The 120,301-nt window shown below is 52.9% G+C and overlaps 2 protein-coding genes, 2 long non-coding RNA genes and 1 pseudogene across 7 annotated transcripts; 2 read left to right on the plus strand and 3 right to left on the minus strand.

Moving 5' to 3' along the window:
* Positions 1-21,713: 21,713 nt before the first annotated feature.
* LOC142925660 (telomerase reverse transcriptase-like) lies at positions 21,714-51,015 on the minus strand (annotated as a pseudogene).
* Positions 51,016-52,585: 1,570 nt separating this feature from the next.
* Positions 52,586-55,077, plus strand: LOC142925682 (uncharacterized). The gene is made up of 2 exons (XR_012942647.1): positions 52,586-52,926; positions 53,903-55,077. It is a non-coding gene; the product is annotated as an uncharacterized LOC142925682 (long non-coding RNA).
* A 2,891-nt stretch (positions 55,078-57,968) lies between these two features.
* Positions 57,969-67,934, minus strand: LOC116938275 (nuclear RNA export factor 1-like). Of its 4 annotated transcripts, XM_076069032.1 has the most exons (11): positions 66,312-66,396; positions 65,826-66,126; positions 64,899-65,016; positions 63,376-63,445; positions 62,959-63,047; positions 61,535-61,642; positions 60,204-60,313; positions 59,864-59,900; positions 58,951-59,028; positions 58,354-58,404; positions 57,969-58,110 (listed from the first exon to the last, which is right to left on the minus strand). In XM_076069032.1, exons 1-11 carry the CDS (start codon positions 66,331-66,333, stop codon positions 58,108-58,110), a joined length of 987 nt encoding a protein of 328 aa, XP_075925147.1. In that variant the 5' UTR covers positions 66,334-66,396; the 3' UTR covers positions 57,969-58,107. The 4 variants fall into 4 exon arrangements, with proteins under 4 accessions (XP_075925147.1, XP_075925146.1, XP_075925148.1 ...); XM_076069031.1 differs by lacking the exon at positions 57,969-58,110 and having other exon boundaries at positions 58,174-58,404; XM_076069033.1 differs by lacking the exons at positions 57,969-58,110; positions 65,826-66,126 and adding an exon at positions 67,741-67,934 and having other exon boundaries at positions 58,177-58,404; positions 66,312-66,531.
* A 170-nt stretch (positions 67,935-68,104) lies between these two features.
* LOC142905339 (dual specificity tyrosine-phosphorylation-regulated kinase 2-like) lies at positions 68,105-95,391 on the plus strand. The gene is made up of 13 exons (XM_076068892.1): positions 68,105-68,194; positions 69,785-69,842; positions 70,258-70,357; positions 78,167-78,330; positions 80,448-80,584; positions 81,067-81,213; positions 83,235-83,373; positions 83,915-83,996; positions 89,480-89,652; positions 92,032-92,092; positions 92,333-92,450; positions 93,226-94,243; positions 95,350-95,391. The coding sequence occupies exons 2-13, from the start codon at positions 69,837-69,839 to the stop codon at positions 95,389-95,391; spliced, it is 2,187 nt and encodes a 728-aa protein (XP_075925007.1). The 5' UTR covers positions 68,105-68,194; positions 69,785-69,836.
* A 17,427-nt stretch (positions 95,392-112,818) lies between these two features.
* Positions 112,819-116,918, minus strand: LOC142925683 (uncharacterized). Its single transcript, XR_012942648.1, has 2 exons — positions 116,850-116,918; positions 112,819-113,609 (listed from the first exon to the last, which is right to left on the minus strand). It is a non-coding gene; the product is annotated as an uncharacterized LOC142925683 (long non-coding RNA).
* Between the last annotated feature and the right edge of the window lie 3,383 nt (positions 116,919-120,301).

Raw genomic sequence — 120,301 nt, forward strand, 5'->3', positions numbered from 1 at the left:
ACCAGGGACACATTCACCCCCACCAGGGACACTGCCACCCCCACCAGGGACACCGTCACCCCCACCAGGGACACCGCCACCCCCACCAGGGCCACCGCCACCGCCACACACACCAGGGCCACCACCACCGCCACCCCCAGCAGGGCCACCGCCACCCCCAGCAGGGCCACCGCCACCTCCAGCAGGGCCACCGCCACCCCCACGAGGGCCACTGCCACTGCCACCAGGGCCACCGCCACTCCCACCAGGGCCACTGCCACCCCTACCAGGGACACCGCCACCCCCACCAGGGCCACTGCCACCCATACCAGGGCCACTGCCACCCCCACCAGGGACACTGCCACCCACACCAGGGACACCGCCACCCCCACCAAGGAAACTGCCACCCCCACCAGGGACACCGCCACCCCCACCAGGGACACCGCCACCCACCCCCAGGGCCACCGCCACCGCCACCCCCACCAGGGCCACCGCCACCCCCACCAGGGCCACTGCCACTCCCACCAGGGCCACCGCCACTCCCACCAGGGCCACCGCCACTCCCACCAGGGCCACCGCCACCCCCAGCACGGCCACTGAAAACTCCACCACGGCCACCGCCATCCCCACCAGGGTCACTGCCACCCCTACCAGGGACACTGCCACCCCCACCAGGGCCACCTCCACCCCCACCAGGGCCACTGCCACTCCCACCAGGGCCACCGCCACTCCCACCAGGGCCACTGCCACTCCCACCAGGGCCACCGCCACTCCCACCATGGCCACTGCCACTCCCACCAGGGCCACCGCCACTCCCACCAGGGCCACTGCCACCCCCACCAGGGCCAATGCCACCCCCACGCGGGCCGCTGCCACCCCCACCGGGACCACTGCCACCCTCACCAGGGCCAACGCCACCCCCACCAGGGCCAACGCCACCCCCACCAGGGCCACTGCCACCCCCACAAGGGTCAACGCCACCCCCACCAGGGCCAATGCCACCCCCACCAGGGCCACTGCCACTCACACCAGGGCCAACTCCACCCACACCAGGGCCACAGCCACTCCCACCAGGGCCACCGCTGCCCCCACCAGGGCCAATGCAACCCCCACCAGGGCCACTGCCACCCCCACCAGGGCCACTGCCACCCCCACCAGGGCCGCTGCCACCCCCACCAGGACCACTGCCACCCCAACTAAGGCCACTGCCAACCCCACCAGGGGCAACGCCACCCTCACCAGGGACACCGCCACTCCCACCAGGGACACCGCCACCCCCACCAGGGACACCGCCACCCCTACCAGGGCCACCGCCACCCCCACCAGGGCCACTGCCACCCCCACCAGGGCCGCTGCCACCCCCACCAGGACCACTGCCACCCCAACTAAGGCCACCGCCACCCCCACCAGGGACACCGCCACCCCACCAGGGACACCGCCACCCCCACGAGGGCCACCGCCACTCCCACCAGGGCCACCGCCACTCCCACCAGGGCCACCGCCACCCCCACCAGGGCCACTGCCACCTCCACCACGGCCACTGCCATCACCACCAGGATCACTGCCACCCCTACCAGGGACACTGCCACCCCCACCAGGGCCACCTCCACCCCCACCAGGGACACCGCCACCCCCACCAAGGACACCGCCACCCCCACCAGGGCCACTGCCACCCCACCAGGGCCACTGCCACGCCCACCAGGGCCACCCCCACCAAGGCTACCTCCACCCCCACCAGCGACACCACCACCCCCACATGCGACACCGCCACCCCCACCAGGGACACATCCACCCCCACCAGGGCTACTGCCACCCCCACCAGGGACACTGCCACCCCCACCAGGGACACCGCCACCCCCACCAAGGACACGGACACCCCCACCAGGGACACCGCCACCCCCACCAGGGACACCGTCACCCCCACCAGGGACACCGCCACCCCCACCAGGGCCACCGCCACACCCACCAGGGCCACCGCCACCGCCACTCCAAGCAGGGCCACCGCCACCCCCAGCAGGGCCACCGCCACCCCCAGCAGGGCCACCGCCAGCCCCACGAGGGCCACTGCCACTGCCACCAGGGCCACTGCCACCCCCACCAGGGCCACTGCCACCCCCACCAGGGCCACTGCCACGCCCACCAGGGCCACCACCACCCCCACCAAGGCTACCTCCACCCCCACCAGCGACACCACCACCCCCACATGCGACACATCCACCCCCACCGGGAACACTGCCACCCCCACCAGGGCCACCACCACTCCCACCAGGGCCACCGCCACCCCCACCAGGGCCACTGAAAACTCCACCACGGCCACCGCCATCCCCACAAGGGTCACTGCCACTCCTACCAGGGACACTGCCACCCCCACCAGGGCCACCTCCACCCCCACCAGGGACACCACCACCCCCACCAGGGACACCGCCATCCCCACCAGGGCCACTGCCACCCCCAACAGGGCCACTGCCACCCCCACCAGGGACACTGCCACCCCCACCAGGGACACCGCCACCCCCACCAAGGACACTGCCACCCCCACCAGGGACACCGCCACCCCCACCAGGGACACCACCACCCCCACCAGGGACACCGCCACCCCCACCAGGGCCACCGCCACCGCCAACCCCACCAGGGCCACCGACACCCCCACCAGGGCCACTGCCACTCCCACCAGGGCCACCGCCACTCCCACCAGGGCCACTGCCACTCCCACCAGGGCCACCGCCACTCCCACCATGGCCACTGCCACTCCCACTTGGGCCACCGCCACTCCCACCAGGGCCACTGCCACCCCCACCAGGGCCAATGCCACGCCCACGCGGGCCGCTGCCACCCCCACCAGGACCACTGCCACCCCCACCAGGGCCAACGCCACCCCCACCAGGGCCAACGCCACCCCCACCAGGGCCACTGCCACCCCCACAAGGGTCAACGCCACCCCCACCAGGGCCAATGCCACCCCCACCAGGGCCACTGCCACTCACACTAGGGCCAACTCCACCCCCACCAGGGCCACAGCCACTCCCACCAGGGCCACCGCTGCCCCCACCAGGGCCAATGCAACCCCCACCAGGGCCACTGCCAACCCCACCAGGGCCACTCCCACCAGGGCCAATACCACCCCCACCAGGTCCAATGCCACCACCACCAGTGCCACTGCCACCCCCACCTGGGCCACTACCACCCCCACCAGGGCCGCTGCCACCCCCACCAGGGCCACTGCCACCCCAACTAAGGCCACTGCCAACCCCACCAGGGGCAACGCCACCCCCACCAGGGACACCGCCACTCCCACCAGGGACACCGCCACCCCCACCAGGGACACCGCCACCCCTACCAGGGCCACCGCCACCCCCACCAGGGCCACTGCCACATCCACCACGGCCACCGCCATCCCAACCAGGGTCACTGCCAACCCGACCAGGGCCACCGCCACCCCCAGCAGGGCCACCGCCACCCCCAGCAGGGCCACCGCCACCCGCATCAGGGACACCGCCACCCCACCAGGGACACCGCCACCCCCACGAGGGCCACCGCCACTCCCACCAGGGCCACCGCCACCCCCACCAGGGACACCGCCACCCCCACCAGGGCCACCGCCACCCCCACCAGGGCCACTGCCACCCCCACCAGGGACACCGCCACCCACACCAGGGACACCGCCACCCCCACCAAGGACACTGCCACCCCCACCAGGGACACCGCCACCCCCACCAGGGACACCGCCACCCCCACCAGGGACACCGTCAACCCCACCAGGGACACCGCCACCCCCCCCAGGGCCACCGCCACCGCCACCCCCACCAGGGCCACCGCCACCCCCACCAGGGCCACTGCCACTCCCACCAGGGCCAAAGCCACTCCCACCAGGGCCACCGCCACTCCCACCAGGGCCACCGCCACCCCCACCAGGGCCAATGCCACCCCCACCAGGGCCACTGCCACCCCCACCAGGACCACTGCCACCCCCACCAGGGCCAACGCCACCCCCACCAGGGCCAACGCCACCCCCACCAGGGCCAATGCCACCCCCACCAGGGCAACTGCCACTCCCACCAGGGCCAACGCCACCCCCACCAGGGCCACAGCCACTCCCACCAGGGCCACCGCTGCCTCCACCAGGGCCAATGCAACCCCCACCAGGGCCACTGCCACCCCCACCAGGGCCACTGCCACTCCCACCAGGGCCATTGCCACCCCCACCAGGGCCACTGCCACCCCACCAGGGCCACTGCCACGCCCACCAGGGCCACCACCACCCCCACCAAGGCTACCTCCACCCCCACCAGCGACACCACCACCCCCACATGCGACACCGCCACCCCCACCAGGGACACATCCACCCCCACCAGGGACACCGTCACCCCCACCAGGGACATCGCCACCCCCACCAGGGACACCGTCACCCCCACTAGGGCCACCGCCACCGCCACCCCCACCAGGGCCACTGCCACCGCCACCCCCAGCAGGGCCACCGCCACCCCCAGCAGGGCCACCGCCACCCCCAGCAGGGCCACCCCCAGCAGGGCCACCGCCACCCCCACGAGGGCCACTGCCACTGTCACCAGGGCCACCGCCACTCCCACCAGGGCCACTGCCACTCCTACCAGGGCCATTGCCACCACCACCAGGGCCACTGCCAACCCCACCAGGGCCACTGCCACTCCCACCAGGGCCAATTCCACCCCCACCAGTGCCACTGCCAACCCGACCAGGGCCACTGCCACCCCCACCAGGGCCGCTGCCACCCCCACCAGGGCCGCTGCCACCTCCACCAGGGCTACTGCCACTCCCAACAGGGGCAACGCCACCCCCACCAGGGACACCGCCACTCCCACCAGGGACACCGCCACTTCAACCAGGGACACCGCCACCCCCACCAGGGACACCGTCACCCCCACCAGGGACACCGCCACCCCTACCAGGACCACCCCCACCAGGGCCACTGCCACATCCACCACGGCCACCGCCATCCCCACCAGGGTCACTGCCACCCCGACCAGGGCCACCGCCACCCCCAGCAGGGCCACCGCCACCCCCACCAGGGACACCGCCACCCCACCAGGGATACCGCCACCCCCACGAGAGCCAACGCCACTCCCACCAGGGCCACTGACACTCCCACCAGGGCCACCGCCACTCCCACCAGGGCCACCGCCACCCCCACCAGGGCCACTACCACCTCCAACATGGCCACCGCCATCCCCACCAGGGTCACTGCCACCCCTACCAGGGCCACTGCCACCCCCACCAGGGCCACCTCCACCCCACCAGGGACACCGCCACCCCCACCAAGGACACCGCCACCCCCACCAGGGCCACTGCCACCCCACCAGGGCCACTGCCACGCCCACCAGGGCCACCACCACCCCCACCAGGGCTACCTCCGCCCCCACCAGCTACACCACCACCCCCACATGCGACACCGCCACCCCCACCAGGGACACATCCACCCCCACCAGGGCTACTGCCACCCCCACCAGGGACACTGCCACCCCCACCAGGGACACCGCCACCCCCACCAAGGACACCGACACCCCCACCAGGGACACCGCCACCCCCACCAGGGCCACCGCCACCCCCAGCAGGGCCACCGCCACCCCCAGCAGGGCCACCGCCACCCCCACGAGGGCCACTGCCACTCCCACAAAAGGGCCACCGCCACTCCCACCAAGGACACCGCCACCCCCACCAGGGACACCGCCACCCCCACCAGGGACACCGCGACCCCCACGAGGGCCACTGCCACTCCCACCAGGGCCACCGCCACTCCCACCAGGGCCACTGCCACTCCCAGCAGGGCCACCGCCACTCCCACCAGGGCCACCGCCACCCCCACCAGGGCCAATGCCACCCCCACCAGGACCACTGCCACCCCCACCAGGACCACTGCCACCCCCACCAGGGCCAACGCCACCCCCACCAGGGCCAACGCCACCCCCACCAGGGCCAATGCCACCCCCACCAGGGCCACAGCCACTCCCACCAGGGCCACCGCTGCCCCAACCAGGGCCAATGCAACCCCCACCAGGGCCACTGCCACCCCCACCAGGGCCACTGCCACCCCCACCAGGGCCATTGCCACCCCCACCAGGGCCACTGCCACCCCCACCAGGGCCAATGCCACCCCCACCAGGGACACCGCCACCCCCACCAGGGACACCGCCACCCCCAGCAGGGACACCGTCAACCCCACCAGGGACACCGCCACCCCCCCCAGGGCCACCGCCACCGCCACCCCCACCAGGGCCACCGCCACCCCCACCAGGGCCACTGCCACTCCCACCAGGGCCAAAGCCACTCCCACCAGGGCCACCGCCACTCCCACCAGGGCCACCGCCACCCCCACCAGGGCCAATGCCACCCCCACCAGGGCCACTGCCACCCCCACCAGGACCACTGCCACCCCCACCAGGGCCAACGCCACCCCCACCAGGGCCAACGCCACCCCCACCAGGGCCAATGCCACCCCCACCAGGGCAACTGCCACTCCCACCAGGGCCAACGCCACCCCCACCAGGGCCACAGCCACTCCCACCAGGGCCACCGCTGCCTCCACCAGGGCCAATGCAACCCCCACCAGGGCCACTGCCACCCCCACCAGGGCCACTGCCACTCCCACCAGGGCCATTGCCACCCCCACCAGGGCCACTGCCACCCCACCAGGGCCACTGCCACGCCCACCAGGGCCACCACCACCCCCACCAAGGCTACCTCCACCCCCACCAGCGACACCACCACCCCCACATGCGACACCGCCACCCCCACCAGGGACACATCCACCCCCACCAGGGACACCGTCACCCCCACCAGGGACATCGCCACCCCCACCAGGGACACCGTCACCCCCACCAGGGCCACCGCCACCGCCACCCCCACCAGGGCCACTGCCACCGCCACCCCCAGCAGGGCCACCGCCACCCCCAGCAGGGCCACCGCCACCCCCAGCAGGGCCACCCCCAGCAGGGCCACCGCCACCCCCACGAGGGCCACTGCCACTGCCACCAGGGCCACCGCCACTCCCACCAGGGCCACTCCTACCAGGGCCATTGCCACCACCACCAGGGCCACTGCCAACCCCACCAGGGCCACTGCCACTCCCACCAGGGCCAATTCCACCCCCACCAGTGCCACTGCCAACCCGACCAGGGCCACTGCCACCCCCACCAGGGCCACTGCCACCCCCACCAGGGCCAATGCCACGCCCACGCGGGCCGCTGCCACCCCCACCAGGACCACTGCCACCCCCACCAGGGCCAACGCCACCCCCACCAGGGCCAACGCCACCCCCACCAGGGCCACTGCCACCCCCACAAGGGTCAACGCCACCCCCACCAGGGCCAATGCCACCCCCACCAGGGCCACTGCCACTCACACTAGGGCCAACTCCACCCCCACCAGGGCCACAGCCACTCCCACCAGGGCCACCGCTGCCCCCACCAGGGCCAATGCAACCCCCACCAGGGCCACTGCCAACCCCACCAGGGCCACTCCCACCAGGGCCAATACCACCCCCACCAGGTCCAATGCCACCACCACCAGTGCCACTGCCACCCCCACCTGGGCCACTACCACCCCCACCAGGGCCGCTGCCACCCCCACCAGGGCCACTGCCACCCCAACTAAGGCCACTGCCAACCCCACCAGGGGCAACGCCACCCCCACCAGGGACACCGCCACTCCCACCAGGGACACCGCCACCCCCACCAGGGACACCGCCACCCCTACCAGGGCCACCGCCACCCCCACCAGGGCCACTGCCACATCCACCACGGCCACCGCCATCCCAACCAGGGTCACTGCCACCCCGACCAGGGCCACCGCCACCCCCAGCAGGGCCACCGCCACCCCCAGCAGGGCCACCGCCACCCGCATCAGGGACACCGCCACCCCACCAGGGACACCGCCACCCCCACGAGGGCCACCGCCACTCCCACCAGGGCCACCGCCACCCCCACCAGGGACACCGCCACCCCCACCAGGGCCACCGCCACCCCCACCAGGGCCACTGCCACCCCCACCAGGGACACCGCCACCCACACCAGGGACACCGCCACCCCCACCAAGGACACTGCCACCCCCACCAGGGACACCGCCACCCCCACCAGGGACACCGCCACCCCCACCAGGGACACCGTCAACCCCACCAGGGACACCGCCACCCCCCCCAGGGCCACCGCCACCGCCACCCCCACCAGGGCCACCGCCACCCCCACCAGGGCCACTGCCACTCCCACCAGGGCCAAAGCCACTCCCACCAGGGCCACCGCCACTCCCACCAGGGCCACCGCCACCCCCACCAGGGCCAATGCCACCCCCACCAGGGCCACTGCCACCCCCACCAGGACCACTGCCACCCCCACCAGGGCCAACGCCACCCCCACCAGGGCCAACGCCACCCCCACCAGGGCCAATGCCACCCCCACCAGGGCAACTGCCACTCCCACCAGGGCCAACGCCACCCCCACCAGGGCCACAGCCACTCCCACCAGGGCCACCGCTGCCTCCACCAGGGCCAATGCAACCCCCACCAGGGCCACTGCCACCCCCACCAGGGCCACTGCCACTCCCACCAGGGCCATTGCCACCCCCACCAGGGCCACTGCCACCCCACCAGGGCCACTGCCACGCCCACCAGGGCCACCACCACCCCCACCAAGGCTACCTCCACCCCCACCAGCGACACCACCACCCCCACATGCGACACCGCCACCCCCACCAGGGACACATCCACCCCCACCAGGGACACCGTCACCCCCACCAGGGACATCGCCACCCCCACCAGGGACACCGTCACCCCCACCAGGGCCACCGCCACCCCCACCAGGGCCACTGCCACCGCCACCCCCAGCAGGGCCACCGCCACCCCCAGCAGGGCCACCGCCACCCCCAGCAGGGCCACCGCCACCCCCACGAGGGCCACTGCCACTGCCACCAGGGCCACCGCCACTCCCACCAGGGCCATTGCCACCCCCACCAGGGCCAATGCCACCCCCACCAGGGCAACTGCCACTCCCACCAGGGCCAACGCCACCCCCACCAGGGCCACAGCCACTCCCACCAGGGCCACCGCTGCCTCCACCAGGGCCAATGCAACCCCCACCAGGGCCACTGCCACCCCCACCAGGGCCACTGCCACTCCCACCAGGGCCATTGCCACCCCCACCAGGGCCACTGCCACCCCACCAGGGCCACTGCCACGCCCACCAGGGCCACCACCACCCCCACCAAGGCTACCTCCACCCCCACCAGCGACACCACCACCCCCACATGCGACACCGCCACCCCCACCAGGGACACATCCACCCCCACCAGGGACACCGTCACCCCCACCAGGGACATCGCCACCCCCACCAGGGACACCGTCACCCCCACCAGGGCCACCGCCACCGCCACCCCCACCAGGGCCACTGCCACCGCCACCCCCAGCAGGGCCACCGCCACCCCCAGCAGGGCCACCGCCACCCCCAGCAGGGCCACCCCCAGCAGGGCCACCGCCACCCCCACGAGGGCCACTGCCACTGCCACCAGGGCCACCGCCACTCCCACCAGGGCCATTGCCACCACCACCAGGGCCACTGCCAACCCCACCAGGGCCACTGCCACTCCCACCAGGGCCAATTCCACCCCCACCAGTGCCACTGCCAACCCGACCAGGGCCACTGCCACCCCCACCAGGGCCGCTGCCACCCCCACCAGGGCCGCTGCCACCTCCACCAGGGCTACTGCCACTCCCAACAGGGGCAACGCCACCCCCACCAGGGACACCGCCACTCCCACCAGGGACACCGCCACTTCAACCAGGGACACCGCCACCCCCACCAGGGACACCGCCACCCCCACCAGGGACACCGCCACCTCTACCAGGACCACCCCCACCAGGGCCACTGCCACATCCACCACGGCCACCGCCATCCCCACCAGGGTCACTGCCACCCCGACCAGGGCCACCGCCACCCCCAGCAGGGCCACCGCCACCCCCACCAGGGACACCGCCACCCCACCAGGGATACCGCCACCCCCACGAGAGCCAACGCCACTCCCACCAGGGCCACTGACACTCCCACCAGGGCCACCGCCACTCCCACCAGGGCCACCGCCACCCCCACCAGGGCCACTACCACCTCCAACATGGCCACCGCCATCCCCACCAGGGTCACTGCCACCCCTACCAGGGCCACTGCCACCCCCACCAGGGCCACCTCCACCCCACCAGGGACACCGCCACCCCCACCAAGGACACCGCCACCCCCACCAGGGCCACTGCCACCCCACCAGGGCCACTGCCACGCCCACCAGGGCCACCACCACCCCCACCAGGGCTACCTCCGCCCCCACCAGCTACACCACCACCCCCACATGCGACACCGCCACCCCCACCAGGGACACATCCACCCCCACCAGGGCTACTGCCACCCCCACCAGGGACACCGCCACCCCCACCAAGGACACCGACACCCCCACCAGGGACACCGCCACCCCCACCAGGGCCACCGCCACCCCCAGCAGGGCCACCGCCACCCCCAGCAGGGCCACCGCCACCCCCACGAGGGCCACTGCCACTCCCACAAAAGGGCCACCGCCACTCCCACCAAGGACACCGCCACCCCCCCCAGGGACACCGCCACCCCCACCAGGGACACCGCGACCCCCACGAGGGCCACTGCCACTCCCACCAGGGCCACCGCCACTCCCACCAGGGCCACTGCCACTCCCAGCAGGGCCACCGCCACTCCCACCAGGGCCACCGCCACCCCCACCAGGGCCAATGCCACCCCCACCAGGGCCACTGCCACCCCCACCAGGACCACTGCCACCCCCACCAGGGCCAACGCCACCCCCACCAGGGCCAACGCCACCCCCACCAGGGCCAATGCCACCCCCACCAGGGCCACAGCCACTCCCACCAGGGCCACCGCTGCCCCAACCAGGGCCAATGCAACCCCCACCAGGGCCACTGCCACCCCCACCAGGGCCACTGCCACCCCCACCAGGGCCATTGCCACCCCCACCAGGGCCACTGCCACCCCCACCAGGGCCAATGCCACCCCCACCAGGGACACCGCCACCCCCACCAGGGACACCGCCACCCCCACCAGGGACACCGTCAACCCCACCAGGGACACCGCCACCCCCCCCAGGGCCACCGCCACCGCCACCCCCACCAGGGCCACCGCCACCCCCACCAGGGCCACTGCCACTCCCACCAGGGCCAAAGCCACTCCCACCAGGGCCACCGCCACTCCCACCAGGGCCACCGCCACCCCCACCAGGGCCAATGCCACCCCCACCAGGGCCACTGCCACCCCCACCAGGACCACTGCCACCCCCACCAGGGCCAACGCCACCCCCACCAGGGCCAACGCCACCCCCACCAGGGCCAATGCCACCCCCACCAGGGCAACTGCCACTCCCACCAGGGCCAACGCCACCCCCACCAGGGCCACAGCCACTCCCACCAGGGCCACCGCTGCCTCCACCAGGGCCAATGCAACCCCCACCAGGGCCACTGCCACCCCCACCAGGGCCACTGCCACTCCCACCAGGGCCATTGCCACCCCCACCAGGGCCACTGCCACCCCACCAGGGCCACTGCCACGCCCACCAGGGCCACCACCACCCCCACCAAGGCTACCTCCACCCCCACCAGCGACACCACCACCCCCACATGCGACACCGCCACCCCCACCAGGGACACATCCACCCCCACCAGGGACACCGTCACCCCCACCAGGGACATCGCCACCCCCACCAGGGACACCGTCACCCCCACCAGGGCCACCGCCGCCGCCACCCCCACCAGGGCCACTGCCACCGCCACCCCCAGCAGGGCCACCGCCACCCCCAGCAGGGCCACCGCCACCCCCAGCAGGGCCACCCCCAGCAGGGCCACCGCCACCCCCACGAGGGCCACTGCCACTGCCACCAGGGCCACCGCCACTCCCACCAGGGCCACTCCTACCAGGGCCATTGCCACCACCACCAGGGCCACTGCCAACCCCACCAGGGCCACTGCCACTCCCACCAGGGCCAATTCCACCCCCACCAGTGCCTCTGCCAACCCGACCAGGGCCACTGCCACCCCCACCAGGGCCGCTGCCACCCCCACCAGGGCCGCTGCCACCTCCACCAGGGCTACTGCCACTCCCAACAGGGGCAACGCCACCCCCACCAGGGACACCGCCACTCCCACCAGGGACACCGCCACTTCAACCAGGGACACCGCCACCCCCACCAGGGACACCGCCACCCCTACCAGGACCACCCCCACCAGGGCCACTGCCACATCCACCACGGCCACCGCCATCCCCACCAGGGTCACTGCCACCCCGACCAGGGCCACCGCCACCCCCAGCAGGGCCACCGCCACCCCCACCAGGGACACCGCCACCCCACCAGGGATACCGCCACCCCCACGAGAGCCAACGCCACTCCCACCAGGGCCACTGACACTCCCACCAGGGCCACCGCCACTCCCACCCGGGCCACCGCCACCCCCACCAGGACCACTACCACCTCCAACATGGCCACCGCCATCCCCACCAGGGTCACTGCCACCCCTACCAGGGCCACTGCCACCCCCACCAGGGCCACCTCCACCCCACCAGGGACACCGCCACCCCCACCAGGGCCACTGCCACCCCACCAGGGCCACTGCCACGCCCACCAGGGCCACCACCACCCCCACCAGGGCTACCTCCGCCCCCACCAGCTACACCACCACCCCCACATGCGACACCGCCACCCCCACCAGGGACACATCCACCCCCACCAGGGCTACTGCCACCCCCACCAGGGACACTGCCACCCCCACCAGGGACACCGACACCCCCACCAGGGACACCGCCACCCCCACCAGGGCCACCGCCACCCCCAGCAGGGCCACCGCCACCCCCAGCAGGGCCACCGCCACCCCCACGAGGGCCACTGCCACTCCCACAAAAGGGCCACCGCCACTCCCACCAAGGACACCGCCACCCCCACCAGGGACACCGCCACCCCCACCAGGGACACCGTGACCCCCACGAGGGCCACTGCCACTCCCACCAGGGCCACCGCCACTCCCACCAGGGCCACTGCCACTCCCAGCAGGGCCACCGCCACTCCCACCAGGGCCACCGCCACCCCTACCAGGGCCAATGCCACCCCCACCAGGGCCACTGCCACCCCCACCAGGACCACTGCCACCCCCACCAGGGCCAACGCCACCCCCACCAGGGCCAATGCCACCCCCACCAGGGCCACAGCCACTCCCACCAGGGCCACCGCTGCCCCAACCAGGGCCAATGCAACCCCCACCAGGGCCACTGCCACCCCCACCAGGGCCACTGCCACCCCCACCAGGGCCATTGCCACCCCCACCAGGGCCACTGCCACCCCCACCAGGGCCAATGCCACCCCCACCAGGGACACCGCCACCCCAACAGGGACACCGCCACACGCACGAGGGCCACCGCCGCTCCCACCAGGGCCACCGCCACTCCCACCAGGGCCACCGCCACTCCCACCAGGGCCACCGCCACCCCCACCAGTGCCACTGCCACCTCCACCACGGCCACCGCCAACCCCACCAGGGTCACTGCCACCCCTACCAGGGACACTGCCACCCCCACCAGGGCCACCTCCACCCCCACCAGGGACACCGCCACCCCCACCAGGGACACCGCAACCCCCACCAGGGCCACTGTCACCCCACCAGGGCCACTGCCACGCCCACCAGGGCCACCCCCACCAGGGCTACCTCCACCCCCACCAGCGACACCACCACCCCCACATGCGACACCGCCACCCCCACCAGGGACACCTCCACCCCCACCAGGGCCACTGCCACTCCCTCCAGGGCCATTGCCACCCCCACCAGGGCCACTGCCACCCCCACCAGGGCCGCTGCCACCCCCACCAGGGCCACTGCCACTTCCACCAGGGCCACTGCCACTCCAACCAGGGCCACTGCCAACCCCACCTGGGGCAACGCCACTCCCACCAGGGCCACTGCAACCCCCACCAGGGCCACTGCCACCCCCACCAAGGCCACTGCCACCCTCACCAGGGCCACTGCCACCACCGGCAGGGCCCCCACCACCACCAGTGAGTCCACCACCACCACTGCTGGGGATCTGCAGGCCTCTAAAGCTGCCGAGTCACGGTGAGACTCTTTCTGTGTGCTCAGTGCGGGGCTGAGATGTCAACTCCCTCACCTGGTATGCAGGAGGTCGTGGGTTTGACCCCGAACCTTGATGATACCTTCTGCTGTTGTATATTTTGAGTCGTAGTGGAGTGCCACTACGATCCATTGTATCCGGTACCTGATACCATTGAAACAATTGAAAATTTGGTCCAACATGGACTAGACCCTGACACACCTGCACTGGTTAGGCACTGCCTCAACAATACCTACTTTACTTGGAATGGCTCCTTCTACAAACAAAATGAGGGTACCCCCATGGGATCCCCCTTGTCACCAGTGATAGCCAATGTTTTCATGGCGAAATTTGAATCGGACGCCATCCAGACTTCCACCCTCAGACCTTCCCTGTGGAAGAGATATGTGGATGACACTTTCGTCATTTGGCCAGATGGCCTCCCAGCTCTGAACCTTTTCCTACACCACATCAATTCCAGACATCCCGCCATCAAATTCACCATGGAAGTGGATAAAGATGGAAAGCTACCATTATTAGATGTTCTGTTTAAGAGGAGACCTGATGGCTCATTGGGGCATTCTGTCTACAGGAAACCCACCCACATAGATTCCTACTTGAAACCCGATTCCCACCACCACCCAGCTCAAAAGCATTCTCTCATCAAAACTTTATACCATAGGGCTCATTGCATTTCGGACCAACACCACTTGACCAGTGAATTAAAACATGTACACCTGGCCCTCAAAAGGAATGGATACTCTGACCGTACCATCCGCCAAGCTGTTTCTCCCTCCATACAGAAACAACCACTTGATACTCCGGTCAAAACCATCACACTACCATATATAGCAGGCGTTACTAAAAAGATTTCCAAAATTCTAAATAAACACAAGATCCAGGTCCAGTTCAATGCTGTACACAAAATTCGTGACCTGACCCCATCCGTGAAGGATGTCATTCCTGACTTACAGTACCCCGGGGTTTACAAATTGAGTTGTACCTGCGGTGATTGCTATATCGGGGAGAGGAAGCGACATGTCTCTGACCGAATTCGCGAGCACAAATCAGATTTGAAACACGGCAGAACGAATTCTTCTGCCGTAGCTGATCACTGTTACAACGCTGTGGGTGATCACGATATAATTCTCTCCGATACCAAGGTTCTTTGCAAACCCACGGGTTTTTATCAGAGATTTGTTCACGAGACAATTCAGATTCACAAACACAGACACAATTTCAACCGAGAAGATGGTTTCAAGTTAAGCAACCATTGGAAAGATGTTCTAAATCGAACCAAACATTAAACAAATTTTCAATGGTACAGTATATTTTTTTCAAGTAGTGGTACCCCAAACTTTCGCAGCTCTTAAAACTCCCTTTTCACACCATCAATATGTAAACTCCCCCTCCCTGCCTCGCCGACCTGCACATGTTCACCCCCTCTACACTGTTCATCATGCTAATTCCACCAATTAAATGCAAATTTTTATGCTAATTCCTTTGTCAAGGCACCTTAATTTCTCTCACAAAGCTTAAAGGTCGCGGTCTGAGCTTGGCTGTGTTCACTCCAGTGCTCTCCTCGAGACAGTCTGGTCCCTTCACCTGATGAAGGCCACTTGTGTTGTGGCCGAAACGTCGTGATTTTTGTTGTTTTATTTTTTACATACGTGACTTTACCGAATAGAACCAAAGAGTATGGATCCTTGCAGTCACGAAAGCTTCAAATCTAGAATTGTCCCTGGTCATTGTGAACCCTTCCTTCAAGTCCTCAATGCGGGATTGTCGGCCACTGTAATTCCGCAGGGTACGGTGTTGGCTCATGCCACGCCAGCGCTCCAAGGGAACTTGGTCGTGGGACTCTTGGGAAGGCTGCAGTCGGCCATTAACGAGAATTGGATCGATGGCCTATGTACAGATTGTGTGGATTTGTCGGCCTCCCAAGACAAATTGCGCGCGCTCCTGCATGATTATTCAGATGTTTTCAGCCAGGGCAAATATGATATCGGATGTACAGAGATACTTCGCCACCACATAGACACCGGTGACGCGGCTTCTATTCGGCTAAATCTGTTTCGCCTCAGCTCCGCTGAAAAGGAGTATTTCAAGGTGGCCGTTGACAACATGCTCGCGGCTGGTATTATTTCCCCGTCCACCAGTCCATGGGGCACGCCGATCGTCTTGGTAAAAAAACAGGACAGTAGCCTGCGGTTTTGCGTAGATTTTCGTCGTTTGAACAAGGTTTCCGTTGCAGACGCATATCCCTTGCCCAGGATGGATGAGTCGCTCGACGCGTTGGCTGAGGCCCGCTATTTTTCCACCCTCAACCTTCTATCGGGCTTTTGGCAGCTGCCCTTAGACGAGGCCTCGAAACCTAAAACGCGTTCCGCACTCCACAGGGGCTCTTCGAATTTAACCACTTGCCTATGGGTCTTCACTCTGCCCCGGTGACATTACAATGCCTCATAAAATTGGTCCTCACCGGGCTTCAGTGGGAGACCTGTATGATTTATTTAGATATTATTTTTAGCCGGTCCTTCGAAGAGCACCTGGAGAAGTTGCACGACGTTTTTGGGAAAATGCGAGCAGCTTATCTAAAATTGAAACCACAAAAATGTTTTCTCCTACGGACATCCGTCCGATATCTTGGCCACATTTTAAGCCGCTCATGCATTGCCATGGATCCCGCAAAAACGAGCTGTATATGCTCATGGCCGGTTCCTACTTCGGTTGGGGAAGTTCGTAGTTCCATAGGATTTGCATCCTACTACCGGTGTTTTGTTGCGGGCTTTGTGTCAATCGCTAAGCCACTCCACGCACTTACGGCTAAGGGAATGAAATTCCAGTGGGGGCCGGCTGAACAGGCTCCGTTCAACGCTCTCCGTGATGGTCTGGTGAATGCCCCTCCCCTGAGTTACCCTGATTTCTCTGCGCCATTCCTACTGGATACGGACGCCAGTAGTACAGGAATTGGGGGGGGGGTGTTGTCCCAGATCGTCGAGAGCGTCGAACGGGTGGTTGCCTACGGCAGTTGGGTTTTGTTGCCAGCCGAACAACGCTACTGCGTTACCCGGAGAGCTGCTGGCAATTGTATTTGTTATTCAACAGTACCGGCCTTATCTGTACGGGACAGAGTTTACCGTGAGATCCAACCATGCTGCCCTACAATATGCCCTTAAGGTTGATCAGCCATCGGGGCAACTTTCCCGATGGCTGGAGGTCCTACAAGACTATTCCTTCATGGTCATTTACCAGAATGGGGTCTGCCATGGCAACACCGATGCACTGTTGCGTATGTATGGTCCGGACCGATGCCCTGCTTCACGGGGTCGGGCCGCTGTAAACGAGCCACCATAGACAAGCCTTCCTCCTTTGCGGGGGCGGATGAAGGGTCAGTAGATTTTCCTCCGGACCCCCTTGCTGGCTCTGCCGCTGATGCCCTGATGGGTCTCGACTGCGCCGAGTGGGGCCGCCTCCAGCTGGAGGACTGTTCCCTCATTGCAATGCGCCGTCAGGCCGCTGAGGGCTACAGGCGGGAGGCCTCTGGGGGTCCCAACTCCCTTGTCTTCACGGCCTACCTATGCGTTGGGACGGCAGCGATCTCAGGTACAAGCTGGTTGTGCCTACGTCCCTGCGATTGTTGCACCTCGGGGTTCAGAAATCCCTTGCGACGCTCAGTGTGGCCTTTTTTTGGCCAGGTATGTCGGGGGACGTTGCTACCTTGCTTCAGGGATGTCCCCACTGCGCTCGACGAAAGCCTGCCTCTAATCCGTCACGCCCTCTATTGCAATCTATTAAGGTATTTAGAGTGAACGAACTGGTCGTGCTCGACATCTTGGGGCCTTTCCCTGTCACTCCTAGGCCTATGGCTTGGCCACTCCATAACCAGTCGGCGGCAGCCATCACGGAGGCTTTTCTCCAGGGCTATGTCCTGGATAAGGGTGCTCCAGAGCGGCTGCTGACCGATCAGGCAAAAAAAATTTCGTCCAACCTGCTGCGAGAGGTCTGCGACTTTTTGGGCACACACAAGGTTCGCACCTCCCCTTATCACCCTCAAACGGATGGCATGGTGGAGCGGATTAACAGGACTCTCACCGCCATGGTGAGCTACCATGTGTCCGACTCACAGGTTGATTGGGATCTTCATATCCCCGGGGTTCTGGCCCCCTATCGGTTGGCTTCTCACGCAACCACGGGGTTTTCCCCATTCTATTTGATGTATGGCAGGGAGGCCAACCCCCCGGTGGATGTTCCATTACGCGTCACTCTGGGGTTCCCTTAGAACAAACTTTCCCAGCATATTCGGTCAAATGTCTGCAAGCTGGTGGAAGCAAGAGAGGCGGCTAAACATAATTTGGAGGCCCGCCAATTGGCCAATGAGCCCTTGCAGAGTCTAAAAGTTTCCTCGCATAAATGGTCTTAGGGTGACAGGGCGTATCCACGTCACCCAAACTTTTAAAACCTTGGAGGGGGCCCGTCGATGTCGTAAAGGTCGTCCGGCCACAATGTGTAAAAGTCCGCCATGGTAAACGCTGCTGGTTTGTGCACCCGTCGCGCTTAAAACCCTTTCTACCCTTCCCTGATACTCCCACTACACGCAGGGGCCGAGAGCGTGATGTGTCCGACGAGCCAGGTCATGTGGTTGCCAAGCCTAACTTTCAGTCTAGCCGTTTGAATGCCCCCTCAGACCCCTCAGGAGTAACGCTGCCACGGACTCGGGGTTGTTCATACACATTTTTAAAATTGTTGATATTGTATTTGACAGCTGAGACGGCTGAATGCTACGTTGGGGAGGGTGATGTAGCGTCAGATCGCGTACGCACATGTGTAGCGCTGTAGATGGGCTGCACTTACCCGCATTGGCGGACAGTACCCATCAGGGGCGGTACCTCAAGCTGGTGGGGAGGTCATTACAATCCCCAGCCTGGGAGGGAGCGGGCTGCGGGGTGTTCTAGGATCCCCCGGGGCCCCCACCTCCTGGAAAGGGGGCGTGGCCAGAGGCTCACACACCGGAGAGGTGTATAAAAGCCGGACCTCAACACAGGGCAGAGTTATGAAGACTGAAGACCAGCTAGACTAGGACCCTGGGACCTCGAGCCCGCTGTCCTTGTAAGGGCCGGGTCGAGCTTGGACCAGTGGTCGAACCCGTACCTTGGCTGGATCGGGTCAGAATAGCCTCCCTAGTCAGGACCCTGGGATCTTGAGCCTGACATCCTTGTAAGGGCCGGACCGAGCTGGACCAGTGGTCGAAGACCCGTACCTTTGCTTCCCTAGGACATGGATAGCTGGAGGGCTGGGAGCCAGTAAGGGGCAGTGTTTAGGTCACGATAGCCCGGAGGTCATACCTCCCTAGATAGGGGGCGTATGGGAGATGCTGTAGTTAGAAATAAAACATACCGTGTTGCCTCTACGTTAACGTCTCCATCTCCATAAAATAACTCACTACACTTTGTTGATTGTTAACTTTTTGACCCGCCCCTACTGGACAGCTGTACAAAGAACTTCATAGCTCATCAAATTTCTTCAGTGTCACAGGTATCTGTTTGATGAGGACCCTCATCATCGAGATGGCCCCCGAGGAGGACCTGGAGGGCAGAGGTCTGCCTTGTTCGGCCCCACTCATCCCGAACCTTGCCTTTGTCCCGGCCCGTACTCAGTCCGTGCTGGTCTTGGGACTGAAGTGCCGGGTCGCTGGAACGCTGTTAGGCCGCAGTGTCTCTAAGCACTACCGCAGCTGTGCTGGCAATCACATCAGTATGTTGTCACATTTCACGGTGAGCACTCTGGAGAGGCAACGTCGGGTGGTCGGTGGCAGCCTTGCGAAGGTCCTCTTTATGCCTGGGAATGTGGGAGCATGCAATGACAAGGACAGGAGAGCAGTCGTTTATGGGTTGGCTGGGGGTCAACCCAAAATAAAGCCAACAACGAATAGATGAATGTTAGAAAATCTGCCCTTCTATTCCCCACATATGTACAGTCGTGTATACAATATAGAGCATGTTTGTTAAATCTTTACTTAAAGCTTTCGTGACTGCAGGAATTCATACTCTTTGGGTATTTCGGTAAAGTCACGTAGATAGAAAAATAAAAATAAATCACGACGTTTCGATCGCAACACAAGCAATCGTCCTCAGGTGAAAAAATATAGCAAGAGAGCTGCTGAAGCAGGGTGTTATATAGGCCAGAGATGGGTGCAGCCCAAGGGTAAGTGGGCGGGGTTAGAGAAGGAAGATCGAGGGCACCCCAAAGCTGTTGGGCTGAGATGGGTGCAGCCAAAGTGGCTGCACCCATCTCAGGCCCCGATGTGGCGGTAGCTACATTGACATGCTAATCTCTCACAATACAATGGCCAGATAGACACGGCCAGGTGCAGGGAGAGAGTGTTCGGGAAGAGGGGCATGGCTGGGTGGTGAGAGGGATAAAAGCCGGCGTGGAACAGGGCTCTGAACTGCTGTTTTGGGGGAACCAAGGGACTGCAGTCGCCATCATCATCTTGGAGCAGGTTGTCTTCATCGTCCTGGAATGGGCACCTTGTAGTCTTGGAAGGCTAGAGTTACATTGTCTCCATGACTGCTATGCATTCGCTCCTGTGTAGCTAGCCAACTACACAAGGAGCATCACATAGAGTCACATAAGTTACCCAAGTGTAGTCACTCGTGGTTACTCGTTAAGTTATCAGTGAGTCGGCGGACTTCATTCATAATAAATATACATATAACTGAACAAGAAGGTGTCTCTGAGAGCTACATTAAACTTGTGTAGTGACTTGTTACGTCACTACCGTGCGAGCCTACACACACAAGCGTGACGTCACTACATGGGGGAGTGTCACTACCTCGCGCGGGTCCGTACGGGCACACACACATGATGTCACTACGTCTGCATGCGGGAATGACGTCATGGCCGTGGGTCAGTACCATGGGGGTTGTGCGAGGCCATGGCACTCTGGATGAACCCGGCTGGAGACGTGACCGGATCAAGGTGGGGGCCGTGGGCCCCGGGGGCACCCTGGGAGCCACGTGGTCAGAAGAAGAGCCTTCTCTAGAGTTCTCGAAGGTGGGCTTAGCCGGGGTGTGGCCCGGACACGCCAAGGCGCATATAAGCGGGCTCCGCACCTGGTGTGGGGCTGCTCGGGTCCGGGATGAAGATGCCTCATGAAGACGCCTCGTGAAGAAGAGTCAAGCCTCAAGTCAGCGTGGCCAACCAGTAGCCCTCCTGGCTTGGCCACGCTAGTCGTATCAGAACTTCAGTGTTAGCGAGTGTTAGCGAGTGATGATGTGTGTTAGCGAGGATAGGTCGGTGGTCACCACCCTATGTTTAGAGTTACCCGTTGTGTTAATAATAAATAGTGTTGCCTCCTAAATTCAGTGTGTGCGCCTCTATCAAACTATTTCACTTGTAATAATAGAAAATACTAACCTATAGCTCTTTGTCAATCCCTTGCCGGATGAAGGACTCCCCACGCTGTGTCAATGAGTTACCCACAATTCACTACACTGGTCAGGGCACATTAGTGAAGTGAGGGGGCAGGACAAGTTCATGATTTCAGCCATTGTTGGGAATCAAACTCAAGATGCAAGGTTTAAACCACAGTGCGCTCCACCACTACTCACGCCAAAGCAGCAGCCCCGGCAGGACGGTGTAAATCGCCCATTGCTGACTCAGCTTGCTGTGGAAGGCGCTGTAGCAGAGGCACGACACGGCGTCACGGTCCATCTGGGGCAGCCGCCCTCGCCCTGCGGAAGCAGTGCCATGGGTGAGCGGCATCTCCACATGGTCTGTGAGCATGCTTTAGCCGCCAATACCTGGGTGCTCGCGAGCGGAGACTTCCGCTGCTCTACTGCCCCTCACGGAAGCAGCGCTCCCCTTTGCCAATTGACGAGTCGGTGGGTTCAGAGTTAAGCTTCAAGCTAGGCGAGGATACACAGTGATGCAAACATGGACTTTATATGCGAACAGACAAGGCTTGTGTAATTTAACAATGGGAAGAACAAAACATTTATTTTTAATCTCTAATTTGCTTGTAAAATAGGTATATATACTACTTCGCACGAAAATGTAGCCAGCCTAAAACTACCAAAATTACTTAAAAATTAGATTCAACCATAAATGGTTGCCCAGATTCAAATTGAGGCTCAGAAATAACGTATCTTGTGGCACACACAGCCTTCTCCCCAATAGCATCTTCAGTCACCCGCGCGTTGTCGTGATGGCATTTCCCTACAGGTGGTTGGTATAATTACCTCCCCGTGTGGGATTCACCAGCTCAGATGCACGCTTGACCTGCCCGTAGTACTCTGTGGGGTTAATGCATAAATATGCGCACGTGCCAGGCATTACGTGTGTCTAGATGGCAAGAAAACATGATGCAACATTGCACTGTGAGACACTTGCACTGGGGCTGAACTGACCCTCTAACAACCATCTAATTTATATCCTTATCCACTGTTACATTTGTGTTATGGGACACAACACCAGAACTAAACTACACGATTGCCCCTTCCCCAATGCACAGCTGACCTCTGAAAAAGTTGCTGTGACGTTAATACAAGTCACAGGGATGTAAATAATGCACACACTCAATATAAGAGGCTCCAATAAGCCATTGCCTCAATCCAATAAGCTAAGCAACAATTACTCGAGTGCTCCACTAGCAGAAAATATTTTACGGACAAGTTTTAGTTGCTTATTTACAGGATCTCACTGCAAGGACCTCTTGGAGCAGTAGTGCAGTGGGTAGCTCGCTGCGCTACGAACCCGGAAACCCAAATTCGATTCCCGCTAATGGCAAACATAAGTGACGATTATCCGAACCAGTCCTGGGTTCTCCTAAGTCGACTCAGCCTCAAATGAGCAATTGGTGTGTAAACATCGCCACTCAAGAGACAAAGTTAGCCGGGCATGGAGCTGGCCACCCACCCACTGCCTCATGTGCTCTGCCGGCCTTCAGAGATGCTCGCTAACAGCACATGTTCATACAGTCTATTAAGGCTATACGGGGGATCTTATGCGTTAAAGTGCAGTAGCACAGAGCTACTTGAACATCCCATGTGGCCCCGTTAAGAAGAGGCTTTTCCCACCCCTACTCTACGATTTCTTGGTGAGGTGTGGGGGTGGAATGGCACAATCACCGAGGTGGCCGCTCGCTCACCTTCGTTGTGTTTGAGGAGCAGTGCGGAGACGCAGGTGGCCGTCTCCTCGACGACAAACAGCAGGAAGCTGGGGTTATTGCCAGCCTTCCCGAACAACGGCAGCCGGCGCACGCACGCGTGGAACCTGGCCGGGGAGACAAACACCGCCGCGTCACGCTGCGAACACGCGCAGGAACATGCACCTTGACACGTGTTCAAGCAGGCACATATAAAGATCCCCGTGTAGCCTTAACACACTATTGGGGTAAGTCCTATTAGCGATGTTGACATACTGCACCAGTCACTCACGGGAGGACCAGGACGGGTTGCGATATACGTCTCTGGTATTCGCCGTGAGCGAGAATCAAACTCAGGTAGCCGGGCTCTTAATGGAGTGCGCAAACCACTGCCCTACTGCTCTCAAACAACAACAGCCACAATTTGCCACGATGTGGCGGTGTTGTCACCATGGCACTTGTGCCAGGCTAGGTATACCTTGAGGCTACGTGAAGTGAGGAATGCTCACTGGCAGGACATCTCAGGAATAGACCAAAGTGCAATGGGTTGACTGACTGAGATGACTGGCAGATGCACCAACTGTGCTTTCCACTGAGCCAACTTGCTGCACGTTAGTGTGAACAATGCACCTTTGCCTTCCACTGTTCTTGGAGGGTGACTGCCTCCAGTTGCCCCGTCTCATCTCTTAACGGGTCTCCTCCATAGAGGCCGATCTAGACACTGCTGGTACCGGTCATCGGCAATTCCACTCGGCTTTACATCCTTCTGTAATTACATCTGCCCATCTCTTATCTAGCCCGTGCCATGCCCGTTTAGGCCCCTCTATCTGAGAAAACAAAGCTGCTTGGGCAAGCGGTGGCTGGGCATGTGGGAAACACAACCTAGCCAAAGCAGCCTCGCTCGCTGGAGGAGCTCACTGATGGGACTGTATAGATCTTTCAAGGATCTGTGAGCTCACACAATTCAGTCTAGTTAAACCCAAGATCATAGGCAGGCCAGCCTGAATGTTTCAAACCGGCGCAGATGTTCCTTCAAAGGGGTCCACGTTTCGCAAGCATAGCCAAGGGAGGGCATAACTGTGGCCGGAACTTCGCATGGAAAAGATAATGAAAAGATAATGCCGCTCGATTGATCCTGAGCGACCGAGCGAGTCTCATATCAGAATTGCCTCACCTGTAAGCCTGAAGCTGTAGCATGTGGTACAGGTTCATCATCACTATGAAGAAGCTGTTTATCTATGGGCGCACACACAGCAGACCACGCATGCGAGAGAAGACACTTAGCTGGTGGGTCATAACGTATGTTGGTACTTAACCATATATGTGAATCAATCGCAACACCAACATATTCAAAACTGGACTCCAGTAAAATGTACAATGCATAATTTGACATTGCATTCATAGAGCCCGAGAAGATCAGAACTGGACTATCTGCTGTTCTGTAAACACAGTTCTCCGTGAACCTTTCTATCTACACCACCCCTAATACACATGGCCAGCGCATGAGCCACATGCAGTAATAGCAACTGTTGGCGAATTGGCTCAGCCCATCATCCCCCTGGATAGCTAAAAGTGAGTACCACTTTGTGGGGAAGTCAACAGTGGTTGTTCTCATGGGATAGACTCACCCCTGCCAAGGAAATGTGAGATTTCCATCACTGGCTCAGGGCTATAAAAATGAGATGAGCACCTCCTCAAACCGTGGCAAATACGTTCACAAATCTCCATATTTGGCAACGGGATCACATGGCCAAGGCGACAAGGTTTTGGCAGTTTCACCAACGCGTGAACCGGCCCCGCTGACTTTCCTTTGGCTGCATCGCCGTTTTATTTGGCAACAAGCGCCCCCATCGTCATCGGGGTCACGCGCGACTGCTCTCACCTGCAGGTCCAGGAGGATGGGCTGACACTTGAGACGCAGCACGTGCATGAGCTTGGTGCGCATGGTTTGCCCTGGCTGGGAGGCGAAGCAAAGGCTCATGGTCCAACTGACCTGCACCTTGCTGTAGCTGCATATGGAAAAGCGTTGACGTGTTAGCTCCGTCTGTCTGTAAACATCTGGGCACTAGCAACATAGCAGTTTGTGCCTCGTCACACGGAGGGAAACCTCTCCGGCGGGCCGAAGCTTGTGGAGGTATCGTCTCGCGTTGTCTCGCACCCACCTGGAGTAGTTTCCCAGCACCTCCAGTGTGCGGGTGTTGAGCAGGAGGCCGCACCACGGCAGGATCCAGTGCAGAGGCAGCTGCATGAAGCCGCCGCTGTCGTCGCCATCGTCGATCTCCGGTGCGAAATTCACCACCGTCTTGTTGCGACTCACCGTGCAGCCGTACGTGGGCATACCGCGAAGCAGCAGCCTGCACAAGACAGCACGGCACCATGGTGTGCGGGGAGGGTAAGCAGGGCTACCGGGAGACAGGGCAAGCATGAGGGTCACACGGTTTACACGGGAGTGGGAGAACTCTATGGGCAGGTGTCTGTTTCTCTAAATCAGTCATGACATCCACATTACAATGGTATAACGATAATGGTCTACATTGTCAGCAGAAGGCAATGCTGCAAAATCTATTGTGCCGATCCATGTGTCCAAACGGACTATGCTCCACCAATTTAACTTCTCCCACCCGCATTGACCACCGTGAAGTATGGTCAAATACCCCCCACAACCCACATGCCATGGGGAGTCCCTCATCCAGCACGGGACTAATAAAAGAGCGGTCGATTTACAAGAATAACGATGATGATGTTATTATCCAGGAAAGCTTCACCGTGTCTCACACTGAACACGCAGCACACACACACACAAGGAGAACATTCAGGCACACCGCTCCAACGTCTGCAGACAGGTTGATGAGCCCGCTTTTTGTGCTGCCATCCCCTGGCCACCTCACAGCCAAGTGGATGGTGGGGTTTTGCAAATCTGCACCATTGACCAACCACTGCATCCAAAATGAAACAAATTAGTTGGTGATGTTGCTGGGGCAATGAGCATGGTGCACAAGCTCAAATAACACAAAAAAACTCGTTCGTCAATAACACTGCGGCCTTGAAAGGAAATATTTATAATAGGCGACGTTTCGGACAATTGCCCTTCTTCAAAACACATCGCTCCACTTTCCTCCAAAGTGCTGGCTCATGGGCGTGGTACCAGCAAACAGGGAGACAAAGGCGGAGTGGAGTTGAGTGCTGCACCCTTTGCCTGTCACTCACTGAACTGGGTGTTGAACCTGCCAGACTACATATGTTAGCATGTGCTAGGAATCAATTTCATGTTGCTGTTGGCAACAGTCAACACCCCTCGCTCTGATCAGTCACTAAACTGTTCAGCGCCCAGGCTGACCTATCGCAATCACCAGGGCTTACCGCTGATATCACCAATAAAACCTCTCAGAAGCGACACATCTGCTGGGATGAGTGTAACGTGTTCCTCATTGTTATTACTACTACTATGATTGTTTAACCAAGAAACCCTCACTGATTCTCAAGCCTAATTTTCAGGATGTTGCTGCCAAGTTTTATATGTGGGTATGTGGAACTTCTTTCGCACTATACATAGCCAACTGCGCTAATTGGAGCTGCGGCCTAATCAGAGGTGCAGGGGGTGACGTTGTTGCTGTGTGTAATCCCAATTGAGTAAGTAGGTACTGTACCTTTTTAGCATTGAAATGTTTGGTCAATATCAGTTACATTGAATGTGTTTATATCTGCTGCTAGGATGTGTGTTTGTGTGTGTTTATATCTGCTGCTGTTTGTGTGAAACACGGAACCGGCGTTCTGCTGCCAGGGTGAATCTGCACACCCGGGCGTACGTGCTGGGTTTGTCGTGAAGTCGGGGAGCGCAGGCGCTCACCGGAGGAAGTGGTTCGCCTTGTCCAAGTGAGGAGTCACCAGCAGGAAATCATCGGTGAATCTCATGAGCAGACTGGACAGGCACGGTGGACACACGCATACAAATCATTATTTATCTCGGCATTTCAATGGGGCTGCTTAAATGCCTCAATAATTCAAAGCACTTTATAATAATTGAAGGGCACCCCCAGTCGCAGCCCTGTGCGGCACAACGTGATGATTCAGCACCAGCCTGCAATTGGGCATATTTGTAGGGGTGCGATGCTGCTACATGTAAATCACGATTCAGTCCCGTGTGGGTATTTTATCAAATTTGGACCATGCCACCGGCTAACAATGGCCGACTCTTTTCAAATGAGGTGGGGGGATTCTTAACGTCCACTGTGAAGCAGCAGGTGGTGCGTATATTATGGGTAATACCCACCACAGTTTATCCTCGGGTGGTGAACGCGCGACCGCTTTGTCACGTCGCCACTCCAGATCTGTGGTGACGAGGAGATGTTGTCACCCTCGCCTGGTATGCAGGAAACCATGGGTTCGATCCTGGACGCTTACGATGCCTGTTGTATATTGAGGCTGCGTGTTCTCTCTCCCCGTAGTGGTCGCATGTATTTTTTCTGCGGGTACTCCGGTTTTGCCCTCCAGATTGAAAAACATGCGTTTAGATTATTTGGCTGCAACTATAAATCCCTACATATGATAAGCCACTTCGATGAGCTATATCACATGTGGCAAGGTCGCCTTTTAAAAAGCGCTAATAGCTCAGCGGGCTTTACCGAGTAAATAAAATAGTTTATAGATCAAACATTAAACCTACTGCTGCTGCTCCAGGAGGAGGCACATCTGGCTGTGTTGTTGTAAAGTTATGAGCCACCCTTAAGTAAATATTCTGATTCGGTGTATAGGCTGGGCGAGTGAGGTTGGGGGGAGGACACACCCGTCCTGCTGCACGGTGGACAGCATCGACGTCTCCATGTGGGCGTAGCACAGGTTGCACAGCAGCGTGGACAAGGGGCTGCCCTGGGAAATCCCACGGCGCTGACAATAGTACCTGCGGCGACAGCAGCGGCAACGCCACTAGAGAGCGGTGGCAACCACGGCGGTGCCACTCGTACGGCGCAACCGTGAGCACCTTGCACTCATGGCGGTGGCCCTCACGGCAGCAGGTGCAGCGGCAACAAACGCATGCGGTCCATTCCTGGTAGTGAAGTGCCTTTCGAGGGTGAACACAGCCACAAAGTCACACGGTCACAATGTCAGTGTGCCTGCAGCAGTGGCGGTGGATGAAGGAGAAACATAACTGGAGGGGGCGGTTGGTGTAACAGGTATCATCAGCACTACACTGGTGCCTGCACACGATGCGAGGTTGCCGAGTGGCGGCGTGAGGCCAGGAGGGAGCGGTGCTGGCTGCTCATTAACAATAGGCTATAGATTCACATCAGAATCAGAATTTTTATGTAGGCTGGAGGAGGAATGCGATGAGCTATGAAGCTCTTTTTCACAGATGTCCAGTAGGGCCGGGTCAGCAAGTTCCACGTGAAGGTTTAGATATGAATAGATCAACACTGTGCATTTACCGGCAATGCTTACGATGGGGATATATGTTAAGGGATGTACCGCTCACGCTTTACAACATGTAGGGGCGGCATCTGGATGGGCTTGAGCCTACGCCCCTCCTGGCCTGTAGTAGCATGTAGCTTATGGTATTCCACCATGGGCCAGATTGTTCATCGCAAGACGTCACCTTTGGTCAATGATGATCACGTTGTTGAGGAGCAGTCGCTCGAGGGTCTCGGAGACCGTAACAGATGTCAGCGTTGTATCCAGCCACTGCAAAGTCACGCAAAGACACGATGTGTGCACAGATTTCGACAGCACAGAACATGCATATCCATACGCTGTCAACACAAAGACATCCCCCTATAGCCTTTAACAGACTTTTGGGGCAAGTGCTGTTAGTGAGCACCTATTGAGGCAAGCACACACACCAGGTACTCATTTGAGGCCAAGTCCCGGACTGGGTCAGATGTTCATCACTGAATATTTGTCGTGAGTGGGCATCAAACTCGGTCCCCCGGGTTCATAACGCTCCTTACACTGCTCTGGACCGCTCCCCACCCCGCTCCCTAACACTCTCCACACCACGCCCCACCACTCCTCGACGTGCCCCACCGCTCCCCACACTGCTCATACCACTCCGTACACCACTCCCTACCACTCTTCACACCGCTCGCAACCACTCCCCACTGCTCTCTTCCGCTCCCCACACTGCTCCCTACCACTCCCCACACCGCTCCCTGCTTCCCAGACTGCTCCCTACCACTGCCGTGTCAGTGAAGGTCGCAAACAAAATGTAACAAACACAAATGCAATTAACAGTTATGGTCCAATCGTTAACCAATGGATTACTCTGTTGGACAACAAGTCTGAAAATTATACTTAGCAGTCCCCAGGCTACGATCGGCAAAGGGTGATGTGACATCAGCCATGAGAGTTCTGAATGGCAATTCCTTCTTCTCATGGAAGGGCCAATTTTAGAATTTGAAGATGATTCAGGGAATCATTGATGAGTCATAAGCGCAAGAACAGATTTTAACTGCTGAATAGTTGCATGTCTAATAATCGATATACGATAGACAACGGAGTCTGACTGAAGAGTTGACCCAGAGTTAGCACATCTGAGTAGGATGAGCCCTGCCCTGCTATCTGCAGGTATTCCAACTCTCATATTAGTTATGATACATGAGGTTTTTGGGTGAGATCGCGTAAATATATAAATTTGTCGTTAAAACCCGCCACCACCCGACACAGCCAACTAGTAAGAGTTGTCATGTAAAGAGAACATGCCAATTCGTCACTTGTACAGCACACCGGTCTGTTGGAGAGCCAAGCAACAACATTTACAATCTGAGTACGACGTTTTGCCAGTAATTACAACTAGCTTCATCAGATGGCAGCAAGATTTGTGAAGTCTTACTGTTTCGTTCCTTATATAGAGGCGTAGATGTGTTGACAATGCAGCTGCGCTCTTGCGCAATGTGGAGGGGGGGATTAGTGAGCTAACGTACATTATGCATGTGGATTATGCGAGCCCTTTGAACTTGTCCTTCCTGTCTGTGTTTATTAAAATAGCCCTACCAACGGTAATCCCAATTGAAGTACGCTGCCCTTTGTAGGCATGCATTTAAAAAATGTACAGTATTATTTGATAATTCGCTTCCACGCAGCATTAAGGCGGTAGCTATCCGAACGGTCAAAGTTATCTTGATTGCTTTCAACTTCGATAGATTCTCTAATTAGCCTTGGCCAGTAGTAGATAGTTTTGCACGAAACTTAAACATTATCAAAATCAATTAAGTGTCCTTGTTGGCACACATGTTCTGCTACTGCTGACAGTTGTATTTGGGAGAATTTTATATTTCTGTGACCTTTATATCCCGTGCTGATAATTCGTCCTGCTTGCCCAACATACCATTAACCACACGTGCAATTAATCCTGTGCACACCTTCTGTTGATAGCTTTGGCATACATCTGTAATGGGCACAAACGGACACTCAGACGCACGGGTTGAAGGCAACACAATCATTAATCAAACGCACTAACACAAAGGCGTAACTGCCCCTTTACCAGATGCGAACCTAAGGTGGTGGTCCACCGGGCTAACTACACTAGCTACACGGGGAGTAGCTACTACAGACTAGACCCTAGCTTGGGTCCTGGTCCCGGGTTGGTCTTCGTCTTCAGGCGGAGGCGGCACGTAGAGTCTTCAGGATGACAACCAGCCCCGGTCCCACTGGGAGACCGGCTTTGATTCCCCGTGGCTGGGCTCGCTCTGCCCCTGGCCACGACCCCCATTTCGAACTCTCGAGAAGGGTCCCTCCTGGCCACGTGGTCCCCCCCAGCCCCCCTTTTCACCCTATCCACTAGGGTTGGCATTGCGCCCAGTGCAGGGTGTCCCTGATGTCAATACATTGCATGGCGTGCCATTCCCAGGCTGGCCACACACAGTGACAACCAGCGATGTCACTACACATCTTTCGTACCAGATATTAATTTCTGTATTTTATGTACCATGCGAAATCTGACTCGGATGTTTTGTTTTTCCAAACATCTGGCTAGTTTATCAGTTACTTCTGCAATGTGGGGTATTTTGATCGTTTTAATTGCTTGGGCAGTTTCAATGCGTTTGTTATTTTATTTGGTTTTGGTATTCAATGCCCTGTTGATTTGTCCACCATTGTAACCGTTCATTTGCAGTGCTTCTTTAACATGCTGAATTTCATTTCTCAGACTGTCACCATCTAACACTTCCTCAGCTCAATGAGTGAGCGTCTTGATAAGAGCAGATTTCTGTGCAGGGTGATGGTGTGACTGCATTCAGATAGGCGTCAGTAGGCGTTTTCTTGCGGTAAACACTGTTTTTTACCATTTCTACCCCGTCCGTGCAGAATATCCAGAAATGGTAGAGTTCTGTCAGATTCCACTTTCATGGTGAACTGAATGGATGGGTTTTGCGAGTTGAGATGATTTAGGAATGCATTCAGTGTATCTTTCCCGTGTGGCCAGACCACCAATGTGTCATCCACATATCTAAACCAAGCAAATGGTTTTCGGGTGCTTTAAGCTATTGCTTTTGTTTCAAAATCTTCCATGTACAAATTCGCTATCACAGGAGACAAAGGAGAGCCCATTGCTGCTCCTTCCTTTTGTTTTTAGAAGTCACCTTGCCACAAGAAGTAAGTGTTCTTTAGACAGTGTTCAGCTAGTTTTGGGATATCTTTGGTTATACCTTTGTTCGTTACCAGAGTGTCTAGTAACTTAATTGACTCGTTGACCAGAACCCTCGTGAACAGTGAGGTCACATCAAAACTTACAAGAATATTATTAGGGTTAAGCTTAATATCTTAAATTATATTTACGAGATGTTCAGAGTATTTGATGAACGAAGAGGTCCGACTGATGTAGGGCTGTATTTGTTTCATTAACTATTGTGCTAATTTGTACGTGGCAGAACCTACTGTACTAACTATGGATCTTAATGGGACATCAGGTTTGTGAATTTTTGGTAGCCCATAAAGTCTTGGTGGTTTTGATGCCCTTGGTTTGATCAGGTATTGCTCTCCCTTGGGAATTGGTGACTTAGCAATGAATGCCATTATTTTACGTTCCAAGGTGCTGGTTGGATCTCGTTTACTTTCAAGGTACATAGGTATCTTCATCGAATAAATCTTTGATTTTATTATTATAGTCCTCACGGAGCATCACAACAGTTGTTCGGCCCTTGTCAGCAGCAAGAATATGGATATGTTTACTTGCTCTCAAGTCTCTTAAGGCTTTTGCTTCACTGAAGTTAATATTTGTTTTTTGCAATTTGCTGTTCTCAATAATTGGATAATTCAACGTTCGTCATGTTGTTAACCATTTTGTTGACAAAATGTTCATTTTCAGTTGAGAGTTGTTTGTTAGCCTTGCAGATTTCTTAATTTGGGTAGTGTTAGTTTTGTTAAATACATTATCAGCTGATTGTTGTGTAATTCATCGATCTGGGGTCTATGAGAAAGATCGAGAATAGGGGCTGTGGTCAAGTGATAGAAGGGAGAAGGTGCGGATCAAGGACCGAGAGCCATCGAGAAGGTTATAGAGAAGGGGCGTGGCCAAGGGTCAAGGGATGGCCACACTGAAGATAAAAGGGGTCAAGAGGAGAGACTCAGGGCTGCTGTTGGAGCTGGGGTCTTCGCCTGTCAAGTGTACGTGTCTTTAATAAAGATCATCACAAGAACAGTGTCTCCTGGAGTCATTACAAATGTAATAATTTACGGGCATTTAATGTACTATTGTTGGTCGAGTTTGTCTAAAGGTGCATTAATTATCATGAAATCCAATCACTAACTCTCACAAGGACCATTCAGTGATGTAGCACGAGCACGAGGTTGTGGTGGGGGCAGCGTCGATCTGGAGGCCGTCAGGGCAGAGTACCTGCTGCCGGAAGGCTTTCTGCATGATGCCCTGGCAGTGGCCCACACCATGACGTACTTGCGGATCATGTACCCATCTTTCGTCTGGCTACTGCTGACAATACTTTTTACCACGTCTACAGTCGTATGCTGGGGCATGGAGTCAAAGGCCCCTTTAATGTCCACCTTGGTAGGGCGGGAGGGACGGCAGCACACAGATTAAAGGTCAGGGTGGTACGGACGGCCGGACGAGTTGCAGACGGGGGGGGGGGGGGGGGGCAGCAGCTCAGCTAGCGCGAAGGAGCAGTGCAAAGGGAGCGACCACCTATCGTTGAGCAGAGGCCCCATGGACGCTGCAGCTGAAGGCCTCACTCAAGGGAGCGGAGGGTGCGATGCTGCCACCTTGACAAAGTAGAGCGGCCGCGCGGGGGAATGGCGTGGGCGGGCGAAGTCGCGCCACTTCCGGTAGATATCGTCGCTCCCCAGCACGGAGGAACCCAGCCAGGCCGGGTCCACTGTGACCTCGTGGTTCAGCACCACAAACACCGACTTGATGGCCCTTTGCACATTCTCGCCCTGGATGCCGACAGAGCCTCGGTGAAGCCACAGCACGCACACGTGTCTGCTTTGGACGTGTAGGGTTCTTACTTTAAACAGCATTGCATTACCTGTCAGAAGTGGCCAGGTAACACCCCACGGGCATAATTTGCATGTCAAGAGCACCGAGTTGGCACCACTAAGACTCTGGGCTTAAATGTGGGCACCTACCCAGGCATAAACTGGGTTCTCACCTTATGAAGTGTAAAACATTATTATCAGTCTATGGACTGATATAGTCTATGGACTGATAATAATGATTTTGATTTAAAGCTTTCGTGACTGCAGGGATTCATATTCTTGGTTCTTTCGGTAAAGTCACGTAGAAGGGAAACAATAAAATAATAAAAATATAAAACAATAAAATTATCACGACGTTTCGACTGCAACACAAGCAATCATCATCAGGTGTAAAAACCACAACAAGAAAATTTGAAAAAAGTGGCGGTTATTTTAACATTAGCACCACGGAGAGAGATTTGACAGTTTGTTCAGATGGACGAGTCCATCTATGTTCAGAAAATAGGAGGGGGGAGATGAAAAATAATGGATGCGGTCTGAAAGCCACCTTAAGCGTGATCAATCAATTAAGACCCAAAATGGTTTATCAAATCCTTCCAATGATTGCTAAGCCAGAATCCATCTTCTCGGTTGATATTGTCTCTGTGTTTGTATATGTGGATAGCCTCATGAACGAATCTCTCATGGTGGCCAGATGGCTTGCAAAGAACTTCTGTCTTGGAGAAGTCAATGGCATGTGAACCTACTGAATTATAACAGTGATCTGCCACGGCCGAGGTGTTGGTCCTACCGTGTTTCAGGTCTGCTTTGTGTTCATGAATGCGGTCAAGGACATGTTGTTTGGTTTCTCCAATGTAACTACTACCACAGAGGCAACTTAGTTTGTAGACGCCAGGGTACCATATGTCCGGAATCACATCTTTTACAGATGGAACTAGATCACGGATTTTATGTAATGTAAAGATCTCCAAAATCTTGTTTATTCAAGATTTTGGAGATCTTTTTGTGATCCCCGCAATGTAGGGTAAAGTGATGGTTTTGAAAGGCTCCTCAAGAGGGTCCTTCTTCATGGTTGGAGTGATAGCTTTGCGGATTGTGTAGCCGGAATAACCATTAGCCTTAAGAGCTTGGTGTATGTGCTTGAGTTCACTGGTTATATGTTCCTGGTCGGATATGCATTGGGCTCTATGGTGCAGAGTCTTGATGAGGGAATTCTTCTGGGATGGATGGTGGTGGGAATCCGGTTTCAGGTAAGCATGCATATGGGTAGCTTTCCTGTAGACAGAGTGGCTCATTGAACCATCAGGTCTCTTTTTTATTAGGACATCCAAAATAGGTAGCTTGCCATCTTTTTCGACTTCCATGGAAAATTTGATAGATGAGTGTATGGAATTGATGCGGTCGAAGAATTGGTCTAGAGCAGGCCGGCCATGTGGCCAGATGACAAAAGTGTCATCCACGTACCTCTTCCATAAGGTTGGGCGCAGAGTGGCAGTCTGGATGGCGTCAGTCTCAAATTTATCCATGAAAATGTTGGCTACAACCGGAGATGGGGGGAGCCCATTTGGGTGCCCTCAGTTTGTTTGTAGAAAGTTCCATTCTAAGTGAAGTATGAATTGGTTAAGCAGTGTCTTACCAGGGGGGGGGGGGGGTACCTCAGTGTTTAGTCCTTGATGAACAAAGTCTTCAATAAACACAAGATCCAGGTCAGATTCAACACATTATATAAAATCTGTGATCTGGTTCCTTCTGTAAAAGATGTGATTCCGGACATACAGTACCGAGGCGTCTACAAACTAAGTTGCCTCTGTTGTAGCCATTACATTGGAGAAACCAAATGACATGTCCTTGACCGCATTCGTGAACACAAAGCAGACCTGAAACACGGTAGGACAAATACCAAGGCCGTGGCAGATCACTGTTATAATTCAGTAGGCTCACGTGACATTGACTTCTCCAAGACATAGGTTCTCTGCAAGTCATCTGGCTACCATGAGAGATTCGTTCATGAGGCTATCCACATATACAAACACACAGACAATTTCAACCGAGAAGATGGATTCTGGGTAGCAATCATTGGAAGGATTTGATAAACCATTTCGGGTCTTAATTGATTGATCACGCTTAAGGTGGCTTTCAGATCGCAGCCATTATTTTTCGTCTCCCCCCTCCCCTTTTCCGAACATAGATGGACTCGTCCATCTGAACAAACTGTCAAATCTCTCTCCGTGGTGCTAACGTTAATAATAACCGCCACTTTTTTCAAATTTTCTTGTTGTGGTTTTCACACCTGATGATGATTGCTTGTGTTGCAGTCGAAACGTCGTGATAATTTTATTGTTTTATATTTTTATTATTTTATTGTTCCCCTTCTACGTGACTTTACCGAAAGAACCAAGAATATAATAATGATAATAATAATAAAAAATACCTACGATTTATAATTGCTTTTGAGTCAGATCTTGGATCAAATTGCATTAAGTAAAATATATATTTATTCGTGTTCTGCTGAAGCAGGAACAAACTGGCACGTTTATTCACATGATTACTTTATTGACTAGCCGTTTCTGATGGAAGAGGGTCACAAAAGCCTACGTTAAAGAAAAAAAACACCTACATGTAGCTTCAGACTTATCTCCTTCCAGTTCTGACGACTATAATGTTGCTTTCCCAGACAACGAGCCGACTTTGCAGGCCACACTGCAAGATGTGCGACCTAAAGAGAGCCTGACTGAAGTGGCTTCAGGAGTAGTTCCGTGGCATCATCTTCTGGTTTTGCTAAGCAAGACATTGTTTGTAATGCTCACAACACATGCATACATTTGTACACGACACAACTGATTATCGTGCAAATTATATACAAATGTTACATTTAGCCTAGTGAAAAGAACAATACAGTACAAATGAGACAGCAAATGAGAACATGTGTAAAAACAAATTCTGTTGTTGAACGAGTCCCACACCTTTAAAGACATTTGACCAGCATGGAGGCATAAGCCAAATACCCTCCAGAGCACCTCTTCAGAGCTACCTCAAGTCTAGCCTCTTTTGCAGCAGTGGCATGAGCAAGCAATTGCGGGGCTGCACCTTCGCCTTTAGCTCGTATCATTATTATTAATGTAGGTTAGGTGGTGTACGTAGGGCAACAATAACGAGTCATGGTTATGGTGTGATGGTGCGGGGACCCACACCTTCTTCCTGGGTTGCCGATCCAGCCTCCTGGGCCGCATGCAGATGATGGGACGCAGCTCCGAGCCGGACTTGGGCAGGAAGCGCAAAATTGACACGGGGATGACCGTGTCCCCCCGCTGGACATTCTGTCTCTCCATGTCAGTCAGCTCCTGCAGCTTCCCCTGGACCACGAATTTCCTGTGCAGTGGCACGGCAGTCAGCACTCAATCCCACGCAGCTGCCCATGCAGTTGAGCGACATTTCTCAAAGGGTGAGTCACGAGCCCTGGATGGTGCCTGCCATCAGACGTAGGAAACTTATAAATAACAGTGATGACCTCTGCTGAAATAACATAACATCATGTGCTTATACTAGTTTTAACAATATTATAAGTTTCTTTTGTTTAACCACGCGAAGGCCCATAAGACCAGGATAGTCTCATTTTCAAAAGTGACCTGGGTCACCAAAATGACAAAAGCAAAAACATAAAAACGAAATACAACAATTAAGGAAATATAAATCATAGAAAAACAACCACATAACAGAAAGAAATGTAAAGTATATCACTAAAAAATATATTTCCTGCAGCAAAAGTTGGTTCAGGCTAATTTTAAATATTGTTCGTAGTAAATTTAAGTTACAGAAACATAACAATGGATTGAGGGTGATCATTGCTCCGGTATGTAAACTGACAGGGACACATGTCAACGGTGTGTTTCCACCAATTCCAGACTGCCCTGAGAAAACCCATGCATGTGTAGTGACTGGGAATGTCACTGTGTGGTGCCGGGCCTGCGAGGCCATGGCGGGATGCATACTGTTGTGTGTACACCCCGGACACGGGGTGTAGTACCAACCCTAGTGGGGCTTGGGTGAGTGCTGGTTAAGCGCGGTGGCACCACGCATAGCATGCGGTGCGGGCTCCCGTTGAGAGAGCGAGAGAGTGTCAGCAAGATAGGGTTACATTGGCGGCATGATACTCTGGCTGACCCGGGGACATGTGACCGGATGATACTGGAGGGGAGCCACCGGTGGAGGGGGCCAATGGGTGGTTACATGGTCCAGGAAGAACTCTCGAGAGCCTTCGGGCAAGGGCGAGAGAGATCGAGAAGGTGGGCGGGACGAGAGGCGGAGCCAGCCCCAGCCCGGCCCGATATAAGGGGGGCGCTGTGAGGGGCTTGGGGTTTTTACTGTTGGAGAGGCAGGAGATCCACGTCAAGCTTGAAGAAGCCTCCAGCCACGCGATCCGAGACCCAGGTTGTGGTCCGGACCGGGATAGCGGAACCGTGTCTAGTTCTGCCGTAGCGTGGTAGTTGGGTGGTTACCACCCAAGAGTGTGTTGTGTCAATAGCCTGAAGTATGTTGTGAAAATAGTTTAATAAAACGCGTTGCTCCCTAAGACAACGTTTGCGACTCAGTTGGACTCACTACACATGCGACGCTCCCCTCTTCCTTCCCAGTTCCCCTCGGGGTTGTTAGCGTCTCACCTGGAAGCAGTGTGCAACAAGCGTGCCCATGGCTTCTTGCGAAAATAGAGCAGGTGGTTCTTCGTGCAGTTCGTTATAGTGACGTAGAAGAAGGACCTGATGGCCTCCATGATGAAGTCAGTCATCAGCCAGCTCACGAACTGCGCCAGCAGCTCCTCGCATTTCCTGTGCTCCGAGGGGGAGGGCCGCCCCCCCTCCTAGGAACAAGCGCACCTCCGATTAGTGCGGTCGGCTACGTATGGTGCGAAAGAAGTTCAACATACATACACGGGTCGCGTCGCACGCATTGTGAAGCATCGTCATCATGTAGGAGGGCAGTGACGTGGCCTAGTGGCAGAGCTTTCGTAGTAATTCGGATCCGGCAGGCCACCAAGGTCAATACTGCAGGTGTGTGTTAACCATACAATAATACTGTCTACTTCACTGTGGACGTCAAAAATGCCATTCGAAAAGAGGAAGCCATTGTGTTCTGATGTCAAGGTCTACATTTCAAAATGCACTCATGAAACACTTAATTTGGATTATACACAGCAATGTGAACCACTACATTGAAACCATTACAGACTGCGTCTGTGAAACACGGCGTCTTCGTGACAGAGTTCCGCTGAAGGAATGGCGCAAATGTGCTTGTGACTTATCAGCATTTCAAGGGTCCACGTGTTTTCACATCTCTCCTACCCTAACCATTAGAAAGCGTATATTAAAATGCCGATTCACTGGAAAAAAGTTTTACAAACATTTTTGATCTTTTAGTTTTAGGGTCTTTATCAACATTTGATAAAAGTGGACATGGAGTGTTACCCCTTACTCTGCTACCAGAGCTCGCGATGAGTTTGAATATATAACTGCACGGCCACCAAAAAAACATGATCAAACTCTTTGGTTTTATTCCGCAAAGTCACATAAATAAAATAAAACAAAATAAAATAATTAAATCACGACGTTTCGGAGGCAACACAAGCTTGCGTCTTCAGGTGGAAAAGTCAACGCAGAATATCTGTGTCAGGAGCACAGTTCAAAGACAACCGGGATTATATACAGGTTAAGGGAGGGGGGAGGAGTCAATAAGGGGACGTGGGTGGGTGGGAGGGCTGGGTTAAGCAGCCTTTTGATAGGCTGCTGCGGGTAACAACCACTTCGCACTGCACGGGTTATCTACGTGACTTTACCGAATAAAACCAAAGAGTATGAATCATTGCAGTCACGAAAGCTTCCAATCTAGAACCTGACCAAAGTCTGAGTGTCGAGCTGAAGGGAGTGGTGATCATCTGTGTTGGCGCCTTCAACCAGCTATGGAAATTCTGCGTTTACGCAGTCACGAGAAATAACCCACCACATAATATTCAAATAGACCTCTGAAGCTCCACGATGCTTGACAAGCTGGCATCAGCCAAGAGATTGGCCACCAATCCAACAGTGGATACAGAATAGCCAACAACGAGTATGTGAACACAGTTTTTCTACGAAACAGCAAAGACAAGAAGCCTTATCAGCCAGCAAGCCCATTAGGTGCTTAATCGAAGAGCAAGGATAAGAGTGTAAACAACATCTGTCTCAATGCCCTGTACTCCTCAATCCTGCATGTGCCTACCAATCACAACCCCCTTTTCTTGAGTCTATCTTCATTTTCTCCATTACATTCTATTATATTAAATCGTTCACCCAATGCAGCTATGAGAGGTATAGCATCCTCTGCATGGAGCTATACTTAAACACCAGGAGTGTATTTTCTAGATTGTTTGTTGAGGTCCGGCTCTCTGAACTGCACAGTAACACGGACGTTACTCCGGCATGTTTTCAGACGAAAGTCGATCTCACCGCTCTTCCAAAGTAGATTACGTAGTCCATCACAACCCCAGCTACTAACACCATTCTCATAAGCCCCTGTTTTATACAATATAGCATCTAAACATACGCAGTCCTCTACCACCTCCACGTTTTCTCTTCCAGCTGATGCCTGCAATAAGATATGGGCACTCAGCTCTGAACGACTGCTACCAAGTGACAATGCAATAAATATTCTTGGTTCTTTCAGTAAAGTCACGTACATAAAAAATGAAAATAATAAAATTCATTTTAATTTACAAATAAAAATAATAAATTGAAAATAATAAAAGCAAAAAACCCATGACGTTTCAATTGCAGCACAAGCGGTCTTCGTTAAGGGGGAGACAAGAGGGGGCAAGCCTCCAAATGCAACTGCTTATAAGGGTTTCCAAAGTGAGTTGGTGGGGGACGAGAGCTAGGAGGAGGGCTGTGCGGCGCAACCAGCATGGGCGGGGCAACCAGTCAGCCAGTACTAATGTCGGAGTGAACAATGGGGGGAGGAACGGGGGTAGAGTTAGGGGGAGAGAGAGGAGGGCAGAGATAGGGGCAGAGAAGGGGGGGAAGAGATGGGGGGGGGGGCATTGCACCTCGCTACACACATCCACACTGCTGACGGTAGAGGTTGACAAGAAAACACAAATCAAGTCATGACCCAAAGTGGTTTATGACATCTTTCCAATGATTACTGAGTTTAAAACCGTCGTCTCGGTTGAAATTGTGTCTGTGTCTGTATATATGGATGGCTTCGTGAACGAATCTTTGTTGATAGCCAGTCAGCTTGCAAAGTACCATCGTCTTAGAGAAATCAATTTCATGCCAGCCAGCCGCATTAAAGTAATGATCTGCCACGGCAGAAGTATTGGTCCTGCCGTGTTTCAGATCTGCCTTATGTTCACGAACACGGTCTGAGACATGTCGTTTAGTTTCCCTAATGTAACTGCTGCCGCAGATACAGCTTAATTTGTAGACACCGGGATATTGCATGTCAGGAATCTTGTCCTTCACAGATAGGATCATATCACAAATTGTATGCACTGTGTTAAATCGGACCAGGGTCGTGTGTTCAAGATTTTTGAAATCTTTTTGGTTATCCCTACTATCTAAGGCAAGGTGATGGTTTTGATTGGATCTTCAGATGGCTCCTTCCTCACGGTTCGGGTGATGGCTTTGCGGATTGTGTAGTCTGAATATCCTTTCACCTTGAGATCCTGGTGTACGTGTTGGAGTTCACTGGTCAGGTGTTCATCCGCCTAGCTAGGGTCTGGGGTACCCTAGGAACGGTGGACATCACTACGGTCCAGTACACACACACACACGAGAACTAAAAATTGTTTGGTCTGTACACAAACACATACACTATACACACGAGTGTATGCGTTACATATGCCGTGCAAGTATACTGTACAGTAGATGTGTACGGTGCGGCTAGCCAATGGTTCGCTGGTGCTCGGGAGGGAGCTGTGCGAGGAGGCGCCGTGCCCTTACCGAGGTGCAGCCAGGCGCAGTCTTTGACGCGCACACCGGAGAGCATCTTGCGCAGGCCGACCGCGTCGTGGTGGCCCATGCCGAGGCTCTGCTTCACCGACCGCATCACCTTGCACCGTTTGTGAGCCGAGCCCCATGCATCGTGTGGCAGCACCCGCAGCAGCAGCTCATGCAGCAGCCCAAACAGCTGCATCTGGCTGCAGTGGTACTGGGGGCGCCTGGGGGTGGCGCCACGACGGCCTCGCTGTGATGCGTGGGGGGAGACGCAAAGTGCACGGTCGAGCCAGCCCGCGTCCGAGGCGTCGCCATCGGCACTGTCGCCGTGCGCGGTCTCCGCTTGCGGAGGAGGCGTCTCGCCGGGCGCCATCACCGTGCATCCGGGGTAAACGCCAGGCGCTAGCCCCGCGTCTTGCAAAGTAGATGGGGTCGCGGAATCCTCGTGTGAACAAACGACTTCAACCGCGAGCGTGTGTTCCATCGTCGCCGCAGCAATCGGCCGCATTAAATCACCGAGCTCGGTGGATGCCGTCCCCTAAACAATGGCAGCAGGAGGTGGAGCGTCAGCGGCCACTGCAGGAGCAGAGGTCGTTTCGGATGAGGGGACCAATTGCGTTGCGTTGTTGGGGGCGCCTCTCCGCTTCCAGGTCAAGTGACTCCTGCTGGGTAGACCCACAGGGCAGTGACGCTGCACGATGTCGATCACTCGGCACTTCTTGTAGCGCTTGAGCAGCTCGAGGAAGAAGCCCTGCATCTGCACGAAGCGCTTGGGGAGGCGCCTGCACGCCTGCCGCAACGCCGCCTTGCTGACCGCCTCCCCTCCCGCCCCCGCGGAGCTCATGCCCGCCGCCCTGCCACCTCTCGCCGTGCTTCGTCCGCGAGCTTTACCCATGCCAGCCACCGTGCGCTTGTTGAGCTTGAAGATCTCTGTCATGAGATTGCGGGCCGTGCTGCGGCTCACCTTGAGTCGGCTCAAAATGTGGCTCCTAGGAAAACCCTCGCGGCATCTGCGGGAGTACATCACTTTATGCCAGTAGGACACGACCCCTGGGTTCGTGCAAGCCCGGCGGCTGCTCCCACGTGCGTCGTCCTGCGCTGCATATGCCACCCCCTCGTCGCCCGTGTGCTCGTGGCAGGGCCGTCGGGCTGGGCTTTGCCGGGCCTCCTGCCATCTCCGGGACCATGGCCCGGGGAGATACCGGATCTATTGCGTGTCGACCCGTTCCAGCTTCGGCGCTGGGGCCCGGCTCAGTGTTAGGAAAAACGTCACCCTCGCCATCCCATCGAGGTGTTTTTGCTTCGGATAACGTCTGGAAATGAGAATACGTAAGCAAAACAAAGAACACATTTATTATTACCGTGAGGTAAAAGTGTGCTGCCACACTCAAATGAGCACTGCGCAATCCTCATCCATTTATAGGCCTGCAACCCAGTGGGTTATGAATAACAGTTGACTTGACTGAAGTGAATGTAGAGTGCATGACTGCACAGCAGTATCCAATTTTCCTTCCATGACATGCCAGTGTTAACAAAAACTTACATTTTGAAGGCACTAAATCACGTAACCAAATATTAATGCAGGAGCGCACAATGCATAGCTAGATGGTGGTGCAGCACAGCTGCAATGCAGCACCAGAGGCAGCTAGGGTTTGTGGATCAAAAAATAATGTTGTGGTTCAGAATCACTCCGAGATAGGCCAGAGTGAGGTCATCTTGCACAGTGCTGTCGCAAAAGGACACTTTCAGGGTATACTTTGCATATGATCCAGTTTAAGTGCGAATTTATGTGTGATGGATTCTATGTAAGATTGATTTATCTACCCATGTAAGTTCCTCTGTAATCTGCCATCGTCGACCCCAGCTGCACACCTCTGATAAAGGACTCATCAAGTCCTTCCACCTTCATCGGGTTCTTCCAGCGTAAATTACATGTCTTCTGCTTATTAAATTATCATACCTAGAATTCGGCCAAATTAAGTGAAAAATGAAAAACAATGTGATTCTTGTGCAACCATTGATGCAATTATGCAATTTTAACTCATATACTTTATATATATATTTAGTGACTGTGAATAAATTTAGTGACTATGAATAAACTAGATTCTCAAGTTTTCCTATATTATCAGTTTGTGTATTGTTTGTTATTGTACCTTTCTGACCTGCCCCTACTGGACATCTGTGAAAAAGATCTCCATAGCCCATTGGATTCTTCCAGTATAAATAAAGATTCTGATTCTGACTGATGTGAGACCATCAACTCGCAATGCTTGAAAACCTAGTTTATTCTTAGGTGACCACCTGCAATGGGCTCCAGGATCTCTGTAGTGAAAGCTAGGGCTGAACGATTAATCTATTTCAAATCGAAATCGCAAAGGCTGTGATTTTTTGCGATTTTAAAAGTCCTATTGCTTTCTTATTGGAATTGTATTTATTATTATTGTAACTTTATTTATTTAGCTTAACAATTATTCCATGTTTGATTGTTCTCATTTAATTTTTTTTTTTTATAAATACATGGAAGCAATTCATATCTTTTAAGTTCTCATCCTTGCATTAGAATATATAGAGTAGTTCATATGTTGATGGCATCATCCATCACATTTTAAATCTATTACACAGTCAATATTGAACTGAAGCTTGACTTAAGAAAACTTTAATCGAAAATCAAATCGCAATGTCAGAAAAATCGCAATCATATATTTTCCCCAAATCGTTCAGCCCTAGTGAAAACCCCCGTGCACCTGACCACCACACGCACTATTCAATGAAAATGTAGAGACATAAATAGAGACTCTATGGCGTGTATGCCATCTATGTTCACGAGCAGGTAAATGTGTATGTTACGTACCTCTCTCGGGCACCGGCGGAGACATGGCAGGGAATCAGGCCCTAGTGGGCAGGGTCTCATCACAGAGAGAGGGGACGTTACCGACACGGGGTAGTGAAGGGGGCCCAAAAAGGGGGGTTTGAGGGACACGTGACGCTGGCCCCGGATCCGTCGGGAGAGACCGAGCAGCGGGAGTGGCCGGAGGCAGAGCGAGGCCACGCTCGAGAGGAGAAGAAGGATGGGAGCGGAGCGATCGTGGTGGTCTGGGTGCAGGAACTCGCTGTGTGCCGGCGCTTCGGTCTTCGGTCGTCGGATAAGTCATGCAGGGTGTTTTAAAAATATGGACTCAATATAAAATCGCTATATCTCTGCAACCACTAACCGCCTATGAATGAAACTCTTACCACTAGAAAGGGCGGGGCATAGAGTTTCAAATGATGACCGCTAGATGCCTCTCCCAGCGCACCAACAGCCCCCAGCCTCAGTCATTCGCAAGATGGTGACCCCGCAACACAAGGGGCGTTTTGCGTTTCTGCAGTTCAGCAAGAATTAATCCGCAATTGCGGTGCAGCGTGCATTTCAACGGCGTTTTGGCATTGATCCGCCAATGTCAAAGAGCATTCGTCGGTGGTACCGACAATTTGAGGAAACAGGCTGTTTATGTAAGGGGAAAAGCACAAAGCAACCACGCACCTCAGAGAAAAACGTGAGAAGAGAGGCGTTTGGGATGAACTATCGTCTCGATGTTGTCCATACAGCAGGTGGAGGACACATAGAGCGTTTATAAAATGGTTAGTAAAACTTGATAATGCATTAAACTGTTTGTAACTTTGTGTAATTGTAACATGTTACCATCGTGAAATATACTGCTTTGAAATTGGGTTCATCTTTTTAAAACACCCTGTATTTAGGTTCCGTGGGTCTGTGGCGTTAGAGTTACTGACCCAGTTATGTAGTGACTCCGGTTTGGGGTCTAATTAACCGATAGTGTTATTAAACAGTAGCCCTGTTGGGCTGTGTAATAAACATAGTGTCTCCAGCTGCAGTGTGCGTCTCCGTGAACCCACTACACAAATATGAATCACATGCAAAAGGGCGCATGGCCACTGAAAGTGTAATACAATTTTCAGTATACATATATTGTAGCAAGAAAGTAGGTTGGAGCCAATGATGGTAATTCTACATTCTCACGGTAGGTCCAGACTCCAGAAGACGACAGACTGTTCATTATTTTAGCCACCCTGGACAGGTAATGGGCTGAGTCAATCTCTGTTGGAATTTAAACTGAGAAGCATCTGAGTTTGAGTCAAGCACTCGGACCACAATGCCACATCGGGTAAAGCATGACGAACACCTCCTTGCTTCTCATCCATCACATTCAGCCCTTCACTCACCTCTTTATCCATCTGAAATTTGCGTATAAACTGGAGTTGATGTTCACAGTTTCTTTGTGGTCGACGTTTGCATTTTCTTCTGGCTGCTGTCCCTACGTCCGGCCGCTCTGGGTTCATTTGAGCACCTCTCCCTCTGCCGCGACCACCACCACGACAACCACCACCACCACCACCTCGCTGCTTCACGTCTGAGTGAGCCATCACCAGCCTCTGGCTGCACAGACTGGAAGAGGAAGGAGCAGCTTTATCATCAATATGAGGATGTTTTAATATTGGTAGTTGTTTTAAGACTGTAAACTTGCTGCATGCATTTTCACAGTTGTGCTGTACAGCTCCGATATTTTTCGGGTTGTGCCACACGGTCTGGCATGATGCCTGACGTTTCGCTCTACGGGCTGTGAGTTTCTTCAGAAAACTATGAATTCTGAATTCAGGTCTTGAAAACCGAGGAATACGTTAGAAATCCTGGATACAATCCGAAAACACGTCAGAGCTCCATGGGATGTTGTAGCTTAAGGGCACTATACAGCCTTGATTGTATTATAATTACTAGTGGGAAGTACCCAGCTTTGCCCGGGCGAAAAATATATTAAGCACTCCTCTTAAAAACATAACATACACACACAAATACAGAAAAGTGTAATGTATGTGTAATGAGCTACTTCCACGACACGTCGTGTAGAGCAGGGGTCCCCAACCCCCGGGCCACGGACCGGTACCGGTCAGTGGCCTGTTAGGAACCGGGCCGCACAGCAGGAGGTGAGCGGCGAGTCCGCGCGTGGCCCGCCCATTATTTTACTTACCACTTCCGTCCGCGCCTCTTTCCCACACTGCGCACTTGTCTAACCCTAACCAAAATGAGTACAAACCAAATGTCGCTGGAAATTTATAGCAGCAGTCAAATACTCTATAGCAGGGACTGGAGGAATGCACAATTATTGCATACCGTGATCATAACAATATTAACTTGACCGGGCATGGTCGAGTTATAACTATAAAACTACTGTAAAAACTTTAGATTTAAAGCTTTCGTCACTGCAGGGATTCATATTCTTGGTTCTTTCGGTAAAGTCACGTAGGTAGACAAAAATATATCACGACGTTTCGATCGCAACACAAGTAACCGTCTTCAGGTGAATAAGTAATATTTTAAAAAAAATTAACACGCTTTTAAGAAACGTACAAGTAATGAAAGAACTCCACGACTCCAGGAAGTGGCCCGAAGCTTGCCACGACGTAAGGGACCGTGGTCCATTACAGCCAACGTCAGTTGAGCGTGGACAATTAGACCCAAGCCGAAACATCACATATAAAAAAAGAATGTTTAAAAATATATATTTCTTTTTTTATGATAGAATATAGTAATTGTCATCAGTATGCCATAAGTATACCAAGTTTGCAGTCGATACCATATTGGGAAGTGGGTTAAAATTTAGTTACAAGATTTGAGGATACGATAACGACAACAGACAGTGAGCTAAATAAAAGCTCGTAGTAAAAAGAGGGAGAATCTTTTATTCTTTGGGTTTTTCGGTAAAGTCACGTAGAAATAATAAAATAACATAATAGTGTACGTCGTTTCGATTGCAACACAAGCAATCATCATCAGGTACAGAAGAGCTAAATTTATGAGAGGAGACACATAACCGCAGATATATATACAGACACAGATACAACAGGGGATACAGAGAGAGAAACGTGGGAGCACACTAAATCAAACAGGTTTTAGCAAGATTTGGAAACCATATAACGCAACACAGACGGTCAAAACACAATTAACGCAAGGTCAAGTTGATGACGTTATACTGGTAGGAACGAAGTTGTAAACTGAGTGTACCAGCCTGCAATAGATTAATGTGTCCGTCCGTCCGTCCCCTTTCAATACTTTATGTGTCCGTCCGTCCGTCCCCTTTCAATACTTTAGAAGTGAAATCTCGTGCTGTTAGGTGTAAAAAAAATTCCAATGTTCCTACCAGCTCACCCTGCAAGGACCTGCTTGGGGAATAAATGGCATTTTGTACATAACAGTTTAAAGTAGCACTTAGTAGTCAGGGTGAAAATGAGTGTTACTTAGGGTAACTATCATCAAACATTGTTTGAGGCCGGTAATTAAATATCTCATAACGGGAATAGTAAGAGTAAAGAATCATGGTAAGAAAGGTTTGAAGGGAGCTGTTAATGTGTTTGTTACCTTGCACAGTATCCACACGAATGGGAATTGCCCCCTCCCCCCCACCAAACGCATGTGACTTGGTAGGGGTGAGACTGTACAGACGCGTGCTTTGGCGCGCTTGGAGGTGCGATGTAATAAATAACCAAAAACAGCACTTAATCGGTAATTAAAGTACTTTAAAGGTGACGGACGTGAAATCAGAATAGCACTGGCTCACCACGGGGCTTATGGCGTGCTACCTGGGTACTTTTTTCAAGGGTTTTACTTAACTTGATTCCTGTGTCATGGTCAAATCCTGTAATCATAATTTAGTCTACTTCCTGTTGTCCAATCAGATCCAAATTTTTCACACGTACTCAGATTCGGTGACAATGCATGCCTGTATCAATTAATCAATTAATTCGCTACTTTAAAGCGATTAACATTTTGTATGGACGCCTTATTATTTATTTATTTGCGTAGGTAAAAAACGCCGCGGTCACTAAACTCTCGAATCGCCCCGCCCAAGAAGCAGGCGCCACGTGTCTCATACGCGCCTACTCCGTGTGAACGAGTGACGGAAGTAATAAATTAATTCTAGTAAGCGTTGATGTGGGAGCAGGCGCCTCTTCATTGACGTACTTCTCCACCGTGAGTTAAACGAAGTTGTTAATAAAACCGTTGTTTAAAAAAAAAACTTTTAAGGATTCTAGATTTGAAGCTTTCGTGACTGCAAGGATCCATACTCTTTGGTTCCATTCGGTAAAGGAGTTTATTTAAACGTAAACCCCATGGTTCGCGAGCGAAATCCCTCGCCAGTGTCGGCCACACACAGACAGACAGACAAAAAAATGCCCTTTATAGCTAAGATTATTATTACTCAGCGTTTAGCCGACAGAGGCGGTAAACATGCAAACCCGCAACTCCACGCTCACCTGTTGGATGCAGAGAAGTGGCGGCCTGACACCACCAGGTCATAGATGGGAACGCCGCAGAACTGGTAGTAGCAGGAAGGCGGCACGCACATGAAAAGAGCGCACACCTCCGCCAGGTACTCGAAGACCTGGTCCCCCATGCGCTCCATCAGGGTCCCCTAGAAGCTGTCGTTCATCATGGAGGCAGTGGTGTCGTTGGTCCAGTGCGTACGCAGCTTGGGCACGGACGGCAGCGTCGGCTCGCACGGCCTCGCCAGCCCAAACGCCACTACATTGCGCTTGCCCCGGCTGTGGATTCGTTGCAGCCGGCGGCTCATGAGCTCCTTCTGGCTGGACAGCTGTGGGGGTCGAGACGATGGGGCTTGGCATGAGGCGTGTGAAGGCAGCTGCCGTGCAGATGCTTGTGGTCAGTCACAAAAGAAAACTCTAACGTGTACAAGCACAGCCCTGTTGTCAATCCACTGCTGGGTAAGTTACCCCACGCCATGTGGGTCATGGGAGTTTCACCACGCTGGTCAGTGTGGGTTGGTGACGTGAAGGAGCATCGTCTGAGGGTCTAAGTAAAACACAGATATGGATTTTCTTTTACTGCAATCTGCCTATGTGGGCTCATAGTAGCCTATCACACCTGTTTTATGGATGCTGGTTATCCATCCAAGCACAATCCACGCTCAACCCTCCTTAGTTTCCGAGAAATCTGATGTGACTGGGCACATTTCTGATCAAGTTATAGGCTCCCTAAGCTTAAATATCCTTCCGGGTTTTTGTGCAACAAGTCATTCACGGAGTTCTCAGAAGAGATTGAGTTGCACAGTTCATCACCTCCATGGCAACATCTCCTCACACCGGACCCAACTATAACAGGGTAACAACCTTGCCTTGGCACACAAGGGGGTGGTGGGTGGCCAGCACGCGCCCGGCCGTCTTTGTTTCCCAAGTGGCGATATTCATACTTGTCAACCTATACAGTTCACCCGTATTCTTGTACAGAGAAATTTAGTTTGTAAGTACATACGGGATACAGCCGTTTCAGTACTAGCTAACTTTTTTTTTATCTATTTGTGTTTCTCCTTTGTGATGGGAATTTGTAGGATGAACGTTGAGATTTATAAGTGCACGAGGTGACCACTAAGGTCCTGAATTGTTCTACAATAAGGTAGGCACTGATGAGGGGTTGACAGTTGTGGATATTTACACATCGCACCAGGTACTCATTTGAGGCTGAGTCGACCTAGGCGAGTCCCAGGACGGGTTCATATATTCGTCACTGGCGTTGACCGTGAGCCGATTTCGGGGCGCGGCGCCTCTCGGCACAGACACAAAGATCTCCCGTGTAGCCTTCACAGGCTGTTGGGACAATTGTTGTTAGCGAGCAGCAAATATGAAGGCCGGCACGGCACACGAAGAGGGAGGTCGCCAGAACGGCGCCCGGCCGCCTTTTGTCTCCCCATTGTCGATGTTTGCGCACCGCGAACTCCTCTGAGTCGACTCAGAGGAGGCCCAGGACCGGTGGCCAACAATCGTCGCTGGGTGGTTGGCGGGAATCAAACTCGGCGCGGTCAGCACAACTCGCCACACAGGCAAGACGCCACACACCGACCTGTCTGAACGAGACACCACACACCGACCTGTCTGAACGAGACACCACACACCGACCTGTCTGAGCGAGACACCACACACCGACTTGTCTGAGCGAGACACCACACACCGACCTGTCTGAGCGAGACACCACACACCGACTTGTCTGAACGAGACACCACACACCGACCTGTCTGAACGAGACGGGCGGCGTGAGGTCCCTGGCCCCGCGAGGCTCGCTCACCAGCACGGAGGCCGCGAGGCTCGCCAGCCCCGCGTCGTCCCCGGCGCGCAGCAGAGGCCCCGCCGCGGGCGAGCCGGGCTCGGTGTCCGCGAGCTCCGCGACGAACGCGCCGAGCGGGGCGCAGCGCGCGTACAGCCGCCCGAGCAGCTGCCTCGGGGCCTCCGTCCCCCTCGCCACCTCCTCGTCCTCCTCCTCCTCGTAGTGACACGAGCGCGACGAGGTGGAGGCCATGCTTCCCTCGCCGGGCGCGCTCGACTCCTCAGGGGCGAGAGACGCCGACCAGACAGGGCCGGATTCAGGCTACGAGGGCCCTGAGTAAATTGCATACAGTATTGCAATGTTTATTAAGTCATACAAAAGTGTTTTTACCGATGTAAAATGAACACATTTATTCGACTCGTGGTAAAATCATCAAACGTGAATGACTCGCTATACTCGTTTCTGTAAACACACGTCGTCGTCGTCGCAATTGAAAGATAAAAGGTCGCCCCGAGGTCCTCGCTACCGTCGCTGAGCTGTGTAGATTCAATGTGGGGACGCAGTGCCTCGACCAGGGGGGCTGAGTCCCGATTGGCCTGGGGGGGGGGGCCCAGCCCCGCGTCAACTGTGGGGCGAGGGGAGGGGGCTCGTGAGAGCTGAACGCTGGACGCCTCTAAACTATTTGTTTATTTTAGCAGGTGGGGCCCACTGAGCCATTGTAGCCTTTTTTTCAGAAGAGAGCTGGCCACACATTATAGTCCAACGAAGTGGCTTATCATCGTGTGGAAATGTATAGCAGCCAAATACTCTTAAACGCGTGATCCTGATTGATACTAAATGTGGAGGAATAAACCCAGAGGACCTGGAGAACAAAAAAAACACGCGACCAAGGGGAGAGACGCAAACAAATTCCAAATATTACAGCAGGCGAGGTAGTGAACACCTCGCCACCGCGGCGCCCAAGCGCCGAGTCAACATTTTTGGTGAATTGCGTCTTCGCGTTAACCGGGTCAGAGGGCCATTCGCCAGGCAACACGGCAGGGACATCCTAGCAGGCATTTGTGGTTGAAACTCGTTGCCCGCAGTTATAACGCCGTGAGTTGGGGGCTGAGTTATGCAATTAAAATGGTTATTTATAACATGTGCGATGTTGAAATGTCTCTTCAGCACCACGGTCTTTGCATAGAAGCACTCTTACAAAATGGAGTTGTATACCATTCACAAAAGCACCATGCCATAACCTTACAACAGTTCCATCTCCCAGCAGCTCACTTGTATACCCGTTTCCTTGCCAGAGGCTATGTTTGATCCTTAAATCTACACATTCATTGGGAACTTACCCCGATTTAGTAAAAAAGTGCACATTTTAGAATTTCCCACTGCATGTCACTGCCAACCGCACACTCACCTCTTACTCACTGATAGCTTCTGATTTGACAAGCCCATTGTTAGACCTACACCATACCTCTTTCTCAGGAAGTCCATGTAACAGTGGAATGTGTTTCAAATTCCGTGAGTTGGTAGCGCTTCCAATGCACGTGCGTTACAGTTTTAGGGATGAGGCTGTCTGCCTGTGCGTGACAGCTGTAGGGACGAGGCTGTCCGCCTGTGTGTGACAGCTGTAGGGACGAGGCTGTCCGCCTGTGTGTGACAGCTGTAGGGACGAGGCTGTCCGCCTGTGCGTGACAGCTGTAGGGACGAAGCTGTCCGCTTGTGCGTGACAGCTGTAGGGACGAGGCTGTCCGCCTTTGCGTTACAGCTGTAGGGACGAGGCTGTCCGCCTGTGCGTGACAGCTGTAGGGACGAGGCTGTCCGCCTGTGCGTTACAGCTGTAGGGACGAGGCTTTCTGCCTGTGCGTGACAGCTGTAGGGACGAGGCTTTCTGCCTGTGCGTGACAGCTGTAGGGGCGAGGCTTTCTGCCTGTGCGTGACAGCTGTAGCGATGAGCGTGCAGAGGCGCTGTGCGGGGCCGGACGTCGTTGCTGATGCGCGAGTCCCAGGCGCGCTACGACCACCTGGAGCACGTCAGCAGCTGTGCCCCCTCTGCCTGGAGATGTTCTCCAAGCCCGTGGTCATCGTGCCCTGCCAGCACAACCTGGGCCACAAGTGCGGCAACGACGCATTGCAGTTGCTCGCCCGAACGCTCGCCTGTGACACTCGCCTGTATGCTTACCTGTGACACTCACCTGCACGTTCACCTGTACACTGGCATGAACGCTCACTCACCTGTACATTCTCTTGCACACTCACCTGTATACTCATTCGCCTGTGCACTCGCCTGTACGCTCACTTGCCTGTACAGTACTCACCTGTGCAGTGACTGGCCTGCACGCTCACCTGTTCACTGTCACCCCCCTCCCACCCTCCTTGGGGGTACGGGGGGGGCCCGTGGTGCCGCCAGGAGGTGGTGCTGCACCGCCACGGGGTGTACACCTCCAACACAGCCTCCTCCTCTACAACATCATCCACATCTACACGCAGCAGCAGCAGCAGCAGCGTGAGGGCAGGGGGCACGGGGCAGGGCAGTGACAAAGGGCAGGACACGACTGGGCCAGGGGGACAGGGCGCAGGTGTAGGGGGCAGTGAAGGAGAGGAGGGAAGGGCAGGGTTTAGAGTAGGGTAGGAGGCAGGGAGGGCAAGGCTGTGTAAAATAGAGTATTGGGGTAGAGGCGTATGGCTGGGTGGGGTAGTGTAGAGGAGGGCAAAGCTGGGGATGGGCAGGGGTAGGGCAGTCTCAGGGCATGGTGGGCAAGGCAGCACAGCAGGAGAAGGCAAGGCTGGTCATAGTCACCTTGTTGCTCTGTCTGGTAGTTGCGTTGTTGGTGATAGTGGTGGTTGTTGTTGTGGGGTGTGGTTGTAGTACTATGGCAACCCGTGTTGTTGTTGGTGCTAATGGCCACGTTGTTATTGTAGTGGTTGTGATTGTTGTGTTCATTGTTGTCTCTGTCATCGCTGTCACCGTCATCATCACTGTTGTGATTCTCCACGCAGCGTCGTCGTGGTTGTTGGAATCGCTGTTGTCCCAGTGTTGTTGTTTATTGTTATCTCTGTGCTGTCATCCTCCAAGTGTTGTTGTTGTGCCAGTGTTGTTGTCCTAGTTTCGTCGTCGTCGTTGTTGTGGTGGTGGCGGTGCCCCCAGGGGCCCCGGCGGCCGCAAGGACGCGGAGCCGCGCTGCTTGGAGCACGGTGAGGAGGAGGAGCAGGAGGAGGAGGAGGAGACACGTGAACTGATCCTCCTCCTGGTGCCGCACGCCCAGCTGCTCGCTCTGCAACCAGCGGCACAGCCAGACGGCAACGCTCGACGTCATCAACGAGCAGCGCGACGTGGACTACTCCTCATACCTCCTCAACCTCCTCACACCACCACCACACACCACCACGCACCACCACACACCACCACACACCACCATCACCACACACCACCACGCACCACCACGCACCACCACCACTACACACCACCACACACCTCACACCACCACGCACCACCACACCACCACGCACCAACACGCACCACCACACACCACCACCACTACACACCACCACACACCTCACACCACCACGCACCACACACCACCACGCACCACCACGCACCACCACGCGCCACTACGCGCCACCACGCGCCACCACCCACCACCACGCACCACGACACACCACCACACACCACCACTACACACCACCACTACACACCACCACACACCACCACGCACCACCACACACCACCACCACTACACACCACCACACACCACCATCACCACCACGCATCACTACACACCACCACACCACCACGCACCACCACCATCACCACCACGCACCACGACAAACCACCACACACCACCGCCACCACGACACACCACACCGCTCTTCACACTTTCACGCCCCTCATCTCCAGACCTTCACGCCCCTCCATATACCCTGATTCCATCTTCTCTCACCCCCTCGCTCATCCACACACCTCACACATCCACACGCCTTGTCACACCTCATCACACCACCTCACACGTCCACATGATGTTGGAACCGGTACATCCCCCCTGTATAGTGAGCTGAGTGATGGTGCTGGTGATGATGGTGATGCTATGTCTGTTACTGATGGTGTTAAATACGTTGGTGATGTTAATGACGGTAATGGCAGTGATGATAGTTAATTATGTTGGTGATGTTGATGATGGTAGTGATGTTAATGGTGATAATGGGCCGTCGCCTCCAACAGGGTGGGCAGTCTTGGTAGTGTTGGTTATATTTGTAGTGGTCGACTTGACGCGAACAACTTTCTTGTTTTCTCCGACACATCTTGTATTACAACTCTTCACAGTACGTCTGTGACTCCGTCATTCCGCTTAGCCGCAGCTCGCTCGCCGCGCTCTGCCCGTCTCGCTCACTCCGCTTCCTTCCCCTATCCCTCACTGTCCCTTTGTGTCGTCCCTGTCTCTCTTCATCGCTCGCTGTCTCCGTCTCTCTCCGTCGCTCGCTGGCTCCGTCTCTCTCCGTCGCTCGCTGTCTCAGTCTCTCTCCGTCGCTCGCTGTCTCCGTCTCTCTCCGTCGCTCGCTGTCTCCGTCCCTCTCCGGCGCTCGCTGTCTCCGTCCCTCTCCGTCGCTCGCTGTCTCCGTCCCTCTCCGGCGCTCGCTGTCTCCGTCCCTCTCCGTCGCTCGCTGTCTCCGTCTCTCTCCGTCGCTCGCTGTCTCCGTCCCTCTCCGGCGCTCGCTGTCTCCGTCCCTCTCCGTCGCTCGCTGTCTCCGTCTCTCTCCTTCGCTTGCTGTCTCCGTCTCTGTCCGTCGCTCGATGTCTCCGTCTCCCTCCGTCGCTCGATGTCTCCGTCTCCCTCCGTGCTCGATGTCTCCGTCTCTTTCCGTCGCTCGCTGTCTCCGTCTCTCTCCGTCGCTTGCTGTCTCCGTCTCTCTCCGTCGCTCGCTGTCTCCGTCTCTCGCTGTCTCCGTCTCTCTCCGTCTCTCGCTGTCTCCGTCTCTCTCCGTCGCTCGCTGTCTCCGTCTCTCTCCGTCGCTCGCTGTCTCCGTCTCTCTCCGTCGCTCGCTGTCTCCGTCTCTCTCCGTCGCTCGCTGTCTTCGTCTCCGTCGCTCGCTGTCTCTCTCCGTCACTCGCTGTCTCCGTCTCTCTCCGTCGCTCGCTGTCTCCGTCTCTCTCCGTCGCTCGCTGTCTCCGTTTCTCTCCGTCTCTCAATGTCTCCGTCTCTCGGTGTCTCCGTCGCTCGATGTCTCCGTCGCTCGATGTCTCCGTCTTATCTCCGTCGCTCGCTGTCTCCGTCGCTCGCTGTCTCCGTCTATCTCCGTCGCTCGCTGTCTCCGTCGCTCGATGTCTCTGTCTCTCGATGTCTCCGTCGCTCGCTGTCTCCGTCTCTCTCCGTCACTCGCTGTTTTCGTCTCTCTCCGTCTCTCGTTGTCTCCGTCTCTCGATGTCTCCGTCGCTCGATGTCTCCGTCTCTCGATGTCTCCGTCGCTCGCTGTCTCCGTCTCGTCTCCGTCGCTCGATGTCTCCGTCTCTGTCCGTCGCTCAATGTCTGTCTCTCTCCGTCGCTCGATGTCTCCGTCTCTCTTCGATGCTCGATGTCTCCGTCTCTCTCCATCGCTCGATGTCTCCGTCTCTCTCCGTCGCTCGATGTCTCTGTCTCGTCTCCATCGCTCGATGTCTCCGTCACATTGCTGGGTTCAAACTCGGGTCCCCAAATTAATATTTCAGTGTGTAAACCACTGCTCCCATATTTAATTAACTACTGGTTAATTGGCCCATTAACTGTTGAATTAAATGTCATTTCTATCGACTCACCTATCCATATCAGTGATGATGATGATACGTATTTAGCGCGCAGCGCGACAGACCCGGTGACCTGAGTTTGATTCCTGCTCAAGGTCAACACCAGTCAGGATTATCTGAAACGGTCCTGGGCCTCCCCAAGGTCGACTCAGCCTCAAATGAGTACCTAGTGCGGTGTGTAAACAACGCCATTTGGGAGACAAAGGCAGTTGGGCATGGTGCTGGCCATCTACCCCATCGCGTACCATGCCAGCCTTAATAGGTGCTCGCTAACACCACCTGCCCCAACAGTCTGTTAAGGCTATAGGGGGGATGTTTGTCATCGTGTGAGTGATGGGGCAATAGTACAGAAAGTAGACAAGTTTCCGTACCTGGGCAGTGTGCTTCTAACCAACTCCAGTTTGGCTGCAGTTGTCTCACTCTGAATCCGCTGAGCAGCACTGCATTTGTTTTTCACCGTGTGAACGAAAATTAAGTTGAATATTTTGAGGTTCTTTAAAAATTATTACTAAACACTGCTTATAAACATAAACGCATCAATGCTGAGAATATAATGTCAGATGCATATAGTCTGTACTTTATACAGTGGTTTGTGCTTAGAAACTGCCAGTCAGACGCAAACTTGTCATGCTGGGGTGTTATTGCCAGAAACGTCTTTGTTTCCCCAGCGCTGATTTTTACCAACCACACCAGGTATTCATTTAAGGTTGAGTCGACTTAGGGGAGGAGTAGGGCCGGTTCAAATATAATTTACCACTGCTATTGGCCATGACCGGGAATTATGTGAAATAGTATCGGACCCAGATGACATCCCCGTCGCACCCCACGGTAAACAGGAGGAAATGGCTCTGACACTCGGGTCCGTAGGTTTACACGGGCCTTCCCACCATAATGGTCCTTAATGATTGTGAACAGAGTCAGGGACCCCAAAAGCACAAAGAATAACCCAAGACCGTGGCCTCTTATTGGTATTGGAGGTCTTCACCAGGTCAAGAGAGCTTCCTGGTGTGTGCACGTGTTCCACTGTTGCGGTGCCCTGCAGTGGCATTTTGGTGACACTTTTTTTTTCAATTTGTGGAGGAAATTTCTCCTGCCATGGCCAGGTTGGATCTGATGTATGGAGTCCCACTGCTTGCGGTGGTGGGGGGCCAGTGAGCTTCCTGATGGTTTGATCCACAATGAGGCGCTTCTTGGGATGTTTGCGTTCTTCCAATTGTTTATCCACGCAAGCATATCGGTTGTGTGGACATAAGCCGGATGGATTTAAGAAACGTTTCCATTGATTACCACGATAACAGATCAAACTAGCGACTTCTGGATTGTGTACCAACCATTGCGTCATGCCAGCGTCCTGTGATGTCATGGTTATAGGTGGGGGGAAATAACAACCAGGGTACAAGGTGTTAGTGTGTCGTGAGTTTGAGGACACAGTTTCAAATATAGTTATTTTTTTATTTTTTTCCTCTCCCCCAAAATGGGGTAAAAACAAATAAATTACAAAGTACAAGGGTTGTGGAGGAAAGGGTTGGTAGGAGAACGTGTGCCGAGATCGCCAGCAATCTGCGGCAGACGCCTGCTCACTGTACGAACGCCTCCCGTGGAATCCGTCCGGTAGTCGGACGAAAAGGAACGATGAAGGTAGGCGACCGTGGTTTTCGGAGATCCGAGCCGGACGGCGACAGTGATGAGGGAAGGGGGGAGAGAGAGGGGTGGAATAGAAGGGGAGATGGGCGGTATCGTTAGTGATGCTCGTCAAACGCGAATGTGCCCGACCGTTTGCTATCAGTCGTGTCCATAAACGGTGCGGATGGGACGGCACTCACGTTCAGTTCCATGAGGGTGTTCGCACACTGCTGGAACTGCCAGCTGTTCTCCTGCAGCCACCCGAGAGTGGGCGCGCACGCACACAGGAGAGACGTCAACATGACTACCCAGTTTGCCAACCAGATAGCTAGGCCTGGCCTGGATCCCATGGCAGACTGAATGGGCGACGCCGCTCCAAGTGGGTCATGTAAGCCCCTTACATTGTGCCGCTTTGCTCGCTTTCCTATGGGAGCTGCACGCTTTGATGTTGGTCGACTACGGAAACAGTCATAATGTCACAAAGTCAGTGCACAAGAGGTGCAACTGTTAAGTTGCTGCTGATTAAGTTTAAGTTTTTGCCAATGTTTTGTAAAATAAAATGGTGGATATGTAAACAAATGATTGATTAGAGCTTGGTATATGCTTAAGCCATTTCAAGCATACGTTAAACCTCTAATAATAATAATTTTAAAATAAATATTGTTCCTTTCATCTGGCTGTGGACAAAATGGAGGATGGGAAGTGGTAGGAGTAATGCCAGGGTTGTGGCCAAAGAGCCGCATGGCCCTCGAAAAGTTGGGAGAATAAATATTGCTCATTGTTGCAGCGAAGCGTACCGCAATTCTGTGCACCACCGCAGGCGTGGAGGGCACCGCAGGCGTAGAACTTCGCAGCTGCGTAAGCATCTGCCCATCCTGATGGTGACAATGGTGAAGGTAGTGGTTGTAAAAAGTGGTATAGATCATGGCGATAATGATTGTGATTGATTATAGTGGTGAGCATGATTATGGTAACAGTAGTCGTGGTGATGAAGATAATGGTAAAGATGGTAATGATTGTTGTGGTAGTAGTAGTTATGGTGAAAGGGATCATGGTGATGATGAAATTACATTATGATGTTGGCGGTCAGGATGAAGATGACGGCAATAGTGGTGGTGTTTGTGGCAATGATGATGATAGTGATGATTGTGGTAATGATGGTAGATGTGTGACGAAGATAGTCAAAGATGGTGTTAGAGATAGATGATTGAAGCAATAAGTGATGATGTTGATAACCGCCAGCAGGACAAAAACAAAAAACAGATAATGACATTTAACAGCTGCTCATGTTCCTCTGTGTCATCTGTAAACTGCACGTAACCTTTTCTTAAGTGAACTCTTATACAAACAGTTAAGAAACTTAAGTGGGCTCGGGCAGGACACGTCATTATAAGGGTTAATGGCTGATGATCAAGAATGCAGCAATGAGATGGAACCCATCTAACAGTTGTTCATGGGCAGGTGCTAGGTGGGTTATTACAATTTCGCAATCATGAGAAATTTCAATGGCTTAGGGGAGGTATTCATCCAGCAGTAGTTTGACCAAGGCAGGTAATGATGACCTTCAGAAGTGTTTTACTTGGTGCATTTGGCAAAATCCTCTGATCACAAGCACTTTTGCACGTATGGGGAAACTGGAATGCGCGGAGACACAAATATCACAGAGAGTGGGGATAGCTTGAGGGCCGGCATCTGTGGAGGGTCACTCACCAGGATCACGAGCTGTGGAAAGTGTTTTCGCACGAAGCTGTTGACACACACACATGCAGTTAGAGATGGGACACAAAAGGCCAAGGGAGTGTGTGTGAGTGACCGGGTGGATGAACGCATGAGCGAGCGGGGTGTTGAGCGCATGGGTGAAGCTGGAGGGTGGGGGAGTAGGCGTGCGGGCGAGCCATCGGTTGAACAGGCAACCACAAAGATAAACCATGTAGATGAGTGGGTGGATAAGGATGAGGACGAGTGAGTGCCTGGCTGAGTGGGCAGCTACGTGGACGGACAGGCGAATGGGTAAGCGGGCAATGTCGCGTTCATGACAAAGGAGCGGTACCTGATGTAGGCATTTGGGTCGTGGAAGGAGTCGCACAGTGGATTCCCCTTCAGCCATAGCTCTTTCAAATTGAAGGCCTTCAGTGGGTAAAGTTCCCTCACATCTTTGAGCTGCATGGCAGGGGAGATATTTCCATACAATTAGGGGCATAAGGGCCATGCTTCTGGGCAACTTACCACAAGTTATGCATTACAATCCATGCCCATGCATGGATTGTAACGCTTTGCAGAATGCATTTGCCTTAGCGTGCAAAAGCTGACACGCAGCTGTCACGGCAAAATGTGTATGCATATTTGTAAACAGTCCCTTGTGCTATAGTTTGCATCTCTTTTGGTTAACCCTTTCATCAATGGTGTGCGGTATTCAGTTGGGTGTGTCCTTGATAGTAACACCACATTATACAAACATTTCGTTTATATTGGATCACATTTTATGAACGTTACATTCCCCTCCATTACGAATGGGCAGAGTCAATGCAGAAATTCCTTCAATATTCGTTGAAAAGGGTTAACAAAGGAGGCCAAATACTGCAATCACATATTCTAAGTGAATGTATCAGCTCTCAACTTAATTGATTAATTAGCCCTTTCAGCATAATGGTCAAATTCAAGAGTCCATGCTATGTTTCGTCTTTTGTTTGTATTAATTGTATTTTGTTTGTGTGGTCTGTCCTGTCCAGTATGTACTGTGTCCCATTTGTACTGACCGTCTCATCGTATGTCTCACTGTACTCTCTTGTCTGCACTGTCTTGTTGCCTATCTTGTTCATGCAGCCCAATATGTTTTGTCCATATAATTAGTTGTCTGCCTTGTCTGTCTCTTATGTGTCATTAGCCTAATTTAACGTGCATATAATTTGCATGAATAATAAAGAACTGGTTCCTACACACCATTTGGTGCATGTGTTTTGAGTGCAATGACTGAAGTTAATTGACGTATTGATGCGGAGTTGCAGGCCTACTGTACAAAGTACATCAACAGGTACCACCCATAGGTGATACATGTTGATGTACTAAACTGCAATAGTACGTTTCACATTTGTGTATTCATTGCATTTAAATAATTAATTACGTGTTTCCACTAATTAAAGGCATATCTGATACCCAATACATGCTTAAAATAATATCAAGCGAATCGGAAATGAACAAGTACCAAAACAAAAGGAGACGATATAAGATATAATAGTAGGTATATCGATACTTGGATTGAATCGCGTAACGAACGGTCGACTCGCTGTGGCGAGGAATCTGAACCAACGCGACGCTCGCACCAGAGGTGCACCAGGCATGCGAGCGTCGCGTCGCGATTTATTGAACGGCGCTCACACCCACATTGTTTGTGGAGAGGTTCAGCTTCTTGAGAGATGGAGTGTGCTGGGCAAGTTTTGCCAGGTCATCCAACCGGTGCAGGTCATTGCACGTTAGATTCAGGGATGTGATCTGTGGGAGTGGAAAGCAAGGGAGGCACAGAAAAGACAAAGGTCCCTCTTATAGCCTTAACAGTCTTTTGCAGAAAGTGCTGTGAGCGAGCACCTATGAAAGCCGGCACGGTACACAAGGGTGGTCAGCACCACGCCGACCGCCTCTGTCTCCCTAGTGGTGATGTTTACACACTGCCCTAGGTACTCATTTGAGGCTAAGTCGACCTAGAGGAGGCCCAGGACCGGTTCAGATAATCGTCACTGGTGTTGGCCGTGAGCGGAAATCGAACTCTGGTCGCTCGATTCATAGCGCAGCGTGCGAACAACTGCACTACCGCTCCCCTCTAAGGGAGGCAAAAGACAAAGATCCCCAGTATAGCCTTAACAGACTGTAGGAGCAAGTGCTGTTAGCGAGCACCTATGAAGGCCAGGATGGCACACGAGGGGGTGGGTGGCCAGCACCACGCCGACCGCCTTTGTCTCCCCTGTGGCGATGTTTACTCACCGCACTAGGTACTCATTTGAGGCTGAGTCGACCTAGTGGAAGCCCAGGACCGGTTCAGAATAATTGTCACTGATTTTGGCCGTGAGCGGGAATAGAAGCTTGGGCCGCTAGGTTCGTAGCGCAGCGCAGTGCCACCACCTACGGTTTAGCAGCAATGTAAATGTCGTGCCGTGCCTCGTTTTGGTTTTATCTCAAATCGATGGTCGGCGATGACCGCTTGGTAAAATGGGGGCTACGCAACCATGAAGCATGCACCAATGTCCACGTGTGGCGACGCGCCTCTAATCCAGCACTAATTAATCTAGTCGCTAATTCCAATGCTACATTATACTGCAGTTTGGTACGTATTTTGTACTGGTAGAAACCTCCTGGTTCCACCCAGCCCACAGGGGATTATTGTGTCCGTCCGTCGTACATCCAAAAATGGGAGGGGTGGGGCTGGGTGGAGAGGGGAGGGTGGGGAGGGGCTGGGTGGGGAGGGAGGGGCTGGGTGGGGAGGGAGGGGCGGGGTGGGGAAGGCGGCCACGGCACACACGAGGGGGTGGGTGGCCACCAACCACGTCCGGCCATCATCACGACATTTTTCCCTCCACGTGGAAAATCAACAACATGCGTTTGGAGTATGCGGCTGCTCACAATCTCTAAATTATAAGCCGCCAATTCGTTGAGCCATCATTCGAGGCAAGCAACGTTCCTACCAGCTCCCTCTGCAGGAATGTGTTTTAAGAGTAATAATGCCCTACAGACGAATGGACCAAGAGAGCTAACGCAGCAACACTATACCTTAGGTGCAAAGCATTAAAACACGTGGGGAGAGGAGAAGGCCGTACCATTGGAATATTCTCTCGGATGATCTTGTTCAGACCATCCATGTGGTCCTTCCGGTTCAAAACCAGGTCGACACCACGTGCCTCCAGCTCTGGGGAGTGGGGGAGGGTGATCGTGCATGTTGTAGACGGGGACCGTAGACGCACAACGGTTCATTACGCGTTGCATTCAACTCAACTCCTACCCTCGCGATGCGTACAGTGAGTGATGCGCATAAGGATGAATTAATTAAATATTAGTTCAAATGACATGACAATGATATCTTTAGGCTAACAGGATGAATAAACTAGAACAAATGAGACTAAAGAAACAGTATGAACGATTCTCGGCTCAAATAATAAAGCTGAGTTGTGACAAGTTGTCAATGTGCAGGAGTGCAAAGTAAACGTAAAAAAAACACAAATGTTTGTTTCAATTACCTTCATTAATTCTGACCGCCTTCAAGTCCAGAGCTTTGTTGGTAGGGTCATATTTTTGGCTCAAACATTTCTGTAAAAAGAACACGCACATGTCGCATCCCCCATTAGCATAAACTGGCTGCTATGACAGGGTCTGTTGGGGTGCACCAATTTTAAGCACAATGTGAGGACACAGCATCACCATGTCATCTACACGCATTGCGTGTCACTCAGTGACACGGCTTTTGCAGTGGAAAAACAACCTGTCGCCGCCTGAGCCGCGCTGAGCTGACTTGGCACAGCAGTGGGCATAGTAACACACAGACCTGGCTGTCTTTGTCACTGCTAACATTGTCTACGTAATGGCCCTGTACGTTTATTTTAGGTCAAATTGACCAAGCTCAGATACCCACTCTAACAGCAGGGTGATTACTGGAGCCGGGACCACAGTGCAGTGGGTTTGCTCAACCAACCACAGAAAATACTCCCTGCTTAGGCTTACAGAGTATTGGGGGCAGCGAGTGCTCTTCGTGAACACTAATTAAGGCCGGAAAGGTACACCAGACGGTGATGTGGTGAGCACCACACCAAGCTGTGTTTGTCTCCCCATTGGTGATGTTAACAAACTGAACCAGGTATAAATATATGGTTGCGTCCATATAGGAAAAGTGTCATAGCATCACAAGTTTAGGAGGGCATGGCTCTAAAGAAAGCTGTCTATGGTGTGGACCAATCAGTTTAAAAGACAATGCATATACTACCAGAGCATGTTTTTTGTTTCCATGTTCACAAGTATATATGGTTAATGCAGACATGATTCCTTGCAAAAGGTTTCAATTTGGTGTTTTAACATCTTAACACTATTTTTATTTTTGATTTAAAGCTTTCGTGACTGCAGTAATTCATATTCTTAGTTTTTTCGGTAAAGTCAACGTGACTTTACCGAAAAAACTAAGAATATATAATACTATTTTTATTGCCAGAAAGGCTAACATCTATTCTTATATATCAATGTTGCATGCCGATTTAAACTAGATACTTTACAACGTCAAAGTTTAGTTTGTTTAACCAGTTGAGAATTCAAGATACCAGGATGTGTTCACTTCTTGTCAAGGAGCATAAACCATCACGTGAGCTCCAGTCATCCTCGTAGTGGCTTTTGGCCGCTCATCGAAAAAAGATAGTCACTGCATCGAGCGCATTCAAATGCACTTCTGCGGCCTTCTGGAACGCTCTTCCAATATTAGAAAGCTACTGGAGCTATGCACTCTTAAATATAAATTGACAACTCATTTCTCTAGAACTACTTTTTGTGTTTAGTTGTCCTCCCGCACCTCCGGTCAGCATGGTTGGCTATGTATGGTGTGAAATAAGTTTAAATGCATACATTTCCAAGAGTGACCTGGGTCACCAAAATGACAAGTCTCTATATTCTATAATTATTTTGGTGCAACTGTTAACCTTTTATAATTGGCATTTCTTTCTCAAAACCTGATACCTAGGATGCTCCATCTCCACGTTTGCACACCCCCCAGTACATTTACCGAGATCTCGAACCAGCACAATTGGCTTGGCACCGCAGAATCGGCTTTGAAGATGCGCCGCTTGGCCACCAGCAGCTGCTGCCGCTGCGCCTTGCAGATGGACATCGTATAGGGCCCGCTGGTGGTGGCAACGCAGGTGCACCACAAACAAAACACAACAGCACAGAACATCAGCGATGAGGGCAAGAATTAGGCACATGAGAAAAACCTGCGCTTTGCCCAGACAGAGGCAGTGTCCAGGCTCCACTCGAGGTTTGCATTATATTCTAGGTCGCTAGTCGACTATAATAGGAACGTGACTAATAGCCACAGGCAGAGCAAGATGTATACTGGATGTGGTGCGCCGGGTTGTGGTTATTAGTCAAAATGTTACTGACCCAGACAGACCCAGCTGAAATTATGCCCCGACTCTAAAAAGAACGCAATAGCTAAACACTGATGGATGTATATAGTGTCTAAATCGAACACATCTCTAGATGCTGTATGAAAACCAGGGCGTGCGCACCATGGAGAATCAGATGAGGGCTCCGAGGATTGAGGTGAGAGCCTCATTCACCGCTATGGGAAAACAGTATTGTGGTGGCCTTCTGGATCATATAGAGTAAATAACCCTCTTGTAGCCTACCTAGGTTGTAAGAGCAAGTGATGTCAGTGAGCGCCTATTCAGGCCTAAATGGCATGTAAAGGGGTGGGTGGTTTGGTCAGCCGCACCCGGCCGCCTTCACTGCCCCATTGCTGCTAAAGTTTTCACAATGCAGCAGGTACGAATCGACTTTGGGCAGGCCCGGGGACCGGTTCATATATCAATCTCCACTGATGTAGCCATCGCTGGAAATCAAACTAAGGTCCCCAGGTACATAGTGCAGTGGCCTAATCACCGCGTCCCCTCTGCACACACATGCACAGTGTTCGCTCAGTTAAACTTACCGGCGCTGGCAGGAACCCGACCTATCCCCCTTGTTCACATTTCCACGTCCACTCATACGATGGGAGCGGGGGATTCGGCCATCTCTAGCATCTCGTCCTCCGCTACTACAAGAGCCTCCGCCATCACCTCGTGTCCATCCTGCACCATTCCTTGTTTTCCAGGTGCCCATATGGTGTGCATATTCGCCTCTCTTTCCACCACCACGTGCGGGGAACCCAGACAACTCCTCAAACATGTGGGGTCTGGGGCCTCTATGAGGACTCCTGGCTGTAGCCTGGGTCTCCATGCACACTTCATGCTCTGTGGACACGGTGGTGGGGGGACTAAAATCTGAGTCAGTGGAGGAGAATATTAATTTGTGAACTTACATTATAATAAATGTGCGACAGTGCTGTATGTTGTACATTAATGCTGATGTGTGTTTTGTATGTTATAGGTTTGTGTTGTGTGTTATTGCTGCTGTGTTGTGCGATAGTGGCGCGCACCTTGGAAAGTCATGTTCGCCATGGCCACGCAGAGCGAGAGGATGTCGGCTTCGTTCGCCAAAGCTGTTGTCGCCGTCTTCGACTCCACGGCACTGCTGAGCTGTGATTCGTGTTCCGCGCCACTGAATGTCACAGCCAACTTCTCCGTCTCCCTCCTCCGTCTGATGCGTGCTTCCGCCCTGCCGTCTCTTAGACCCCGCCCCTTCTGGGTTACCGAGATCTCGCGAGAGCCGCGCCCGTCACGAGAACCACAACAAAAACAACAACAATGGTGAACGCGTTACAATCCACGACAACATCGTTACGTAGCATGTCATATAAATGGCTGTGCGCCTCGAGGCGCCTCGAGGCGCACAGCCATTTGACTTATAAATTAAAAATAATCAGAAAACACGATTGGACTTAGACTCGCGTGACGTGTTTTAATAAAGTAAAGTTACTTGAAGTATTTAAGTAATTGGGATATTTTATGGGGGAGGGTGAGGGGTGTGTGGTTGTGTGTTGATGTGTTTGTGTGTTGATGTGTCTGTGTGTTGATGTGTCTGTGTGTTGATGTGTCTGTGTGTTGATGTGTTTGTGTATTGATGTGTTAATGTGTCTGTTTGTTGATGTGTCTGTGTATTGATGTGTTTGTGTATTGATGTGTTAATGTGTCTGTGTGTTGATGTGTTTGTGTGTAGATGTGTTTGTGTGTTGATGTGTCTGTGTTGATGTGTTTGTGTGTTGATGTGTTGATGTGTCTGCGCTATAAACCCGGCGAGCCGCGTTCGATTCCCACTCGGGGCCAACACTGGCCCGCTTCTACGCCCTCTAAGTCGACTCAGCCTCAAATGAGTGCCGAGTGCTGTGCGTAAACATCGCCACGAGGGAGACAAACGCTCCAGACACGTGTACAACATCTCTCTCTCTCTCTCTCGAGTACAGACTACCATCGCTACTCATCATTTACAGACACAACAAATATCCCTCGTGTAGCCTTAACAGACTGTAGGGGCAAGTGCTGTTAGCACCTATGAAGGCCGTAACGGTACACGAGGGGGTGGGTGGCCAGCACCACGCCCGACCGACTTTGTCTCCCTAGTGGCGATGTTTACACACCGCACCAGGTACTCATTTGAGGCTGAGTCGACCTAGGGGAGGCCCGGGACCGGTTCAGATAATCGTCACTGGTGTTGGCCGTGAGCGGGAATCGAACCCGGGTCGCCAGGTTCATAGCGCAGCGTAGCGCTAACCGCGACACTATCGCTCCCCACACACACAGACACACGCACACAGAGATAGACACACAGAGAGACAGAGACACACAAACACACACATAGACACGCACAGAGACACACAGAGACACAGGCACATAGGCACACATACAGAGACACACACGTAGGAACACATACACACAGACAGACACACAGAGGGGGTGGGTGGCCAGCACCACGCCTGCCCGCCATCCCGGCCGCCTTTGTCTGTCCCCCAGTGCTGGCGATGTTGACCACACATCACGGCACCGGGTTACCCATTTGAGGCTGAGTCGACCTAGGGGGGGAGACCCCCCCACCGCCACTGAACTGACGGCGACCACCGTGAGTGGGAACCGAACTGGGTGCCTCGCACCTCGCAAACCGGAAGTGGCGGCGGGGGATGGGGGCAGAGGGCGGGGCGAGGCCGTGGGCGGGGCGATAAGCGGGGATGTGGGCGGGGCGGAAGGAGGGGCGGTGGGTGGGGCGGTAGGCGGGGCGAGGCACTGCTACGTAGTAGACTTGGGGGCGGGGTTACGTGACGTCGCGGGGCAGCGTCATCATAACTCTGGACGCGTGCGAAGCAGGCGGCAGCCCTTTTACCTTGCTCTCTTCATCGTCGTCGTGATCCAAGCGATAACACTCGAAGAGGTGAGTACGTGACTCTCAGTTGATGTTGTGAGTCCGTGTTGATTATGTGGATCTGTTTGATGATGTGAGTCCGTGTTGATGTGAGTCTGTGGTTGATGAAGTGAGTCTGTAATGATGATGTGAGTCCGTGTTGATGATGCGAGTCCGTGTTGATGATGTGAGTCCGTGTTGATGATGTGAGTCTGTGTTGATGATGCGAGTCTGTGTTTATGTTGTGAGTCTGTGGTTGATGAATTGAGTCTGTAGTGATGATGTGAGTCCGTGTTGATGATGTGAGTCTGTATTGATAATGTGAGTCTCTGTTGATGATGCGAGGCTGTGTTGATTATGTGAGTCCGTGTTTATCTTGTGAGTCTGTGGTTGATGAAGTTAGTCTGTATTAATGATGTGAGTCTGTGTTGATGATGTGAGTCCGTGTTGATGATGTGAGTCTGTGTTAATGATGCGAGTCTGTATTGATGATGCGAGTTTGTATTGATGATGTGAGTCTGTATTGATGATGCGAGTCTGTATTGATTATTTGAATCCGCGGTGATAATATTAGTCGGTGATTGTGTGAGTGTGTGGTGATGATCTGAGTCTACGAATAAAGTGAGTCTGTGGTGATTAGGTGAGTCTGTGCTGATGATCTGAGTCTATGAATAAAGTGAGTCTGTGGTGATGAGGTGAGTCTGTGCTGATGATCTGAGTCTATGAATAAAGTGAGTCGGTGATTATGTGAGTCTGTGTTGATGACCTGAGCCTATGAATAAAGTGAGTCTGTGTTGATGATCTGAGCCTATGAATAAAGTGAGTCTGTGTTGATGATCTGAGTCTATGAATAAAGTGAGTCTGTGGTGATGATGTGAGCCTGTGGTGATGAGGTGAGTCTATGAATAAAGTGAGTCTGTGTTGATGATCTGAGTCTATGAATAAAGTGAGTCTGTGGTGATTGTGTGAGTCTGTGTTGATGAAGTGAGTCTATGAATAAAGTGAGTCTGTGTTAATGATCTGAGTCTATGAATAAAGTGAGTCTGTGGTGATTGTGTGAGTCTGTGTTGATGATCTGAGTCTATGAATAAAGTGAGTCTGTGGTGATTGTGTGAGTTTTTGTTGATGATCTGAGCCTATGAATAAAGTGAGTCTGTGTTGATTATATGAGTCTATGAATAAAGTGAGTCTGTGGTGATGATGTGAGTCTGTGGTGATGAGGTGAGTCTATGAATAAAGTGAGTCTGTGGTTATTGTGTAAGGCTGTGCTGATGAAGTGATCCTATGAATAAAGTGAGTCTGTGTTGATGATCTGAGTCTATGAATAAAGTGAGTCTGTGGTGATGGTGTGAGTCTGTGGTGATGAGATGAGTCTATGAATAAAGTTAGTCTGTGTTGATGATCTGAGTCTATGAATAAAGTGAGTCTGTGGTGATTGTGTGAGTCTGTGTTGATGATCTGAGTCTATGAATAAAGTGAGTCCGTGTTGATGATGTGAGTCCGTGTTTATCTTCTGAGTCTGTGTTGATGATCTGAGTCTATGTTGATGAAGTGAGTCTGTGGTGATGATGTGAGTCTGTGTTGTGAATCTCTCCACCACCCCCACCATTCTTCACACAGAGAAGCCGTGAAATCTAAGCAGCACAGCAACGCTACTCTGAAAATCAACGCCATGGCGGTACGCGTGGCCTCCTCCACTCGACTTACGAACACCACCAGCACTTAAAAATATGACCCACACTTACGAACACTACCCACACTTACGAATGCCATCCACACTTACGAACACCACCCACACTTACGAACACCACCCACACTTACGAATACCACCCACACTTACCAACACCACCCACACTTATGAACACCACCCACACTTACGAACACCACTCACACTTACGAACACCACCCACACTTACGAATACCACCCACACTTAGGAACACCACCCACACTTATGAACACCACCCACACTTACACACACCACCCATACATACGAACACCACCCACACGTATGCATATGTATGTTTGTATATGTGTGTACGTATCTATATGAGTGTGAATGTGTGTGTACGTGTGTTTTTGTACGTGTGTGTAGACGAGCGAAAATGAACCGAGCAGGAGTCAGCCTACGTCTGCCAATATGTGGAGTGCGCTGACCTCTGGTAGCGCAATAATTCGCAGCAAATCACCTGAAGGTAAGAGAAAGCGAAACAGAGAGGAGAGAGCAGAGAGAGAAAGGAGAGAAGAGCAACAGCAACATCATGAAAGTCAAACAAATGATATCAGCTCAAATGAAAGCAGCTCAAGCAAGTGGACTGATATAGTCATCATCGTCACGTGGAAAGGCACAGCAGCAGCCAAATCACACTTGGATAATTGTTGATTCCTAAATGGGGAAAGTGGGAATAGATCGGAAGACCCGGAGAGAAAATCCATGCAGTGACCGCTTTACCAAGAGAGCCACAGAGACGACCATCGACACAGAAACACACTCATAGACACACAGAAACCTTCATAGACACATAGAGACACACATAGAAAGCCAGAGACACACAGAGACACCCATAGAGACACACAGAGACATCCATAGACACATAGAGAAACCCACAGAGAGACCCAGATGCATACACACATGGAGACACCCTTAGACACATATAGACTCATAAAGACACACAGACACATAGAGTTCCACATAGAACCATAGACATACAGACATGCAGACCCATAGAGACCCACAGATACACCCACAGGGACATCCATAGAGCCATAGAGACCCACAGATTCAGCCATAGAGATGCACAGATACGCACAGAGAGCCACAGAGACCCGTAGACCCACATACACCCAGACCCCTAGAGACCCATAGAGACACCCACAGAGACTCACACCTTAGTACGGTTGGCTACGTACGGTGTGTAATAAGTTGAACATATGTATGTAACAAACGCAATAGCTTCAAGCACGCTAAAACCATCTGCTTGGTTTAGATATGTGGATGACACATTTGTGGTCTGGCCACATGGCAAAAATACACTGAACGCATTTCTAAATCATCTCAACTCACAAAACCCATCCATCCAGTTCACCATGGAAGCGGAAGCTGATAGAACTCTACCATTTATGGATATTCTGCTCGGACTAGGTAGAAATGGTAAAATAACACAGTGTTTACCGAAAGAAAACACATACTGACGCCTATCTGAATGCAGAGTCAAACCATCACCCCGCACAGATATTTGCTCTTATCAAGATGCTCATTCATCGAGCTAAGAAAGTGCCAAATGGTGACAGTCTGAGAAGTGAAATTCAACATGTTAAAAAAACGCTGCAAGTGAACGGTCACAATAATGCACAAATCAACAGGCCATTGAATACCAAAACCAAATCAAATAACAAGAGCATTGAAACTGCCCAAGTAATTAAAACGATCAAAATACTATACATTGCGGGAGTAACTGATAAACTAGCCAGATATTTGGAAAAACAACACATCCGAGTCAGATTTGGCACAGTAAATAAAATACAGAATTTAATATCTGGTACAAAAGATGTATTACTGAAGCTATCAACAGAAGGTGTCGAAAGGATTAACTGCACGTATGGTAAATATTATGTTGGGCAAACAGGACGAATGATCAGCACGAGTCTAAAAGAACGTCAGAGAAATATTAAATTATCCCAAATGCAACTGTCAGCAGTAGCATAACATGCGTGCCAACAAGGACACTCAATTGATTTTGATCATGTTGAAGTTTTGTGCAAAACTAGCTCCAACTGGCCAAGACTAATTAGATAATCTATCGAAATTGAAAGAAATCAAAATAACTTTAACCGTTCGGATAGCTACTGCCTTAGTGCTGCACGGAAGCGATTCATCAAATAATACATTATTTAAATGCATGCCTACAAAGGGCAGCGTACTTCAAAAGGGATTACCGTTGGTAGGGCTATTTCATAAACACAATAGACACGATGGACAAGTTCCAAGGGCTCGCATAAAGCACATGCATAATGTACGTTGCCTCAGTAATCCCCCCCCCCACCACATTGTGCAAGAGCGCAGAAGGGTGGTCAACACATCTACGCCTCTATATAAGGAACGAAAGAGTAAGACTTCTCCACAATCTGGCTGTTGCCTGATGCAGCTAGTTGTAATTACTGGTGAAACGTCATACTCAGTTTGTAAATGTTGTGGCTTGGCTCCCCAACACACGAGTGTGCTGTACTAGTGACGAATTGCCATGTTCTGTTTCCGTGACAACCCTTACTAGTTGGCTGTGTCGGGTGGTGGTGGGTTTTAACGACACATTTATATATTTACGCGATCTAACCCAAAAACCTCTATTATGGATACGTACAGTGAGGGAAAAAAGTAATTGATCCCCTGCTGCTTTTGTACGTTTGCCCACTGACAAAGAAATGATCAGTATATAATTTTAATGGTAAGTTTATTTGAACAGTGAGAGACAGAATAACAGCAAAAAATCCGTAAAAACGCATGTCAAAAATGTTATAAATTGATTTGCATTTTAATGAGAGAAATAAGTATTTGACCCCTCTGCAAAACATGACTTAGTACTTGGTGGCAAAACCCTTGTTGGCAATCACAGAGGTCAGACATTTCTTGTAGTTGGCCACCAGGTTTTCACACATCTCAGGAGGGATTTTGTCCCACTCCTCTTTGCAGATCTTCTCCAAGTGTTCTTTGGTTCTTTCGGTAAAGTCACGTAGAATGAGAATAAAATCATAAATTGATAAAATAAAATAACACAATAATATTCTCACGACGTTTCGGCCACAACACAAGCGGCCTTCATCAGGTGAAGGGACGAGACTGTCTGGAGGACAGCGTTGGAGTGAAAAAGCCACGCTCAGATCGCGACCTTTAAGCTGTGTGAGAAGAAGCAAAGCGCCTTGACAAAGGAATTAGCATAGAATTTAGCATTGAAATGGCTGAGTGATTAGCTTGTGACTGGTCACAGAAATGGCTATGTTAAAGTTAAAGCATACACATCCGCAGAGGCACCCCTTGACAAAGGAATTAGCATAGAATTTAGCATTGAAATAGCTAAGTTAAAGCATACACATCCGCAGAGGCACCCCTTGACAAAGGAATTGGCATAGAATTTAGCATTGAAATAGCTGAGTGATTAGCTTGTAACTGGTCACAGAAATAGCTATGTTAAAGTCAGAACATATACATTCACAGAGGCACCTAGTACAAATCAAACAGGAGAATTTAGCATTGAAATAACTAGGCGAATTTAGCATTGAAATAACTGAGTGATTAGCTTGTGACTGGTCACAGAAATGGCTATGTTGAAGTCAAGGCCTACACATCTGAGCTATTCACAGTAACTGGGTATACACTAGTTTTTTATTGGTTCACTATATAGTATTCATTATATTTTGTAGTGTATACCCAGTTACTGTGAATATCTCAGATGTGTAGGCCTTGACTTCAAAATAGCCATTTCTGTGACCAGTCACAAGCTAATCGCTCAGTTATTTCAATGCTAAATTCACCTAGTTATTTCAATGCTAAATTCTGTTTGATTTGTACTAGGTGCCTCTGTGAATGTATATGCTCTGACTTTAACATAGCTATTTCTGTGACCAGTAACAAGCTAATCACTCAGCTATTTCAATGCTAAATTCTATGCTAATTCCTTTGTCAAGGGGTGCCTCTGCAGATGTGTATGCTTTAACTTAGCTATTTCAATGCTAAATTCTATGCTAATTCCTTTGTCAAGGGGTGCCTCTGCGGATGTGTATGCTTTAACTTTAACATAGCCATTTCTGTGAGCAGTCACAAGCTAATCACTCAGCCATTTAAATGCTAAATTCTATGCTAATTCCTTTGTCAAGGCACTTTGTTTCTTCTCACACAGCTTAAAAGTCGCGATCTGAGCAGAGCTTTTTCACTCCAGCGCTTTTATCCAGACAGTCTCATCCCTTCACCTGATGAAGGCCGCTTGTGTTGTGGCCAAAACGTCGTGAGAATATTATTGTGTTATTTTATTTTATCAATTTATTATTTTATTCTCATTCTACGTGACTTTACCGAAAGAACCAAAGAAGATGAATCCTTGCAGTCACGAAAGCTTTAAATCGAAACTTCTCCAAGTCATTAAGGTTTTGAGGCTGACGTTTGGCAACTCGAACCTTCAGCTCCCTCCACAGATTTTCTATGGGATTAAGGTCTGGAGACTGGCTAAGCCACTCCAGGACCTTAATGTGCTTCTTCTTGAGCCACTCCTTTGTTGCCTTAGCCGTGTTTTTGGTCATTGTCATGCTGGAATACCCATCCACGACCCATTTTCAATGCCCTGGCTGAGGGAAGGCGGTTCTCACCCAAGATTTGATGGTACATGGCCCCGTCCATCGTTCCTTTGATGCGGTGAAGTTGTCCTGTCCCCTTAGCAGAAAAACACCCCCAAAGCATAATGTTTCCACCTCCATGTTTGACGGTGGGGATGGTGTTCTTGGGGTCATAGGTAGCATTCCTCCTCCTCCAAACACGGCGAGTTGAGTTGATGCCAAAGAGCTCCATTTTGGTCTCATTTGACCACAACACTTTCACCCAGTTGTCCTCTGAATCATTCAGATGTGCATTGGCAAACTTCAGACGGCAATGTATATGTGCTTTCTTGAGCAGGGGGACCTTGCGGGCGCTGCAGGATTTCAGTCCTTCACGGCGTAGTGTGTTACCAATTGTTTTCTTGGTGACTATGGTCCCAGCTGCCTTGAGATCATTGACAAGATCCTCCTGTGTAGTTCTGGGCTGATTCCTCACCGTTCTCATGATTTAGATTTAAAGCTTTCGTGACTGCAGGGATTCATCTTCTTGGTTCTTTCGGTAAAGTCACATAGAATGGGGATAAAATAATAATAAAAATGAAACAAAAATAAAAATTATCACAACGTTTCGGAGGCAACACAAGCTTCCGTCTTCAGGTGGACAGTCACCTGGTGGACAGTCACCTGAAGACGGAAGCTTGTGTTGCCTCCGAAACGTTGTGAGAATTTTTATTTTTATTTCATTTTTATTATTACTATTTTATCCCCATTCTATGTGACTTTACCGAAAGAACCAAGAAGACGTTCTCATGATCATTGCAACTCCACGAGGTGAGATCTTGCATGGAGCCGCAGGCCGAGGGAGATTGACAGTTCTTTTGTGTTTCTTCCATTTGCGAATAATCGCACCAACTGTTGTCACCCTCTAACCAAGCTGCTTGGCAATGGTCTTGTAGCCCATGCCAGCCTTGTGTAGGTCTACAATCTTGTCCCTGACATCCTTGGAGAGCTCTTTGGTCTTGGCCATGGTGGAGAGTTTGGAATCTGATTGATTGATTGCTCCTGTGGACAGGTGTCTTTTATACAGGTAACAAGTTGAGATTAGGAGCACTCCCTTTAAAAGTGTGCTCCTAATCTCAGCTCGTTACCTGTATAAAAGACACCTGGGAGCCAGAAATCTTTCTGATTGAGAGGGGGTCAAATACTTATTTCCCTCATTAAAATGCAAATCAATTTATAACATTTTTGACATGCGTTTTTCTGGATTTTGTTGTTGTTATTCTGTCTGTCACTGTTCAAATAAAGCTACCATTAAAATTACGGACTGGTCATTTCTTTGTCAATAGGCAAATGTACAAAAGCAGCAGGGGATCATATACTTTTTTCCCTAACTGTATGTACACAGAGACCCATAGACACCCAGACCATAGAGACCCACAGATAACCACAGAGACCCAGACCCATAGAGACTTACAGAGACCCATAGATACCCACAGAGACACCCATAGACACCCATAGTATGGGTCTCTCTGAGTCTCTGCGAGTCTATACCGGTCTCTGTGGGTCTAAGTGGGTTTCTATGGTTCTATATGAGTCTCTGGATCTCCATAGGTCTCTGAGTATGGGCCTCTATGGGTTGCTGTGGGTCTCAGTGGGTCTCTATGACTCTACATGAGTCTGTAGATCTACATAGGGCTCTATGTGTATGGGTCTCTGTGGTTCTATCTGAGTATGGGTCTCTATAGTTCTATATGAGTATGGGTCTCTGTGGGTCTCTTTGGTTCTTTATGAGTATGGGTGTCTATGGGTCTCTATGGTTATAAATTAGTATGGGTCTCTATAGGTCTCTATAATTCTATACAGGTATGGGTTTCTAAGGGTCTCTATGGTTCTATGTGAGTATGGGTCTCTATGGTTCTATAAGAGTTGGGACTCTATGGGCCTCTATGGTTCTATATGAGTATAGGTCTCTGTGGGTCTCTGGTCCTATAAGAGTATGGGTCTATTTGGGTCTCTATGGTCCTATAATAGTATGGGTCTCTGTGGGCCTCTATAGTTCTATATGAGTATGGGTCTCTATGTATCTCTGTGGGTCTCTATGGGTCTATATGAGTATGGGTCTCTATGGGTCTGCGTAGGTCTCTGTGGGTCTCTATGGTCTATATGGGTCTCTATTGTCTCTATGGGTCTCTGTGGGTCTATATGGTCTCTATGGGTATCTGTGGGTTTCTATGGGTCTCTATGGTCTCTATGAGTATGGGTCTCTATGCGACTCTGTGGGTCTCTGTTTCTATATGAGTATGGGTCTCTATGGGTCTCTCATTTATATGGGTCTCTATTGGTTATATGGGTCTCTGTGTGTCTCGGTGGGTCTCTATAGGTCTCTCTGGGTCTCTGTGGGTCTATATGAGTATGGGTCTCTATGCGTCTATATGAGTATGGGTCTCTATGGGTCTGCGTAGGTCTCTGTGGGTCTCTATGGTCTCTGTGGGTCTCTATGGTCTATATGGGTCTCTATTGTCTCTATGTGCTCTATGGGTCTCTGTGGTCTCTATGGGTCTCTGTGGGTCTCTATGGTCTCTAAGGGTATCTATGGGTCTATATGGGTCTCTGTGTGTTTCTGTGGGTCTCTATGGGTCTCTATTGTCTATATGGGTCTCTGTGGGTCTCTGTGGGTCTCTATAGTTCTCTATTGTCTATATGGGTCTCTGTGGGTCTCTGTGGGTCTCTATAGGTCTCTATTGTCTATATGGGTCTCTGTGGGTCTGTGTGGGTCTCTATGGGTCTCTATCATCTCTATGGGTCACTATGGCTCTCTATGGGTCTGTATCGTCTCTATGGTCTCTATGGGTCTCTGTAGTCTGTATGGGTCTCTGTGGGTCTCTATGGGTCTCTATGTGCTCTATGGGTCTCTATGGTCTCTCTGGGTCTCTGTGGGTCTCTATGGTCTCTAAGGGTCTCTATGGGTCTCTGTTCTCTATGGGTCTCTATGGTCTCTATGGGTCTCTGTGGGTCTCTATGAATCTCTGTGGTATCTATGGTCTCTGGGTCTATATGGGTGTCTATGGTTCTCTATGGGTCTCTATGGACTCTATGGACTCTATGGGTCTCTATTGACTCTATGGACGCTATGAGTATATATGGTCTCTATGGGGCTTTTTGGTCTCAATGGTCTCTATGGGCTCTATGAACTCTATGGGTCTCTATGGCTCTCTATGGACTCTATGGGTCTCTATGGTCTCAATGTTCTCTGTGGATCTCTATGGTCTCTATAGACTCCATAGACTCTACGGTCTCCATGCGCCGATGATCCCAGCCACTTGGGTGGGGTGGTGTGGTGCCTTAACCCCGGCGTGTGTGTGTGTGTGTACGTGACAATTCGTTTCTAGATTAAGTTGTTGTTGATCTTGTTTTTTATGTTGTCAATGTTGTTGTTTTTGTTATTGTTGTTGCTGTTGTGGATGTTGTTATTCTTGTTACTGTTGTTGTTGTTGCTGTTGATGCTGTTGTTGATGTTGTTGATGTTGTTGTCGTTGTTGTCGTTGTCGTTGCTATTGTTGTTGATGCTGTTGTTGCTATTGATGTTGCTGTTGTTGCTGATGTTGTTGCTGTTGTTGAAGATGTTGTTGCTGTTGATGATGTTGTTGCTGTTGTTGTTGTTGATGATGATGATGATGTTGTTGATGATGTTGTCATGTCCGCAGCGATCCTGGCTCTCTTCGAGCCTCACCTCACCGAGCGCCAGAAGCTTGAACTCACCACGATGGACGAGATCTGGTACTTTACTCTGGACGATGGCGAGGATGAAACGTCGCGAGGCGGCATCTGGAACCATGGCTACGATGACCAAGAGCACAACTACATTCCTGTGAGGCTCACAGAGACACACAGAGATGCAGAGACACCAATAGAGACCCATAGAGACCCACAGAGACATATATAGACACACAGAGATGCAGAGACACACAGAGATGTGGATACACCCATAGAGACCCATAGACACCCATAGAAACCCACAACCTGTGAGGCTCACGGAGACACAGAGATACCAATAGAGACCTACAGAGACCTCACAGAGACACCCATAGAGACCAACAACTACATTCCTGTGAGACACACGGAGATGCAGAGACACCCATAGAGACGCATAGAGACCCATAGAAACTCATAGAGACACCAGAGGTGGGCCATTAAGGCCACTAAGGCCTTCTCTGCTGGCCTAGAGATTGTCAGAATCAGAAGATTATATTTTTATAATTGAATATATATCTTCATTAATGCTATACGTATTTTACAAAGTTCGTTCCCATCAGTCTGTTAACGTCATTTCATTGCTACTCTCTCCCTCAGTTGTGCTGCTTCCAGTGCATCTAATACATTTCAATCAGATTTTCCTGTGCTGTCTCCGCCTCTCCGGGTGAAAAATTTATCCCGAGGCCTTCAGAATGTCGGATGAATCCCCTCTGCTGTTGAAGCAAATGGGGACGATGTTTATTATTATTATTATATTCTTTAACTAATCAGATTTGGAGTTTGCCATGTTTGGCGTATTCTTTGACACGCCGGAGCCTTCTCGCTGGCCTAACCGCCTACGTTAGCATTTTTCGGTTGGCGTGATCGGAGGGCCAGTTAGCTAACTGAAGTAAAACTAGCTAGCACATAATGTAGCATCATCTAATATTTATTTAAACTTTCTTTAGTGACGTTTAGATTTTTCGATGTAGTGATTTAGATTTTAGTTTTTTCTGTGGGGAAGCCTGTTGAATCCTGATTGTGTTATTTGTGTTTTACGGCATTTTTGCTTGCTTGGTGGTAGTATGGGTAAATGTGACTGGTTGTTGTGAGTTTGTTCTTGTTTCTTTGGTAATGACATTGATTTGGGCTATGCGATGTCTATTTGTGATGCATCATACTGTCAGTCTGCGTAATAGTGGTACATCCTTTATGGTTTCAGTCACCATGTATTCATGTCTCTGCAATTAGTGTATTGTAACTCTCATAGGTGTCGAGCCTCGTGTTAAAACACTGTATTCTACTCGATAAAGGTTACTGTAACTGTGAATATGGGGTGGTTATGTCGAATGACCAATGGCCTATAGCCCTAGTGTCATGCTGAGGTTATTCGAAGGCGGTTTAATTGCGGGAGGATAGCACTGAAGGCCTAGGTGTAAAATACACGGCCCGCCACTGAGAAACACCCATAGACACCCACAAATAAATCCCAGTGAGGCTCACAGAGATGTAGAGGCACCTATAGAGGCCCATAGAAACACCATAGACACCCATTTAGACCCATAGAGACTCACAGAGACATACAGACACACAGACTCACACATACACACACAACTACATTCCTGTGAGGCTCAGGGAGACACACAGATACACAGACACTCATAGAGCCCCACAACTACATCCCTGTGACACACAGAGACCAGGAGGAACCCATAGAGACCCACAGACACACCCATAGAGATCCACAGCTTCATCCCTATGAGACTCACAGAGATACAAAGACACCCATAGAGACCCACAGAGACACCCACAGACACCCATCGAGACCCACAACTAAATCGCTGTGAGGCTCACGGAGACACATACACACCTATAGAGACCCACAGAGGCACCCATAGAGACCTACAGAGACCGAGACCCACAGATATCCAAAGAGACACCGATAGAGACCCAGAGAGACCAGCAGAGACACCCATAGAGACCCATATAGACACCCATAGAGACACGCATAGAGACCCATAGAGACCTACAGAGACCTAGACCCACAGAGATCCACTGAGACACCTTTAGAGACCCACCGAGACCCACAGAGACACACATAGATCCTAGACCCACAGAGACCCACAGAGATCCACGGGACCCCCCACCCTGACCAACTTCACCCTGACCCCCACCCTGACTACCTTCCCGTGACCTCCCCATGACCCTCCCGACCCTGATTACCTCCCCCCCCCCCCTGGTGACCCCCTGCAGGTCATGCACGAGCACTTCAACTACCGATTTGAGCTGGGAAGGAAGATCGGGCAGGGCGGGCAGGGCGTGGTCGTGCAGTGTCTCGACCACAAGACGCAGACTCTGGTGGCGCTCAAGATCCTCGCCTCTCCCACCAAGTGAGTGGTACCCTGGGGCAGCTGTGCAGTCAACAAACCAAGAACAAAAACAAACAACAATACAGAGATTATGAGGCTGCTCCTGGCTGTGAAGTCACAGCAGCAGCGGCAGCAGCAACAAACTAGGGCTGAACGTCCTTGCCTGCAACTTTGCCGTGACTCTTCATCACTCAACCGTACACCCACCCACCCGCCCGCCCACCCACCCACCCATGACTACCTCTCACCACCACCACCACCACCCACCCACCACCACCCCACCCACCGTCCTCCACTACCACCACCATCTCCTCTCCCCACCATCACTACCCACCCACCACCACCCCCAGCACCTCCCCACCACCCATTGCCACCACCCACTTCCCACCAATTGAGTTTACTCTCCAACACACAACCAGTTAAGTGCTGAACTTGTCTCTCTCTGTCTCTTTCTGTGTCTGTCTGTCTCTCTGTCTCTCTGTCTACCTCTCACTCGATCACAGCTTAACAGTCGAAGCGCACCAGATGATGGAGCTGCGGATGTCCATGGAGCTCCAGACGGTCCGTAGTGACGTGGACTACAACGTAGTCAACGTCATGGATATGTTTTACTTCCGGGGACACAAATGCATCGTAATGGAGCTATTGAAGTACGGACACCACAAGCACCACCACCACCCACCACTCACTCACTCACCCACCCACCCACTCATCCACCCACCCACTCATCCACACATTCATCCACCCATTCAACCACCCACTCACTCACCCACCCACATACTTGTTCACTCACCCAAACACCCACTCACCCACCCACTGACTCACTCATTCACTCACCCATCCACCCACCCACTCATTCACCCACCCAGCCACCACTCCCATAATCACACACCCACCCACTCATCCACCCACCCACCCATTCACCCACCCACACACCCACTTACCCATCCACACACCCACCCATCCACGTATGCATAATCTCACACAACCACTCACTCTCCCATTCACCAACCCAGACACCCACTCATCCACACACCCACTTACCCACACACTCACCCATCCATCCACTTATGCACCCACCCACCCTGTCACTCACTTACTCATGCACTCACCCATTCATTCACACTCACCGACTCATCCACCCACCTACCCACCCACTCATTCATCCACTCACTCATGCACATACTCACCCACTCATCCACCCACCCAATACTACAACTACCCACCACCACCACCCACTCACTCACTCAACCACCCACTCACTCATCCAACCACCCACCAACTCATTCACTCATTCACCCATCCATCACTACCACCACCACTACCACCACACACCCACTCACTCACTCACCCACCCAGTCATCCACCCACCGACTCACCCACTCACTCACCCACTCACCCATCCACTTATCCACCCACCCACTAATCCAGGAACTCACTCACCCACCCACTAATCCACCCACTCACCCACCCACCACCCACTCATCCACTCACTCACCCACCCACCCACTCAGCCACTCACCCACTAACTTACTCATGCACTCAGCCATTGGTCCACCCACTCACCTACTCATCCACCCACTCACTCATTCACCCACTCACTCATTCACGCACTCACCTACTCATTCACCCACCAAATACTACAACCACCACACACCCACTCACTCACCCACTACCACCCACCACCCACTCATCCATTCACTAACTCACTCACTCATCCACTCATCCACCCACTCACTCACCCACCCACCCACTCATGCACTTACCCATTCATTCACCCACTCACCGACTCATCCACCCACCCACTCACTCATCCACCCACTCACTCACTCATTCCCGCACTCACCCACTCATTCACCCACCCAATACTACAACCACCACACACCCACTCACTCACCCACCACCACCACCACTCACTCACTCACTCAACCACTCACTCATCTAACCACTCGCCAACTCATTCACTCATTCACCCACCCATCACTAACACCACCACCACCACACACCCACTCATTCACTCACTCACCCACCCAGTCATCCACCCACCCACCGACTCATCCACCCACCCACCACCCACTCACTCACTCACCCACCCACCCACTCACCCACCCACCCACCACTACCACCACCACACATCCACTCACTCACCCACCACCCACTGACTCACTCACTCACCTACCCACCGACCAACCCGCTCACCCAACCACCGACCCACCACCACAACCCACCTACCACCATCACCACCCGCAGACCCTCAGACCCATAGACACGTACAGAGACACCCACAGATATCCACAGAGACCCACAGAGACACACAAAGACCCACAGAAACTCACAGAGACAATCACACAGAGACCCACAGAGACACCCATAGAGAATCACAGAGACCCACAGAGAATCACACAGACACTCACAGAGACCCACAGAGACCCACAGAGACAACCACACAGAGACCCACAGAGACCCACAGAGACACCCATAGAGACACCTACAGAGACCCACAGAGACACCCACAGAGACCCACAGAGACCCACAGAGACCAACAGAGACCCACAGAGACACCCACAGAGACACCCACAGAGACCCACAGAGACATCCACACAGACACCCACAGAAATCCACCGAGACCCTGACGTCACCTCACGTCGCTGCCGCTGTCTCCCCATCGCAGGAAGAGCCTCCATCAGGTGCTCATAGATATGGGGCAGTGTCGCATCGACGAGGACGATTTGAGGTCGTACGCCAGGGGCATCGTCCGCTTCCTCGCCTACACCAAGTCCCGGGGCATTGTCCACGGGGACATCAAGCCGGTGAGTGGAGGACACGCTGGGGGACGCTGGTGGCTTGCTGGGTGCATGCTGGGGGCACGCTGGGGGCACACTGGGGGCACGGACACTCACAAAAACGCACCCCCACGCAGCCATCCACCCACACACCCACTCACTGACCAATCCATCCACTCACCCAGCCAACAACCCACCCACAAACCCATCCACCCACCCATCCACTCACCCACCCATCCACCCACCCACTCATCCACCCACTCACCCACTCACCCATCCACCCATTAACCCATCCACCCACCCACCCACCATCCACCCATCCACTCACCCATCCACCCATCCATCCACCCATCTACCCATCCACTCACCCACCCATCCATCCACCCATCCACCCACCAACCCAACCACCCACCAGTCCACTCACCCATTCACCCAACTACCCACTCACCCACCCACCCACCCATTCACTCAACCACCCATTCACCCATCCACCCACCCACCCACCTTGATCCCGCTGAGTAGTGTTAATCCTCTCTCTCTCTTTGTCTGCTGCTCGCTCACCATCCAGGGCAATGTTCTCTTGAAGAACAATTCAAGCAGGGTGGTCAGAGTCACCGACTTCGGCTTCAGCTTCTTTGTGGACCAACAACGTGAGTGGTGACTCCCCCCACAGACCTTTACGTGGGCGTGGGTGTGTGTCTGGGTGGGTGGGTGTGTGTGTGTGGGTGTGTGGTGCCGAACGGCAACGCTGTGACTTGGCCTACCCCCCAGTGCCATGGGGGGAGGGCCAATTTAGATTGGCCTTTCCCTTCATGGCGGTTGTAACCACAACACCGGCCAAATGGGGGCTCTGGATGGGTGCGAGAGGCTGGTAACCCCTCCACCTTCAATTAACTACCACAAAAGTACGATTTAAAAAATATATATTCTTAGTTTTTTCGGTAAAGTCACGTTGAAGAGAAACAACAAAATAACAAAATATATATAAAACAATAAAAAATTCTCACGACGTTTCGACCATAACTCAAACGGTCATCATCAGGTGTGTCGGTTTGCATAAATTTATTTTGAAAACTGCATATTTATTTATATATATAAAAATAACGTTTGCGTCACGCGCAACGATGGCAGTTTGCCAGGACTAGTCCATCTATTTTTTGAAAAGAGGAGGGGGGAGACGAAATTTGTTTTTATGTATGCTGTCTGAAAGGCACTGTAAGCGTGAACAATCAATCAAGAACTGAAATGATTTATCAAATCTTTCCAATGATTGCTAAGATAGAATCCATCTTCTCGGTTGAAATTGTCTCTGTGTTTGTATATGTGGATAGCCTCATGAACGAATCTCTCATGGAAGCCAGATGGCTTACAAAGAACCTCCGTCTTGGAAAAGTCAATGGCATGTGAGCCTACTGAATTAGAACAATGATCTGCTACGGCCGAGGTGTTGGTCCTACCGTGTTTAAGGTCTGCTTTATGTTCACGAATGCGGTCCGAGATATGGCGTTTGGTTTCTCCAATGTAACTACTACCACAGAGGCAACTTAGTTTGTAGACACCAGGGTATTGTATGTCCGGAATCACATCTTTTACAGACGGAACCAGATCACGGATTTTATGTAATGTGTTGAAACGGACCTGGATCTTGTGTTTATTCAAGATTTTGGAGATCTTTTTTGTGATCCCAGCAATGTAGGGTAAAGTGATGGTTTTGAAAGGCTCCTCAAGAGGGTTCTTCTTCATGGTTTGAGTGATAGCTTTGCGGATTGTATAGTCGGAGTAACCATTAGCCCTAAGAGCTTGGTGTACGTGCTTGAGTTCACTGCTTATGTGTTCCTGGTCGGATATGCATTGGGCTCTATGATACAGAGTCTTGATGAGAGAATTCTTCTGTGATGGATGGTGGTGGGAATCCGGTTTCAGATAAGCATCCGTATGGGTAGCTTTCCTGTAGACAGAGTGGCTCATTGAACCATCAGGTCTCTTTTTAATTAGGACATCCAAAAAAGGTATCTTGCCATCTATTTCGACTTCCATGGTAAATCTGATGGCTGGGTGTATGGAATTGATGTGGTCGAAGAATTTGTCTAGAGCAGGCCGGCCATGTGGCCAGATGACAAAAGTGTCATCCACGTACCTCTTCCATAAGGTTGGGCGCAGAGTGGCAGTCTGGATGGCGTCAGTCTCAAATTTCTCCATGAAAATGTTAGCTATAACTGGAGAAAGGGGGGAGCCCATTGGGGTGCCCTCAGTTTGTTTGTAGAAAGTTCCATTCCAAGTGAAGTATGTATTGGTTAAACAGTGTCTCACCAGGGGGGGTACCTCAGTGTTTAGTCCTTGATGAACCAAGTCTTCAATGATTGCAATGGTGTCAGGTACAGGAACCTTGGTGAATAAGGAAACTACATCAAAACTGACAAGCAGGTCGTCTGGGGACAGGGAAATACCCTTGATTGTTGATACCAGGTGAGTAGAATTTTGTACCGCAGAGGTGGTCTTTCCAGTGAAAGGACGCAGGATTTCAGACAAAAAACGAGCTAGTTTGTAGGTGGGGGAGCTGATAGTAGAGACTATGGGACGAAGAGGTGTATCAACTTTATGTATTTTTGGTAAGCCGTATAATCTTGGTGGCCTGGCAGCAGAAGGTTTCAACGAAAACTGTTTAGATTGATCAATTAATGCGGTTGAATCAGAAATTATTTTGTTGGTTTGTGTGACGAGGCTGTTGGTGGGATCTCTTTTTATTTTTGTATAACTACCATCGTCGAGTAATTCTTTAATTTTGTTGTTGTATTCTATTTTATCCATGATAACAGTAGCATTGCCTTTGTCAGCTGAGAGAACTACAATATCATTCCTCTTTTTTAATTTATATAATTCAAAACGCTCATCTTTGCTGAGGTTGCTAGCTGGCATCTTAGCGTTTTTGAGGGTTGCAGCGATTTCAGATCTTGCTACGTCTGCAGCGATGTGACCCAGGCCCCTGAGAGCAACGTCTACTTGGGCAATTATATCATTAACTGGTATGTGTTTAGGTGTGACTGCAAAGTTTAGACCTTTGGCTAAAACGGATTTCAGACCATCGGAAATAGAACTGTTACTGCGATTAATTACGACTTTATTAACGTCTAACTTTTTGGTGTGTGGGTCCGGTCTTTTGTTTAAGAGGAGGTTAAATTTGGAAATCAGGTTTTCCTTACATTTGGTCGACATAGTAGCAGCTGAAGAGGCAGTCATATTGTCTACATGTTCCCAATCCGATGTGGACATTATTGCCGTCAATGATAAGTGTGATTTGTAGAGTGTCTTGTCTAACTGATCTAGTTCTGTGCGTATACGCACAGAACTAGATCAGTTAGATGGTCTGAAATCCGTTTTAGCTAAAGGTCTAAACTTTGCAGTCACACCTAAACACATACCAGTTAATGATATAATTGCCCAAGTAGACGTTGCTCTCAGGGGCCTGGGTCACATCGCTGCAGACGTAGCAAGATCTGAAATCGCTGCAACCCTCAAAAACGCTAAGATGCCAGCTAGCAACCTCAGCAAAGATGAGCGTTTTGAATTATATAAATTAAAAAAGAGGAATGATATTGTAGTTCTCTCAGCTGACAAAGGCAATGCTACTGTTATCATGGATAAAATAGAATACAACAACAAAATTAAAGAATTACTCGACGATGGTAGTTATACAAAAATAAAAAGAGATCCCACCAACAGCCTCGTCACACAAACCAACAAAATAATTTCTGATTCAACCGCATTAATTGATCAATCTAAACAGTTTTCGTTGAAACCTTCTGCTGCCAGGCCACCAAGATTATACGGCTTACCAAAAATACATAAAGTTGATACACCTCTTCGTCCCATAGTCTCTACTATCAGCTCCCCCACCTACAAACTAGCTCGTTTTTTGTCTGAAATCCTGCGTCCTTTCACTGGAAAGACCACCTCTGCGGTACAAAATTCTACTCACCTGGTATCAACAATCAAGGGTATTTCCCTGTCCCCAGACGACCTGCTTGTCAGTTTTGATGTAGTTTCCTTATTCACCAAGGTTCCTGTACCTGACACCATTGCAATCATTGAAGACTTGGTTCATCAAGGACTAAACACTGAGGTACCCCCCCTGGTGAGACACTGTTTAACCAATACATACTTCACTTGGAATGGAACTTTCTACAAACAAACTGAGGGCACCCCAATGGGCTCCCCCCTTTCTCCAGTTATAGCTAACATTTTCATGGAGAAATTTGAGACTGACGCCATCCAGACTGCCACTCTGCGCCCAACCTTATGGAAGAGGTACGTGGATGACACTTTTGTCATCTGGCCACATGGCCGGCCTGCTCTAGACAAATTCTTCGACCACATCAATTCCATACACCCAGCCATCAGATTTACCATGGAAGTCGAAATAGATGGCAAGATACCTTTTTTGGATGTCCTAATTAAAAAGAGACCTGATGGTTCAATGAGCCACTCTGTCTACAGGAAAGCTACCCATACGGATGCTTATCTGAAACCGGATTCCCACCACCATCCATCACAGAAGAATTCTCTCATCAAGACTCTGTATCATAGAGCCCAATGCATATCCGACCAGGAACACATAAGCAGTGAACTCAAGCACGTACACCAAGCTCTTAGGGCTAATGGTTACTCCGACTATACAATCCGCAAAGCTATCACTCAAACCATGAAGAAGAACCCTCTTGAGGAGCCTTTCAAAACCATCACTTTACCCTACATTGCTGGGATCACAAAAAAGATCTCCAAAATCTTGAATAAACACAAGATCCAGGTCCGTTTCAACACATTACATAAAATCCGTGATCTGGTTCCGTCTGTAAAAGATGTGATTCCGGACATACAATACCCTGGTGTCTACAAACTAAGTTGCCTCTGTGGTAGTAGTTACATTGGAGAAACCAAACGCCATATCTCGGACCGCATTCGTGAACATAAAGCAGACCTTAAACACGGTAGGACCAACACCTCGGCCGTAGCAGATCATTGTTCTAATTCAGTAGGCTCACATGCCATTGACTTTTCCAAGACGGAGGTTCTTTGTAAGCCATCTGGCTTCCATGAGAGATTCGTTCATGAGGCTATCCACATATACAAACACAGAGACAATTTCAACCGAGAAGATGGATTCTATCTTAGCAATCATTGGAAAGATTTGATAAATCATTTCAGTTCTTGATTGATTGTTCACGCTTACAGTGCCTTTCAGACAGCATACATAAAAACAAATTTCGTCTCCCCCCTCCTCTTTTCAAAAAATAGATGGACTAGTCCTGGCAAACTGCCATCGTTGCGCGTGACGCAAACGTTATTTTTATATATATAAATAAATATGCAGTTTTCAAAATAAATTTATGCAAACCGACACACCTGATGATGACCGTTTGAGTTATGGTCGAAACGTCGTGAGAATTTTTTATTGTTTTATATATATTTTGTTATTTTGTTGTTTCTCTTCAATGTGACTTTACCGAAAAAACTAAGAATATGAATTACTGCAGTCACGAAAGCTTTAAATCAAAATTTAAAAAATATAATTAAGCTTGTGCCGGAGGCCCCGGGGGGACAGGCGTCTATGACGTCTCCTGACCAAGCCCCATTTCGCGGAGCCAGGAGACTGAATACTCACCCTCTGGGTTCCTCCAGAAACAACAAAAAGCCACTACGGATGGCAATGTGGAATGTACGAACGCTCACTCCCTCTGTCGGGAGCTGGACTGGTGGAGGAGGTACGTGAATGACGCTACTGGGCAGTTGGAGGCAGTCGCCCTCCAACCACAATGGAGCGCCGGGTGGATAAAGCACAGCAGGTTGGCACAGTAGGGGGCACAGGTGGTGCATCAGCTAGTCGTCTCAGTCAGTCGACCCATGGCACCTGTGTCTGCCCCGTGACCTCCTGTCAGCGGGCGTTTGACACTTCACGTGACCTCAACATGAACATAGCCTGGCACAAGTGTCGTGGTGACATCAAAGCCACTCAGTGGCGAATGGCAGTTATTGTTGTTTGTCCATGTGTGTGGGAGTCACCGACCCATCCATCCACCCACCCAACCATCCACCAACTCACCCACCCATCCTGATGCTGTCGTTGTCGTCCGCACAGCGTCGCGCATTGGAGGCACCCTCCCCTACATGGCCCCCGAGGTGGTTCTGGGCTACCCGGCCACCTGCGCCATGGACATGTGGTCCCTGGGCTGCACCGTCGCCAAGCTGGCCATCAGAAAGGAGCTCTTTGTCTCCGACATGGACAACGACCACGTGGCCTGCTGCATCGAGGTGACCGGGGCATCTCGGGGAGGCACCAGCCGACTTGGCCCGGCCAGCCAGGAAGCCATCTATCAATCTACTCACTCACCCACCCACCCAATTAGCCACCCAGCCACCCACCCAGCCACCCACCTACCCAGCCATCCACCCACCCACCCACCCAACCATCTAGCCACCCAGCCACCAACCCAACCAGAAACCCACCCACCGAGCCAGCCAAACACCTACCCTCCCACCCAGCCATCTACCCACCCACCCACCGAGCTATCCACCCACCCACCCAGTCACCCAGACACGCAGTTACCCATCCACCCAGTCACCCACTCAGCCACCTACCCAGCCATCCACCCACTCACCCACCCACTCATCCAGACATCCACCCACCCAGCCATCCACCCACCCAGCCATCCACCCACCCACCGAGTTATCCACCCACCCATCTAGTCACCCAGCCACGCAGTTACCGATCCACCCACTCACCCAATCAACCACCCACGAAGCCATCCACTCGTCCACCCACTCACTTACCCACCCATCTAGTCACCCAGCCACCTACCCACCCATCCACCTAGCCACCCACCCATCCATCCACCCATCCACCCAACCATCCACCCACCCACCCACCCACTCACCCACCCACCCATCTAGTCACCCATCCACCCACTCAGTCACCCACCCACTCACCTACCACCCACCCATCTAGTCACCTATCCACCCACTCACCTACCCATCCACCCACTCACCCACCCGCCTAGTCACCCATCCACCCACTCATCCACTCACCCATCCATCCACCCACTCATCCACTCACCCATCCATCCACCCACTCACCCATCCACCCACTCACCCACCCATCTACCCATCTAGCCACCCAGCCACCCACCCAGCCACCCACCCACCCATCCACCCAGCCACCCACCCAACCAACCGGTCACCCACCCACCCATATAGTCACCCATCCACGCACTCACCCACCCATCCATCCATTCATCCACCCACCCATCTAGTCACCCCTCCACCCACTCACCCACCCACCCACATAGTTACCCATCCACCCACTCACCCACCCATCGAGTCACCCATCCACCCACTTACCCACCCACACATCTAGCCACCCACCCAGCCACTCACCCATCCACCCACTCACCTACCCACCTAGTTACCCATCCACCCACTCACCCATCCACCCGCCCATCTAGTCAACCATCCACCCACCCATCCACACACCCACCCACCCAAATAGTCACCCATCCACCCACTCATCCACCCATCCATCCATCCACCCACTCACCCACCCACCTTGTCACCCATCTACCCACTCACCCACCCATACACCCACTCACCCACCACCCACCCATCTAGTCACCTATCCACCCACTCACCTACCCATCCACCCACCCGCCTAGTCACCCATCCACCCACTCACCCACTCACCCACCCACCCACCCACTCAACCCACCTTCCCATCTAGCCACCCACCCATCCACCCATCCACCCACCCAACCAGTCACCCACCCACCCATCTAGTCACCCATCCACCCACTCATCCACCCACCCACCCATCTAGTCACCCCTCCACCCACTCACACACCCACCCATCCACCCACTCACCCACCCACATAGTTACCCATCCACCCACTCACACACCCACCCATCCACCCACTCACCCACCCACATAGTTACCCATCCACCCACTCACCCACCCACCCAATGAGTCACCCATCCACCCACTTACCCACCCACACATCTAGCCACCAAGCCACCCACCCATCCACCCACTCACCTACCCACCTAGTTACCCATCCACCCACTCACCCACCCATCCACCCACCCACCCATCTAGTCACCCATCCACCAACTCACCCACCCATCTATCCACTTTACCAGCATTGCAGCTGGAACAATAAACGTAGTTTAGTTTAAGTATGGGTCTTTGCGAGTATGGGTCTCTCCGAGTATGGGTCTCTACAAGTATGGGTCTCTGTGGGTTCATGTGGGTCTCTATGTGTCTGGGTCTCTGTGGATCCCTCTATGGGTCTCTGTGAGTTCTCTGTGGGTCTATGGGTCTCTATGAGTATGAGTCTTTATGGGTGTTATATGAGCATGGGTCTCTTTGGGTCTCAGTGAGTCTCTGTGGGTCTTTTTGAGTATGGGTCTGTGAGGAGTCTTTGTGAGTCTCTATGAGTCTCTATGGGCCTCTCCATGGGTCTCTACGTGTATGGGTCTATATGTGTCTGTAGAATGTGATGATGATGACATCAGCCACTTGGTTAAGTTGCTGTCATTTGTGATGGCCAGGTCGCTTCTGAAAAAGAGCTACACAGGGGCCTTACCTGGTGTCTGTGTCTCTCTGTGTCTTTGTCTCTCTGCCTTGAAATTGTTGAGCAGATCCTGGGCATGCCTCCCAAACGAATGGTCGAGAAAGCTCCCTACAGGGCGTCTTACTTTGGTGAGTTTAAGGGTGGTGGTCATGTGGTGATGATGATGATGGTGGTGGTGGTAGTGCGGTGGTGGTGGTGGTGGTAGTGCAGTGGTGGAGGTACAGTGATGGTGGTGTGGTGGTACTTTTATGATGATAGAAAGAGTGGTGGTGCGGTGGTGGTGATGGAGATGGCGTTGGTGGTGGTGATGGAGATGGTGGTGATGTTGGAGATGATGGTGGTGTTGATGGTCTGTCTCTCTCCTGCAGACCCTTTCGGAAGGCCTCACTGGCCTTCCAGGTCGCGTCCCCCTGGAAGCGTTCCCCTGCACCACGTGCTGCAGGGATGTGGGGCGCAGCTCATGAACTTCGTGAAATGCTGCCTGCAGTGAGAACAAACTTAAACACACACTCCACACACACTACAAACACACACCGCACACACACCACGCACACCACACACAGACGACATACACACCACACACACCATACACACACCACACCCACCACACCCACCACACACACACACACCACACACACACACCACACACACCCACCATACCCACCCAGCACACCCACGACACCCACCACACTCACCCCACTACACCCACCCAACCACAACCACACCACGCACCCACCCCACCTACCCACACCACCCACCCCACTCACACCACACACAGATCACACACATCACACGTCCACCACCCACACACACCCATCCACCCCACACAAACCCACACACCTGCCCAACCACCCCACACACCACACACACACAAAGACAAAGGTCCCCCCAGTATAGCCTTAATAGACTGTAGGGGCAAGTGCTGTTTGCAAGCACCTACGACAGCCGGCACTGTAGCACACGAGTGGGTGGGTGGCCAGCAATTACGCCCGGCCGCCTTTGTCTCCCGAGTGGCGATGTTGCCTACAAAGCAGGGTACTCATTTGAGGCTGAGTCGACCTAGGGGAGGAGGCCCATGTACGGGATCAGATAATCGCCATCACTAGCGGTGTTGGTGGCTGTGAGCGGGGATAGAAATCCGGGTCTCTGCCGGGTCTGTGGTAGCGTAGCGCTAACCACTGCACCACCGCTCCCCCCCACCCCTCTCCATGTCCCCCCCCACCACCCCCCCTCTTCCGCCCCACCCCCACTCCTACCCCAGGTGGGATCCGGAACTGCGGATGACTCCGGATCAGGCGCTGGCTCACGGCTGGCTCAAGAGCAAGGACACCCCCAGCACGGACACCCCCACCAGGGACACCGCCACCCCCACCACGACCACTGCCACCTCCACCACGGCCACCGACACCCCCACCAGGGACACTGCCACCTCCACCAGTGACACTGCCACTCCCACCAGGGCCACCGCCACCCCCACCAGGGCCACCGCCACCCCCACCAGGGCCACCGCCAACCCCACCAGGGCCACCGCCACCCTCACCAGGGCCACCGCCACCCCCACCAGGGCCACCGCCACCCTCACCAGGGCCACTGCCACCCCCACCAGGGCCACTGCCACCCCCACCAGGGCCACTGCCACCCCCACCAGGGCCACTGCCACCCTCACCAGGGCCACTGCCACCCTCACCAGGGCCACTGCCACCCCCACTAGGGACACTGCCACCCCCACCAGGACCACTGCCACTCCCACCAGGGCCACCGCCACTCCCACAAGGGCCACCGCCACTCCCACTAGGGCTACTTCCACCCCCACCAGGACCACCGCCACCCCCACCAGGGCCACCTCCACCCGCACCAGGGACACCGCCACCCCCACCAGGGACACCTCCACCCCCACCAGGGACACCGCCACCCTCACCAGGGCCACCGCCACTCCCACCAGGGCCACCGCAACTCCCACCAGGGCCACTGCCACTCCCACCAGGGCCACCGCCACTCCCACCAGGGCCACCGCCACTCCCACCAGGGCTACTTCCACCCCCACCAGGACCACCGCCACCCTCACCAGGGCCACGGCCACCCCCATCAGGGCCACCGCCACTCCCACCAGAGCCACCGCCACTCCCACCAGGGACACTGCCACCCTCACCAGGGCCACTGCCACCCTCACCAGGGCCACTGCCACCCTCACCAGGGCCACTGCCACCCCCACCAGGGCCACTGCCACCCCCACCAGGGCCACTGCCACCCTCACCAGGGCCACTGCCACCCCCACTAGGGCCACCCCCACTAGGGACACTGCCACCCCCACCAGGACCACTGCCACTCCCACCAGGGCTACCGCCACTCCCACCAGGGCCACCGCCACTCCCACTAGGGCTACTTCCACCCCCACCAGGACCACCGCCACCCCCACCAGGGCCACCTCCACCCGCACCAAGGACACCGCCACCCCCACCAGGGACACCTCCACCCCCACCAGGGACACCGCCACCCTCACCAGGGCCACCGCCACTCCCACCAGGGCCACTGCCACTCCCACCAGGGCCACCGCCACTCCCACCAGGGCCACCGCCACTCCCACCAGGGCTACTTCCACCCCCACCAGGACCACCGCCACCCCCACCAGGGCCACGGCCACCCCCATCAGGGCCACTGCCACTCCCACCAGGGACACTGCCACCCCCACCAGGACCACCACCACTCCCACCAGGGCCACTGCCACTCCCACCAAGGGCACCGCCACCCCCACCAGGGCCACTGCCACCCCCACCAGGGCCACTGCCACCCCCACCAGGGCCACTGCCACCCCCGCCAGGGCCAACGCCACTCCCACCAGGGCCACCGCCACCCCCACCAAGGCTACCGCCACCCGCACCAGGGCCACTGCCACCCCCACCAGGGCCACTGCCACCCCCACCAGGGCCAACACCACCCCCACCAGGGCCACCGCCACCCGCACCACGGCCAACGCCACCCGCACCAGGGCCACCGCCACTCCCACCAGGGCCACTGCCACCCCCACCAGGGCCACTGCCACCCCCACCAGGGCCACTGCCACCCCCACCAGGGCCACTGCCACCCCCACCAGGGCCAACGCCACTCCTACCAGGGCAACCGCCACCCGCACCAGGGCCACCGCCACCCACACCAGGGCCAATGCCACCCCCACCAGGGCCAATGCCACCCCCACCAGGGCCCACGTCACCCGCCCCAGGGCCACTGCCACCCCCACCAGGGCCACTGCCACCCCCACCAGGACCAATGCCACCCCCACCAGGGCCCACGTCACCCGCCCCTGGGCCACTGCCACCCCCACCAGGGCCACTGCCACTCCCACCAGGGCCAATGCCACCCCCACCAGGGCCCACGTCACCCGCCCCAGGGCCACTGCCACCCCCACCAGGGCCAACGCCACCCCCACTAGGGCTACCGCCACTCCGACCAGCGAGGTCACCATCACCACCATCGGCAGGGTCATCTCCATGACCCTCAGGGTCCGCACCACCACCACCGGCGAGTCCACCACCACCACTGCTGGGGATCTGCAGGCCTCTGAAGCTGCCGAGCCACGGTGAGACTCTTACTGTGTGCTCAGTGCAGGGCTGAGATGTCAACTACCTCGCTTGGTACGCAGGAGGTCGTGGGTTTGACCCCGAACCTTAACGATACCTGCTGCTGTATATTTGGAGTCTGTGTCTCTCTCTCCCCGTGGTGATGTTAACTACCTCGCCTGTTACACAGGAGGCCTTGGGTTCAATCCCAATCCCTGGCGATTCCTGCTGCTGTTGTATATTCTGAGTCTGCATCTCTCTCTATACCCGTGGAGATGTTAACTACCTTGCCTGGTGCACAGGAGGTTGTGGGTTCGATCCCGACCCCTGACGATGCTTGCTGCTGCTTTTTATTTGGAGTCTGCATATCTCTTTTTCCCTGTAGAGATGTTAAATACCTCACCTGATACGCAGGAGGTCGTGGGTTCAATCCCGACCCCTGACGATGCCTGCTGCTGCTTTTTATTTGGAGTCTGCATATCTCTTTTTCCCTGTAGAGATGTTAAATACCTCACCTGGTACGCAGGAGGTCGTGGGTTCAATCCCGACCCCTGACGATGCCTGCTGCTGCTCTATATTTGGAGTCTGCGTCTCTCCCCCCGTGGTGGTCACTGTGTTAATTTTTCTCCAGGTCCTCTGGGGTTTTCTCTCCACATTTTGAATTGACATCACCACGCGGTTAGACTCTTTGGCTGCTGCTGTTACATGGCCACTTGATAATGATATCAGCCACTTGGTTGAGCTGCTATTGCTTGTGATGGCGAAGGCCGCTTCTTAAAAAGAGCTACACAGCAGCTCAGTGGGAGCGTTACAGCTGGTAAAATAAAGTCGTAGTTTTAATCCGTTAGTTCACCCATGGGAGGAGCTGGTGGCGGTGGCGGTGGAAGACCAACTGCGACCTTCTGGCGGTAGTAGTGAGATGCTGAAGTGATGGTGCTGTGGTGCTGTGGTCCTGCTGTCTCCGCAGAGTTGAGCTGGAGGAGAAGCCCCTATCATCATCATCATCATTCTCACTGCTCGACCACATCTATGGAGAGTGGTTGGAGGTTGTGGAGGAGGAGTTGAAGGAGGAGGAGGAGAAAGAGGGGGAGGAGACGGAGAAGGATGAGTACAAGGATAAGGAGGAGAAGGACAAAGATGGGAATCAGAAGGACAATGATGGGAATGAGGAAAAGGACAAACATGAGGAGGATACGACAGAGGTGAAGAAGACAAAGGAGGAGATGGAAGAGGAGGAAGAGAAGACAGAAGAGGAGGAAGAGAAGGTGGAGGAGGTGCAGCAGCCAGAGGAGGAGAAGCGCATGGTGCTGTGGGGTGGCCAGGCCACGGCACAGTAGCGGGGTGGTGGTGGTGGAGTTGGTGCCAACCACCACCACGAACAGCACCACCAACTCACCATGCACCCAGCTACCCACCCTGTAATACCACACTCACCACACACGCTCACCACACTCACCACACACACTCAACACACACACACACTTCCGTAGGGAGCAGCTGTGGCAGAAGACTTAAGAGTGGACACCAGACATGGACTGGACACAGCTACTCTCACTGTACTCACCAAACGCTCACCCCACACTCAGCCCACCCAGGGCACCCCTTTACCCCAGACTCTAATCCATGCTGGTTTTCATCCGGTGGCAGTCCTCAAAGGAGGAGGAAGAGGGAGTGGGTGACCTCGCCACACGGTTTCCAGGACATGGGGAGTGGGAGGCCTGGTGCAGGCACTGGCGCGAGAATCCTGCCTAGGCCCGTCACGTGGTGTGTGTTAAACAATAGTAATATTTTATAATATATAGCGTCGTACGTAATGTCGAATTTTGGTATGTTGTTACTATTGTAAATATATTGTAAGGAGTATTGTTATGATAAGATAATTTTATACGAGTCTTGTTATTATACATAAAGTCACAAGGACACGAAATGTCGTTGCAGACGTGTTTTTGGGTTGGTGCCTTCGATTGTCAGTGCCGTGTGGGTCGGAGTTCATAATGGCCGTGTCACGCACCAACTCATCTACCCACCCACTCATTCACTCACTCACCCACTCATTCACTCACCCACCCACTTGTTCACTCACCCACCCACCCATTCGTCCACTCACCCACCTACCCACTCGTTCACTCACCCACCCACTCGTTCACTCATACACCGACCCACTCACTCGTGCACTCACCCACCCACCTAACCACTCATTCACTCATCCACCCACCCACCCACTCACTCTTTCAATCATCCACCCACTCGTTCACTCATCCACATGCCCAATCACGCGTTCACTCACCCACCTACCCACTCGTTCACTCACCCACCCACCCGCTCGTTGACTCACCCACCCACCCACTCGTTCACCAAACCCACTCGTTCACTCACCCACCCACCCAATTGTTCATTCGCCCACCCACTCGTTTTCTCACCCACCCACCCACCCACTCGTTCACTCATTCACCCAATCGTTCACTCACCCACCCACTCATTCATTGATACACCTGCCAACTCACGCGTTCACTCACCCACCCACTCGTTCACTCATCCAACCCACTCGTTCCCTCACACACTCGTTCACTCACCCAGCCACCCATTTACTCGTTCACTCACCCACCCACTCGTTCACTCACCCACTCACCCACTCGCCCACCCACCCACACGTTCACTCACCCAACCCACTCGTTGACTCACCCACCCACCCACAAGTTCACTCACCCAACCCACTCGTTCACCCACCCACCCACACGTTCACTCACACACCCACCCATCCACTTGTTCATTCACCCACTCGTTCACTCACCCACCCACTAGTTCACTCAACCACCCACTCGTTCACTCACCCACCCACTCATTCACTCACCCAACCAATCATTCACTCACCCAACCACCCACTCATTCACTCACACACACCTACTCATTCTCTCACCCAACCACCCACCCACTCAGTCACCAATCCACTCATTCACTCACCCACCCATCCAGTCATTTATACACCCACTCACTCACTCACCCACCAACTCACTCTACCACTCACCAACCCACCAACTCACTCTATCACCCAGCACTCACCAACCCACCAACTCACTCTACTAGCCACCCACCCATTGCCTCTCCAAATTACTTTACCACCCACCCAAACACTCACGCACCAACTCACTTTACCATCCACCCACCCAGTCACCGACCAACTCACTCTATCACCCATCCACTCAACAACCCACCAACTCACTCTACGACCCACCCACTCATCCACCCACTCACTCTCCCACACATTCACCAATCCACCAAGTCACTACCACCCACTCACTCACCAACCCACCAACAAACTCTACGACCCATTAACAACTCAGAGTGAGTTGGGTTTGTGGGTGGGTGGTAGAGTGAGTTGGTGGGTGGGTGTTAGAGTGAGTTAGGTCGATGATTGCATGGGTTGTAGAGTTAGTTGGTGGGTGGGAAAGTGGGTGGGTGATAGAGTAAGTGGGTTGGTGTATGAGTGGTTGGATGATAGAATGAGTTGGTGGGCTGGTGAGTGGGTGGGTGGTGGAGTGAGTCGGTGTTTGTATGGGTCGGTAGGTGGTCGAGTGAGTTGTTGGGTGGGAGATTGAACGAGTGACTGGGTGGGTGGATGAGTGAACGAGTGGGTGGGTGAGTGAACGAGTGGGTGGGTGAGTGAACATTTGGGTGAGTGAGTGAACGAGTAGATGGGTGGGTGAGAGAGCGAGTGGGTGGGCGAATGAACACATGGGTGGGTGAGTGAGTGAACGAGTGGGTGGGTGTGTGAGTGAACGAGTGTGTGGCTGGGTGAGTGAATGCGTAGGTGAGTGGATGAGTGAACGTGTGAGTGGGCATGTGGATGAGTGAACGAGTTGGTGGGTGTGTAAGTGAACGAGTGGGTGGGCGTGCGGATGAGTGAACGAGTAGTTAGTTGGGTGAGTGAATGATTGGGTGGGTGAGTGAACGAGTGGGTGGGTGCGTGAGTGAACGAGTGGGTGGGTGCGTGAGTGAACGAGTGAGTGAGTGATTCAACGAGTGGGTGGGTGGGTGAGAGAACGAGTGGGTGGGTGCGTTAGTGAACGAGTGAGTGAGTGATTGAACGAGTGGGTGGGTGGGTGAGTGAGTGCACGAGTGGGTGTAGGGTGAGTGAGTGCACGAGTGGCTGGGTGTATGAGTGAACGAGTAGGTGGGTGGGTGAGTGAACACGTGAGTGGGCAAGTGGTTGAGTGAACGAGTGGGTGAGTGAACAAGTGGGTGAGTGGGTGGGTGGGTGAGTGAACGAGTAGTGGGTGGCATATTGAACGAGTGACTGGGTGGGTGGGTGTGTGAACGAGTAGGTGGGTGGATGAGTGAACGAGTGGGTGGGTGGGTGAGAGAACGAGTGGGTGGGTGCGTTAGTGAACGATTGGATGAGTGAGTGAACGATTGGGTGGGTGGGTGAGTGAACGAGTTGGTGGGTGGGTGAATAAACACGTGAGTGGGCAGACAGATGAGTGAACGAGTGAGTGAGTGATTGAATGAGTGGGTGGGTGAGTGAACGAGTAAGTGGGTGGCAGATTGAACGAATGACTGGGTGGGTAGATGAGTGAACGAGTAGGTGCGTGGGTGAACGAGTGGGTGGGTGGGTGAGTGAACGAGTGGGTGGATGCGTGAGTAAACGAGTGAGTGAGTGAGTGAGTGATTGAACGAGTGGGTGGGTGGGTGGGTGAGATAACGAGTGGGTGGGTGCGTGAGTGAACGAGTGAGTGAGTGAGTGATTGAACGAGTGGGTGGGTGGGTGAGTGAACGAGTTGGTAGGTGGGTCAGTGAACACGTGAGTCGGCAGGTGGATGAGTGAACGAGTGGGTGGTTGAGAGAACGAGTGGGTGGGTGGGTGAGTGAATGAGTAGGTGGGTGGGTGAGTGAACACGTGAGTGGGCAGGTGGATGGGTGAACTAGTGGGTGGGTGAACGAGTGGGTTGGTTGTGTGAACGTGTGGGTGGGTGATTGAACGAGTGGGTGGGTGGGTGAGAGAACGAGAGGGTGAGTGAGTGAACGATTGGGTGGGATGGTGAGTGAACGAGTTGGTGGGTGGGTGAATGAACACGTGAGTGGGCAGGTGGATGAGTGAACGAGTAGGTGGGTGCGTGAGTGAACGAGTGAGTGAGTGAGTGATTGAACGAGTGGGTGGGTGGGTGAGAGAACGAGTGGGTGGGTGAACGAGTAGTTGGGTGGGTGAGTGAACACGTGAGTGGGCAGGTGGATGAGTGAACAAGTGAGTAAGTGATTGAATGAGTGGGTGGGTGGGTGAGTGAACGAGTTGGTGGGTGGGATATTGAACGAGTGCTGGGTGGGTGGGTGAGTACACGAGTGCGTGGGTGGGTGGGTGAGTGAACGAGTCGGTGGGTGGGTGAGTGAACACGTGAGTGGGCAGGTGGGTGAGTGAACGAGTGGGTGAGTGAACAAGTGGGTTGGTTGAGTGAATGTATGGGTGGGTGGGTGAGTTAATGAGTGGGTGGGTGGATGAGTGAACGAGTGGGTGGGTGGGTGAGTGAACGAGTAGGTGGGTGGGTGGGTGAGTGAACGAGTAATTGGGTGGATGAGTAAACGAGTGGGTGGGTGAGTGATCGATTTGGTGGGTTAGTGAACGGGTGAGTGAGTGAGGGAACGAGTGGGTGGGTGAGTGAACGAGTGACTGGGTGGGTGATAGAACGAGTGTGTGGTTGGGTGAGTGCACGCGTAGGTGTGTGTGTGAGTGAACGCGTGAGTGGGCAGGTGTATGAGTGAACGAGTGGTTAGGTGGGTGAGTGAATAATTGGTTGGGTGAGTGAATGCGTAGTTTGATGGGTGGTTGATTGAACGAGTGAGTGGTTCGGTGTATGAGTGAACGAGTGGGTGGCTGTGTGAACAAGTCGGAGGGTAGGTGAGTGAACGAGTAAGTGGGTGGGATATTGAACGAGTGACTGGGTGGGTGAGTGAGTGCACTAGTGGGTGTAGGGTGAGTGAGTGCACGAGTGGGTGGTTGGGTGAGTGAACGAGTAGGTGGGAGGGTGAGTGAACACGTGAGTGGGCATGTGGGTGAGCGTACGATTGGGTGAGTGAACAAGTGGGTTGGTTGAGTGAATGTATGGGTGGGTGGGTGAATGACCGAGTGGGTGGGTGGATGAGTGAACGAGTAGGTGGGTGGGTGAGTGAACACGTGAGTGGGCAGGTGGATGGGTGAACTAGTGGGTGGGTGAACGAGTGGGTTGGTTGTGTGAACGTGTGGGTGGGTAATTGAACGAGTGGGTGGGTGGGTGAGTGAACAAGTGGGTGAGTGGGTGGGTGGGTGAGTGAACGAGTAAGTGGGTGCATATTGAAAGAGTGACTGGGTGGGTGAGTGAACGAGTAGGTGAGTGGATGAGTGAACGAGTGGGTGGGTGCGTGAGTGAACGAGTGAGTGAATGATTTATCGAGTGGGTGGGTGAGAGAACGAGTGGGTGGGTGGGTGAGTGAGTGTACGAGTGGGTGTAGGGTGAGTGAGTGCACGAGTGGGTTGGTGGATGAGTGAACTATTAGGTGGGTGGGTGAGTGAACACGTGAGTTGGCAGGTGGGTGAGTGAACGAGTGGGTGAGTGAACAAGTGGGTGAGTGGGTGGGTGGGTGAGTGAACGAGTAAGTGGGTGCATATTGAAAGAGTGACTGGGTGGGTGAGTGAACGAGTAGGTGAGTGGATGAGTGAACGAGTGGGTGGGTGTGTGAGTGAACGAGTGGGTGCGTGGGTGAGTGAACGATTGGATGAGTGAGTGAATGATTGGGTGGGTGGGTAAGTGAACGAGTTGGTGGGTGGGTGAGTGAACACGTGAGTGGGCAGGTGGATGAGTGAACGAGTAGGTGGGTGCGTGAGTGAACGTGTGAGTGAGTGATTGAACGAGTGGGTGGGTGAGAGAACGAGTGGGTGGGTGAACGAGTAGGTGGGTGGGTTTGTGAACACGTGAGTGGGCAGGTGGTTGAGTGAACAATTGAGTAAGTGATTGAATGAGTGGGTCAGTGAGTGAACGAGTTGGTGGGTGGGATATTGAACGAGTGGCTGGGTGGGTGGGTGAGTGCACGAGTGGGTGGGTGGGTGAGTGAACGAGTAGGTGGGTGGGTGAGTGAACACATGAGTGGGCAGGTGGGTGAGTGAACGATTGGGTGAGTGAACAAGTGGGTTGGTTGAGTGAATGTATGGGTGGGTGAATGAACGAGTGGGTGGATGGATGAGTGAACGAGTAGGTGGGTGGGTGAGTGAACACGTGAGTGGGCAGGTGGATGGGTGAACTAGTGGGTGGGTGAACGAGTGGGTTGGTTGTGTGAACGTGTGGGTGGGTGATTGAACGAGTGTGTGGGTGGGTGAGAGAACGAGCGGGTGGGTGGGTGAGTGAACACGTGAGTGGGCAGATGGCTTAGTGAAAGAGTAGGTGGGTGGATGAGTGAACACGTGACTGGGCAAGTGGATGAGTGAACGAGTGGTTGGGTGCGTGAGTGAACGAGTGAGTGAATGATTTACCGAGTGGGTGGGTGGGTGAGAGAACGAGTGGGTGGGTGGGTGGGTGAGTGAGTGCACGAGTGGGTGGGTGCATGAGTGAACGATTAGGTGGGTGAGTGAACAGATGATTGGGCAGGTGGGTGAGTGAACGAGTGGGTGAGTGAACAAGTGGGTGAGTGGGTGGGTGGGTGAGTGAACGAGTAAGTGGGTGGCAGATTGAACGAATGACTGGGTGGGTAGGTGAGTGAACGAGTAGGTGCGTGGGTGAACGAGTGGGTGGGTGGGTGAGTGAACGAGTGGGTGGATGCGTGAGTAAACTAGTGAGTGAGTGATTGAACGAGTGGGTGGGTGGGTGAGATAACGAGTGGGTGGGTGCGTGAGTGAACGAGTGAGTGAGTGAGTGATTGAACGAGTGGGTGGGTGGGTGAGTGAACGAGTTGGTAGGTGGGTTAGTGAACACGTGAGTCGGCAGGTGGATGAGTGAACGAGTGGGTGGTTGAGAGAACGAGTGGGTGGTTGAGAGAACGAGTGGGTGGGTGGGTGAGTGAATGAGTAGGTGGGTGGGTGAGTGAACACTTGAGTGGGCAGGTGGATGGGTGAACTAGTGGGTGGGTGAACGAGTGGGTTGGTTGTGTGAACGTGTGGGTGGGTGATTGAACGAGTGGGTGGGTGGGTGAGAGAACGAGAGGGTGAGTGAGTGAACGATTGGGTGGGATGGTGAGTGAACGAGTTGGTGGGTGGGTGAGTGAACACGTGAGTGGGCAGGTGGATGAGTGAACGAGTAGGTGGGTGCGTGAGTGAACGAGTGAGTGATTGAACGAGTGGGTTGGTGGGTGAGAGAACGAGTGGGTGGGTGAACGAGTAGGTGGGTGGGTGAGTGAACACGTGAGTGGGCAGGTGGATGAGTGAACAAGTGAGTAAGTGATTGAATGAGTGGGTGGGTGGGTGAGTGAACGAGTTGGTGGGTGGGATATTGAACGAGTGGCTGGGTGGGTGGGTGAGTGCACGAATGCGTGGGTGGGTGGGTGAGTGAACGAGTCGGTGGGTGGGTGAGTGAACACGTGAGTGGGCAGGTGGGTGAGTGAACGAGTGGGTGAGTGAACAAGTGCGTTGGTTGAGTGAATGTATGGGTGGGTGGGTGAGTTAACGAGTGGGTGGGTGGATGAGTGAACGAGTGGGTGGGTGGGTGAGTGAACGAGTAGGTGGGTGGGTGGGTGAGTGAACGAGTAATTGGGTGGATGAGTAAACGAGTGGGTGGGTGGGTGAGTGATCGATTTGGTGGGTTAGTGAACGGGTGAGTGAGTGAGGGAACGAGTGGGTGGGTGAGTGAACGAGTGACTGGGTGGGTGATAGAACGAGTGTGTGGTTGGGTGAGTGCATGCGTAGGTGTGTGTGTGAGTGAACGCGTGAGTGGGCAGGTGTATGAGTGAACGAGTGGTTAGGTGGGTGAGTGAATAATTGGGTGGGTGAGTGAATGCGTAGTTTGGTGGGTGGTTGATCGAACGAGTGAGTGGTTCGGTGTATGAGTGAACGAGTGGGTGGCTGTGTGAACAAGTCGGAGGGTAGGTGAGTGAACGAGTAAGTGGGTGGGATATTGAACGAGTGACTGGGTGGGTGAGTGAGTGCACTAGTGGGTGTAGGGTGAGTGAGTGCACGAGTGGGTGGTTGGGTGAGTGAACGAGTAGGTGGGAGGGTGAGTGAACACGTGAGTGGGCATGTGGGTGAGTGTACGATTGGGTGAGTGAACAAGTGGGTTGGTTGAGTGAATGTATGGGTGGGTGGGTGAATGACCGAGTGGGTGGGTGGATGAGTGAACGAGTCGGTGGGTGGGTGAGTGAACACGTGAGTGGGCAGGTGGATGGGTGAACTAGTGGGTGGCTGAACGAGTGGGTTGGTTGTGTGAACGTGTGGGTGGGTAATTGAACGAGTGGGTGGGTGGGTGAGAGAACGAGTGGGTGGGTGAACGAGTAGGTGGGTGGATGAGTAAAAACATGAGTGGGCAAGTGGATGAGTGAATGAGTGGGTGGGTGCGTGAGTGAACGAGTGAGTGAATGATTTAACGAGTGGGTGGGTGAGAGAACGAGTGGGTGGCTGCGTGAGTGAACGAGTGAGTGAGTGAGTCATTGAACGAGTGGGTGGGTGGGTGAGTGAACGAGTGGGTGGCTGTGTGAACAAGTCGGAGGGTAGGTGAGTGAACGAGTAAGTGGGTGGGATATTGAACGAGTGACTGGGTGGGTGAGTGAGTGCACTAGTGGGTGTAGGGTGAGTGAGTGCACGAGTGGGTGGTTGGGTGAGTGAACGAGTAGGTGGGAGGGTGAGTGAACACGTGAGTGGGCATGTGGGTGAGCGTACAATTGGGTGAGTGAACAAGTGGGTTGGTTGAGTGAATGTATGGGTGGGTGGGTGAATGACCGAGTGGGTGGGTGGATGAGTGAACGAGTAGGTGGGTGGGTGAGTGAACACGTGAGTGGGCAGGTGGATGGGTGAACTAGTGGGTGGGTGAACGAGTGGGTTGGTTGTGTGAACGTGTGGGTGGGTAATTGAACGAGTGGGTGGGTGGGTGAGTGAACAAGTGGGTGAGTGGGTGGGTGGGTGAGTGAACGAGTAAGTGGGTGCATATTGAAAGAGTGACTGGGTGGGTGAGTGAACGAGTAGGTGAGTGGATGAGTGAACGAGTGGGTGGGTGCGTGAGTGAACGAGTGAGTGAATGATTTATCGAGTGGGTGGGTGAGAGAACGAGTGGGTGGGTGGGTGAGTGAGTGTACGAGTGGGTGTAGGGTGAGTGAGTGCACGAGTGGGTGGGTGGATGAGTGAACTATTAGGTGGGTGGGTGAGTGAACACGTGAGTTGGCAGGTGGGTGAGTGAACGAGTGGGTGAGTGAACAAGTGGGTGAGTGGGTGGGTGGGTGAGTGAACGAGTAAGTGGGTGCATATTGAAAGAGTGACTGGGTGGGTGAGTGAACGAGTAGGTGAGTGGATGAGTGAACGAGTGGGTGGGTGTGTGAGTGAACGAGTGGGTGCGTGGGTGAGTGAACGATTGGATGAGTGAGTGAATGATTGGGTGGGTGGGTAAGTGAACGAGTTGGTGGGTGGGTGAGTGAACACGTGAGTGGGCAGGTGGATGAGTGAACGAGTAGGTGGGTGCGTGAGTGAACGTGTGAGTGAGTGATTGAACGAGTGGGTGGGTGAGAGAACGAGTGGGTGGGTGAACGAGTAGGTGGGTGGGTTTGTGAACACGTGAGTGGGCAGGTGGTTGAGTGAACAATTGAGTAAGTGATTGAATGAGTGGGTCAGTGAGTGAACGAGTTAGTGGGTGGGATATTGAACGAGTGGCTGGGTGGGTGGGTGAGTGCACGAGTGGGTGGGTGGGTGAGTGAACGAGTAGGTGGGTGGGTGAGTGAACACATGAGTGGGCAGGTGGGTGAGTGAACGATTGGGTGAGTGAACAAGTGGGTTGGTTGAGTGAATGTATGGGTGGGTGAATGAACGAGTGGGTGGATGGATGAGTGAACGAGTAGGTGGGTGGGTGAGTGAACACGTGAGTGGGCAGGTGGATGGGTGAACTAGTGGGTGGGTGAACGAGTGGGTTGGTTGTGTGAACGTGTGGGTGGGTGATTGAACGAGTGTGTGGGTGGGTGAGAGAACGAGCGGGTGGGTGGGTGAGTGAACACGTGAGTGGGCAGATGGCTTAGTGAAAGAGTAGGTGGGTGGATGAGTGAACACGTGACTGGGCAAGTGGATGAGTGAACGAGTGGTTGGGTGCGTGAGTGAACGAGTGAGTGAATGATTTACCGAGTGGGTGGGTGGGTGAGAGAACGAGTGGGTGGGTGGGTGGGTGAGTGAGTGCACGAGTGGGTGGGTGCATGAGTGAACGATTAGGTGGGTGAGTGAACAGATGATTGGGCAGGTGGGTGAGTGAACGAGTGGGTGAGTGAACAAGTGGGTGAGTGGGTGGGTGGGTGAGTGAACGAGTAAGTGGGTGGCAGATTGAACGAATGACTGGGTGGGTAGGTGAGTGAACGAGTAGGTGCGTGGGTGAACGAGTGGGTGGGTGGGTGAGTGAACGAGTGGGTGGATGCGTGAGTAAACTAGTGAGTGAGTGATTGAACGAGTGGGTGGGTGGGTGGGTGAGATAACGAGTGGGTGGGTGCGTGAGTGAACGAGTGAGTGAGTGAGTGATTGAACGAGTGGGTGGGTGGGTGAGTGAACGAGTTGGTAGGTGGGTTAGTGAACACGTGAGTCGGCAGGTGGATGAGTGAACGAGTGGGTGGTTGAGAGAACGAGTGGGTGGTTGAGAGAACGAGTGGGTGGGTGGGTGAGTGAATGAGTAGGTGGGTGGGTGAGTGAACACTTGAGTGGGCAGGTGGATGGGTGAACTAGTGGGTGGGTGAACGAGTGGGTTGGTTGTGTGAACGTGTGGGTGGGTGATTGAACGAGTGGGTGGGTGGGTGAGAGAACGAGAGGGTGAGTGAGTGAACGATTGGGTGGGATGGTGAGTGAACGAGTTGGTGGGTGGGTGAGTGAACACGTGAGTGGGCAGGTGGATGAGTGAACGAGTAGGTGGGTGCGTGAGTGAACGAGTGAGTGATTGAACGAGTGGGTTGGTGGGTGAGAGAACGAGTGGGTGGGTGAACGAGTAGGTGGGTGGGTGAGTGAACACGTGAGTGGGCAGGTGGATGAGTGAACAAGTGAGTAAGTGATTGAATGAGTGGGTGGGTGGGTGAGTGAACGAGTTGGTGGGTGGGATATTGAACGAGTGGCTGGGTGGGTGGGTGAGTGCACGAATGCGTGGGTGGGTGGGTGAGTGAACGAGTCGGTGGGTGGGTGAGTGAACACGTGAGTGGGCAGGTGGGTGAGTGAACGAGTGGGTGAGTGAACAAGTGCGTTGGTTGAGTGAATGTATGGGTGGGTGGGTGAGTTAACGAGTGGGTGGGTGGATGAGTGAACGAGTGGGTGGGTGGGTGAGTGAACGAGTAGGTGGGTGGGTGGGTGAGTGAACGAGTAATTGGGTGGATGAGTAAACGAGTGGGTGGGTGGGTGAGTGATCGATTTGGTGGGTTAGTGAACGGGTGAGTGAGTGAGGGAACGAGTGGGTGGGTGAGTGAACGAGTGACTGGGTGGGTGATAGAACGAGTGTGTGGTTGGGTGAGTGCATGCGTAGGTGTGTGTGTGAGTGAACGCGTGAGTGGGCAGGTGTATGAGTGAACGAGTGGTTAGGTGGGTGAGTGAATAATTGGGTGGGTGAGTGAATGCGTAGTTTGGTGGGTGGTTGATCGAACGAGTGAGTGGTTCGGTGTATGAGTGAACGAGTGGGTGGCTGTGTGAACAAGTCGGAGGGTAGGTGAGTGAACGAGTAAGTGGGTGGGATATTGAACGAGTGACTGGGTGGGTGAGTGAGTGCACTAGTGGGTGTAGGGTGAGTGAGTGCACGAGTGGGTGGTTGGGTGAGTGAACGAGTAGGTGGGAGGGTGAGTGAACACGTGAGTGGGCATGTGGGTGAGTGTACGATTGGGTGAGTGAACAAGTGGGTTGGTTGAGTGAATGTATGGGTGGGTGGGTGAATGACCGAGTGGGTGGGTGGATGAGTGAACGAGTCGGTGGGTGGGTGAGTGAACACGTGAGTGGGCAGGTGGATGGGTGAACTAGTGGGTGGCTGAACGAGTGGGTTGGTTGTGTGAACGTGTGGGTGGGTAATTGAACGAGTGGGTGGGTGGGTGAGAGAACGAGTGGGTGGGTGAACGAGTAGGTGGGTGGATGAGTAAAAACATGAGTGGGCAAGTGGATGAGTGAACGAGTGGGTGGGTGCGTGAGTGAACGAGTGAGTGAATGATTTAACGAGTGGGTGGGTGAGAAAACGAGTGGGTGGTTGGGTGAGTGAGTGTACGAGTGGGTGTAGGGTGAGTGAGTGCACGAGTGGGTGGGTGGATGAGTGAACTATTAGGTGGGTGGGTGAGTGAACACGTGAGTGGGCAGGTGGGTGAGTGAACGAGTGGGTGAGTTAACAAGTGGGTGAGTGGGTGGGTGGGTGAGTGAACGAGTAAGTGGGTGCATATTGAAAGAGTGACTGGGTGGGTGAGTGAACGAGTACGTGAGTGGATGAGTGAACGAGTGGGTGGGTGGGTGAGTGAACGAGTGGGTGCGTGGGTGAGTGAACACGTGAGTGGGCAGGTGGATTAGTGAACGAGTAGGTGGGTGCGTGAGTGAACGTGTGAGTGAGTGATTGAACGAGTGGGTGGGTGAGAGAACGAGTGGGTGGGTGAACGAGTAGGTGGGTGGGTTTGTGAACACGTGAGTGGGCAGGTGGTTGAGTGAACAACTGAGTAAGTGATTGAATGAGTGGGTCAGGGAGTGAACGAGTTGGTGGGTGGGATATTGAACGAGTGGCTGGGTGGGTGGGTGAGTGCACGAGTGGGTGGGTGGGTGAGTGGACGCGTAGGTGGGTGGGTGAGTGAACACATGAGTGGGCAGGTGGGTGAGTGAACGATTGGGTGAGTGAACAAGTGGGTTGGTTGAGTGAATGTATGGGTGCGTGGGTGGGTGAATGAACGAGTGGGTGGGTGGATGAGTGAACGAGTAGGTGGGTGGGTGAGTGAACACGTGAGTGGGCAGGTGGATGGGTGAACTAGTGGGTGGGTGAACGAGTGGGTTGGTTGTGTGAACGTGTGGGTGGGTGATTGAACGAGTGTGTGGGTGGGTGAGAGAACGAGCGGGTGGGTGAACGAGTAGGTGGGTGGGTGAGTGAACACGTGAATGGGCAGATGGCTTAGTGAAAGAGTAGGTGGGTGGATGAGTGAACACGTGACTGGGCAAGTGGATGAGTGAACGAGTGGTTGGGTGCGTGAGTGAACGAGTGAGTGAATGATTTACCGAGTGGGTGGGTGGGTGAGAGAACGAGTGGGTGGGTGGGTGAGTGAGTGCACGAGTGGGTGGGTGGATGAGTGAACGATTAGGTGGGTGAGTGAACAGGTGATTGGGCAGGTGGGTGAGTGAACGAGTGGGTGAGTGAACAAGTGGGTGAGTGGGTGGTTGGGTGAGTGAACGAGTAAGTGGGTGGCATATTGAACGAGTGAATGGGTGGATGGGTGAGTGAACGAGTAGGTGGGTGGATGAGTGAACGAGTGGGTGGGTGGGTGGGTGAGTGAACGAGTGGGTGCGTGGGTTATTGAACGATTGGGTGAGTGAGTGAATGCTTGAGTGGGTGGGTGAGTGAACGAGTTGGTGGGTGGGTGAGTGAAAACGTGAGTGGTCAGGTGGATGAGTGAACGAGTAGGTGGGTGCGTGAGTGAACGAGTGAGTGAGTGATTGAACGAGTGGGTGGGTGAGAGAACGAGTGGGTGGGTGAACGAGTAGGTGGGTGGGTTTGTGAACACTTGAGTGGGCAGGTGGATGAGTGAACAAGTGAGAAAGTGATTGAATGAGTGGGTGGGTGGGTGAGTGAACGAGTTGGTGGGTGGGATATTGAACGAGTGGCTGGGTGGGTCGGTGAGTGTACGAGTGGGTGGGTGGGAGAGTGAACGAGTAGGTGGGTGGGTGAGTGAACACGTGAGTGGGCAGGTGGGTGAGTGAACGAGTGGGTGTGTGAACAAGTGGGATGGTTGAGTGAATGTATGGGTGGATGGGTGAGTGAACGAGTGGGTGGGTGGATGAGTGAACGAGTGGGTGGTTGGGTGAGTGAACGAGTAGGTGGGTGGGTGAGTGAACGAGCAATGGGGTGGATGAGTAAACAAGTGGGTGGGTGGGTGAGTGATCGAGTTGGTGGGTTAGTGAACGGGTGAGTGAGTGAGGGAACGAGTGGGTGGGTGGGTGGGTGAGAGAACGAGTGGGAGGGTGATTGAATAAGTGGGTGGGTGGGTGAACGAGTGGGTGGGTGTGTGAGTGAACACGTGAGTGGGCAGGTGTATGAGTGAACGAGTGAGTGAGTGATTGAATGAGTGGGTGGGTGGGTGAACGAGTGGATGGGTAGATGAGTGAATACGTGAGTGGACAAGTGGATTAGTGAACGAGTGGGTAGGTGCGTGAGTGAACGAGTGAGTGAGTGATTGAACGAGTGGGTGGGTGGGTGAGAGAACGAGTGGGTGGGTGAACGAGTATGTGGGTGGGTGTGTGAACACGTGAGTGGGCAGGTGGACGAGTGAACGAGTAGGTGGGTGGATGAGAGAACACATGATTGGGCAAGTGGATGAGTGAACGAGTGGGTGGGTGTGTGAGTGAACGAGTGAGTCACTGATTTAACGAGTGGGTGCGTGAGTGAACGAGTGGGTGGGTGCTTGAGTGAACGAGTGAGTGAGTGATTTAACGAGTGGGTGGGTGGGTGAGAGAACGAGTGGGTGGGTGAACGAGTAGGTGGGTGGGTGCGTGAACACGTTGAGTGGGCAGGTGGACGAGTGAACGAGTAGGTGGGTGGATGAGTGAACACATGAGTGGGCAAGTGGATGAGTGAACGAGTGGGTGGGTGTGTGAATGAACGAGTGAGTGACTGATTTAACGAGTGGGTGGGTGAGAGAACGAGTGGGTGGGTGAACGAGTAGGTGGGTGGGTGCGTGAACACGTGAGTGGGCAGGTGGACGAGTGAACGAGTAGGTGGGTGGATGAGTGAACACATGAGTGGGCAAGTGGATGAGTGAACGAATGGGTGGGTGTGTGAGTGAACAAGTGAGTGAGTGACTGATTTAACGAGTGGGTGGGTGGGTGGGTGAGAGAACGAGTGGGTGGGTGCGTGAGTGAACGAGTGAATGAGTGAGTGAGTGATTGAACGAGTGGGTGGGTGGGTGAGTGAACACGTGAGTGGGCAGGTGGATGAGTGAACGAGTGGGTGGCTGAGAGAACGAGTGGTTGGATGGGTGATAGAACGAGTGGGTGGGTGTGTGAGTGAACGAATGAGTGAGTGATTGAACGAGTGGGTGGGTGGGTGAACGAGTGGGTGCGTGGGTGCGTGAACGAGTTGGTGGGTGGATGAGTAGGTGGGTGGGTGCGTGAACACGTGAGTGGGCAGGTGGACGAGTAAACGTGTAGGTGGGTGGATGAGTGAACACATGAGTGGGCAAGTGGATGAGTGAACGAGTGGGTGGGTGTGTGAGTGAACGAGTGAGTGAGTGATTGAACGAGTGGCTGGGTGGGTGAGTGAACGAGTTGGTGGGTGGGTCAGTGAACACGTGAGTGGGCAGGTGGATGAGTGAACGAGTGGGTGGGTGGGTGAGTGAACACGTGAGTGGGCAGGTGGATGGGTGAACTAGTGGGTGGGTGAACGAGTGGGTTGGTTGTGTGAACGTGTGGGTGGGTAATTGAACGAGTGGGTGGGTGGGTGAGATAACGAGTGGGTTGGTGAACGAGTAGGTGGGTGGATGAGTGAAAACGTGAGTGGGCAAGTGGATGAGTGAACGAGTGGGTGGGTGCGTGAGTGAACGAGTGAGTGAATGATTTAACGAGTGGGTGGGTGAGAGAACGAGTGGGTGGGTGGGTGAGTGAGTGTACGAGTGGGTGTAGGGTGAGTGAGTGCACGAGTGGGTGGGTGGATGAGTGAACTATTAGGTGGGTGGGTGAGTGCACGAGTGGGTGAGTGAACAAGTGGGTAGTGTTAGTTTTGGGTAGTGTTAGTTTTGTTAAATACATTATCAGCTGATTGTTGTGTAATTCATCGATCTGGGGTCTATGAGAAAGATCGAGAATAGGGGCTGTGGTCAAGTGATAGAAGGGAGAAGGTGCGGATCAAGGACCGAGAGCCATCGAGAAGGTTATAGAGAAGGGGCGTGGCCAAGGGTCAAGGGATGGCCACACTGAAGATAAAAGGGGTCGAGAGGAGAGACCCAGGGCTGCTGTTGGAGTTGGGGTCTTCGCCTGTCAAGTGTACGTGTCTTTAATAAAGATCATCACAAGAACAGTGTCTCCTGGAGTCATTACAAATGTAATAATTTACGGGCATTTAATGTACTATTGTTGGTCGAGTTTGTCTAAAGGTGCATTAATTATCATGAAATACAATCACTAATTCTCACAAGGACCATTCAGTGATGTAGCACGAGCACGAGGTTGTGGTGGGGGCAGCGTCGATCTGGAGGCCGTCAGGGCAGAGTACCTGCTGCCGGAAGGCTTTCTGCATGATGCCCTGGCAGTGGCCCACACCATGACGTACTTGCGGATCATGTACCCATCTTTCGTCTGGCTACTGCTGACAATACTTTTTACCACGTCTACAGTCGTATGCTGGGGCATGGAGTCAAAGGCCCCTTTAATGTCCACCTTGGTAGGGCGGGAGGGACGGCAGCACACAGATTAAAGGTCAGGGTGGTACGGACGGCCGGACGAGTTGCAGATGGGGGGGGGGGGCAGCAGCTCAGCTGGCGCGAAGGAGCAGTGCAAAGGGAGCGACCACCTATCGTTGAGCAGAGGCCCCATGGACGCTGCAGCTGAAGGCCTCACTCAAGGGAGCGGAGGGTGCGATGCTGCCACCTTGACAAAGTAGAGCGGCCGCGCGGGGGAATGGCGTGGGCGGGCGAAGTCGCACCACTTCCGGTAGATATCGTCGCTCCCCAGCACGGAGGAACCCAGCCAGGCCGGGTCCACTGTGACCTCGTGGTTCAGCACCGCAAACACCGACTTGATGGCCCTTTGCACATTCTCGCCCTGGATGCCGACAGAGCCTCGGTGAAGCCACAGCACGCACACGTGTCTGCTTTGGACGTGTAGGGTTCTTACTTTAAACAGCATTGCATTACCTGTCAGAAGTGGCCAGGTAACACCCCACGAGCATAATTTGCATGTCAAGAGCACCGAGTTGGCACCACTGAGACTCTGGGCTTAAATGTGGGCACCTACCCAGGCATAAACTGGGTTCTCAACTTATGAAGTGTAAAACATTACTATCAGTCTATGGACTGATATAGTCTATGGACTGATAATAATGATTTTGATTTAAAGCTTTCGTGACTGCAGGGATTCATATTCTTGGTTCTTTCGGTAAAGTCACGTAGAAGGGAAACAATAAAATAATAAAAATATAAAACAATACAATTCTCACGACGTTTCGACTGCAACACAAGCAATCATCATCAGGTGTAAAAACCACAACAAGAAAATTTGAAAAAAGTGGCGGTTATTTTTAACGTTAGCACCACGGAGAGAGATTTGATAGTTTGTTCAGATGGACGAGTCCATCTATGTTTGGAAAAGAGGAGGGGGGAGATGAAAAATAATGGATGCGGTCTGAAAGCCACCTTAAGCGAGATCAATCAATTAAGACCCGAAATGGTTTATCAAATCCTTCCAATGATTGCTAAGCCAGAATCCATCTTCTCGGTTGATATTGTCTCTGTGTTTGTATATGTGGATAGCCTCATGAACGAATCTCTCATGGTGGCCAGATGGCTTGCAAAGAACTTCTGTCTTGGAGAAGTCAATGTCATGTGAACCTACAGAATTATAACAGTGATCTGCCACGGCCGAGGTGTTGGTTCTACCGTGTTTCAGGTCTGCTTTGTGTTCACGAATGCGGTCAAGGACATGTTGTTTGGTTTCTCCAATGTAACTACTACCAAAGAGGCAACTTAGTTTGAAGACGCCAGGGTACTGTATGTCCGGAATCACATCTTTTAAAGATGGAACTAGGTCACGGATTTTATGTAATGTAAAGATCTCCAAAATCTTGAATAAACAAGATTTTGAAGATCTTTTTGTGATCCCTGCAATGTAGGGTAAAGTGATGGTTTTGAAAGGCTCCTCAAGAGGGTCCTTCTTCATGGTTGGAGTGATAGCTTTGCGGATTGTGCAGCCGGAATAACCATTAGCCTTAAGAGCTTGGTGTACGTGCTTGAGTTCACTGGCTATATGTTCCTGGTCGGATATGCATTGGGCTCTATGGTGCAGAGTCTTGATGAGGGAATTCTTCTGGGATGGATGGTGGTGGGAATCCGGTTTCAGGTAAGCATCCATATGGGTAGCTTTCCTGTAGACAGAGTGGCTCATTGAACCATCAGGTCTCTTTTTTATTAGGACATCCAAAAAAGGTAGCTTGCCATCTTTTTCGACTTCCATGGTAAATTTGATAGATGGGTGTATGGAATTGATGTGGTCGAATAATTGGTCTAGAGCAGGCCGGCCATGTGGCCAGATGACAAAAGTGTCATCCACGTACCTCTTCCATAAGGTTGGGTGCAGAGTGGCAGTCTGGATGGCGTCAGTCTCAAATTTATCCATGAAAATGTTGGCTACAACCGGAGATGGGGGGAGCCCATTTGGGTGCCCTCAGTTTGTTTGTAGAAAGTTCCATTCCAAGTGAAGTATGTATTGGTTAAGCAGTGTCTTACCAGGGGGGGGGGGTACCTCAGTGTTTAGTCCTTGATGAACAAAGTCTTCAATAAACACAAGATCCAGGTCAGATTCAACACATTACATAAAATCCGTGATCTGGTTCCGTCTGTAAAAGATGTGATTCCGGACATACAGTACCGAGGCGTCTACAAACTAAGTTGCCTCTGTTGTAGTAATAACATTGGAGAAACCAAACGACATGTCCTTGACCGCATTCGTGAACACAAAGCAGACCTGAAACACGGTAGGACAAATACCTCGGCCGTGGCAGATCACTGTTATAATTCAGTAGGCTCACATGACATTGACTTCTCCAAGACAGAGGTTCTCTGCAAGCCATCTGGCTACCATGAGAGATTCGTTCATGAGGCTATCCACATATACAAACACACAGACAATTTCAACCGAGAAGATGGATTCTGGCTTAGCAATCATTGGAAGGATTTGATAAACCATTTCGGGTCTTAATTGATTGATCACGCTTAAGGTGGCTTTCAGACCGCAGCCATTATTTTTCGTCTCCCCCCTCCCCTTTTTCGAACATAGATGGACTCGTCCATCTGAACAAACTGTCAAATCTCTCTCCGTGGTGCTAACGTTAAAAATAACCGCCACTTTTTTCAAATTTTCTTGTTGTGGTTTTCACACCTGATGATGATTGCTTGTGTTGCAGTCGAAACGTCGTAATAATTTTATTGTTTTATATTTTTATTATTTTATTGTTCCCCTTCTACGTGACTTTACCGAAAGAACCAAGAATATAATAATAATGATAATAATAATAATAAAAAATACCTACGATTTATAATTGCTTTTGCGTCAGATCTTGGATCAAATTGCATTAAGTAAAATATATATATTTATTCGTGTTCTGCTGAAGCAGGAATAAACTGGCACGTTTATTCACATGATAACTTTATTAACTAGCTGTTTCTGATGGAAGAGGGTCACAAAAGCCTACGTTAAAGAAAAAAAACACCTACATGTAGCTTCAGACTGATCTCCTTCCAGTTCTGACGACTATAATGTTGCTTTCCCAGACAACGAGCCGACTTTGCAGGCCACACTGCAAGATGTGCGACCTAAAGAGAGCCTGACTGCAGTGGCTTCAGGAGTAGTTCCGTGGCATCATCTTCTGGTTTTGCTAAGCAAGACATTGTCTGTAATGCTCACAACACATGCATAGATGTGTACACGACACAACTGATTATCGTGCAAATTATATACAAATGTTACATTTAGCCTAGTGAAAAGAACAATACAGTACAAATGAGACAGAAAATGAGAACATGTGTGAAAACAAATTCTGTTCTTGAACGAGTCCCACACCTTTAAATACATTTGACCAGCATGAAGACATAAGCCAAATACCCTCCAGAGCACCTCTTCAGAGCTACCTCAAGTCTAGCCTCTTTTGCAGCAGTGGCATGAGCAAGCAATTGCGGGGCTGCACCTTCGCTTTTAGCTCGTATCATTATTATTAATGTAGGTTAGGTGGTGTACGTATGGCAACAATAACGACTCATGGTTATGGTGTGATGGTGCGGAGGCCCACACCTTCTTCCTGGGCTGCCGACCCAGCCTCCTGGGCCGCATGCAGATGATGGGACGCAGCTCCGAGCCGGATTTGGGGCAGGAAGCGCAAAAATGACACGGGGATGACCGCGTCCCCCCGCAGGACGTTCTGTCTCTCCATGTCAGTCAGCTCCTGCAGCTTCCCCTGGACCACGAATTTCCTGTGCAGTGGCACAGACACGGCAGTCAGCACTCAATCCCACGCAGCTGCCCATGCAGTTGAGCGACATTTCTCAAAGGGTGAGTCACGAGCCCTGGATGGTGCCTGCCATCAGACGTAGGAAACTTATAAATAACAGTGATGACCTCTGCTGAAATAACATAACATCATGTGTTTATAATAGTTTTAACAATATTATAAGTTTCTTTTGTTTAACCACGCGAAGACCCATAAGACCAGGATAGTCTCATTTTCAAAAGTGACCTGGGTCACCAAAATGACAAAAGCAAAAACATAAAAACGAAATACAACAATGAAGGAAATATAAATCGTAGAAAAACAACCACATAACAGAAAGAAATGTAAAGTATATCACAAAAAATATATTTCCTGCAGCAAAAGTTGGTTCAGGCTAATTTTAAATATTGTTCGTAGTAAATTTCAGTTACAGAAACATAACAATGGATTGAGGGTGATCATTGCTCCGGTATGTAAACTGACAGGGACACATGTCAACGGTGTGTTTCAACCAATTCCAGACTGCCCTGAGAAAACCAATGCATGTGTAGTGACTGGGAATATCACTGTGTGGTGCCGGGCCTGTGAGGCCACGGCGGGATGCATACTGTTGTGTGTACACCCCGGACACGGGGTGTAGTACCAACCCTAGTGGGGGCTTGGGTGAGTGCTGGTTAAGCGCGGTGGCACCATGCATAGCATGCGGTGCAGGCTCCCGTTGAGAGAGCGAGAGAGTGTCAGCAAGATAGGGTTACATTGGCGGCATGATACTCTGGCTGACCCGGGGACATGTGACCGGATGATACTGGAGGGGAGCCACCGGTGGAGGGGGCCAATGGGTGGTTACATGGTCCAGGAAGAACTCTCGAGAGCCTTCGGGCAAGGGCGAGAGAGATCGAGAAGGTGGGCAGGACGAGAGACGGAGCCAGCCCCAGCCCGGCCCGATATAAGGGGGGCGCTGTGAGGGGCTTGGGGTTCTTACTGTTGGAGAGGCAGGAGATCCACGTCAAGCTTGAAGAAGCCTCCAGCCACGCGATCCGAGACCCAGGTTGTGGTCCGGACCGGGATAGCGGAACCGTGTCTAGTTCCGCCGTAGCGTGGTAGTTGGGTGGTTACCACCCAAGAGTGTGTTGTGTCAATAGCCTGAAGTATGTTGTGAAAATAGTTTAATAAAACGTGTTGCTCCCTAAGACATTTGCGACTCAGTTGGACTCACTACACATGCGACGCTCCCCTCTTCCTTCCCGGTTCCCCTCGGGGTTGTTAGCGTCTCACCTGGAATCAGTGTGCAACAAGCGTGCCCATGCCTTCTTGCGAAAATAGAGCAGGTGGTTCTTCGTGCAGTTCGTTATAGTGACGTAGAAGAAGGACCTGATGGCCTCCATGATGAAGTCAGTCATCAGCCAGCTCACGAACTGCGCCAGCAGCTCCTCGCATTTCCTGTGCTCCGAGGGGGAGGGCCGCCCCCCTCCTAGGAACAAGCGCACCTCCGATTAGTGTGGTCGGCTACGTATGGTGCGAAAGAAGTTCAACATACATACACGGGTTGCGTCTCACGCATTGTGAAGCATCGTCATCATGCAGGAGGGCAGTGACGTGGCCTAGTGGCAGCGCTTTCGTAGTAATTCGGATCCGGCAGGCCACCAAGGTCAATACTGCAGGTGTGTGTTAACCATACAATAATACTGTCTACTTCACTGTGGACGTCAAAGATGCCATTCGAAAAGAGCAAGCCATTGTGTTCTGATGTCAAGGTCCACATTTCAAAATGTACTCATGAAACACTTAATTTGGATTATACACAGCAATGTCACCCGCTACACTGAAACCATTACAGACTGCGTCTGTGAAACACGGCGTCTTTGTGACAGAGTTCCGCTGAAGGAATGGCGCAAATGTGCTTGTGACTTATCAGAATTTCAAGGGTCCACGTGTTTTCACATCTCTCCTACCCTAACCATTAGAAAGCGTATATTAAAATGCCGATTCACTGGAAAAAAGTTTTACAAACATTTTTGATCTTTTAGTTTTAGGGTCTTTATCAACATTTGATAAAAGTGGACATGGAGTGTTACCCCTTACTCTGCTACCAGAGCTCGCGATGAGTTTGAATATATAACTGCACGGCCACCAAAAAAAACCTGATCAAACTCTTTGGTTTTATTCCGTAAAGTCACGTAAATAAAATAAAACAATATAAAATAATTAAATCACGACGTTTCGGAGGCAACACAAGCTTCCGTCTTCAGGTGGAAAAGTCAACGTAGAATATCTGTGTCAGGAGCATAGTTCAGAGACAACCGGGATTATATACAGGTTAAGGGAGGGGGGAGGAGTCAATAAGGGGGCGTGGGTGGGTGGGAGGGCTGGGTTAAGCAGCCTTTTGATAGGCTGCTGCGGGTAACAACCACTGCGCACTGCACGGGTTATCTACGTGACTTTACCGAATAAAACCAAAGAGTATGAATCCTTGCAGTCACGAAAGCTTCAAATCTAGAACCTGACCAAAGTCTGAGTGTCGAGCTGAAGGGAGTGGTGATCATCTGTGTTGGCGCCTTCAACCAGCTATGGAAATTCTGCGTTTACGCAGTCACGAGAAATAACCCACCACATAATATTCAAATAGAACTCTGATGCTCCACGATGCTTGACAAGCTGGCATCAGCCAAGAGATTGGCCACCAATCCGACAGTGGATACAGAATAGCCAACAACGAGTATGTGAACACAGTTTTTCTACAAAACAGCAAAGACAAGAAGCCTTATCAGCCAGCAAGCCCATTAGGTGCTTAATCGAAGAGCAAGGATAAGAGTGTAAACAACATCTGTCTCAATGCCCTGTACTCCTCAATCCTGCATGTTCCTACCAATCACAACCCCCTTTTCTTGAGTCTATCTCCATTTTCTCCATTATATTATATTAAATCATTCACCCAATGCAGCTATGAGAGGTATAGCATCCTCTGCATGGAGCTATACTTAAACACCAGGAGTGTATTTTCTAGATTGTTTGTTGAGGTCCGGCTCTCTGAACTGCACAGTAACACGGACGTTACTCCGGCATGTTTTCAGACGAAAGTCGATCTCACCGCTCTTCCAAATTAGATTACGTAGTCCATCACAACCCCAGCTACTAACACCATTCTCATAAGCCCCTGTTTTATACAATATAGCATCTAAACATACGCAGTCCTCTACCACCTCCACATTTTCTCTTCCAGCTGATGCCTGCAATAAGATATGGGCACTCAGCTCTG

This window comes from Petromyzon marinus, chromosome 23, assembly GCF_048934315.1.
Source record: "Petromyzon marinus isolate PM22_M1 ecotype Great Lakes invasive population chromosome 23, UKy_Petmar_22M1.pri1.0, whole genome shotgun sequence".
Classification (NCBI taxonomy): domain Eukaryota; kingdom Metazoa; phylum Chordata; class Hyperoartia; order Petromyzontiformes; family Petromyzontidae; genus Petromyzon; species Petromyzon marinus.

Excerpts from the sequence above, each read along its gene's own strand:
- LOC116938275 (XM_076069031.1), bottom strand. The coding sequence starts at position 66,333 with ATGGCGAACATGACTTTCCAAG. Across the intron at positions 60,314-61,534 it reads TGAACCTCTCCACAAACAAT|CTCAAAGATGTGAGGGAACT; the intron begins GTGGGTGTGAGC and ends CCTGCCATGCAG. Across the intron at positions 59,029-59,863 it reads TTCCACAGCTCGTGATCCTG|GATGGGCAGATGCTTACGCA; the intron begins GTGAGTGACCCT and ends TGTCACCATCAG.
- LOC142905339 (XM_076068892.1), top strand. Across the intron at positions 89,653-92,031 it reads ACGTGGCCTGCTGCATCGAG|ATCCTGGGCATGCCTCCCAA; the intron begins GTGACCGGGGCA and ends ATTGTTGAGCAG. Across the intron at positions 94,244-95,349 it reads CCACTGCCACCCCCACTAGG|GGCCACTGCCACCCCCACCA; the intron begins GCCACCCCCACT and ends CACCCGCCCCAG.